This window comes from Phocoena phocoena, chromosome 7, assembly GCF_963924675.1.
Source record: "Phocoena phocoena chromosome 7, mPhoPho1.1, whole genome shotgun sequence".
Lineage (NCBI taxonomy): Eukaryota > Metazoa > Chordata > Mammalia > Artiodactyla > Phocoenidae > Phocoena > Phocoena phocoena.
Genome location: NC_089225.1, coordinates 32,887,117 through 33,007,529, shown reverse-complemented (window position 1 = coordinate 33,007,529; position 120,413 = coordinate 32,887,117). Strand labels below are relative to the sequence as shown.

Below are 120,413 nucleotides of genomic sequence, written 5' to 3'. Positions count from 1 at the left end.
CTGTTCTAGGGACTAGCATTTGTCTTTCTGACACAGGCAGTTTAGGGGATCCTGTGAACCCACCCCTACAGATAATGGAAAGTGTATGACGGTGCTAACTAAACCTGCTTGTATCAAAATGTGGAGCCCTAGGAGGGAGGAACGTGGGGATGGCAAAGCATCAGGAATCCATGAACTAATGCTGGTATATATTTAAAATGAAATTTAGTAAGCATTTGTTACGTGTTAGTGACTTCATTTATTTAAAAATATTTGATTGTCTATTATTTTCATGGAAGGTTTACTAAAGACAGACTCCCTATCCTTGTGCAGTTTGTAATCCTTTTAACTGTCAAAGACCTTACGATATTTAGTTACTGTTGTTTACAGGTGAGAAAACTAACACAGTAGTGGCCCTGTCCAGAGGATTGACAGACCCTGGAATTCAACTCATTTCGTTGACACCAAAACTCAGTAATGCGTTCCTTACCATGTATTTTTAAAAGTATACTCTAAACAACTATTTATGTGGTTTTTAAGAAGTATTGCATTTAGAATGGAATATGAGATTTCTGTGCATAAAAATAGCTCTTTAGTAGTTGCAACCTGTTCTTTGTATACCGGCATTCTAAGTTTTCAGATCACTGTCATTTACTTTTCAGCAGTGTATTATGAAAACTAAGGCTTGCACCCTGGTTCTATGCAATAGTCTACAGATTTTTAGGAGATACTTCCCATGGTGGCATCACTATTACCAGAAGCAAGGATTTTGCACTTGAGCTAAGATTGTCCCTTTAAAAATTCTTCTCAACTGTTTAGAGAAGTACCCGCTGCTTAAAGGCACTGACCATAAAAGCACCCAAAGAACTGGCTTGAAGATTGCAGATTTTTATCAGCTTAAGATGCCACTAAAAGTTTGAGAGCCCTCACCTGCCTTACAGAAAATCCATCAATATCAGTGAAAGAGCTATGAAACACACTAGAAAAAGTAGGTTAGCAGAAGTCATACAAATGAAGCACGTGCCTACATTTCAAGGGCATTTTTTTCAGAGGAATGTTGATGTACCCCTTTCCACATTCCCTAATACAGAGAAGCTAAATATACTTAAAATTTTTTAAACTAACTTCATCTCTTAAATTGCTTAAACCATCATTAATAAAATAAAAACCAAATCTGAAAAAGCCCTAGTAAAAAGCTTTTGAGAATAATGTAAACAAATATGGCTTAAAGATATTTTCATTTACTAGAGGAGGAATGTAGCCTGTTAACAGCACAATCAAAAGACTGAAAACCAGGTGAGGAGGAATGTTTGCGCCATCAGTGCAGTTTTCACTCATGTGATTCCCTCCAGGTGCCCTACCAAAAACAGGATCTTATTAAGAAAAAAAGTCTTTACAATTTTGTGGACATGCATGTGAATGACTCTGAGGAGTTAAGAGCTCTTGGTCCAAACTTACCACATCATAATGCTATATGTGTTGATTATATACTATTAACTGTCTGAAGAATCTGTTTTGCAGAACAGCGCTGTGGAAACAGTTTCGGTCTTTCTGTAGAGATTCCTTGCAGATTCCACCATGGTTTGCATTTTCATTTGGTTTTAGAAGACAACGCAGTTTCTTTCAAACCACCATAACCTAAGTGTTGCCCTTTCCTTCACCTTTACCCCCCCAAAATTGAGAATCCATGGGTGTGAACTGTGACGCTCAGTGTGACAAGGTAGGGCTCTTCCACCCCCACTTTCTTCGAAAGTCACAGGATAAACGAAAGAATTTGCAACACTAAAAATGTAAATGAATGCTAGCTTCCTTGGTGATCTCTCTCACCGATTACCCTAAGTGAAAATACCAGAATTCTTCTGTTCAACTGGTAAACTAGTTATAGTTGGGAAGAGTAGTTTATGTCTTTGATGTCTATTACCTAAGCCACTTTTTTAAAATCTCCGTATGAAAAGACAAGGTAACTAAGGCCATTTAGCCTCTCTTAAAATTGGCAGGACCAACATATGTAGTTTAGTGGGAATACAATCTGCTTACACAACAAAGGAGGGAAATGCCACAACTGACAAACCTCCCTTTCACCTATCCCCATTCTTGCAAATCTCCAGGTGTAAGCCTCACTGTAAATTATAAAGCTACTGTTCCCCTCTTTAAGAACGTATAACTAAAGAAAAACTTCATATGCAAATCATACCATATTTATTTTTTTATTTAACTTGGGAATGGAATGGGGATAGCATACATTTTATTTGTACAATATTTAACAATCACTTACCCAAGGTGGGGTTTTTTGGGACTTTTTTTTTTCTTTTTTAACTTTTTGTTAAATACTTGCAGAAAAAATAGCAAGTACAATTTGACAGTAGTACAACAACCTGTGCCCAAAACACTGACAAGAAATACAGAGTAAAGCTAAAATAACTGTTTACCAATATTTTGAGAGGTAACAAATAGGATATGGGTTGAGACTGCATAAAAAATGTACTGCTGGTTGAATATCTGAGGTAAATGATGTTCAATCAAGATGCTACTTGTATCATTTTGCCCATAAATCAGTAAATAATTTTATGCACATTATACCAAATGTTCCTAAAAAGTAGTATTTTAAAAAGGTAAAAAAGAGAAACTGGAAAATATCCGTGGTGAAGCATTTTTTTAAAACAGTAATCAGTTTATTCCACTAAACTATCATCTGGCCAGGATTTTTCCCCTACCACCTGTATTTTACTTAAATGTAGCTGTTACCTAGGAGTGAGGAAAGGGGGAAGAACAGATTCTTTTTAGTTTCATGATATATGACTCATTTTTAAGTTATAAACTTTTTTTTTTTTTCCTGATTGTATTTTCGAAACATCACCATGAAGGATAGTGCAAGTTCATGGGACCAACAATTGTGAGGCACAGTCTCTGTTCTGGAATTCACAAGGTACCTGTAATAAACATTCAAACAAGAATCACACATCACATGCTAAAAACTTCCTAGCATCTAAAATACATACAAGAGCTGTGCAGGGCATAAACTTCGAATAAAGCCAAACACTGGTTAATCCATCAGTCCTATGGCAGTTGATCATAAAGCATTCCTTACACGGAGATCTGGGCAAGGTAGAGAGTATAAGTTAGAGCAGCAGTTCTGATGGGTGTCATAAAGGCAAAATACAAGACGAATCATAAGGAGCACCATACACATGAGGAAAAAATTACTGGGGTCTCAGTGTACCCCAAAACAAATCATTTTTCTTTTTTTGATCTTTCTTTTTTTCAGTATCCCTAAGCTCAAAGTTTTTATTAACTTGCCCACTTACACTGACTGTAAACCAAACATGAAAATGCCCTGCAAAAGAAAGTTTCAACAAGACTAGGTATCAGGACAGGTAGTCACTGGAACATTCTTATTTTACTGCTTATAAAAAGTATTTTTCTGTCAATGTAATTCTCAAAAGGATACAGGTTTTAAAATTGGTTAGCTAGAGTTTTAAGTACAATACCCAGGATTTCTAAAAATTTTTTCTAACATGAAGAGAAAACTTTATTTTGTGAATAAGTGGTCTTATAAAGTTTATCTCTAAGATTCACATAAGCCAAACATTCATCATAATATTCCCTTTTGTTTTCTTTTGATTTGATTTTTTTAACTTTTAAAAACAAACAGGATTGTTCACAACAGGTAGAAATTAGTCTTCAGGAGATTAACAATTCTCATGTATGAACATTCTCATCATTTTCCCTTCTTAATTAGTTTCCAAGTGGAAGCAAAACCAAACCAAGAAATTGAGAAGCCAAGTACTTTCTGAAATAAAGGTGAACTCAACATTGAAATGGGAATTCTTAGAAATACAACAAAGCCTTGGGTACATTATGTGACCAAGAGCACAAAGTTCTGTATGGTGTGTGGCACAGACAACAATGCTGTTATTCTTCTTTCCCTCCCTGCTTAAAGGAGTCTTGTTGACCTATGTATTATTTATAAATAATATAATTTATTATTCCCAGAGATTAAGTGCATGTTTTATGTAAAATGTAGTGTACTGTGTGGTTAAATAGCCATTTGAAGAGAACACATTCACAGTGAGCTCCTGATAGTGACATGTAAAAAATTCTTTTATAAAATTAATGTATGGATTTTAAAATGACCTGACAAAAGTACATAGCATAATACTGGCTATTTGTTGGTCATCAGTAATCCAGAAATTCAGGAAATTAATGTCTTACTTTGGCCTATAAATTTGAGAAAGAATCCAATTATATTCTAATGTAATATTGTTTTGAAAAGCACTTTGGCACCTACCTACCGTCAATTCCATTTTCTTATCAAAGATAAGGCATGAACTATCCTAAACTAATATCAGGGTTAGTTGTAAAAGCAATTCGTGGGAGGAGGCTAAGCTATGTTACCTATATCAACATTGGTTACCTCTAAATGTCATTGCATATTTTAAGTTATAAGTTTAACTTGTTATCCCTGATTTGTTTTAAAGCAGTAACATCTGAAATCTGTGCTTAAAAATTTAAATCTCTATCCTAGGATAATTCTTGACATATCACAGACATCAAATATTACTCTGACAAGATGGCACCAAGCAGAAATATAGTGATTAAAAGTTACAAGTCTCGAAGCAGAGAGTGAGGAATTCTGGGTAATGACACTTCCTGAGGTGATCCTAAAACAGTGATAAAGAATGTCCCACACACTGTTTGGTGAAAAGAAATACACTACAATTTTACATATATAAATAGGAAAAAAAAAAATCTATTTTAAAAGAATAAAAATGAAGAGCTTTCCAGTGTTACAGCTCACTTTAAAAAATTTAAATCATGCTTTAAATTTTCAAATAGTCCCCAAGCACAGCACACCTAGAAAAATACGTAGGTAAGTATGCAACATTTTGGGAACTGGATATAAGATGAAGCTTTAAAATATGGGAGAAAGAGGGGAAAGACACCATTTTTTCATTTCAAAAAACAGCACTTTTTTTTCCTTAAATCACAAGCTAGCACAAGAAAAGCTAAAACACTGCTTTACGAATGGCCACTTACTGTTGGCACTAAGCATAGCTTACCTTATTTCTTAGATAACACAGTGAATTTGTAATACCTTGTTACAAAACGGGTCAATTTATTATTCAAATTTTGTTAGTGTTTTCAATTTTATAATTTAGCAACCGTGGAACTGAGGTATACCTTGTTGAGGGAGGTTAAAGTAATGCTTGGAAGCCTCTTTACTGTACCCCACTTAGATGACTTTGTTTATGTACACAGAACAGCAGCACACTAAACATTCACAAGCTGTGTCATATTGGCATTACAATAGTCATTTATAGAAACACAACAGCAAATGCAATAAAAACAAGTTACCCTTTTTAAAATCTGAAATGAAAAGTTTTTGATTTAAAAAAAAATAGCAGTAGTTCATTTAAGGAATTAGTGTCTTCGGACAGACATTAAGAAATCTGATGTCAGTTTTCAAACACTTGATTAGCCAGGTCCAAAAAGATCCTTGATTTGGAGAGGGCCACATTCTTCATGTACACTTCTTCAAAAGTTTCTTTTTAGAGTTTGCAACTTTTCTCTTAGTCTCATGTCCTTCATGTCTCTGCTACAGGCAATGCCATTAAGTCTCCCAGAGCCACTTTTTGAAACGAGGGTCTTCTTTCTGAGATGTCCAGGAGACATCCTACTCATTTCACACGGAAAATAAACTGTAAGCAGTTTCGTTAGCAGCTCCAGTTCAGAGTCCTGTTTCTCAGTGTGTACACCTGGTGCAACCATCATAGACTAGATTCTTTGGGAGGAAAGTCAACATTTGTCACCATCGTGACCACTGTTACAATGTCCTCTGTGGTAATGATATTTGTTAGTCTTTGCATCTGAGTAATTCTTTCACCTACACATCCAGCTGATAACCTGGCTTCTGCATCGTGATCCCAACATTCTTCTATCGTTTCACAGAGCATTGCCATTCCCTAAAAAGGAAAAACACATTCAAACACCACATCAGTTTTTGTTTTCTATTAGGAAACAGACTAAAACTCTCACAAAGAAATTGCTATTTTTGTGGGTCGAAGAAAGTTTCAAGATTAGACAAGTTTGATATTTGTCAACATTCACTTTTGAGTATCTATTATATGCAGGCACATGGAGAAAAGCACTGAGAGAAATCAATGTTTTTTCTGAGCATTGGGACTATCACAGAGGTGATTTTTCCGAGTATAACTGCTTTACAATGTCATGGTAGTTTCTGCTGTACAGTGAAGTGAACCGGCCAATATGTATACATACGTCCCCTCCCTCTGGGACCTCCCTCCCCCTGACCCAATCCTACCCATCTGGGTCTTCACAGAGCACCGTTTCTTTAATTCCAAAAATCCCTGACCATTGTTCATAAACCAGGTAATTTAAATGCTAACCTTTCAATTGTATTCAAAACCGAGGCTTTAAGAAGTTTACCAATTCTTATTGTTTTCTTAATATCAGCATTTCTACCTTGCAGTTAAAGTAGGAAAAAAGGTTCCAAAGCCAACCTTAAGGATTTTCTACCTGGCTCTATCCGTGTTTCTAGTTATATCTAGACCAAAATAACCAGGGCAGTTTTGTTCCACCCTTCACCTACCTAGTCTCTTAAGTTCTTAAGAACTTGAAAATCATCCAGTCCCAAGTCAAAATGCAAAAACTGTCATGGAGAGGAGAAAACTGGGCGCTTCACTTTCTTAAATGACCTGGGAAGGTGGTGATCAGCAAGCCTACCCGACTATCCGCAGGCTCAGAGCCAAGCACTCCTCCCCTTGGGAAGATCTCCAGATGGGGGGGGGGGGGGGGCACACTCATCTGCACAAGAAAGCCCACAGAGCTGAGTGCCCCAAGGCTCTGACCTCACCACCTCCCTCACCAGTGAACATAGCCTTAATTCTGTTGTTTCTAGAACTCTAGTTCAGAATATCCTGTATGAAGACCACCACCTCAGAAAACAAGAGAAATGTGCAGAGATATCAATCATTCCTCTGAAAAACATTTATTGGAAATTCAAGTGCAAAGCTAACTATATAACTTACAGCATGTTTCTGCCAATAATCTCTTAGAACAGGCCTCTTTTTTTTATGCACAACAACTTCCTGCATGTCTTCAAGAGAGGGATGCTGGCCAATTTCCTCCTCAAATGGCAACATGTATTCATCTACAGGTCCTGAAATGTAAAAAAAGGGGAAAAATCATTTTAATTCAAATCTTCCTAACTTCCAAACTGGAACAAGCTTTCTAAAACACACTCTGAATCACCTTTTCCCAACTGTCATATGCTATAGTGACAGGAGAGAAACAAACCCTCAACTGTACTTATACCGCAGTGTAACGCAAACTTTAGAGGAAATCAGAAAGTCTGTAATTTGGCTTGTAACTCTGCTAAGGACTGTGAAAGGAGCTTTATTACCTGTTGTATAAGGAATGCCTATCTCTATTTGTATATAGCACATAGGGAACCATGGATCTCTGCATATTAAGGACATAATAGCTCTTTAAGGTACCCACTCCTCTTGCAATTCAGATCAGACTGTAAACAGTAGTGCTTTCATCTCTGAAGATTTTGGGTTCGGTCTGCTATAACCATTTTTATTCTGACATGCCCAAACCCCCTACACACTCCACATGAGGAATTATGTACCCCAGAATCACACCTCTTCTCTGCCCTCACAGGAGCTGCCAGATAATTGTTTTTTTAAAAATCACAAATGTACTCTACAAAAAGGGTTCCCAACAAATCAGAATGTGCCTTCACAGACAAGCAAGATTTATTCTACGTGTTCCTTTTTTTCTTAGGCCTACGCAAATATGGAAATTCAGTTAGGAGTTCGTAATAACTAATAATTGATGAGCACTTATGCTGACCAGGAACTTTACATTATTTACTTCCATTTTATCTTCACAGAGTGAAGGTGGCATTACCCTATTTTACAGATAAGAAGTTCAAGAAAAAGTTCCATCATCTGCACAAGGGCATACAGCTGTTAAGTGATAGAGTTGGAATTTGAATCCACCTCAGTGACTCTAAAGTCTGTGCTTTCAATCACTAAACTGTCTCCCGTTGACAAAAATTGGTCGCTAATGAGCAATTTCAGTGACCAGATGTGTCTGTATATAGACATAAACCTTGTATAAGTTCTCAAAACACACCAAATACTCCTGCATAGAATATAAGTTATAAACAGCTGATCAAGAAGGAGGCCATCTAACTCAACCCTGTCTAAATAGAAGAATCCTTGATGGCTGGATAGTCAGTCTCTGCTGAAGCATTTCCAATCACTTAGAGTACTGACATTCTAAGGTGTCTATTTAACCCTTGCTACTCAAAGTGTGGTCCACAGGTCCAGCACTGGCACTGATGGGGTAGCTTTTGTAAGAAATGTAAATATCAGGCCCCACCTCAGACCTACCGAGTCAAAATCTGAATTTTAACAAGATTCCCAGGAGTTTGGTTTGCACGTTAAAGTTTGAGAATCACTGAACTGAACCATCAACAATTAGCCATCTAAAAAATTGAAAAGCACTTACGTTAGCAGTGTTCATACTGTCCCCTCTGCTTCAATTTCTGACTTGAATCAGAAATGCCTGACTCTGAAATTGAGTATTTCATAGCACATGCAAGGCATTTAAGAAATGTAAGCATCTATCCTTATCCTATTCTTTTTCCATAAAAACTTCCCTGATAACCTCTCCTCCGCACCAACAAAGCAAGTCCTCACACCTCTAAGCTCCCATAACACTCCCTTAACATTTCTCAGGTATTAACATTCATCCAAAAACATCTGCCTATGTAGACAATTCATACTTACCTTACTCTGGAGTTAATTGTCCAGGATACATTTTATCACCTTAACTAAACTGTATATTACTTGTGTATCCCCTATAACACTACATCCAATTGGCTTGCTTTGGAGAGTTCATGTTAATGAAATTCTGAAGAAATATATTTTCCTGTAACATCTGCCATCTAACCTACTTGTGCCTCCATAAATGCACGCAATAAATGCATTTTTTCTTCCACTTTGAGCCAAAACACACTGAACAGCTTACTCTTCTTCCTATAGACTTCTAAAATTATATCCAAATTGCTTCAACCTTTCTGGGGTTCTGAATCCATTCCCACGCCAATTTTGGAAGAATGAATGGCTGTCCATTCCTGAGCACTTTCCACTAAATTCCCTTTAAAAAAAGAGTATCCCAAATCAAGTTTCATATACCAGAGGTAGTCTGTCCTACACTGAGAAACTTACAGTACTCAGAAAATATTCTTATAAACATAGGTTAAGATGGTTATAACTTTTATAAATTAAAGTTTTAAAAGATCAAACTAATTTACTTGGTTTGGGAGTTTAATAGGAAATTTGCCTTATATTCTCATATCCAAAAAAGTGTAGTGTAATTGGAGAGAGTAGAGACCTTCTGAGGAGCACTAAAGACAGAATACCTACAACATTATAATTCTGTCATACTAGGAACATAATATGCAGGTTTATAATGAGTCAATCAATGTAAATATTTTTAGGACTTGAAAAGGACTTCAAGAACAAGGACTAGGAATCCCTTAGAACCAAGGTGATGTGCTAGGGAATGTAACTTATGTTCACAATAATGTTACATCAGATCAGACTTAACAAAGCTTTAAGGAGGCAGAATCTAACTTGTGCTGTAACACACACTCAGTTCTGGCTCATGGAGGATAGAATGGTAATTCAATCCATCACAGGAGGGCTGAACAGACAGCCTGAGTATCCTGGGAGGCAAAATCCCCCGACTCTGTGCACCTCCTCTCACCCAAGAGTTGACTTTAACTCTTAGGTGTCTCAGGACCCTCGTGATCTTACCAAAGTAGCAGCCCTCTCCCTGAATCTGGATCAGAGTTTCAAATCTTGATTTCACCACTTATCACTCTGCAACTAAAACAGACAAGCTATTTAATTTCTACTTAAAATTTGAGCATCAAATTCCTCACAACTGAGGTGATAATTACCTCCAAAGTTGTTTTAGGAAATAAGCTAGAAGTATGTAAAGTGCCCAGCAAAACATCTGGCAATGGTAATGGATCAATACGTATCAGTACCTTTCCTCTCCTGCCCTCCCCATCCCCTGCCTCCTGAATTTTCTTTATGCTACCACCTCTTGGAGTCTATTTTTAAAAAACTGTACTTTAAAATATTACCTTTGAGAGTAATCAACCCTTTTCATACATGTGTAGTAGGTACAGGTATACATATATATGTATATGTCTTTTAAAAAAATATATGTTCCCTTACCATCTGCAGCAGTACAGCGAGAAGCCAGTTCCCACAGGACTAATCCCATGGCGTACATATCTATCCTCAAAAATGCATCCCTTTGGAAGTTTATAGCACCCTCTAATACCTCTGGAGCCATATACCTTCGGGTACCAACCTGAAAAAGATGTTGAAAGCAAGCAGCACTTACTAACTTTGTGAACTAACATTTTATGATTTTGTAAAGAGAATCAAAACCAAGTGCGCTCTAATATTAGGTAAGATAACTAAATTATGACTACCAGAATTTTATTCCATTTCAAGTAATACAACAGCCAAGACCCTGGAAACAGTGGATGCAACCATCAGTAGGAGGGACTGCTTAAATAAGTAAGAGTACTATGCAGCTCTTAAAAAAAACATGAGGTAAATCTATAAGGACAGATATGGAAAGATTTCCAAAAATACTGTAAGATGAAAACAGCAAAGAACAAAGCAGTATATATACTAAGATCCCTTCTGGATACACTTAATAGATATATCAACAGACATTATGCTGGTCTAGGCTTCGACCTTTTCCCCCTTCTGGAAGTAATCACAAGAAACTGAACAATGGTTATTTGTGGAGAGAGGATGGAACAGAGAAAAAAGGCTGTATACTTTTTAACTGTACATTGTTTGAAATGTATCTTTTTTAAAAAAATACTCCTTTTGAGAGTTTCTCTTTCTCTGTACGAAAAAAAAAAACCCTAATAAACATAAAATGAATTAGCCAAGTACAGGATGGATAAACTTTTTAAAGTTCTGTTTCCACAAAATCTATGTATTTGTTTCTTCATGAATTCTGTCTTAAATTCTTTATTGATATCTGTCCCTAACAATCTGGTATTTCTTAGTAATGTAACTATGGTTACTAAGCTAGCACAGCTAACTTTGGTTGGTGCTTGACAAGATTCATATATGAACACTTAATTTCTGTGAGATAGGTGGTTAGATTAATCCACTTGAGTTTAATAGGTCTAGGGAGCGGCCCAGATACTGGTATTTCCAAAAGCTCCATAGTTAAGTGACTATGATCTATAGACTAGAAATTGGGCAATTATCTGCAAATATATATATAAAGAGATGTTTAAGAAAAAACAAGGATAGATCACTAAGACACTGAAGTTCAAAAACCCGAAGTTTTTAATTCATTTAATAAGGAGAACACTTTAAAGAAAGCGTAAAAAGGTAGCTTTGCCTTTTTTGCTACTTTAAATAACTATTTTAATTGTACTGTAAGTAAGCTTTTCCCCAAAATCTGCTTTTCTCCTGAAGATAAATGTTATGCCTTCCAAAGTACTTCTTTTCTTATGAAATGATGACATCTTCCTTTTTAGTATAAAATGTCCTCTCTTTTATAAATTGATGATGATATTAGAGAAAAATGTTTTTTTTCCCCAGTGTTCTTTGCAATATATAAAATATGCAATAACAAGCATTTTGAAACTTTCTGGTCCATGAAATCTAAAGTCAAGGAATCAGTGATATATTATTCATTATTATATATGTAATTATTATGTATTATTAGTTATTTTTACCCTCATCATGTAAGCCAATCATGAGGGCATTAAAAGATATGAATGAAGGGAGATTAGTTCGGTGCTTCACGATGACCTAGAGGGGTGGGATAGGGAGGGTGGGAGGGAGGCTCCAGAGGGAGGGGATATGCGTACATGTGTGTGCATATGGCTGATTCCTTTGTTGTGCAACAGAAACTAACACGGTATTGTGAAGCAATTATACTCCAATAAAGATCTATTAAAAAAAACTTGAAAAAAAAAGATATGAATGAATCCCCAAATTCTTTTCTTAAAAAGGGGGGGAGGTTTATAAGGTACCAAAGGATTAAACTCTTCCCAAAATTTAGTCTTAAGGTAATCAGACAATCAGCTCAGAAGCCTGGTCCTAGGCTTCCTGCACAATCTCCCATCTCAGTTACATAATCCACAAAACTGCCTTCCTTCCCAAATACATATGTTGTCAACTTTTCTAGAACTATGACTGCTGACTAAATTCTTAAATCATTAGTCAATGTTGCCAAAATTTGTTGTGCTATGTTCTTGGAGGTCAGTAGGACACACTGGGCAAAAAGAAAGCTGAGAATCAGATGATCAAATAATTTGCCTGAATTGAAAGATGAAGTACTGATTGTGCAAAATCATTTGGCTTTGTAAGGAAACATCACCTTTCAGGTCAAACTAGTTTGAAAACACCTTTCCTAGAGCCTCAGTTTCTGAGAATAAAATGTATGGATAATGTTCTTTTCCTCTTTGGCTTCCTTAAAGGCTCCCATTGCTGAAGTCTCTGTGCAGACCTTGGTTAGTAAAATTAAACTCCTTGCTCAGGGCCTTAGAAGTGCTCTGAACTCTGGAGAGAATTCAGACAAAAGCTATAAAGTTGATTAAAGAGTTAAAGAAGCAATAGAGACCAAGAAGCAAAAAACTATCATTGCTGTTTGGAAAAACAAGCACTAGATCTTAGTACATTATAACATCAATAGTGACTGATTATTCTTCCATTCCTCTTAAGATAGTGAAAAGAATTAACAAGTTAAAACTAGTGAGTTAACATTAAGAACTCCCTAAAAGAATGAGGCTTATTAAAATGTGTTGGATTCTTCTTTGATTAGTTTTAAAAATAGAATCCTATGACATCTAAATTGTTTTATGAATTGCTTGATCTAAACCACCTGAGGTCCTAACAGTCCTTCATCACCGTATGAAAATATCTTCCTCAGCAAATTTAACATATTACTCTTAAGTGAGTCATTTTTTTTTTTTTTTTTTTTTGCGGTACGCAGGCCTCTCACTGTTGTGGCCTCTCCCGTTGCGGAGCACAGGCTCCGGACGCGCAGGCTCAGCGGCCATGGCTCACGGGCCCAGCCGCTCCGCGGCATGTGGGATCTTCCCGGACCGGGGCACGAACCCGTGTCCCCTGCATCGGCAGACAGACTCTAAACCACTGCACCACCAGGGAAGCCCGAGAGTCATTTTTATATTAGATACCAATTTAAGAACCAGCACAGTAATTTCAGAACAACTGATCCCAGATGCCATCTAAGAAAATATGGGACAAGATTATTTTTTCTTACAGTTTACAGTTATCATCCTTACCTGTCCATGGGTATCACCTGCAGACTTGCCAGCCTCAAACTTTAACGCCAACCCAAAGTCAGCAATGCAAGCTGTCAGATTGTTTTTCAACAGCACATTTTTACTTTTGATGTCCCTTGCAAATAGAAAGATAAAGTATTCAAATTCAGTTTAAACAAGTTATCTTTTAAATTTTTTGACTGTAAGTAGGAAGAGAGACTATGTATGCTTTTAAAAAAAATAGTTATTTCAAAGTATGAAATACAGAAGAGGGCAGAGGGACAAAAAGTTTAAGTAAAGTCTCCAGATAGCTTGAAGCACAAGAGTACAGTGACCTAGTCGTATCCATTACATGGACAGTAAGAAGGAATTCTCTCCATAAAGCAGTTTTATAAAGAGCTGCCATTCCAAAAATACTGTCCAGCCTACATGTTATCTATGTCACTCCTAACTACCAATCATAAAATTGTTGTTTTTTTTAAGATAATAAGCATATTTCAGAGTTTATAGTTAGAAACTCTCACTGACACTGAAATTTAAAAACCAAAATGAAAGAATTTTCAGTTAAAGCTGAATTGGAGCTTTTTGCCTATTGGCACAGGCCTACATTTTAAAACGGTCCCTTATTTTAATGGTTCTTATTACATTCACCAACTTGGCTGTACAAAAGCATCTGTACGAATGTATAAGAGAAATTTTTCAACATAAACATACACTGCTCCAGCTGGATCCTGGTGTTCCAAAAAGAGTAACCATTTTAAGGCAATCAGACATTCCTCTACACATTAGCCTCAACTAGCTAATTCCACACAATTCCTCTACACATTAGCCTCAACTAGCTCATCCTAGGGCTTACTATACCCCAGTAAGCTCAGTAAGCTTGTTTACCCCAGTAAACACACCGGTACCATGAGCAATGGTAAATTTATGTGTGCAGACACAAAGTGTGAGACAGAGGACGCATAGATTGACAACCACAAATGCTACAAAAATCAGTTTTAGACTCAAACGACTTCTAGGGACCCTACTTATAATAACCTTTGGGGGTTCCAAAGGATTAGTTCCCTATAGGACTAGGTGAGGCGAGCAAAAATCCAGGAAGACGGGGTTAGACTATGTAGGAAGGTGAGAAGGGAAGCTATTTCTGAGGCAGAAGTCATTTAAGGTTTTCAAAATCAGAATCTACGTTAGAAATTGGAATAAAAGTAATGCCTCCCAGCAACCTAAGACACCACCTGATGGCACTCAACTAAGTATTTGTTAAATGAATCAGGTAATTTAAAACATCCATCTTTAAACTGAATATAAGATGACAGACTGACCCCATGTTCAAGGAAGTTAAATACACAATGGCAAACTGAATCCCATGTTTAAGGGAACTAACGGTTTCCCTTTTAAGGATATGACAATTGTTGGGTCCAAGTACTATTTCTTCACTGAAAAAGAAAATTTAGTAAACCCAATTATTCAAATAATACCTCCTTCCACCTCAACTTAGGTAATGATCACATGGTCATTCAAAACACAAGCAAAAAAGATACTCAAAATCTCTCCTTAATTACATCCCCTTATACCTATTTATAATCATCTTTGAAGTAAATCATGTTTTGAGGTAAAACAGATTTCTCCTTTGAGACAAAGAAAATACACTTTCATTCTTAACTATGTTTTCGGAAATGAGACAAATTGAAACGTAAGTCAATAATTAACCTTTGACAATGATGTTAATATATACATTATCCAAAATACTTCCTGGCCAATCTCAAAGCTAATTTGAAAAACAAGTGAAAATCAATGCCTCCTATAGCATGATTAGGTAACTAGGGGAAAAATAAATTCTGCCCAGGGGATTTAAAGTTTAAATAATAAATACTGAATTATTGGGTAAAATAATATAAATTTAGCTCTACCTGTGAGATATGGCGGGTTTGTGGCCATCTTTTAGGCCAGGTATATCCTCATGTAAATATGCCAATCCTCTAGCCATGGTTTCTGCAATATGACACAATTCATTCCAAGAGACCACATTAGCCTTAAGAAAGTCTGATAGTGAACCCTAAAGAAAGGGGGAAAAAAAACAACTTATGTTCTTGACAAAAGCCGTATGTATATGGAGACTTTCCTTTTTACTTTTAAGAGGTCATGGAAAGCAACACAGTTTTCCTTTCAGTGAATAATATCCAAAACGCAATCTTTCTGGAAGGGTTCAAGTTTCACATTAATAAACATCTGAAAGGAATACCACTCATCTTTAAAGGTTTGCTACAAGCACAGTTGGTCAATTTCCCATTGAGAAGGCAAAATTTACCCAAAAAAAGAAAAAAGAAGATTATTGAAAATCTAAAGTTCTAGAAAATATTTTAAAAGTTAAAATATACTGACTATAGAGATGTTATAAATAGGACTAGGAGAACAAAAATTAAAACATATGAACAACAACTAACCTAAAGAATCTTCCTCTAGAGATTACTGCCAACCTTTCAGTCAAGAATTAAGGGAATTAAAACAGCCACTTTTTTCTGACAGTGATGAAACTGATTGCCAAGAAGATCACAATTTCCTACTCCATTAATGTATACTTTCATACTAACTCTGAAAGCAGAAAAATTGAGGAAAAATAGCAAGTGTGTTTTGGTGGTAATTACCCTACAAATCAGTGACTGATCAAAGATCAGATAAATTTCCTGACCCTAGTTTTGTCACTAAGTGACATCGATTAAAGAATTTTAAGAAACAAAATTCAAGCTGAAAAAATGTCTCATGTAATAAAAGTGGACAGTAAATGGTAAATGAAAATTCCTAAGCATTGGCTATACTAAAATAATTATCTGTAAGAGAAGTATAATTGCAGCACAAGAAATCAGGGACAAAAGACTGGTATTATATAAGTAGAGGATTAGGTGAAAAACTTGTCATCTTTGTTCTTCTATTAAATAAATCATTTTTAAAGCAGGTTTTTATTTATAAATATTAACCAACTATAATAACACACTGTTCCCAGAAAAGTAAGTGAGGGCTTTGTAGCCAACATTCGGAAGTAAGCCAACCCTGACTGCACTGAGTTAAAATGGAAAGTAGTTTTACCTTTTCATGAAATGCTGTGATTAGCCAAAGATCCACATCAACACTGGTACCTCGTTTTTCTGCACCAATGAACTGTAATATGTTCTCATGCTTCATTCCAGGCAAACTATAGACTTCATATTCATTCTGCCATGACTGTTTGTCCTAGAGTTAAAAAGAATAGTAAGAATGCAAAGAACACAGGCAAATAAACCATATCTAAGAGATTACTCAAGTAAGTTCTAAGGCAATTTTTTTTAAAGGCTAAGTATTAAGAGATTCTTTGGTTTTGTTTTGTCCTGTTTTTTAATAAAAGAAAACTTTGACAACAGGTAACAGTTACATACCAAATGCCTGCCCTGCCCCATTCCTTCAAACATACTTTTTTGTGTTTGTAATTTGTAAACACAGAAGCTGATCAGAAATACTGCACTTCTGAATCCTAACAATGGCAACACATTCCACATACAAGTTAGTACTACAGTGTAATTTTATCACGGTGTGAAGTTACCTGTGTTACTATTAAGAATAATCTCTCTGAGAGATGAAATTCAGGGAGAATGACTTCATCTAAATAGAAAACAAATTTTTTTCAAACACTAACAGCATGTCAAACCTTCTTAACAAAATGTTTAGAATACCCTGTAGAGTTAATAAAAGAGCAATGGGGTATAAATATGCAATACAATAATTTGAAACACCACAGATTCACTTGTGCCTGCAAGTGATCCATACCTCTTACATGTCTACTTATAAAGGATTAGTTTCTTTTCACGATGGGAGAATAACGAAAGTGGGAGGCACCATAGCATAACGGTTAGGAACCCTCTGGATCCAAGCTATCTAAGAACCTTTGGCATGTTACATAATCATTCGGCTTCCTGATCAGCAAAACAAGGACTGTAGTGGGTGCCCCATAGGGTTGTTGTATTATACATATATTGTGTGTTATATTATATGTATGGGTAATAATACATATTAGTGAGTACTCACATATGTAAAGTACCTCTATCTGACACAACAGAACCATTCAGTAAAATGTTAGCTACTGTTCTTGTTGTTACTCTGACGTTAATAGCATCCAAATGTGCTTCTCTAATTTTTAAGCTTCCTCACATGAAATAAGAACCCTGATCTTCTTTGTGAATCTTGGCCCAAAAGACTTTTCTTTTGAGAACTAAACTACAGTTAACAGTAATAAAAAAAAAAAAAGTAATAAACTTCTTCACAGACTCTAAGGAACAGACTTTCAAGGAGGTAAGAGGGCAAAAATCTAGGTATATTAAGACAAAGCACTTGAATAATTTTGGTATAAGGAAGATCTACTATACAGGTGCAGGGGTGAAACCTGCATCAAAAAACCCAGCCAGGATCGCAATACCATGCACAGCATTAGCCACAGGTGTGTATAAGCAGAAAACAGGAACAAAGGAATTATCATAGATCTATACCACCAACGGAGCAAAACTAAAGAGTATCTCAGAGGTGCATGAGACCAGGGTTTTATAAGGTTGGCCCCCTTTAATAGAAAAACAAGTCAACAGTAAACCAATTATTTGGAGTCTTGACTCAATGCCTCTGAAAATTCACCAAACAAAATCTGAAATGATTACACCAATACGCAAAGTAGAATAAAAATGAATCAGCCTGGTAGTATATCTCCAAACAGCGATTCTAAAACAAAGCACACTACTCTTTCAATATTCTGTTTGCTTTTTCTGATAATGTCAATGGGACATTAAAAGTTAACCACTCAGGGCTTCCCTGGTGGCACAGTGGTTGAGAGTCCGCCTGCCGACGCAGGGGACACGGGTTCGTGCCCCGGTCCGGGAAGATCCCACATGCCGCGGAGCGGCTGGGCCCGTGAGCCATGGCCGCTGAGCCTGCGCGTCCGGAGCCTGTGCTCCGCAACAGGAGAGGCCACAGCAGTGAGAGGCCCGCGTACCACAAAAAAAAAAAAAAAAAAAAAAAAGTTAACCACTCAGACGGTGAATTATATTTTTTAATTAGAATCCTCATCTTCACTTTGCATTTCTGTAGAATTTTTACTGGCAAAAAATCTCCTATATGCTTATGTATTGTAATTCCACCACTCTAAACAAACATGACTGCTGCACCATTAATTTCTCAGATGAGAAGGCAGACATAAAAGGGCTAACCACTTTCCCCAGTATCACAAAGAACCACCATGAAACATACGGCTTGTGTTTTCAGACTGTTTCTGAGTTACAATGACCTAGCCAGCTGCATCTTTTAAAAAATATATGCAGACTAGAAAACTGCAATAAACATACCTGTATTGGAAATATTTTCACAGCCACATATTCATTGAGTAACTGGGCTTTCCACACACAACCAAATCTTCCCCTTGCTTTCACTTCTAGTAACTGCAGTGGCTTCAAACCTAGTAATGGAGAAGGAGGGGGTGGTCCTGGGTCCTACAGATAAACAATAATAATATTATCTAAAGAGCAGCACATGACACATCTCGCTTCTAAATATCAGTATACTGAGAAATCGATTGACAGGAACGGTAGACACATACAAATGACATTAACTTCAATCTTGCCAAAACTGAATTCTCAAGCATTACTAATTATCTATAGTGATCAAAAAGCAAGAAACTTGAATTAAGAGTTTTCATAATAACATTCCTACTGCTACATATATATATATATATATATATATATATATATATATATATATATATATATATATAGCAATCAGGAGAAAAGATCTAAAATCTTTTTGATCCAGTCTCACTAATTCTCCTAAGATTTTTCTGTGACTTTCAGGATATTACTAATGGTGTTTTAATTTCATCCAGTTGATTATTCCTTATAGGATAAGGATTTGAAAAGTGCCAGATACAGCAAATTATGGCTATGTCTCAAAGAAACCACTCCTCAAAATCCATTACTTTCCCCAGTGAGTGTTTAAATCTTTCTTCATTAATATCAGAAATACCCACACAGCTATTCTCAAACACATTACAAATAGGTATTTCAAATACAAAGCACATAAAAGGAATATGTAAGTTAGTGTTGCTATAACCAAACTGCTCCATTCATTCTAACTTTTCCACCCGGTAACAATTTATCCCTTTGCTTATAATTACTTCCCAGAATTGATCTGAGATAGTATTAGTATTCTGGGACTCATGGGCAAAGAAAGTACAAATAATTCAGAAAATAAGTGGTCATCATATTAGATGAGAAGGTATGGAAAATGAAAGAGAAGTATACTGCTATAGTTAATTTTTTAAATGGAGCAACTATAATATATAAATAGGAGTACAGCATCACCAGGGAATCCTCCTATACAAAGTAGAGTGGCTACCCTTCGCTGAAAACATTGTATTAGTTAAATATCTGCAACTAAAGCAAGAGGTAGAAAGCCTTTTGGAAAGCTTCCAGAGGAAAGTAGTAACATGTCTGAAGGCCTGGGTAATGAGTATTGTTAGCAAGAACTAAAATTTCTGTGGCAACAGACTTTATGACACTGGGTGGCACCTAAGACACTTGGAGATTGTATGTCACCCCTTTATCAATGCATGTCTCTCTGCCTTTACTCTCCTTCCTTAAAACAAACAAACAAACAAACAAACAAAAACCTCCTCTTCTAATGCCTCAGGACAGTTAGTGCTCCCTTTAGGCATTATTCAGCCCCTGGATGCCACTCAAGATTTTTTAAAAGTTGGCATCTATATTAGAAAGACCCTCAGCAATAGAAACATTGCCAAGTATTAAAGAGAAAAAATAATGTAATTTCTTCTTCTAAAGTAGACAATCTTTCTAAAATGGTTTGAGAATTCCTATTTTAAAACAGTATGATAAACCAGAAGACTTCCTGTGACCCATTTTAACATCAGATATTTATTTTTTAAATGTCTGCAAAAGTTGCTTTTCCTTCACACATTCAAAACATGAAAGGTTAGTAGAGCTAAAGATTATTTCAGTTTAACAGAGTGACAAGAAAGTCAGATGTACGTCTTATAGAAGTATGGCCTCTCAAATTATGATTCTCAGTGGGAGGGGACACAAGACGCTCTGGAGAAGTTTTACCAGAACTGAATCCTCCCTCCCTCATTCCTTGACTGATCATATATATCTGCAATAAGAGACCCCACTGATCGTAGTATATGACTTATGTGAATGTGGAGACAGGAGGGAACAAGTTGAAACCACTCTTCCAGAGGCAAAGAAAACCACTCAGGCTCTAAGTTCAAGAATTACTGGATAACTGCAAAAAAGAATAATTGTGCTAACTAAACAAAGTTCACTTTGAAAAACTTTAAATAACTATAAGGTTAAAGTCAATGATTCCCCCTCCTTTAGAGATAAGTTAGAAAAGTTGAGTTTTCAAAGCAGGGATGACAAAAATTAAAGTATGCAGATAAGGGTAGAAAGCTGAAGAGGGAAAATAACCAGGTAAAGAGTAATATAGCACTATATGTAAACACTAAAATTTTTAATAAATTGACTGATAAATGTCTCTTTAGAGAACATACACATTATCCATTCTCTATTCTAAAGAGTACCAACCATATGGATATGATTCAGTCTATAAAATAGGATTTAGATGACTTAATCCACACCTCAAATTAAGAATATGTCGGCAGTTCAAAATAAGACTTTACTCTGTATGACAGACTCTAGGTACATCCACCTCACTACAAATAACTCAATTTCATTTATATTCCATTGTATATATGTGCCACATCTTCTTTATCCATTCATCTGTCGATGGACACTTAGGTTGCTTCCGTGTCCTGACTACTGTAGCTGATTCATGTTGTTATAAAGCAGAAACTAACACACCACTGTAAAGCAATTATACTCCAATAAAGATGTTTAAAAAAAAAAAAGAATACCCAAAATAAGACTTTAATATAATATTAACCTTAATTTTAGGAAACAAAAATTTCCAATGCCTATGTTTAGAATTAAAAAAAAAAATCACTGAATGTTTTCCAAATGCGTAGATAAACTTAAAAGTTCCCGTAAGTTTCCAAGACTCTGTTTACAAAGTTTGTAAGCTACCGTTACTTCAGTAAGAAATCTTAGATCACTCTCCTAATGAAATTCCCATTATAGTCAGCATTATATATTAACAACCTGAAAATATGCGTTGTCAAAATTACTTATAAGTAAAAAGCTTAAATTTAGGAGAGCACAGGCCAATTTTCAAAGGGTAAGAAGAAGATCTACAAAGGCACACTCCTACAAAATGTCAAAACTTTTAGAAGTGATAATTCTACAATTCTTAGAAAGGTTAGGTTCAAAAATGAGAACTCTGTAACAGATTACAACTCTATAAAACCTACACTACCAGTCAATATATCTTTTTGCTTTTCTAATAAAATGTTATTGGACTATTCTTCTAATTCATACTTTTCAGTTCTTCCATTTAACAGCTTACATCTAAAAGAAGTTTTAACCATTTCCCTCATATCTAGCTTTTACTTATCCTATAATCTAAGAATATTATAAGTTATTTTCTGTTTATTAACAGCATTATACTAATTTACCCAAAAAAACCTCATACTTGATTCTAGGAATAAAGATTTATACCCTTAAAATATATGAGAACCTGGGGAGACAAATTCAGACTTAAACTTCATAATGACAACAACATTCTGATATTATCCATAAAACATGGCTTTGCCCTGCTACAGAGAAAAACCACTTTTGGAAGGGTAACTATAAGGACTACAGAGTTCCTGAAAACTTTCCCTAAGTTCCAGCTCTCTTCCAGCACCCATGCTATTTTGCACAGTTAAAAAGATATTCATTAGAACATGGCTCTGATTACATCTCTTCTTTACCCACTTGTATGTGAAAATTATGGCATCAGAAGACATGTTGAGAAGCGACAAATGACAATAGCTGGAAAAAGTGCCCCCCACCCCAGCACCACTACCCAGTATCATTACTATAACCAACAGTGGATAAAAGATTAGAGGTGAAGAGCTGTAAAGCAGTCTGTGATCATTTTACTTATTCTGCGTTCTCCATATGAAAGGTGAATTCTAATCTAAATAAAGCCTTAAACTTCCAGACAGCAAAAGATCAAGTTATACTTCTCTAGCCAGTCCATTTGCTAAAGATGCCAAAGATGAAAGAAACTACCTGAAAATATAGATTTCACATTAAAAGATAATGGATTCGACCAGAAAGTCAGCATCTGTTAAAAATGAGCACAGGCTGACATTTGACATACTATAAAAATTAAGCAATACAAGGTTTGTAAGGCTAAAAATCTAGCCATTAGGTGTTAACTTCTAGTCAACTAAAACAGTTGTGTTTCTACATTTCACCTTAGATAAGTATAAACGCTGGTAACAATTCTTTAAAACCCAAAACTATTATTATGACAAGCCAATCATGTTTTTAATACTAGAAGTGGAAAAAAAAACTACAACATAAATTTATAAACTATAGAGGATGGACAATAAAGCAACAACAACAACAAAAAATCTAAGAACAAAATGTTTAGTATGTATCCACAAAAAGTGCCACAACCATAAAACAAACATCAATGCATCTTACCTCTATCATTATATGAAAGGCGTGCTTGTGAAGAAAAAACACAGGCAAAAGAAATTACGATTTATATCCAGAATGAAATGAAAAATGACACATCAGTTACAAAAGTGAAGGAAGGAGAATAATGGATTTAGCTTTTTAGAAGCTGGCAATGATCCAATGTATCATATTTTTTAAATGAGAACTGAGAACACTTTCCTTATAAACAGAGGAAAGTAATATATTCTTTTTTAAATCTTGGACATTACCTATCAGATAAGAGGTATTATTATATAGATGACTCTAGTATGACCCCAAGTTACCTGATCCAATGGACTTCAAGCCAGCAAATAAACTAAACCTAGTCTTAAATAATTGTTACTTATTTTTCTAAGAAGTTCTAAGGACTAACTATAAGAGTTTTTTTTTAAAAAAGCAATTTAGCTGAGAAGCTATGCGTTGGAATTGGACTCTGGACACCAGAGGGCAGTACTGCCTTTAACAAAAACTGTAGGAGCAGCAAAAGAAATTTTTATATAGCTAGAGTTAAGTTCCTCAGACAGTTGTCCTAAGAATCTAGAATCTCCAACTTCCTGAACTGCTTCATTCCCCTCTCATGGAAGACAGGAGAATCCTTACAGTGAGACAAAAAAACATTTCTAGTGCCTATGTGAGTGTGTGCAACTAGGGAAAGAAAATAAGATGGGAGAAGAGTAAGATCAGAACTGAGTAGAACACAGTGACAGACCAGGCCTACTGTTAACTACTTCCCCAGCTACAATCCAGAGTGAAGAGGTCAAGCAGTGGTGGCCCTGGAAGGAAGCATCCATGCATATTTTTCAGGCTCAGGACACTCAGATACTGATAAAGAACAAGATTTTCATTTTCCTAGTCATCCCACAACAGGTAAGGAAGGGCCCTAATTTAAAATCAAGAGAAATATTGTCACCAGTGTAAAGAAAGACTTCGAATTCCTCCAAACACTTGACTATATTTCCCAGTTTCCAATATTTCTACAGAGAACAAATAGCACTGACGAAAAAGATTTGACAACTTGTTTATATGTACCAGTTGCTTAACTAGTTTTTCTTGCTTCTTGATTTTCTCCTGTGATAATGATTCAGGATTATTTAATAATTCATCTAAAAGGCTTAGCTAATCCCACTATCAAAACATTTTATCAGTACTACAAAGTAAAATTCATCCCTTGAAAGAAATACATGCCAAATGAGTAACTAGACTGTAGCTTTCAAGGCTTAAACATCTCTGTTTTTCTTTTCATACCAGTGCTTTCCGAGACAAAGATGCCACTGTAATAACACTGGGCAAGTAGGTGCTGTGCAGGCATCTTACCAAAAAAGTGTACCTTTGCTCAATATACCTCTCAACAAATGAGTATTAGAATAAGCTATAGAACGATCCAAACTAAACAAAAGACACCAAGAGCAGGCCTCAATGCATAAACTATGTTACAAAATAAGAGGCAAAACAGAATCCAAAAAAAAATAATTCACCGAAATACACAAATAGATAAAGAGTAACCAAACAAAATAATCTGTATTCACAACTTGGAAAATGAAACTTGAATATCATGCACTGTGACTGGAGATAATAGTGAAAACCAAATCAGCACATTAACGTCAAGTAATTAGGTTGCTGGATGAGAAAGAGCCTTGCTGCTTATTCCTTAAGGGGAAAAGAAATTAACTATTGACAAACATCAGAAAGGAATGAATAATACTTCTCTATTCATTCAACAAATCTTTACTGAGCACCTAGTTTGTGCCAGGCACTGGCTACCCAGGCTCTCATGACACTTACTATAGTGTGGGGAAGAAAGAATAATCAAAGAATCATACTAATGAATGCATAATTATAAAATAAGAGCAATAAAAAGCAGTTTAGTTACCTTGAGCACCTGTAAAGAGAAACCTAACTTATACTGGGCAAGGTAAATAAGAGAAGACCTCCTGAGGAGAGGATCCTTGAGCAACGAAGTAAGTACTAGAGGGAGGCAGATAAGGTGGAAAAAAACAGTACTGGGACACATCCTAGATTTCTGTCTTGTGCAACCAAATGGTTACTGGTTCCATTTACTGAGAACCAGGTCTGAGAGAGACGATCATTACCCTTGTATTGTTAAGTGCTTGGAGAGATCTAAGTGGAAATATTTAGAACGCAGTTAGATACACAGAACTAGAATACAAAGAAATCTTTCTAGAAATATGGATTTTACATGCTATAAATATATGTGAAATATATTATAAATTTTCTCTTACCATTTAAACCATTCCAAGATCTATATTTATATATAATTTTTTTAATAACTCACTCAACAACCTCTTTGGACGATCAAGAAGAATTAAGTAGCTGCTCAACAAAGTATTTGAAAACTGACAAATTCTGAATTTGTCTCCTCTTAATCATATAATTATCTTACATTCTAAGACATTTTACAATTGCAAATTTTAAAAAAGACTATTTATTGCCAAGCAGACAGAAATAGAATATGTAAAGAAATAATATAGTATGTGTATCAGGACAAATGCTTCTGAGCTAAGGAAAGCAAGACATTATACATTAACAGATTTAATAATACTGATACTGTCAAATACACAGCCATGATTCTATCCAATTAGGTCTTCAAAATTCCTCTATGATACACCAACTCCTACTTCTCACATCTTAACTCCTTCCAAAAGCAAAGCATGAAGGCAGACCAAGGTGGATGAATGAGGATTCTGAGTAAGTTCCCTAAGACGTGATTAGCTCCTCAGGCTAGTCAGCACTGGAGGTGCAAGTCTGAAAGAGAGACGGTAGACATGCCTATTCTTCTGGCTGCTGCTCAGGAGCATCAGGTTTATTACTGGGTACAGAAGAAACTTTATTTTTATTTAGCATTTGTGTTCTGCAAGTGGAAAAAAGGAAAAGGACCGTGCTATACATTAATAAATTGTGATGTGATAAAATGGTTATGTTTATCTGCAAGGCTATATATAGTCACTATAAAAACTATTTTAAATGTAAATTATGTACTCTGATCCCTCCCTGTATCCTACTTTAGTTTTTTATGGACCCAACCTAATAATTTACTGAAATGAGCTATTCAATTAAAATTACTTCAATGGATAATAATAATTCTTGGACATAAATGTCCAAGGCTTTGCCATTCAGCAGACTGACTCTAGGCCAAGTCACTTCACCTATATACATCATGGGGTATTGAAAGATTACACTGAGTTAATATGTATAAAGTGCTCTGTATAGTGCTTGACAGAGTACTCAAAATGAAATTTTTTATTATTTGAAATTAACTTCAAAGTATTGACACATATATATGCCAATATTTTGAAATTATTTTCAAGTAAAATAATTTCAACACAATCTTTTTTAATACTGAAATCAATGGTTTCAACAAAAATTCTTCCTTTGGAGTACAAGTTTGAAGTCATTGACAATTAACGGCTAAAACTTATTGAGCACTTAAAATTAGCCCAGCACCCTAGATGTGGCTCTTCTCCCAATCACTACAGAAATGGAATCAAACATTTCTCCTCCTTTCCTCCATCTTTGCCCAAAATTGTTGAAGCAATTCCCTTTTTACTCTTTTTACCCTTCCTCTCCAAGCTGCAAAGTCAAACAACCAATCAACCAACCTATGTGTAGTACACCTACATGTTAACCGCAGGCTCCCTTAGAAGGGCCAGCAAAGACTGTCCCTGAGCCACTTAGCATTATACATCAAGCACAGCGCCTGGCATACAGTAGGTGCTCAAGCAACAGGTGAATAGTTAAGCAAAACTAAAACAAACCAACCAAGGTGAACCCAGCCTATCTGATGCAAGCAGCTTTCACTAACAAATGGACTTCTTCATTTTTATTATCTCAAATTAATAGAAAAAGGTTTGACAGCAATGAAGTAGCTAGGAATGATGGAACAGATCGAGGATGAGGTTCAGGAAATAAAAAACAGAGAAAAGCAAGCTCACTTCTTCCTATCTACCATCTCCTTGCCAGACAAGAAAAAGGAGATATTATGCACTCTGGTCTATATGCATCAGTCCCATCTGCAAATTGGCAAACAACACGAGGCCCTTCACAGGCCAAAGAAAAACTGGTTTCCAGATTTTAAAATTTAATATGTCATTTTTAGAAATAAGGTGCTTTGAGTAATTTTAATGTGCAGTTTTAACTTGTTTTAAGCTTTTGATACAGCTTTTTTTTTTTTCCCCCCCTTTCGCTCCTTCTCCCTTTCTTTTTTGCTTTTGGACACAGAATTTCAGCCAACCTCCAAGTGGGCCTGTCTGTACATTTGTAAGAGAAACAACTTATATACACCTAACTAGAGTAATACTTTGTCAAGCTGCATATCTATGGATAATTTATGATACTTCTCGCTACAATTAGTTTAGAAGTATATATAGAAGTAAGTTGTGGGACCTCCCTGGTGGCACAGTGGTTAAGAATCCATCTGCCAATGCAGGGGGCATGGGTTCGATCCCTGGTCCAGGAAGATCCCACATGCCGCGGAGCAACTAAGCCCGTGTGCCACAACTATTTGAGCCTGCACTCTAGAGCCCACGAACCACAACTACTGAAGCCTATGTGCTCTAAGGCCTGTGTACCACAACTACTGAGCCTACGTGCTGAACTACTGAAACCCGTGCACCTAGAGCCCATGCTCTAGGCAAGAGAAGCCACTGCAATGAGAAGCCCACGCAATGCAACAAAGAGTAGCCCCGCTTGCTGCAACTAGAGAAAGCCCACGTGAAGCAACAAAGACACAACACAGCCAAAAATAAATTAAAAAAAAATTTTTTTAAGTAAGTTGTAATTTAGGTTATCAATACAAAAATAATGACACAAAGAGACATTTGTAGTAGCCCTGTACTATTTCTCAGGCATATATGGCAAAAAAAGAAAAAAAGGTGCTCAAGAGTTAGGCAGTAGAATTATACCCCCACATTAAGTATCCTAAAATAATACAATTAAAAACTATTTGTGAAGTGTAGGTTCTAGCTCTTAGCAGAAACCTAACACAAAACCTAAGCTAATAAAACATCAAATTTTGGTATTTTATGAGAATACATTAAAGCTCCACTAAATTTCACTTAAAAACACTTCATACAATCAGAATGAGATAGATTCAAAGTACTAAGCTGAAAAGCTGTCGTCAATATACTGTTAAAAGAAAGCAACTGTAGAATAACATTTTATAGTTTATAAAAAAGAAAAAATATATATACTCAAATGAGATTAGAGAAAGATGTGAAAAGATACACATCAACCTGTTAAAACTGGTTACTTCAGGAAATTGATAAAGGAAAAAGAGGAAGAACAAATGATTCTCTCCTTTTTTTGGACATACTTCTTTCTGTATAATTTGCCTTGCTATAACAAGCAAGCATTTGTAGTTAATTTTTAAATGGAAGAGAAAGAGAGAGATGTGTTCTTAAACTCCAGCCATTCAGCGATCAACCTATTTCAAGATGTGCTTCTACAGATGTAATATTTATTTTGTAAGTATAACTTAATACTAACATATTAAATATTCAATAAAACTCAGTAAACTTCTCCCTGCATCTTCTCCAAATAGGGAAGCAGCACACTCTCCTAAATTGACTTGGCTGAATAATGTTATGCTAATCCTTTAGTATCTTATTAATTTTAAATGGGTACATATATAAACTCATGTTCAACAGGAAAATACTACAAAGCATTGTCACAGATGGCTTGGTTTCTCAGTGGATAGTAATCTCACATACCGTGAAACGACAACCTATTATTACTTTAATATTAAGGTCAACAGCATTGTTTTGTATGCAGAACTCAATATTCCAAACATCTGAAAGCCTTTAGTCAGACCAAAATGTCATGAAAATGTTATGTCAGGACTGAAGAGATTGATGTCATTTAAAAAGTATTAATGCTGCAATACTTTAGTGCTATTATATAGCCTTCAAAAATTAACAAGAAACTAACTTCATACCTTGTTAAAGGTAGGTAATTTCTAGCCCCTAAACTGCATTTTCTTATCAACTGGTATTTTTTATCAGCACAAATATAGATTTTATAAGAAGGAAACTTAAGCTTACATATGGTTATGAAAGCAATGCAAACGGTTTCACTGAAACCACATTAACCACAATAAGATTTCTTAATAGAGTCAATGCATCAATTCCCTCATATTCATGACTCACTGGTACTAGAAAAACCAGTTTGCATTCAATTTACTTACTGGAGATTGTAAGAGCATCTACCTACACACAGAAAGACAGTTTCAGGACAGGCAAAAGAAAAGGTGACCCAGGTAATGCAAATTAAAAGGATGCTTCACACCTGTGATTACAGAAAGACTCAAATAATGACATTCTCTTATAAAAGCCTAAAATACTTCAACTTATCTTACCCCCAAGAAATAAAGTCCTAAAGCACATAAAATGTTTATTAAACAATTCCTGGGTATACTGCATTATCATCTTAGTATAACACTAAATGAAACAATTCAGCAATTCATCACTTACTGAATGGTTATTACATACAAACACTGCACGAGATACAGTAGTGATTACAATACATACCTTGTCTTTAAGGAGCTTATAATAAAGTATGATAATGGAACATGCTCACAAATGGCCAGAACCTTTCTCAACCTAAGTTATTTCATCTGAGTCACAAAAGAGAGAAACTGACTTGAGCACTATTTTCTCAATTCTTTCAAGGATGGCACGTAACTAATACCATTCTAGATACATATGATGGATGGCTTAGGGTGTAATGGAAGAAAAGAATCAAAAGGCAGACAAAGTATGGAAGATAACATGCCATGTTCCAAACTTTGTATTCTTGCTGTTGGATCAGTCAGAACCCTCAAAAATTTTTAAGCACGGAAGTAACATAATCAGACATGTAAAATGTTACTGTATAGCAATAGTATAAATGGAGAGAGAGAACTGGAAACAAGAAGACAAGCTATGAGACTACAGAAATAATCTCAGCCTCCAGCGTAATAATGTCCTGAAAACCACAGGATCAGAAAGGATGAAAAGGTACTGGAGTTCATAAATAACAGGGCTAAGAATAGGAGAAGTTGCTGTCTCCAAGGCTTTCACCCAGGATGAGGGGAAGACAGTGATAACATGAAAAAGTGTTAGAAACATAGTAGTTACAGGTTATAAAGAAAGAAGAATGGCTTATTTCTTAAAAAAAAAAAAAAAAAAGCACAATTACGTTTTTCTATGTCTTTAACTATGATAGATGTATTTTAGAATATTTTTTATTTTAAAATAAATTAGAACCGTAATTAAAAACCAGATTTTAAAGCATGTATATTCCTGTATCACTTCTTCAAAATACTAACAAAACCAGAAGAAACTTTAAACAACTTGATGTCTTAGAAATTAAGAATCCTACCATTTAAGCGCCAGAACCAGCTTATTAAGAGATGTCTGTAGGTAAGTCTTAGTCCTCCAGAATACCCTGTAAGACTGATCGTTTACCCACAAAGAGAATAAAAGACTGAGATCAGACCAATGAATGAGCACAGTATATGTAATGTTAGCTTGTTCTGCTGAGAATCACTGTAAATTCTCTTCAAATATAGTTCTTATTGTAGGAATGATCCATCAATAAGCTATCACCAGCCTTTAGCCAACGCTTTAAGAAAAAGTTTCCCTAAGAAAAGAGAATGACAAATTTTATGTCATTGTCTAAAAGTGAAGAAATTAGAAGGAAGATTGTTGCAGAAATGCACAACAAGAATGTAAGATCTTTTCCTAACTGGTCTTGAAATTAAACTTTGAATATGAGGACATGAATATGGGGTGAAATGCAGAAGACACCTTAAGACTTCAAATGTGTAGTATGTTTCCCCGACCGACTTCTTCTGTCCCTCAAAAAAGCCTTGAATAGCTAGGGCATTAGCACTATCAACTCAGAAGCACAAGAATCTTTACCTGCAACCCAATCAATGTTCATAAACCCTATTCTAAAACGTGTGCTAAAAAAATTTTAATGGAAAACAGATGACGTGTTTATTTCCCCTTCTGTCCTCTGTGAGACAATGTGATCACGCTATTGCCCACTTTAGTAGTCAAACTACTCAACATCCCAAAATAGGAAAATAAATTCACTTATAGAATGATTTTGAAATGGCAGGGATGTTTACCGAATTCTCTGAAACAGCAAAAGCATCTGCTTTCTGAAAAAAGAGAGGCAGAACAGCATAAGCAGTAAGAGCAAAGCTTTAGTGTCAGAGAGTCCTTGGCTCAGATTCCAGCTCTGACACTTGTGAGCTTTGCTATGTCTCAATTTCTTTATCTATAAAATGGGGATTATAACACTACATAAACAAACCTGTGAGGTAAAATCAGATCAGTCCTTTCCACACCTGGCTGGTCACCAGAACTGCCTGGAAAACTTATTAGAATCATAATATCCCAGGCCCCATTCCATACTTTCAGGGGCGTGGTCCAGGAATTTGTATTTCTTAACAAATTCCCAAGATGATCCTTACATACTGGTCACAACTTGGAAATCAAGGGGAAATTTTTATGTATTTTTTGTATATTTTTTATATATATATTAATACATCTATGTAACTTACCAGTACTCTAGTACACTGTAAATGTTCAATTAATGCTTGATACAATTATCAATCATTTTTTTGAAGCACAAATAAAACTGAGTATTTTGTAACAAGATGGCCACTAAGTAATCTTGCAGAAGTAGTCTGCATAAACCTCTCACCAAAAATGAGACTTACAGCATGACTCTATACCATTTCAAACAGTGAAAGATGACATATATGAAGTTCCACACTGATGACAATGCTCCTTTTCCACAACACAGTTTATGACAGAAGGAAAGCATAAAGTCAGGCATGTCTTAAATTTTTCATAACAAAGCCTGACCATTCCAGGTCATTCCTTCACAAAACCTTTTTAAGTTCATTCCTTATTTTTCAGTAATTCATACAATTCATGCAAATTCACTAGAGAACAACACAAACACTCAATAAATGTGTACAATAACATTAACCATTGCAACAAATATCTAAAACCCACAGAGATGGATACTCATTGAACATTCCTAGTCCTTATTTATGAATAATAATGCATCTTTCCTTTTTAAAAATCCAAACCCTTGAATTAATTAGCATTTCTAAATAAAGTGGCCTCAAATATATGTTATCCAGCCCTTTAAATAAAAATGTCCAACCACACTTTTTTACCAATATTTTATAAAAATCAATGTTATCTATAGGATTACATTATTATTTTTAAAGTTCTATTAAGAAACTTAACAAATTTGTTTCTAAATGTAGTTTCCAGTTTGTTTCTATCATATCACAAATCCAGGGCAAATTTAGACACTTAAATACTCTTTCTTTTTTTTTTCTTTTCTTTTCTTTTGTGTTAAATTCACAACAATTTAATCACTAATTAGAGACAATATAAGAAAACAAAACAAAAAAAAGTAGATCTCTATGAAGCAAACTGACTACTTTGCAAAATCATGTACAGGAAATAATCATTTTTGAAAATAGAATTATATAAGCCCAAGGTGGCATCGTTATTTATGTCATTACAATCTGCACAAATATATTTAAAATAGTCTTTGCACAAATATTTGTTGTACCCACCATCAAAGTAAGTAAAATGGAGCTTCCTAAAACCCCCTATCAATATATTTTATGTGCCAAATTTAATTTGCATTTGTCCATAACTCTCCTTTTGAACCAGCATCACAGACTTCTGAATTGATATGATTACATTCAAACTGGAGGTTTAGAAGGAAGTTAGCTCCCACATTTATTTCTGCTGGTGATCCTAATAAAGGCAACTGCTCTTAGGTTACTGAAAGAGACAGTTTCACAAATCAATGCATGTCACCAACAGTAGATACTCATTCTGTTAAATGTAGATATTAAATAAAAAACAGTTACCACCAACAGAAAGTAAAGTGTATTCTATGGACACTTTGGAGTAAACTACATATATTTATTAGGCACTAAATTTTTTAAATTTTAAAGAACTTCTTAAAGTGATTTTTAACAAATCTACAAGTTATCTACTAATGTTAAAAGTTAAAATATTTCAGCTGTACAAAATAGTGTGTTTACCTAATTTACTAAATGAGGAGTTTTACCTTTGGGCTTATTTCTTCATATACACATCTTACAAAGATTACAAGGATCAATGATCTAATGCCAACAGATTGCTTCAAGCACTGAGAAAGGAATATGTTATGTAAATAAAGCTTGAAGTGAAGAAGTTGTTTTGGTCATTAAATTGTAAGACTTTACCATTTTCTTCTACCAAGTTTTAACCATTAATCCTAGTGGTATTAGAGAAACAAAGTTAAACCAAGAGATCCAGAAGGCTGAGGTAATCTGATCTTAAGAGTCAAAAGAAACACAAAAGAAACACAAAAAGACATCTCAAGCAATTAAACCAAAAGTTATCACGTTTCCTCTGCCTGTAGAATAATAACTACTTATATTAAAAGTCCTTGTAAAGCACTGAGTCAGCTCCAACTGTCCACATGACAGAGAGTGAGGAAAACTTCATGAATTTATTCTGACTACCTACCCACCACACCTATATTTTCAGATATATTCGGTGTCGAGGGAGGGAGAATCAAGAGCATTAAAAAAGTTTTCAGACTTCAGTACACGTTTCATATGCTGCAAATAAAAATATATATACTTGGAACTACAAACAACACATGATGAGAACTGTTGCTCCTCTTCCCAGAACAAGAATTTTATAGATACATCCTCTTGATGCCTTTGTGAAACTTCTCTACCCCACATTCTTGGTTACCTTACTGGGTCCCTCACCATGGTTAAAAGGATTTTTTGGCAAGTAGTTTTGAAAAAGACACAAAAACTTAGGAGTGGAGGAGAAAATAGAAGGGAAAGAAAGGGCTATGATATCACTTCTCCATCATCAATTACTTCTTAAGAAAGACAGCAGAGTATATCCCACATTTTGAAGTACTATAATGACAGTAAAACTCCAAAGAAGAACAGAAATGGGAATACTTTTTATTTTACTCCACTTCAACCCTTAAACTTAGGACACAGCAAATTAATAAGTTTGCAAAATTAGCTATAGTTCCCATGACAATAAATATTCAAAAGTTAAACCCAAAGGAAAATGATTTGTAACAATCTACTGTGGTTTCACCACAGTAGTATTTCTTTAAAGCGTAAAATCTAAAACAACGTAAAGTACAAGACAATAACTTACTTGAGTTGGAACAAGCACAGGAGGATAAGCCATCTTATGATGCCTGTACACCCAAAATGCACAAATGACAATCCCCGCAATTAGCATAAGTGGCACCAAAGAATAGAGCAAGATGTTGTAATAGGGTGGTTTTGGTGTAACTGGATTCGAAGTAGCTGTGGAAAAGAGGAGGAAGAAAACCACTCAGATTTGGTCGACAAAATTTCACAATAAATATTTATTATAGCATCAAATTTTAGGAGAAAAAATAAAGAGTAGAAGATGGGAGTAAATTATTCCATCAACACAAACATGCTTTGTTTTCAATCTACTAGTTGAACAGACATATGCATTTTCCCTGTGAACTTACGCTGTGTGACTTCCATCTCCGGAAAATAAGAAAACCTTTCATTACACATATTGCCCTCACAGCAACAAAAATATACTTCAGGGCTATCTTTTTTTTCTATACAATCAGTCCTATAAACAAAAAGAGGAGAAATAATTAAAATCGACATTATTACTCTGAATCTACAATAGGTGTTTTTCTAAAGTTCTCAGAGATAAAATAATGAATAAGTCATTTATAGTCAACTTTGAGATTTTTATTAATATTCAATAATCAATTCTTAAAAGTCAAAAATGTTCCTTGAATCCTATTATTAAATCTCATCAGAAAAATAAATCAACAGCTGATTTTATAACAATCACATTGGCTCCTTGAAACCACTTCTTTAATTTGGTTTTTAATGATCAATCTAAGGCAACCATCTTTTTAATTGTTTGTTTAATTAGTAGAAAAGCTTGAAGAGGAACATAAAGCCAATGAAGAAGAAATTTGGTCTAAGGGTACTTTTACTCACAGGAAATATAGCTTTCCCATTTTATGAATACAAAAACTGAACACTATATATAAAAAACTGTACGTGTACACATATAAATACATACCTATACGCCTATGTATACATATAAATACACAGGCACAAAATAATTCGTGTTCATATCTCGTGGCAGAACATATTTCAACATCAGAGACCTAAACCAGGCTTGGGAATTAAGCCATTTTTGCAGGAGATTTAAATTCCCTGAACACAATGAACAGGGTTAAGGATAAGCAACAAGAGCAATATGTAACAACAAACATACAGGCCCTAGTAACTCAAAAAACTGACTGGAGGTGGGCTGACTTAAGGGGTAGGGGGAGGCAGTCTTTTATATAGGACCTGAGTTACTGAAAAGATAGGGATTTAGCATCTAGATTAAATCCTAATCAACCACTAAAAAACTAGCTATAGCTAGTTTTTAAAATCAGATATTTAAATATTGCTAATAACATCAGGTAGATTTAAAGACACATTACAAATAAACTGTGAACTTTTATAATGGCTGTTAGAATAACAAGGTTGAATTTAACTCTAAAGGGAAAAGCTCAAGAAATTTCAGGGAGAAGGCAATTTTAATAAAATTAAACTTTGAAATAAAATCTATACCAATGTCTATTTAGTAGAAAGTAAAGGATAAATGAAAGCTAAATTTCTAACAATTTATAAAGAAAAATTTACAAATTTAATATTTAGAATCATGAATCAAATCATAGGTTAACGTGATTAAATACCTAGCCTAGTTAACTGAAGTAAATTATCAATACTTTTCGCCATTCAATTTCATTCTTTTTACCACTGTCTTTTCCTCCACACTTTGACATTTCTTGAATCTTCTTTTCCTTTCTCTTATTTATGTTACTACCTTTAATGTTTGTTTTTTAATCAAATTCAGAACATAAAAGCAGAAACTCACATACTTTTCAATTGGCATTTAACCCCTAGAAACAAAGCTGATGTAGTAATTATCACTGTAAGAGCAGGCATTTGCACTGAACAACTCACTCACATTATCTAGCAAAGTATAATCTCCAGTAATACTGGTTTTAGGTGAGAAGCACAGTAGCATTTTACAATAAAAAGAACAGGGATCCCTGATTTCAACTAATTAATAAAGACAGTTTTGAATAAAGATGACCTCCAAACCTCATTTTTTCCCCAACTTCTTCCTCAATTTTTCTTTTTTTTATAAATTGAGATATAATTTGCTATAACATTATATTAGTTTCAGGTGTACAACCTAGTGATTGGATATTTGCGTATATTGTGAAATGATCACCACAGTAAGTCTAGTTAACATCTCATCACCACAGATACAAATTTTTTTTGTCAGTTGAACTTTTAAGATTTACTTAAAAGTTGCTAAGTTCCTTAGCAACTTTCAAATATACAATACAGTATTATTAACTATAGTCACCATTACATCACATCCCCCATTATATCCCCAGGACCTATTTGTTTTATAACTGAAAATTCATACCCTTTTGACTCCCTTCACCCATATGCCCACCCCTCACCCCCGGCCTCTGGCAACCACCAATGGTTCTCTATATATATGGGTTCTTTTCTTTTTTTTCTTTTTCTTTTTTTTGAAGATTCCACATACTAGTGAGATCATATGGTATTTGTCTTTCTCTGTCTGATTTATTTTACTTAGCATAATGCCCTCAAGGTCATCAGCGTTGTCGCAAATGGCAAAATGTTCTTCTTTTTTATGGCTGAAAAATAGTTCATTGTATACATAGACCATATTTTCTTTACCCATTCAACCACTGACAGACACTTAGGTTGTTTCCACATCTTGGATATTGTAAATAATGCTGCAATAAACATGGAGGTGCATATATCTTTTCAAGTTAGTGTTTTCGTTTCCTTTGGATATATACCCAAAAGTGGAACTGCTGTATCACTGCTATTTTTAATTTTCTGAGGAACATCTATACTGTTTCCCTAGTGGCTCTACTTACTCTTTCATAACAGCAAATATCACTTAATTATCACCTCTGTCAAGAAAGAAGCTAATAATCAGAAATACAGCTAAAATGTATAATTACAGAGTAATAACCCCCAGAAAATTCAAATATGTAGAAGTATATCCTAAATATATACCTAAATGACCGTTTTAATTTTCACCAAAAGTGGAGCTAATTCAATTTTCATGAGTTTATTCAACACATTTTACTACTAATCACATATGTCCAATCAACCACAGATTCGTGGTAATCTATTAAAGCCCCTGAAAGTGGATCAGGATGTAGCTAGAGTTCCGTGAGTGTATTAGTTATTTGGCTCCAAAAAGTCTGGTTATCTAGGATTCTGTACCTTCTGCAGTCATCAGCACCCACCCTCAGTGAAAATCCTGTGGCCCAGGCAGTTTAAGTGATCGGCCAAACATCTAGGGACACCTTGCAGAAAGATCACAGGCAGTCAATGACATATCCACTATATTTTATTTCCAACAGAATAAAACAATTTAAACAAGATTTTTTAAATAAAATGTAGCTTTCTATGAGAATTGTGTTAGTTCTGATGTAATTCTGAATGTCAAGTTAAAATGTCTCTTGGGATAAAGAACAAAGGCCTACTCTGCAAGGAAATGTAGTGAGATCAATTTCTTCCAGATACATAAAGAGGGAAACTAAAAGGAAATTAAATACTATGATTAAGCTTTATTCTCCTTCAGGATAGATTTTCAACAGATATAGTCTCTCTTAAAGCAATTTTAAAAATCCTTTTTCCTTAAGATTGGTGTTTAAAAAAACCTATAACGCTACAACATATGGAAAGAAATGTTTCTTATCTAAAGTTCTCACTACTTGATAGATTATTCAAAGTATATTAAAGATAAAACATAAACATGCTATATTTTTTTTTTACTTTAAAATATATATCTTGTCATTACAACATGTTATAATGGTCTTCATAATCCCATCTTAAAAAAGAAACATTTAAGTGAAAAGCCATGCATTGATCTTTCTCCTTTTAAAAAAATGGGGGGAGGGAAATGGAGGAAATGAAAATTATTCAACACTATCATAAAAAAATAAAATGTGTTCTTACCTGTCATAGCAGTTGATATCATCCAGCCAACAACCTTGCTTCACTATTTCAATGGAACCAGAAATATTCTTCCAGGTAGCAAAACAATGCCGCCGTTTGTCTTTGTCACCATAACAGGATTCAACACCAGTTCGATTGGTTCTATCTCTTTCCCAATTAGCATTATAGAAAATACACTCCTGAGTTTCTGATCTACCAAGTATAGCACCTATAAGATAATAAGACGACAACTTTTAATATAACTGTATTTGTTCCTAAACAGATCGTCTCGTCTCCCAGTATATGAAACTTCAAATCTTCCTGAAATGTCAATAATTTACTGCCTTACTAGTGTTATAACATTGGGTTCAGCTTTCCAGGTCAATCTCTGTACTTTAAGTATAATAAACATAAAAATAAAAAGCAACCACATATATCACAAGGTTTCTCTGTAAAAGGCCAGTTTCACTTAAGAATGTCCTTGATGGAAAGCAGTACAATTGTTAACTTTTTAAAAATCTTGACCCTTGAGTAGACTTCTTCTCAATATTCTGTGTGACAAAATGGGAACTAACCAAAAGCACTGCTGCTACACACTGAAGTACAATGATTGCCTCCAAAAAAGCCCTTGCATGATTGAGTTGTGAACTAAACCAACCAAGGCTATTCAGACGAGTATTTGGCAGAAATGTTCCCAAAATGAACCAAGTAAACCTGTTATTTCAAGAAAAACACCTGACAGTATGCACTGCCAATAATAAAATATGAGTTTTCAAGCAAAAATAATAATTTTGGGAAATTTGTATTTACCACCACCATTAGCCTGACACCTTCCCAATACTTAAAGAATTTCTGATGAGTGGTGATATTAACAAATGTGACTTCTAAATACAGAATAATGAGATGTGCCAATATTTAGAAAGTCTATATAATTCAGAGAACCAATATTTTCCAAGTGAATTATGTATGACGTTTGAAAAACACTCATGGGCAAAAAATCCATACAAAGTTCAAGATAACCAAGTAGATTTTAATGTTACAGAGGACAAAAAGTTCATTAGCGGTTTCAGATTCCACACTGTAACTAACTTTTAAGAAACTATCTCTTGTCTTACATGGAAAAGCAAGGGAACTGGAATACCCAAAATAATTCTGAAAAAGATGTACAAAACAGAATTCATACTGTTTGTTTTTTCGTTGGCCGCACTGCGTGGCTTGTGAGAGATCTTAGTTCCCCACTCAGGCGTTGAACCCGGGCCATGGCAATGAAAGCGCCTAGTCCTAACCACTGGACCACCAGGGAACTCCCCATATTACTTGTTTTTAAGACTTTTACTAAAGCTTCGGCAATCAAGACAGTGTGGTCTTAGTGAAAAGACAGACACACGAACCTACGGGACAGGACAGAGAATCCAGAAATAGACCCATACACATACGGTCAATTGATACACAGCAAAGGTACCAATGCATTTAGCAGAGAAAGTCAACAACTGACGCTGGAACAACTGAACATCTATATGCAAAACGAAGAACCTCACCTCATATCAACTCATAGCTCATGCTATATACAAAAATTAACTCTTAACACATCACAAACTCAAAATAAAACCTAAAACTATAAAATTTCTAGAAAAAAATGAAAAATATGGTGACCCTAAATTATGAAAGATTTCTTAAAACACATGAGCTACAAAAGAAAAAACTGGTAAGTTGAACTTCATTAAAATTGAAACTTCTCTTTGAAAGTTAAGGAAAAAAATTCAGACTGGGAGCAAATACTTGCAAAGTATATACCTTAAAAATAACTGATATTCAGAAAATATAAAAACCTCTCACAACTCAACAATATGAAAACATACTGCCCAATTTCTAAAAACTGAACAAGAGATTCAAAGACATGCTTTATCAAAGAGATATGAACGGGAAATACTACATAAAAAGATATTCAATATCACTAATAATCCACAATTATCTTAAAAAAGGATTAAAATATTCCTCACTTTTCTAACTATATATCTGTGTATGGCCAAATTTCCTTCATATCAAAACAACACAAAAGATTGTTGTATCACGAACTGAGTGGAAAAAACAGATATAAGAATCCAGTTGTCTTCTACTAAAACAATTATAAAGAGATCTATAACAATTTCACTAATTTTTTTTGTTGTCTTGGAAAATATTTTTCATAAAAATCTATTCTTTTGTTAACATATAATGGATTTATTGTCACTTCTAAATAACTTTTTTTAAAATTTTCTGCCTAAATTTCTAATATGATGAATACTTACAGATACAAACCACATAAAAACTCTTTGGGGTAAGTCTAAAGAAGTTCCGAGACCAAAATGTTTGAGAACTGCTGCTCTACAGTGCTCTAGCACAGAGATATAATTATAAGCTGATAAAACCTGTGGCAGTAATGGTGCTGTGGACTCCTCAACTACGGAAGAAATAATAGTGTGAGCGGACATGTAAACTATGGCTGGTAACTCTATGTCCATCGTATTTTATAAAAGAAGGGCTGCTACTACTATTCATCTGTATATAAACAGTAGCCATTTTGTAAATTATTCCTTTTCAGAAACCTGTTGAAAATAACAGCAAATTAAGTTTCCTCCTTTACTAAATAACCACAAAGCAATCATACTCTGCCCACATTATCTCAAAACAGGGGATGGCGAACTTTTTCTGTAAAGGGCCAGAGAGTAAATATTTTAGCTTTTCCAGGCCATATGGTCTCTTTCACAACTACTCAATTCTGCCACTGTAGCACAAAAGCATCCAGAGGACAGTAAATGAATAAGCATTGTTACATTCGAATAAAACTTTATTTACAGACAGTGAAAATTAAATTTCATGTAATTTTTACATGTCACAAAATACTATTCTTTTTTTGATTTTTTTTTTTTTTTCCAACCATTTAAAAATGTAAGCATCATTCTTAGTTCACAGGCTGGATTTGGCCCACAGGCTGTGTGGTCAGCTACCTCTTTTTTTTTTTAAAGATTTTCTTTTTTTGATGTGGACCATTTTTAAAGTCTTTATTGAACTTGTTACAATATTGCTTCTGTTTTAAGTTTTGGTTTTTTGGCAGCGAGGCATGTGGGATCTTAGCTCCCCGACCAGGAATCGAACCCACACTCCCTGCAGTGGAAGGTGAAGTCTTAACCACTGGACTGCCAGGGAAGTCCTGGTCAGCTACCTCTCGAAACAACACCCTAATTTCCACAGTCTAGCTAACCTGCCTTTCGTTTGTTTCGTTTGTTGGGGAGGAGTCTTCTGTGAACTATCACTTGTGTAATTCATGTTAAAAACCACTATTAATTATTTTTAATTTCCAAAGGAAGACTCCATTGAAGCATAGGAACAACACTTGAACTAAATAAAACTGACCTCCCAACATTGCCTATAACAAAAATGCCAAATAGGTTTTATCTTTGGCGTCAATTCCAATCAATTAAGAGTGGCTGCCAGGAGCCATGTACTGAGAAAGATTTTGAGGTAAAGAGTTTTGAAATTAGTATAGAAGGAGGCGGGAAAACATCAGTATCTTTTCTTTGCCACTTCTGGTCTTGAAAAAAGATAAACAAATGACTATTTTCTTTATTTCTTTTAATACTTCTTTATATATATATATATATATATATATATATATATATATATATATTTTTTTTTTTTTTTTGCAGTACGCGGGCCTCTCACTGTTGTGGCCTCTACCGTTGCGGAGCACAGGCTCCGGACGCGCAGGCTCAGCGGCCATGGCTCACGGGCCCAGCCGCTCCGCGGCATGTGGGATCTTCCCGAACCGGGGCACGAACCCGTGTCCCCTGCATCGGCAGGCGGACTCTCAACCACTGTGCCACCAGGGAAGCCCTACTTCTTAATATTTAATGGTAAGTTAAGATTTCAGATGATTTTCTAGATCTAGACTATCACTTGATTGATATTATCCATAGATAGAAAGAAAACTGCTTAACGGGGAAAACTGACAACCTTGCCACCCCCCTCCTCAAGCTGATTGGGTAATCAGTCTCTATCCATCACGTCTCCAACTGACCACTAAATATGATAACATGATAATTGTAAAAATAAACCAAGTTATATGTATTTTTATGTTAAGCTCACATAGTGACTTTAAAGGTGTAGTTCTAAAAAGGATGACAAAAGTTACCTATATTTACTAGTTTTTAAGAGCATCTCCCAATTTAAAATTTTCTGAAACTTTAAATTTCTACCATAGGTTTATTCTAACAAAGTAATTCCAAATAGTTAATATGACTTTCAAAAGAAATAAATGAACATAAAAGGTCTGTGTGCAGGGTTTATTATAATGGTTCTTAACAAATGATGTGCATCAGAATCCCCTATGTGTTTTCTTGAATTCATGTTTGAGTGCCATTTTGTATGCCCTAGGAATGAGTAGTTGAAAAGTACGTGGGGGGCAGCGGGGAAATATATAGATGTATAGATATTGTATGTATGTTTTCTTTTCTCCTTTTGGCAAAGACCCACTGGTGATCTAATGTTCCTCCCCAGTGAAGTACCACTGGCTTAGTAGACTGTGACCTGAACTTGGAATTTAGTTTACAAACTGTGACCTTGAACAAGTTACCAAACCTTTCACAGCTTTGTTTCCATATTTGATTCAATTTCCCTAATAAATCCATAATTGTTATGGATAATTCCATAGTTTCATAACTCACACTCAGGCAAGTTATAGCAAATCAGTAAGTCTATTCACAGAATTTAGTATCAGAATTATTTTAGATAATAGTTCTATTACTAAAGTACTGCTTATACATAATGACTCATACTGACCATTTCATTTTTCCTACCATTTAAGAAAGAAAAAAAAAGAAATACACAGGACCTGAAATTTGTTAGAACATTTGGCCATGAAGTAGGCCTGTAAAAGTCATACTCAAAATCTGAAATACTCCTCCCATGAGGAAAAAGTAAATTTTACCTACTGCAACTGCATCTGAGGACAATTAGGGTTTTGTTTTTTGAAAGCATGAAGTATTAAAATAATACACCAACACTAATTTTACACAATCTCTTCCAGAAAAAGATGAAGAGGGACTACTTAACTAATTTTCTGAAGCCAGTATTACCTTGATACAAAAACCAAAGACAGAACAAAAAAGAAGAGGGGTAATACAGACCAGTATCTCTCACTAACTTAGATGTAAAAGCTCTCAGGAAAATTTTAGCAAACAAAATCCAAAACTGTATTTTTTTAAAGTAATACATCACAACCAAGTACAATCTATTCCAGGCATGTAAGGTTGGTTTGATATTCAAAAATCAGTAAATGCAATCTGCCAAATAAACAAACTAAAAGAGAAAAATCATATAGTCTATCAGTATAACAGGAATAGATGGAAACTCCCCCAAAGTCACAAACAGCACCTACAAAAAAACCTACAGCCAACATCATACTTAATGGTGAAAGACTGAATGCTTTCCCTCTAATATCAGAAACAAGGCAATAATGTCTACTCCCACCACTTTTATTTAACACAGTACTGAAAGTTTTAGCTCTTGCAATAAGGCAAGAAAAAGAAATTAAAGGCATACCGATTGGAAAAGAAGATATAAAACTGTTTCTATTTGCAGATGAAATGACTGTCTATTTAGGAAATTCCAAGGAATCTTCAAACAAAAAAAAATGGTAGAACTAGTGAGTGAGTTCCGTAAGATCACAGAATACAAATCAACACACAAAAATCAACTGTGTTTCTTTATACTGACAATGAACAAGTGGAACTGAAATTAAAAATTAAAAGTACCAGTTACAATTGCTCCTAAGAAAATAAAATACATACTGTCTAATAAAACATATATAGGATTTTTATGATGAAAAGTTATAAAATGTTGATGAAAGAAATCAAAGAAGACCTAAACACTTGGAGAGACATACTGTACTCATGGATTGGAAGAGTCAACATAATAAAGATGTCAATTTTCCCTAAACTGATATATAGGATTAATCCAATTCACATCAAAATCTCAGCAAATTTCTTTGTAGACACCTAAAAGAGCTTATTAATGTGTTGAAAAAGAATAATAAAGGGAGAAATCACTCTTCTTGGTGTTAAGGCTTACCATATAGTTGCAGTAGCATGACAGTGTGGTACTACTGGTGGAGACAAAGACACAAAGAGCAGTGGAACAGATAGAGGACCCAGAAACAGACCCATACGAATATGCCCAATTAATTTTTAACAAATGAGCAAAAGAATTTTAAAGGAGGAGAGATAGCCTTTTCAATAAATGGTGCTGGAACAGTGGACATGGTTCAAGCAAATATTTCTTAAATGCCCTCCCCTTTGCAATCTATCTAACAGTTTCTGAAAGCCCAGCTCTTGCAAAAAGCCTCCCAGGCTAAATCTCACATATGTGACAATTTTCAAGTTTTCTCATCAGAACTCCTCCTTCCCACAAAATGCACACTACTTGCAATCCAATATAAAATATTTTATATTTATTCATTGTTTTTAGTAAGTTGTCTATGTAAGTCCTTTCATACATCAGAATGCTATTGGATCTAAGACTGTCTTACTTGCCCTCCAAACATAAACAGTACTTAATGAATGATTAAAATGTAAAAATGTGATGTGAAAACTGAATTTTAAAAATCCACCAACTAGGGCTTCCCTGGTGGCGCAGTGGTTGAAAGTCCACCTGCCGATGCAGGGGACACGGGTTCGTGCCCCAGTCCGGGAAGATCCCACATGCCGCGGAGCAGCTGGGCCCGTGAGCCATGGCCGCTAAGCCTGTGCGTCCGGAGCCTGTGCTCTGCAACGGGAGAGGCCACAACAGTGAGAGGCCTGTATACAGAAGAAAAAAGAAAAAAAAAAAAAAAAATCCACCAACTACTACTGCACCCCCATCTCCTTTGAAACAGATAGATGGAATTAAAGAGTCTTTTACAATTATGAACTGTATTAATTTCTTATCTGATTAAGATGACACTGTTTTTCACCGTCCTGTGACCAGCCTCATCCTATCACAATTTTCCTACGGTATGCAACCAACATTAAACAGAAAGAAAAGAACTGTTTTGACAACTTACAAATCTGAGGCTCACTTCTGGAAAAGTATTTTAATGCTGTCTGAAACTATCAACAAGTCATTGAGAACACAGTATAAACAGGCTACTACTGAATGCCTTCCCTAACCTTGTGCCTCCCAAAGGCAACTTAGTCTGCTAGGAAGGGTTAATGAAGTTTCAAAAATAATAAATACAACATGAAAAGCAATTCTTGTTTTCTCTTCACATGTCACTGCTTCCCACCACTCTAGGGGTAGAACACATGTCCAAAGAGAATCAGCTATGGAAGGCAGATCAAACTGAATGATGCTTTTAATCAAAAACATTTTATAGTACAAATAAAATAAAATTGTATCAAAACATTGATACAACCCTCATACAACCCTCAATATGACGGATACCCTAATTTTCCCCAATGAGAAGATATTTTAAAAATCTTTTGACCAACTTGAAATATACAAACCTTTCTATATTTGTATGAAAAGCCTAATGTATACTTATTTTAACTCATTAATTTAGTTTTATGAATGTTTTAAAATCATGAAGCACAAAACTTTTAAAAACAATTTTGTTCAAACTTCACATACGTCTTTCAACAAGTGTCATCTCATTACCTTCTTTTTGAGTCATTTAAAAGTAACAAAACTTGAATTATCTTCATTTCCGTTTAAGTTGTTTGAGAAACAGCACTTTTTGAAGTCATATAGAATATTGTCACTGGAAATGTTTCTCCAAGCCACAAACTTCCACTCCCGTAATACTAAGACACTGTTTTTTTCCCATTGCTCTATAGGTATATATTGTGATGTTCATAAAGTACTTACAATATTGCTCTTAAAAGTGAGATTTTAAAGGTTTTTTTTTTACAACCTTTGTGAATAGTTTACAACAAATTATGATAGTTAATCAACCCTCCCAAGAATAACTTCTTATCTGTTTGAACTCTTTATTCCCCTTTTCCCTTTTCCCTCAGGAAACTTCCATAAAAATTCAAAACTAGCACTGACTGGCATCATTTCAAGCCTGTCTTCTACAAACATTATTCTTCTATTCAAAATAAAATTATTGAGCAAGAGCCTCAAAATATTAAAAACTTTGCAAAGTCTCAAATATAAAATGACTTTTTCTGGGAATAATCTTTGAAGAAAACTTTGCTTTTATGTTGAACATATACAGATGAAAAAAACTGATCATATGCTTGTACTGTAAAACACCAAGATAAGGGCTATAAATAAATGCAGTAGGACTTTGGAGATGATAACCTGGACCTCCACTAGACTATGAGCTTCCAGAACAAGCCCTACTATCATTGCTGTATCAGCAGTACCTGGCACAGTACAGGCACTCAATAAACATGCACTATATCAATCAATTAACAAGGAAATGAAAAAAGAAGGTTTTATGGAGGAAAGGGGACTAAAGCAGGACTATTAAGGAAAGAGACAGAACTGAGCTAAACAGAGACAGCGAAGATCATGATCAAATAAACAGGGCTGTGGTTAATCAGTGTTTGACAAGATTGCTTTCGCTAAACATGAACGTTCCATATTCTTCAGTATTGGGTATAATCAAGGCAGATTTGCAAGACAACAAAAGTTAAGAACAGAAGTTATATTTTTAAGATTAACCTGAAAATCAGTAAACTGTGTTGGAATGGAAGGAAACTCAGCAAGCCATACTAACTACCCAATAAAAACCAGGAGTCTGTAATATCCATGCTTATCAGATGGCCACAGGTATCAAAAGGACTGGCAAATTAGGATATGGAGATCAAGTTTTTGCTTTATACAGTCTCCTATTTGGTCTAAGTGTAAGAAAGTAAGATGTAAGTGACCTGAGTTAGGTATCTGGCTGTTGATAAATGTTTAGCTTACATCATCTTACAAAATAAAGCTTTATTCCATATATATTTACCCTATGTTTCCCTTTTTTGCTAACTCTCCTTCTGATGTTATGTTCTTACTGTCATGAAAGGTATGTATTGTCCGGGATAAGCAAGGTATCTTCAAAGATAAGGCACAACAGAAAAGTGGTTTTGCCTATAGCCACAAAATGTGTGGGCTACCTATAAATGCCCAGATCTCAAGATTGAAATAATTCTATGCAGTTCTCTGGCACTCATTCAAAATACAAATTACATCAAAACAGGTACAAGCAGATACAAGATTACCTAGACCGTATAAAACAGGTTTCTGATATTAGATGTTCATTTTGGGGGGAACAGGGAGATCACGTTGACTGCAGCTAGAGGCCAATACTCCCATCAGAACAAATGGACTATTTTTTCAATTGCACAAAAGCCAAAACTGGGCATAAACTTAGAAGAATAAGAGATAAAGGTAAATTCTCAGAACAGACATCCTAAAATAGATTAAGGAACCCCTCCCCCCACACACACACAAAGTAGTTTCTACTAAAAACAACCTACAAGTCTCAATTACTCTGAAAAGACACTAGGTACATTAAGGGGTTTTAGTGCTTCATTTACTTGGGAAAATGCAGGCTTTCTTTTTAAGTAAATCATCAAACTCTGATGTAAAAACGGATCACTTCAACTGCTATGAAAGTAATGTGAAATATTACCCTTGAGGAACCAGCAGTATTAAGAGTGAGAAACTTAAAAAAACAAAACAAAACAAAACAACTCATCACAAAGTTTTCATCAAAGTAACATCTGGCAACTTAAAACCAGCAACTGAAGAAAATCAGCAATACTTATTAGAGAAGTTTTAAATAGCAGTACACTTCTATTAAAGGACAAGAATACAAACTGAAAACTCACTATATTAAATAACAGCTATGTCACAACTAGCCTTATTTTAAAAATCACCAATGGCCTTCATATTTATAACTAAGATACTTAGTACTTAGAAGAGAAGAATTTAAAAATTCTTGTTTATTACTTCTATGTGTTGTGTAATTTCTTTAAAACTCATTTAAATAATTTGTTTTTATGCATCTATAAACACATCAAAGGTCTTCTGGTATTCCTTTCTTTTCTATATTAATAAACATCACAGTCACCTTCCCTATTTGGCTGCCCTGGGCTGTTTTTAAGTATTAGGAAAAAAAAGTAAAGTCCACAATGTCCCAAAAGACTTCTGATAAACAAGTTAGAAATATGAGGAAGGAGAATAAATTTTCAAATAAAATTTCTGGATGGCAATGCAACATTTTAGGACCTGTCAATCTATTTTTATTTTTATTTTTTTAAACTAAGCACCTTCCTACCACCAAACAATCACTTCCAAAGGAAAACACAAACACTTTCTGGCAATTTTCCCAGAAATTTTTTTTGCCTTGCCTGTTATACCCAGTACTATCAGTCTGACAAACAGTTCAAGATTCTGTCCACCTAGCTAAAGTAATATAAACTAAAAACAGAACTTATGTTGTATAAAATAAAAATATAAACACTGTACGTTGTAACACTAGACACAGTGTGTGCATACGTGGGTGTGAGAAGGAGAAAAAAAGCAGATGTCAACATTTAACCACTGGTTATCTAAGGACTCCTAATGTTAATTCCTGACAAATTACTAAGATAACCGCCTAAAATGTATTTTAACACTGTTAACTCATAAGTGACTGATTTTCCTCATATAGGTCCAAAATAAGTATATATCTACTTTTATACAGACCAGGGTTTGAAGAAAACATAAATTTCTCAAACCTCTCTCTTAAAAAGCCTTAACAAAATTTTAGAGGCCCAAAGAGAACACCAAATTTGAAATAGAATTTCCTTTTATAAAGGAGGCAAGCAAAACCTCTGTAAATAAAGCCCTTACAAATTTTAGTTTTTAATTCACTTAATTGTAGATCTAGTTCAATACAAAGAGGTTTAATAAGAGTTACCAGATCATGAAATGAAAAAAGGCAAAATATCAACTCTTAATTTGGAAATAGTTCTCAAACAACTGAGAACACAGTTTGATTATATTTAGTAAGTTTTTAGAAACACATATATTTACCAGCTTCACTCTTAAGAAACTACTGATCTCTTAGCTCTTAAAAAATTAAAATACTCAGTTAATTTTCTATGATATTTCTATAACTATTACCCCACCCTCCAAAAATGATTCATTTGCTACTTAATTCATAAGAGAAAAGGGGAAAGCCCTTAAAACGAATAACCCTTTAAAAAAATCCCTAAATCACAACAATACAAAACATGCACCCTTCCTCTAAAACCCAGAGAAAACTAAGCAAAAATTTCAGGTAAACATTCTAAATCAAATGAATATTTGATTCTAGGTTACAGTTACTGGCCTCTTGTGTAAAAGTTGTAAAAGCTGTATTTGTAAAAGTCATGTTTGCCCATTTTAAAGATAAACACATCCATCTAATACCTTTCATCCATCTCTACCTTTCTGTGGAGCAAAATTTTTAAAGAACCTCATTTTTTAAACTCTTATTTAAGTACAGAAGATGCTCTACCCCTGGCTTGTTCAATAAAAGATGCTAACTTAATCTGTGCTGAATTACTAAACACTAAATAACGAAAGACATCCATTATAAAGTTCTCCCCCAAAAGAAAGAAAAATTTCTTTAAAAGTAACATCTTTACACCTTTAAACGTAACCGTTCTCATTCTCTTAAGGAATGACTTGACATCTTTTTAGGCAGAAATATACTTTAAGTTGGTATATTTGGTTGGTAGCCTGGAATAAAAGCATTGATTTTATCATCAACCGCCAAAGAATTTCATTTTCCTGAATACATAAAGTTTATATAGAATAATAGGCAACAGGAAAAGAGCAAACCACAAAACTCCAAATTTGTGATTCAACTGACTAGAACCTGGGAACACATTTAAGATTACTTTTCTAGGACAGTCCAAGAAAACCTGGCAACTTTCCAGACCTCGACCTCCCTGTGCCTTTTTAATAATTAAAGGAGGGGGGGCGGGGAATGGCCTGCTTTCTTCTAATTTTAACCAATATAAGTAGGCTTCTTATAACATTATGAGGGAGAGATTTCTACAAACAAAGAACAAGAAAAACAGAAGCCCAATGTTTTCCCCCTCACAAATTAGAAAATTCCACCCTTCTACCCCTCTGCCCCTTAGCGGGGCACTTTTAAAGTCTACTTTGGTGACACACTACATGAAATCTGAAGAGGACATTATGTCTTTCACACAGGTAGAGCATCTTCCACATTCAACAAATATATAGTGCTGGTAAGGCATTTTGATATTTAAGTACTAAGCAAAATAGTAAAAAAAGAAAATATTTTCAAAATTTGAGATATCTTTAACCTCAACCTGGGAAAAAGAAAAAATGAGTCCTAATTTTCAAAACAAGACACTAGAAGTAGAAAGCAGGAGAGAAACTTACAAATCTTTAGATATTTCTGAACTTCAATTAAGGCTTATTCTAATTCCTCCTGTAAGGTAAAAATGGGAAGGCACAAACGATAAATGATCAGAAGGTCACAAAGACTAGGGAATTTCAAGTATGCTTCTTTAGCAATGTATTTTATTTAAAGGAAAAAACTCATGTTATTGCCTCTAAAAAAGTAGGATTTTGTGTTGGAACTGAATTTGGAAGATAAAAAGATGACTAAAAAAATATAAAATTTGAATGAGATATCCTGACAGCATACAATAGAGCTCACTAGTCATCACTGCTTGGTATTACAGAACTGCCACACCACCAACTCCTTATTAGTAGACAGGTAGCACAGACACCTTAGAAAGCAAATAAACCCTCTATACAGGCCTTCATACTAGCTATAAAGAAACCATACTTTCATACTAGCACCCTTAAATGAATAAAACAATAAAATAATGTTACCTAGCTTGTCAAATGAAAATTTATAGATAACTGACATCAAAAAAAAAGAGCAAAATAATTTGGTCATAAGAAATCAAATTGTAAAAAAATTTAAGCTAGTTTTTGAAGGCGGTGAGTGTCAGTGGAGTAAGAAGGTTATACTGCAAGTTATACTGCAAGTCACCAATCTCTCTCCCTGGGCTAGGGCAATAGCCTCCCTAACTGATTTCCCAGGTTCCACTTTTATCCTAGTCAAACAAAATCAAGTCACTCCCCCACTTTAAAGCTATTCAATGGCTTTCCACTACCCTTGGCCTTAAAATAAAATTTGAACAAATCCTATAAGGCCTTCCACAGTTTGGCCTCTGCCCAGCCTTAATTCACACCAGACAAGCGAAGTTCTTTCTTGGAACATCAAACTCCTTCAGGCCTTGATACATTCTTTCTACCACCGCCTCCCCATCCCTAACCCCTTTTAATGGGTGAGATACTGGAGTGGAGTAAGCATTGAAAAAATGCTTGGAAAAGTTTAATAAGAGTTACCAGATCATGAAATGAAAAAAGGCAAAATATCAACTCTTAATTTGGAAATAGTTCTCAAACAACTGAGAACACAGTTTGATTATATTTAGTAAGTTTTTAAAAACACATATATTTACCAGCTTCACTCTTAAGAAACTACTGATCTCTTAGCTCTTAAAAAATTAAAATACTCAGTTAATTTTCTACGATATTTCTATAACTATTACCCCACCCTCCAAAAATGAAAGATTCATTTGCTACTTAATTCATAAGAGAAAAGGGGAAAGCCCTTAAAACGAATAACCCTTTAAAAAAAATCCCTAAATCACAACAATACAAAACATGCACCCTTCCTCTAAAACCCAGAGAAAACTAAGCAAAAATTTCAGGTAAACATTCTAAATCAAATGAATATTTGATTCTAGGTTACAGTTACTGGCCTCTTGTGTAAAATCTGTAAAAGCTATATTTGTAAAAGTCATGTTTGCCCATTTTAAAGATAAACACATCCATATAATACCTTTCAACAACTACCAAAGTTGTTTTAGATGTTGTTGGCTTGTCTGAATCTTATAAAAGAGTAGCAGGAATAGTAAAAACCAGATTAACACACTCATTCTTATTTAATATTACAAAGTATATTCTATCTAAATCTTTCATGTTTACAATTTTAAAACATTTCCTTCAAATCTCTTCTAAACTTGAAGAAAACATTTTTTTTCTTGAACACTTTAATAGACTTGCTATATTAATACTGCCCAAATCTAACAATTTTGTTCTGTTACTTACCACAAAAGAATTATTAATAGTATCTCAATGAAATTTTCCCTCCACAACTTAATGGAACAAAATATATATACTACAGGCAATAATTTTTACTATAAGTATTCATACTTCTCTGTACAGGCATACATCGGGGTTCGGGTTCCAGATAACTGCAACAAAGTGACTATCGCAATAAACCAAGTTGCACAAATTTTTTGGCTTCCCAGTGCATATAAAAGTTATGTTTACACTATACTGTAGTCTATTAACTGTACAAAAAGCAATATGCCTGAAAAGACAGTGTACATACCTTAAGTAAAAAATACTTTATTGCTAAAAAATGCTAACCATCACCTAAGCCTTCAGTGAGTCATAATCTTTTTGCCAGTGGAGGGTCTTGCCTTGATGTTGATGGCTGCTGACTGATCAGGCGAGTGGTTGCTGAATCTCTGGGTGGCTCTGGCACTATCTTAAAATAAGACAACAATGATGTTTGCCACATCAATTGATTCTTCCTTTTATGAATGATTTCTCTGTAGCAGGCAATGCTGTTTCATAGCATTTTACCCACAACAGAACTTCTTTCAAAATGGGAGTCAATCCTCTCAAACTCTGCAGCTGCTTTATAAACTAAGTTTATACAATATTCTAAATACTTTGCTGTTATTTCAACAATCATCATAGTGTCTTCACCAGGAGTAGATCCCATCTCAAGAAACCACTTTCTTTGCTCATCCATAAGAAATAAGTCCTTATCCATTCAAGTTTTATCATGAGGCTGCAGCAATTCAGTCACATCTGCAGGCTCCACTTCTAATTCTAGTTCTCTTGCTAATTCCATATCTGCAGTTACTTCCTCCACTGAAGTCTTGAACCCCAAGCCCCTCAATCTCTGAGAGCTGGAATCAACTGCTTCCAAATTCCTGCTAATGTTGATATTTTCACCTCTTCCCATGAATCACAAATGTTCTTAATGGCAGCTAGAATGGTGGTGAATCCTTTCCAGAAGGTTTCCAACTTACTTTGCCCAGATCCATCAAGGAATCACTCACTATCTATAGCACCCACGGCCTTATGAAATGTATTTCTTAAATAATAAGACCTGAAAATTGAAATTACTCCTCGATCCATGGGCCACAAAATGGATACTGCATTAGCAGGCATGAAAACAACATAATCTCATTGAACATCTTCATCAGAACTCTTGGGTGACCAGGTGCATTGTGAGTGAGCAGTCATATGTGAAAGGAATCTTTTTTTTTTTCCTAAGCAATAGGTCTCAATAGTGGGCTTAAAATATTCAGTAAACCATGCTGTAAACAGATGTCCAGGCTTTGTTGTTCCATTTATAGAGCACAAGCAGAATAGATTTAGAATAATTCTTAAGGTCCCTAGGATTTTCATAATGGTAAATGGCATTGGCTTCAACTTCAAGTCACCAGCTGCATTAGTCCCTAATAAGAGAGTCAGCCTGTCCTTTGAAGCTCTGAAGCCAGGCACTGACTTCTCCTCTCTAGCTATGAAAGTCCTAGATGGCCTCTTCTTCCAATAGAAGGCTGTTTTGTCTATACTGAAAATCTGTTCTTTAGTGTAGTCACCTTCATGCATTATCTTAGCTGGATCTTCTGGAAAACTTGTTGCAGCTTTTACATCAGCACTTGCTGCTTTCACCTTGCAGTTTGATGTTATGGAGACAGCTTCTTTCCTTAAACTCAGGAACCAACCTTTGCTAGCTTCAAACTTTTCTTCTGCAGCTTCCTCACCTCTCTCAGCCTTCAGAGAACTGAAGAAAGTTAGGGCCTTGCTCTGGATTAGGCTCTGGTTTAAAGGAATATTGTGGTTGGTTTGATCTTCTATCCAGACCACTGAAACTTTCTCCATGTCAGCAGTAAGGCTGTTTTGCTTATCATTTGTGTGTTCACTGGAGTAGCACTTTTAATTTCTTTCAAGAATTTTTCCTTTGCTTTCACAACTTGGCTGTTTGGCACAAGAGGCCTAGCTCTTGGCCTATCTCAGCTTTCAACATGCCTTCCTCACTAAGCTTAATCATTTCTAGCTTTTCGATTTAAAGTGAGAGATGTGTGACTCTTCCTGTCACTTAAACACTAAGAGGCCACTGTAGGTTATTAATTGGCCTAATTTCAATATTGTTGTGTCTCAGAGAATAAGGAGGCCCAAGGAGAGGGGGAGAGATGAGGGAACAGCTGATTGGTAGAGCAGTCAGAATACACACAACATTTAACAATTAGTTTCACCGTCTTGTATCGGTACAGTTTGTGGTGCCCCAAAACAATTACAACAGTAACATCAAAGATCACTGATCACAGATCACCATACCAAATAATGAAAAAGTGTGAAATATTGTGAGTACTACCAAAACTTGACACAGAGACACGCTGTGAGCAAATGCTGCTGGAAAAACAGCACCGCTAGACTTGTTCAACGCAGGGTTGCCACAAACTTTCAATTTGTAAAATATGCTATATCCGTGCAGTAGTTAAGAAATTTGGTTTTCAAAGAGTAAAAGAGCAGCACGATAAATGTAGCACTAACAGTTTTCATCAAGTATCAAAGGAAGAGCAGAACATAGACATTCTAGACTAGTCTCCTTCAGAAAGCTTTCATATAAACCTCTATAAAGCACACTACTCATAGTCCACAAATTTTATCACCTTCGCTAATATAACTTGCATTTGAAATGTCATGTTTACATTGAAAACAAGGTATGTCTACTACAACAATAATCAATAGCTGGTAAGATTTCCTATCTAATGAATGATTTTTGTGTGTGTGTGGCTGCGACACCCAGCATGCGGGATCTTAGTTCCCTGACCAGGGATCGAACCTGCACCCCCTGCAGCAGAAGCGCAGAGTCTTAACCACTGGACCGCCACGGAAGTCCTCTATATGAATGATTAAACTATTTTCTAATAAGCCACCACCTACATACCCCATTAACAAAACCAGAAAAACTCCTCTTTACTTAAACTAATAGTAAAAGGAACTTTTTGCGTTCAGGAGTATGACAGACAACCTTGGAAATGTAGAACTGAAGAAGAGTAAATAACGTTAACCTATTTACTTTCAAATCTGATAGTGGAAGGGGGTTAACACATTGATACATCCTTGCTTATGTCCTAATAAGTTTAGTACGTTAAATGTCTTAAAAAGAATTGTTGGGCCCACCCTGAGTGCCATTCCACCATTTTTTCAACATCCTCCCACCCAGAAATGTTTATATCTACCATTTTCTTAAGGAACAAAGATCCACAGAACCCTAACAACTATCAGGGCTGTTCCCAGTCTTTTATTTGTGAAACATTTAAACATGAGGTTAAAAAATTCTTATTAGTAAGCCACTGAAAGATACCAAAATAAGATTCAAAAAAGTTCAAATATAGGGCATTTTCCTCCAAGTTAAAAGCTACTTTTCCAGTGCCAGAAACTAATTAAGGACACGGCTGGCTAATGTGTAGGTTTAGGGCTACCCTAGAAATGGAAATCTGGGTTCAGACGTGTAGCAAAAAGCAAAGGAATTCAGAGACACAAAAACTTTAGCAATAATGCTACTGTTGTTGCCCTTTTTCATACTCAGTGATGTATTTGTGCACTGAGGAGATGGAGAAGGGACAGGAGCAACCCGAGATAAGAAAAGGATGGAGATAAAAAGCAGTTGAAAGGACATGGGGAACAACTGCAACCATCCGAGTTGTTCTCTGTTAAGCAGCTGGCTGGCTGGTGACTCAGGGGTCAACAATTCTAATCCCTGGCCTTCACTGAATCTGAAAACCAATTCCTGGTGGAATTTACACACCCTCTTCCCATTTAGCACTTATACCCACCTGCCCCAATTTTCAGTGAAGAACAATTTTGCTTTTTAAAAACAAACTAAGAACAGGGAATGACTGCAATAAAAGTTTGAGCCCAACAGGAACTTAAGTATCAATAGGTATTAAAAGCCTCATAAGCCTGATGAAGAGAATGGAAGTGATAAGCTGATGAAAATTATGTCCTAGGTGCCACAAAAATCTATGATCTCTCTTTAACATTAGCATTTTTCAAATATAAATTTATCACTTACAGCATATACCTAACACTTGAGAAGAGGTTTAGGAGTAAATACCTAAGAGAAAAGGCAGCAGCACTGGTGTAAGTAAAGAAAATGGGTTTTATCAAACCAATTTTTAACTTTTTACTTAGTCTGGTACTTAGGAATTTTAAATCTGTAATAAGCGATTTCATTAATTATACCATACAGTAAAAAGGGAAACCAAGAAGCCAGGGTAAGAGAAAAAAATTGAGATATATTACAAGAAAAACAGAAGTAACAGTGATTGAGCAGACTGTTTAAATAAGAAACAGGAAAAAGGACCAAAAACTGAGGATTGTTCATGGGAATAAAGGCATTTAATCAGTTCAAGAGGTGAACGCTAGTGTTGCAGATCATGCTTGCAGGAGCACAGTACTAGGCATACAATAAAGCTCAACAGCTTTTCTAACAGAAGTACTACACACTGCCTATCTTATTTTCTGCTTCCCTATTTATTTTGCCACAAAATCTTAAATTTTCACTAATGGATGGTAACATTTTGGAATCCCTGAAACTAACTTTAAAAGGAAGGCTAAGAAGTATAGACTCAGTCAAGATCCGACAATGTCCTACGATTTTCTTTCTTATAAAAATGTTTTCTTCGATATTAAACAGCTTTAACCTGCAGGTGGTAGATTTGTCCCTTCATTTTGACATCTGTGTTAACACCATCTTGAGTTCCTATGGGAAAAACATACACAAACACATGTAGAGTTCTAATGTGCAATATTTTTATGTTCACTTTCAAGCTGGAAGCAAACTATTCCTAATTTATGTTGTGCAGCCAGTGCCTACAAAATTTATGCCTCTAGAGGAAACAAGAAACAGAGCCATGCTTCTCAAAGTGTGGGCCATGAACAACCTCCATCTAAATCACCGAAACACTCATTTCTGGCCCCAGTCCAGACCAACTAAATTGAATTCTCTAAAAGTGTGCTGTCTGGTCAACACACTGCATGCTTAAAAACCATTTAATAAGCATTTCTACATATTAAATTATGTGTAGGGATTAGACACCAAAATAAGAATGTTTTAAAGCATGAAACGCTATAACCAACACAAAGTATATACCCAGTAACAGTCTGCCCTCTCTGGAAATGGAAAAAATGGGGGATTATATTTTATCCCCAGAAAACACCCTAGTAGTGGGGGTGGTTTTTTTGTTTGTTGAGAGCAGAGGGTTTAATTGATGGAACAGTATGAAAGTACAGATAATCCCTAAATAGGACAACCTAAACAACTGAATCACAAAAATTCTTTTTTTTTTTTTTTTTTTTTGCAGTATGCGGGCCTCTCACTGCTGTGGCCTCTCCCCTTGCGGAGCACAGGCTCCGGACGCGCAGGCCCAGCGGCCACGGCTCACGGGCCCAGCCGCTCCGCGGCATGTGGGATCCTCCCAGACCGGGGCACGAACCCGTGTCCCCTGCATCGGCAGGCGGACTCTCAACCACTGCGCCACCAGGGAAGCCCCCACAAAAATTCTTTTAAAAAATTATTCCTAATATTATTATTCCTAGTATTAAACACTTTAATGCCTAAATTAAAAAATTGGAACAGGGACTTCCCTGGTGGCGTGGTGGTTAAGAATCTGCCTGCCAATGTAGAGGACACAGGTTCAGTCCCTGGTCCAGGAAGATCCCACATGCCACAGAGCAGCTAAGCCCGTGTGCCACAACTACTGAAGCCCGCGCACCCTAGGGCCCACGTGCCGCAACTACTGAGCCCGCATGCTGCAACTACTGAAGCCCGCGCGCCTAGAGCCCATGCTCCGCAACAAGAGAAGCCACCACAGTGAGAAGCCCACGCACCGCAACAAAGAGTAGCCCCCACTCGCCACAACTAGAGAAAGCCTGCGCGCCGCAACAAAGACCCAATGCAGCCATAAATAAATAAATAAATAAATTTTTTTTAAAATGTATTACAATCTATGAGTCTAAAATTTAATTATCTTTTCACCTAAACTTATTTTTACAAACTGAAAGATATCTTACTTGATCCTCACAACAATCCTACAGGGGAAATAGGAATAGATATCATTATTCCTATCCAACTCCTACTCTAGGCTTATAATACAATGAACTTTCAAAAAAGATCTCAGAATCATCCTTTCTGGTGGTTCTCAAACTAGATGCGGTGTGGATCAGCTACACCTGAGTGCAAAATAAAACTTCCTTGGCTCTACTCTCAGAGATTGACTCAGTGGGTCTACAGTGGGGATCAAGAAACTGCATTTTTATCCAGTACTCAAGGTGATTCTAATGCTGTGAGGTCCTCAAACCAGAGTTGGAGAAACACTAATCAATTCAATTCTAATTGAGTCCCAGAAAGATAAAGTGATTAGGTCACTGTGGTGGAGCTGTGACTCAATTCCAGATTTCTGTTCTTTTTTTCACTATCCAAACAATTCACTAAACAAGACTTAGAAAGTCTTTCTTCACTTAATAGGAACTACGCATAAAGAAAATTTCATCAACTGTTACCAACCTAAACTCTGAAAACTGCTTTGAGGGGTAATAGCTCAGAAGATGTGGTGTAAGCATGTATTCCAAGAAAACACTATAGTGTCTCTTTTTCCTCCCTCTGGATATTCCAAACTAAGAGGAATAACAGGAAGATGTGTCATACTGGCCAAAGTCACTGAATACATAATCTTATTCAATCCACGTAATTCTATGAAGTAGATGCTATTTCTGCCCATTTTATGGATGAAGAAACTGAGGCTTGGGTGGTTTTACCTCACCAAGGAACGTAAAGTTAATGGTCAGGACAGGACTGGACCAAAATTGAAAGTATGAGCTCTTAACCTCACTAACATACTGTGGCCAATGCCCCTATCACTAGGTCCTCTTACTCACTGCTTAAGCAATAAATACTGATATAGTATTCTGCATAATCTTTCATTTGCTATTAAGTCAGTATGGACAGAACTTGGTCCAGTTCCTATTTCATAAAAATCAATCATTTACCTCAGACCCTTCCTCTCTACTATATTAGTGTAAATCATCCTCCCCTGCCTCCCTGCCACCCACACTATTTCTCTGCAATCAATTTTGCCCATTGATTTCAGTGGTTTTTCCTGGGTGCCATTATGAGTAGCTACTGCTTTCCTCCAAACTATAATGACATAGCCTAGGCTAAAAAGTCCTTAGTTGGGAAAGCTGTTTTCCTTAAAATGATAATTATTTTGTTCTTCTTATAGAATACTGGCCATTGTCAAGTCCTGCCATTTCCTATTTTCACCTTCTTTTGAATCTCTGCTGTTTTCATCTTCCAGCTGGTTTCCCACCATGTACCAAAGTTGTTTCACACCAGTTTCTCAATCTGACTCCCTCCTGAAGTTACAAACCATTTCATACAAAATTACCTGCACCAAGTCCATCTTAGAGATTCAGCAAACACTCTACGACACCTGAGTTGTCCAATACAGTAGCCACTAGCCATGTGTGGTGACTGAGCACTAGAAAGATGGCTAATCTGAATTAACATGTGCCGTCAGTGTAAAATATACACTGGATTTCAAAGACTTAGTACAAAAAAATTTAATAATTTTCATACTGATTACATGTTGAAATAATATTTCTAATAAAATGTATTAAATGAAGTATATTATTAAAATTAATCTCACCTTTTTTTAATGTTTTTTAATGTGGCTACTAGAAAATCTAAAATTATATTTTTGTGTAATTTATATGCTCACAGTATGGCTTGCATTATATTTCTTTTGCAGCACTGCTCTAGACACTCCACCATCCTGAGCTTGATTGGCCCAATGCCCTCACTGTAACACATGCCATATGTGATCTTCTTAGAACATACTCACTCTATCTGTTCAGTCATCTCCTAAAAGCTATAACAATTAGTTCACCCCATTAAAAAATCCAAAACAATGCTTTATCACAAATAATATACATGCACAGTTTAAGGAACATCACCTGGAAATGAAGCTACCATGGATGTCTCCAAAGTGGGAACTACAAGCTAGGTGTCAAGTAAATGAGCTACTCAGAGGCACATAAAACACCCTGCCTATTCTAAAAATAGTCCTCTCTTATACTTGGAAATTATTCTCTGGAATTTTTCTCATTGCTTTTTCTCCTTTGTACATAAAAGGTGCCCCCAAGAAGGTGACGCAATGGCTATCTCTAACAACAGAAAAAGGAAAATCCTAGAAACCATAAAAAGACAAGTAAAACTCCTATCACTAAAATATCTATACATAAAAACAGATGAATAAGATTTTGGGAGTTAAAGTATATGCTATTAGGAAAGAAAATCATAACTTTCAGAAAGGATGCATTTAACAACATCTGTCACATATCCTACTCAACCAGATGACCTGGACATAGTAGTAGGTGACTCAGATTCCTACCATGGTCACCTGGTAGCAATTCCGCCAAAGGAAGAAGTCGTACCAACACTTCTTTAATTGTATAAGCCAAGAGATGCATCAATGACAAGTTTCCTGAATTTTCAGAAGTGGCAGTGATAAACCAAAACATCAGATGAAAAACCATGGCAATCTGTTAATGTCAGACTGATAAAGAAACAAAAGATAGAGGTTTCTCTTGAGAAATACTCTGAAAATATAAAGCAGAACACAATGTAGGCTACCAATGCTTTAAATCAACTACTTAACATATTGAATATCCATGGAATCCAACTTTCCATTAAGATATAAGAAGCTTTTTACATCAAGGCATATTTTACTTTTAATTGGGCTTTACATAATGTGTTCAATGTGGAGAAATAATGTATGACTCCTTTTTGATAGGTGCAAAACTGGTAGGCAGGACACATTTAAGAAGTTAACTGTCAATCATTTAAATTTTACTGGGTAGAATATGTACACGCCAAACCATGGGCTCTATGTTTCCAATGCTGATTCAAAGGAGGAAATGGAAAGTATGTGATCAGGTTTGCCACTACTTGGGATTAAAAAAAAAACTTGCATCAGAGAGCTAGCAATCTTCACCAGTAAGAATTCCTAATACAGCAGCTACTTAAATTGTTTCTCTCTTACTCATGCCAAAGACCAACAAACAAACAAAATCAAGTCACAAGGAATGTTAATGTGAAGTAACAAGAGAAGAGAATGAGCAGAAAAATAAACAAGATCTCATCTTGAAGAAGAGCAAGAAGATGGCACTGTGAGCAGTGTTCTAAGATGATCCCGAAAGCAGGAGGCAAGTTTGTCTTTAAAATGAAATCTTAACAGATGGTTAAGTAGGGGACTCAGTCCTCAGAATATTTATAAAATGAGTTTTTCAATACATATCTGCTCAATTCCACTGAAACCAAAAAGATAGTACAAGGCTTAAAAGCAACTGTTCCACACTTTTTCTTGCTAGGACTTACCTGAAGCAGATAGCACAGCTTTTTACCTTTTTGTTTTCTTTCACAAAATATTGATACATCAGCTTTAAAATTTTATTCATAATTAAATACATCATATATACATAAATGCACAGGCACCTAGGATAGATGTTGTGCAAAATCTCCTATGAAGGATAAGATACAAAACTCTTTATTTAAATAAAACTCTGACTTTAAAAGCAGACCAAATTAAATTATTTCTTGATGTCCCTTCAGGTCCTTAGAATTTAGGTATTAAAATTAAAGAAAGTGATTAGCAGAAGGTAATTAACAATTAATTTAGTAATAATGTACTAGCTTGTCGGCATTTACTCAACAGTGACCAAAAGGAAAGAGCAAATGTCTTCCTAACAAATTCTTAATATCATAAAAATCCACAAGTGTAAGAATGAGAAGTTGCGACATTGCAGGGGAAACACCTTTCCACGTATGTGCTCTGGGCACAGGAGGGGAGTTCCGAACATCAGACAATACCCATATCTAAGCACTCCGAGTAAGCAAAGTGTTATGGAAACACACCAAAAGAAATAAAATAGTCCCTTTCTGCCCTTGGGGAATCTGTAATCCATTCTGAATATCAGATATACCAAAAATTTAGAAATTATTTAAAATAATATTTTTGCTTCGTTGCAAACAAAGTACATGAGGAATGTGAAGACTTAAAGGGATAAAAAGAATTAATTAGAAAAGGCTTCACAGAAAAGAAGCAGTTTATGAAAAAGATTCTAGCTATATTTGGAAAGTAAAGATATCTATCAAAGGAAGAGGGGACTCAAGGAAAAGAATGGCACACATGCAGAAAGCAGTCTATACCGAGAAATAATAAAAAACGAAGCCCATTAAAAGGAAAGAAGGAAGAAATGGGGTCTTCACAATAGAGTGAATGGATTAACAGGAGAAATAAATGAAAAAAGTCAGGGAAAACAGTTCTTGCAACTAAAAGTTGTAGGATAATTACCTATGGTATCAGAGTCCCTCCATAGTGACAGGTCAGCAGGCCTGAAAGTGTAAAGGGTAAATCTCTGTCCTAGGCAGCCCACAGGGTACTAGGATAGGCCAAAGAACTTTACAAAGTGTGACATCTGCTCTCAAGTTGTAAATGCTTGAACCAGAAAAATCAGAAGTGACTTGTTAAATTCAGCACTCTGGCAAGGTATACTTTACTCAAAGACTAATTCAAAAAAAGCAGGTAGGTAGAGTTACTTGAGATTAAAAGTACATTTTTGATTAAAGAAGTAACAGAGATCACCAGGTAGAATATTAAAAGGAGGAAGAAATAGGCCAACACTTAACTTGTGGCTATGCTACATGAGATGACCACAATGACTAACAGGCATGTTTGAATATTGAAGGTTTCCTTGTACTTCAGACATTTTTCACTCCAGTAAAAAATGTTTCTCTTTGAAGAGAACACACACTCACACCCTCCACACACACCCTCCTCTCACACCCACACGCATTCCCCCAAAACACACCCTCACACCCCCACCCTCCTCTCACACCCCTACACACACGTCTCCTCACACACCCTCCTCTCTCATACCCCACCACACCCTCACACGCCCCTGCCCCTTCCTCTTACACACCCCCACACGCCCTCACATGCTGTCTCCTCACACGTGCCCACAAGCTTCACACCCCCCCACTCACGATCTCCTACACCCCAAGCACATCCATATCCCGCTCAACGCAAGTATGCTACCTCACTGTCCCCCCCATCTGAGCTCCTGTCCCTACCTTCACCTTTCCTCCCCCAACTCTCAACCCCACAGCAACCACCTTCCCGTCTATCTAAATTTTAATTCATCTTTCAAGGCTCACTGAAGTCTCGTTTTCTTTATGAAGCTCTCCAGGATACCTTTACCTTTTGATGATTTTTCTTGGTCTTGGGATTTCTTACTTACCCAACTGGCATTCAGCTGGTTTCTCATGCAACTTAGCACTTAAATATAAACTATATTGTAACATTTACTGTCGATTTATATATAAAATTCTCTCCTCAACTAGAGCATAAGCACAGGCCACAGCTTTCTGTTTTCTCTACAGGAGCACAATAAAGGGCACATCCCTTTGAATGACTGTTACCTATATGCTATTCCCCTTTCTGACCTAATTTTGTCTAATAGCTCCCCAAACACATTCAATCCCTGGATTTCCTTCCACAATTCACAATATCACATTTAAACACACAACTAAAAGTGTCCCACAGTAGTAAACTGGTTATTGGTTTAAGGGAATACACAAAAGACAAGAATGAATAATCAGTCTCCCTTATGAATGATGTAAAATCAATTTTAACATTTTTACAAATAACCTGAAAAGGCACGGGTACAGCAAGACCTCCAGACTTACTGATGTTACCGTGTCAAAAGGGAGCAACTTTAGAAAGTTCTCTGAAGGGTATAAAAGTATAATATTAGAATATTTTCTAATATTAAAGGAAGAATAATGTAAACTACCCTTATTGAATGATAATCTCTCTGAGGGGAAAAAAACATAGCAGTTATCAGGATTGTTTTAAAAATATTAAAATAACAGAAAGTACTGATATATTCATAAAGGGCAGCATCTTATAATCTTTAGGAAAGGAACTAAAACAAACAACAAAAAAAAAACCCCAGACATTTCTAAAACTTTGCACAAAATAAACAGGTTATTTCACATTGTTATTTCAAGAAGAAATAGAGCCTTTCCTCAAAATTCAAGAGTTGGTGTAACTTCTCAGTTTAACAATCTACAAGGGTTGTTACGGGGGAAAAATGAAAATTAAAATCTTAAAGCATAGCATCCAAGGCTCCATCTCATTTGCACTGAATTTATTTTTCTAACCATATCTCCCATTACATTTTCTACCTTTTCTCTCCTGTCTAAAAGAAGTATTCAGCCTATCTATAAGTATTATCATATTTACCGCCTCAATGCTCTTACACACGCTGGCCACTCTGAATTGAATCTTCTCCATCAAAGGCCACTTGTTGAAATACTACCATTCTTCCCAGGTCCAAATGCCACTACCTCCACATACAATTCTGATTACAACTAATCAATGAACACGAGCTGAGCACCAACTCTACCAGCACTGAGTCAGGCACCTAAAATTCAGAGACGAATCCCTTACAGATCTTATGTGAACAGAGAAAACTGGAGAAAATGTCAATAATGTAGGGAGTCTAACAATAAGTGGATGAATAAGATGCTATGGGAATACGGAAAGGAGTACCTAACAGTCTGCCTAGGAAAGAGTGGCCCCACAGGAACTGCAGGAAGTACAAAATGAGTAGAGTCTGGGGGCAAAAAACAAGTATGTGGGGAGAGGGGAGAGATTAGGAGTTTTTTTTAGTGTTACAGGATCAAAGTGGGAGGCAGTGATGGCAGGAAATTAAGCTGGAAATGAACAGTCCCAGAGGGTACTATATGTCACGTTAAAAAGCTTGACCTTCGTCCTACGTAGCTGATGAGAAGTCGGTGGCGGGGATTTAAGCTGTTGAGCGTCAGGGTCAGATCTCCACATTCATGATAGATCTCAGTATCTACAGTCTCCATGGTTTCCAGCGAAGAGTATAGAAGACAGGTTTGCTTTTTCCCTGGTGCTTTTTTGTTTGCTTTGTTTGGAAGTGGGAGGGAGGAAGGTCCATTTAAGAGTCTAGGCAAGGAATGGTAAGGGTAAAACTAACACACTGGTGATGGGAATGGAAAAGCAAGAATAGATTCAACAAATATCCAGAAGGTAAAATTTATAGGATTTAATAATTTCTTGGATTTGGCAGAACACTAAGAAGTAAGCATTGAAGATGGCACCCAAGTTTCTGGCTCCAAGAGGTTTAAATTTTAATCTTTCCCTTTCTATTAGCTCTCTCCTGAACCAACTCCTCAAGCACATAAACATCTCAACTTTAGCTTTCTTCCATCTCTTTACATCCCTTCTCAGCCAACATTTCCTAAAAAGTAATCGACCACCACCAAACCTACTTCCTTATTCACAACTCACTCCCCATCTTCTACAACATGGTTTTTGTCTCCACCATTCCACTGAAATGTCTCTTGCTCAAGTTACAAATAATCTCCAAATTTACAAATTTAGTGCTGACTTTTCAGGTTCTATCTTACTTAATCTCTCTGGCACCATCAAATACTCCCTCCATCTGGATTTCTTACAATGACACTAGTCTTCCTTCCACCTTTCTGGCCACAGCTGGTTCTCCTCTACAAGCTCTTCCTTGTCCTCTCCCCCTACTCTGAAAAAATTAGCGTTTCAAAGCGTTTGATCTTTGGTTTTCTGTTTTCTTCTTCTTCTGCCAAGTTGATTTCATGCCTGTAAATCTACTGGCCAAAGACTCAAATCTTTCTCCAGCTTAGACCTATATCATCAACTAGTTTATCAGGATGAACCACAAGTACTTTGACCTCACCCTGATGAAAACTTAACGCATTTCTTTATGCTAAATAGCACTAACCTGATGAAGCACTCTCTGGCTCAAAATGGCCTTTCCACAGCCTTCAACATGAAGTTAACACTCCTTCGAAAATCAAGTCCTGATCCCTGCTCTCCTCTGCACTCACCCATCATTGTTCCACATGCCCCATAATATGGCTTATGATCTAGGTCTCACAAACTAATTCCAGTTCCTCAAATTTGACATGTAATAATTATTCACGCCCCATATAAGTTGTTTCCTCTGCATCTGTCTGGCCACTCTCAGTTCCTTTAGTCCCTTTCTACTCAAAGTACGGGGCCGACAGCATGGCATCACTGGGAGCCTGTTAGAAAGGTAGAACCTCAGGCCCCACTCCAGACACAATGAATCAACATCTGCATTTTTAACATTATCTCCAAGTGATTCATATGCCTATTAAAGCCTGAGAAGCTCTGCATTAATTTACTATGACCACTATTATAATATACAACAGGTATCACAGAAAAGGGCAAATCTAGCACACATCACTTTCAGAGCCTTAGCCTAAATCATTCCCTTACACACACTGCTTTTGACTGAGCAGTAATGGATTCTGTAATTGACTCTCCTGTTCTTACAGTCACCTCTCTCCCTCTGGACTTAATACTTCATACCATTTTGCTGGTACTGACATTGGCTCCACTGGACAATTCTCACTCTCTGCCCTGAGGCTTTATGTCCTTAGACCTTGAGGTTTCTATACTGGCTGTCTTACCACCAGGAAGCACATCCACCAGACTTGATAAGACAACATAAAATAGTCTTCCCACTTTGTTCACCTGATAAAATTCTAATCATCCTTCGATCACCTCAAGCATCACTGAGGGAAAACATTACCTGACTCCCTCCAAACTGAATCAGGCTATTTTTTGTTTGTTTGTTTTTTGTTTTTGCGGTATGCGGGCCTCTCACTGTCGTGGCCTCTCCCGTTGCGGAGCACAGGCTCTGGATGCGCAGGCTCAGCGGCCATGGCTCACGGGCCCAGCCACTCCGTGGCATGTGGGATCCCCCCTGGACCAGGGCACGAACCCGTGTCCCCTGCATCGGCAGGCGGACTCTCAACCACTGCGCCACCAGGGAAGCCTCAGGCTATCTTTTTCTACAGTCCCAGGCACTCTAATATTGACATAATGTGCTGCATAATTTCTAGTTTATTAATCATTCTCCTCCAACTAAGCTGTGTGTCCTCTAGAGTAAAGACTGTGTCTTATTCATCTCTATATTCCCAGTTCTGACATATGCTTATTGTTTACTGGATGGCTAATAAATAAGTCTGGAGCTCAAGAGGGAGATCAAAGTTAGAGATATAACTACGGATACCTATATTTAGAAGAGAAATGGGATTACTTCAGCAGGGAAGGTTATATGGACTAAGAATTCCATAGGGTTGAACTCTGAGAAATGCAAAACTAAAAGGATGGGCAGATTGAAAAACTGGCGTGGTGAGAAGCTGTAGTCAGAAACACTGAGAGAGTTAAAGGGACAAAAGAATTTCAAGAAGGAACAGGTAGACAATAGCATCAAAGTTACAGGAAAGTCAAGTAGTAACCGAATATAGATAACAAGAATCCTTTAGATTAGGCAATTAGAAAATCATTAATCTTTGAGGGAATTATTTCACGTACTTTAGGATAACAAAGAAAACAAGAAGGTAGGATGAAAACTTTTCAAGACAGTGAGAAGAAAAAGAAAGACTTTCACATTAACGTATTCAATAAATATTTATTGAGCACTGGACACTAGGGATGCAGTGATAAACATGAGGGCCATAATCCCCATCCAAATGGTGCTTTTATTTTAGCAGCAATAAATTCAGAAAAAACAAAGCCCAGGACTCAAGAAGACTAGACCAAGTAGAATCTGAAAGGCATCCCTCACCTAGTGAAGTCCTAAAAGATAACCAAAGCCCCCCTCTCCGCAAAAAAGAGAAAGAAATGTCTGTTAGTGCCTAACACCATTAATTTTAATAATTAACATATGAAATGTTTTTATATTACATTTTCAGTTTCAGAATGTGTATTATGTTTAGAGAGTAAGGTTTATCACTCCAAAGTGACTAGTTTCTTAGACAATCAAAGACTTCATATTCCTTTTGTAATCTCCACAGTAATTGGCATAATGAGCACACGGTAGGTACCCCTTAAATGGCAGATGATTTCAGTTATAGCTACATGGATTCAGGATACAACAATACTAAAGTTTTTCTATAAATTCAGTCACTTAAATTCAAATCAAATCCCTATGGATTTATTGGTTTCTACTACTCATTTGCCACCTTTTATTCATTATTCCTAGCCTAAGAAACACAGAAAAAAGGGACTTCCTTTTCTTTCTATTCTCTTCAACATCTTTCAGTTTCCTGCAAGCTGATTTATAATTTAAAAGTTATAGTAACAGAAAACTGAAGTCCTTGGATTTGGAAAAACAATGTGTGTATTAAATCTTTTTACCAATCTGTCTTTTTTTTAATTAATTAATTAATTTAAATTTTTGGCTGCGTTAGGTCTTCATTGTGCAGGCTTTCTCTAGTTGCGGCGAGCGGGGGCTACTCTTCATTGCAGTGTGCGGGCTTCTCATTGCGGTGCGTGGGCTTCTCACTGCAGTGGCTTCTCTTGTTGCGGAGCACGGGCTCTAGGCACGTGGGCTTCAGTAGCTGCAGCACACAGGCTCAGCAGTTGTGGCTCGCAGGCTCAGTAGTTGTGGCACACAGGCTCAGTTGCTCCACGGCGTGTGGGATCTTCCCAGACCAGGGCTCGAACCCATGTCCCCTGCATTGGCAGGCGAATTCTTAACCACTGTGCCACCAGGGAAGTCCCTACCAATCTGTCTTAATATGAATGCAGGCAAGGGAATCACAAATCCAAATGCCAGAACCACTCATTCTTGTCTATCTAACATGTTCTTCCTCACCCACCAATCATAGGTAACAGGCACCAAGTAAGCAATTAACAACCACTATCATTAAATTCTTTTCCAAATATGAGTCAAAAAGAACACTGGGTTTGTCTGGTTCTACATGAGCAAATTTCAATTAATTCAACCTCTCTGAATCAACGATAATCATTTTTAAAAGATGCATTTACTTTGATCATTTGATTCACTAATTACTCAAGTGGTGATCAGAGCAAATGAATTCTGACCTAGTTCTGATTCTGGCTCACTGTATAACCAAAAGGAACAACTTCTGTTTCTCAGTCTTTAAACAGCTGTGGACAAACAATTACTTTCATTTAAGAGGTGGAGAAAGTTCTGCTATATCAGCTACAGTACCCATGATATATTATCAACAATTCAATTTGATAACTCAGCATTTTTTACTACATCATAGGATTTGAGGAGTACCACAACTAGCAGCTGCTGTCAGAGTGGGAACGGGGGAGGGAAGCCTGGCAGAACAGGTTCAAAGAAAGTCGCATTGCACTGGAATTGGTAACTCCTGTTTTAATACACATTTTAGAATATGTGATTCAATAGAATAATAGATTTAATCCCTGCAGATCTAGGCTACATACACTGGCTCTGGTACTTAGGTATAGACCTTAGGCAAGTCGCTGAATCTCAGTTTCTTCACCTATAAAATGGGGATAATACTTATCTAGTAGGGTGAGTCACACACATTATCACTAAAACTTAAAAGCACTTAGCCCAGAGCATGCAATAAGCAGTGACTATTAATAATGGCTGTTTCAACAAATGGTAATAATTAATAACATCATTGTTTTACATAATGATTGAGCTGTGATATAACTTGCCAGTTCCAATTTTGACCAAAGAAATGTAATAATGTAAAATTGTGGCACATGTGTAATGGGCCTTAACCTAATAATGGCCCATTAGGAAAACAATTTTAACCATTCTTCATCAAGAGCAAAAAGTGATTAAGAAAAGCACTTCTGAAGCAATCAAAGGCAGGATTTACCTACAAATTTCCTTCAGCAATAATTAACATATGTGGATTTATGATTGCCATCAAGCTATCCAAGCAAGAGCAAAACAACCTCTGCCCTGGAATTAGAGCTCATTTTAGTGCTTCCTACTGCTGTATTGCTACTTCTGGCTCCCGCCTTGCCCAGCGCCAAGCATGAATTTCTTAAAATGTGGTATAAGGATTATCTGCAAAGCAACTACCTCTAGTATAAATGGCTGCAAACACTTCCTCCCCTAGGGTGGGAGACAGCAGAGGATAATGAGGCAAAGGTTGGTCTTTACTTTTATAAAAGAACAAAGAACTTAAAAATTAGGGTTTAAGTTCTAGCTCCACTGGTTAGTGACTTCAGACTAATTCTATTATCTTAGAGTCTGAGCTAAAAAAACAAACAAACAAACAAACAAAACAACATGAAACCTATCTTAAATAGGGTCACACAGGATCAAATCGGAACATACATGAAATCACTTAGAAAACTATAAAGCATTAATAAAAAGAAGTTACCCTCCCAGAAGTGATAATATTCAAATATTGAGAAAATAAAACTACATACACTTTTGGAAGTTACAGTTATTCCCCTAACACACTCACTCCCTTTTGTCGTTTTTTTTTTTAACATCTTTAATTGGAGTATAACTGCTTTACAATGGTGTGTTAGTTTCTGCTTTACAACAAAGTGAATCAGTTATACATATACACATATCCCCATATCTCCTCCCTCTTGCATCTCCCTCCCTCCCACCCTCCCTATCCCACCCCTCTAGGTGGTCGCTAACTGAGCTGATCTCCCTGTGCTATGCGGCTGCTTCCCACTAGCTATTTTACATCTGGTAGTGTATATATGTCCATGCTGCTCTCTCACCTTCTCCCAGCTTACCCTTCCCCCTCCCCATGTCCTCAAGTCCATTCTCTAGTAGGTCTTCGGCTTTATTCCCGTCTTGCCCCTAGGTTCTTATCACCATTTTTTTGTTTGTTTTCTAGATTCCATATATATGTGTTAGCATACGGTCTTTGTTTTTCTCTTTCTGACTTACTTCACTCTGTATGACAGACTCTAGGTCCATCCACCTCACTACAAATAACTCAGTTTCGCTCCCTTTTGTCTTTATCTCACTTTGGAAAAAAGATTTTGAGGTACTCTCATTTGTGAATATATTGATACTACTGAATGATGCACTACTCCACTCTATAGTTTTCTGAAAAGATCTCCCCATATTTCTATATAAAACAATTCCACCAAATTACATAACTGGAAATGTTAGTGCAGTCGTCCTTGGGTATCCAAGGGAGATTGATTCCAGGACACCTTCCCCACCCCTCCCAAGGATACCAAAACCAGAGGATGTTCAAGTCCCTTCTATAAATTGATGCAGTATTTGCATATAACCTGTACATTCTCATGCATACTTTAAATCATCTCTAGACTACGCATAATACCTCATGCAATGTAAATGCTATGCAAATAGTTGCCAATGTGCAGCAAATATGGCACTTTCTGGAATTTTTTCCCCAAATATTTCTGATCCCCAATTGGTTGAATCCATGGATGGGGAACCCAGGGAGAGCCAACTGTATTCTTCCCTGGATACCAGCTGATGTTTTAGAATTAAACGAGAGTCCAATAAATATATAAATAAATGTAAATATTGTAAATAAAACAAACAGTACTGTATCCTAAACAAAACAGCATGGCCATCTGCCAAAGATCAGTTTCTCACTAAATATACATTAGCAACTATTTTTTTAAAGCCTTTTTTTTTTAAGAGCAGTTTTAGGTTCACAATAAAATTTAAAGGAAGATGCAGAAATTTCCCATATACCCCCCTGACCCCACACATGCATAGCCTCCCTCATTATCAACATCACTCACCAGAGTGTTACATTTGTTACCAAAGACCAACCTACACTGATACATCAGAATTACCCAAATTCCACGGTTTACCTTAGGGTTCACTTTTGGTGATGTACATTCTATGGGTTCAGACAAATGTATAATGACATATACCCATCACTATAAAATCACACAGAGTATTTTTACTGCCCTAAAAATACTGTTCTCTGCCTATTCATCCCTCTTCTCCCACCCGATCCCTGGCAACCACTGATCATTTTACTGTCTCCACAATTTTTCCTTTTCCAGATGTCATATAGTTGTAATCATACAGTATGTAGCCTTTTCAGACTGGCTCTTAGTAATATGCATTTAAGGTTCCTCCATGTTTTCTCATGACTTGACAGCTCATTTCTTTTTAGTGCTGAAAAATATATAATTGTCTGGAGGTACCACAGTTTATTTATCGATTAACCTACTGAAGGACATTTTGGTTCTTCCAAGTTTTGGCAATTAGGAATAAAGCTGCTACAAACATCTGTGTATAGGTTTCTGTGTGAAAATGTTTTCAATTCCTTTGAGTAAATACGAAAAAGCATGATTGCTGGATCATATGGTAAGAGGATTTTTAGTTCTGTAAGAAACCACCAAACTGTCTTCCAAAGTAGCTATACCATTTTGCATTCCCACCAGAAATGAATGAGAGTTCCTGTTGTTCCACATCCTTGCTAGCAGTTGGTGGTGTCAGTGTTCCAGGTTTTGGCCATTCTAATAGTTGTGTAGTGGTACCTAGTTGTTTTAACTTGCATTTCCCTGATGACATATGATGTAGAGCATCTTTTCATATGCTTATTTACCAACTGCATATCTTCTTTGGTGAGGTATCTGAGGTATCTTTGGCCCATTTTTTAATCGAGTTGTTCATTTTCTTCTTGTTGAGTCTTACGAGTTCTTTGTTTATTTTGGATAACAATCCTTTATCAAATATTGCAAATATTTTCTCCCAGTCTGTGTTTTATCTTTCAAGTAATATTTTTATTGAGTTATTCAGAATGCCTACTACATGCCAGATATCATTCAATGCACTTTAGATATATTAACTCACTTACACTTTATAACAACTGTATAAAGTAAGTACCATTATTATTTCCATTTTCCAGATGAGAGAGATTAAATAACTTGCCCTAGGTCACAGAGACAGAAAATAATGGAGCCAAGATATATCACCAGCCACTCTGGCTCCAATGCTTAACCTACATCAAATACTAACTTAGCGCTATAATGAATGAGCCTCAAAGAACTCCAGGTCAGCTGGAAGACACACACATTCGCAAGCAATTATAATACAGAACATGGTAAGCAGTACCACAGGGGTAAGAGATTGGGCTAAAAGATATTAAGTCCAAGTCTTCAGATATTACTAGTTGAAACGTTTTCTATATGAATTAGTAATTCCCATTGCAAAATCAAGAATCTCAACTCAGCTTGAGAAAGATAAACACATTTTACAAGTATCTGTCATCTTTCCATTCAATTAACCAGGCATCCGCTATCATTTCATTACTTTTCTAGTTAAGAACAACAGCCTTCCTATCAGTCTACTTCTTCCCAAGACAGTTCCAAATCAAGTTAGAAATCAGAATCAGCATCAATTTGTTTTCACCATACTTGCTAACTTAATACATAAGAGAAAGAGATGTCTTAAACATTGATTCTGATTTTTAAGTACTTAAAATGGGTAACTAAGTCTAGACTAACCAAGTATTGCTTAAGAGAGGCTTTCCTTTAATAACTAAAAAAGAACTATTTTCAATTAGCATATCAAAGCTACAAGTCTCCAAAGCCAAGACTTCGGCTTATATCACAATTAATAGCAGGTCCTTTTCTACCTACACCCACTTATACACTGCCACTTGGGAACAGCCAATTCATCTGGGTGGCCAGGTGGCCCAGCTACTTGGGTTTCCCTCCTCATTCTCCTTTCAGCTAAAGACAAGATTATATTACTCTTCCTCACTAAACCTCACCCTCAAACCCTTCCTTGCTGTTTCTAGTATGAATTAACAGTCCATGTTGGTGGTGAGGTATGAAGGAGCAGGGATAGTAGTACAGAAGAGAAATAAGAAAAATTAAAAGTAAAATGACAGAGCCCCTTCTTTTCTAACACATCATGTCATTCTTCATACAGAGCTCCTAACCATTTTCTTCCAGTGGCCCTGTCCTAATACTTAAGCCAATGTCTCAAGAAATCTGGTGAGCTGCCACCAATTGGGATGTTTTTCATCCTCTGAAACACAATGGAAGTCATACATGGCTTCTTTCCCTACAGGGGAAACAACATGGTATAAAGTATCAAGCACATATTCTTTTTTTTTTTTTTTTTTGCGGTACGCAGGCCTCTCACTGTTGTGGCATCTCCCGTTGCGGAGCACAGGCTCCGGATGCGCAGGCTCAGCGGCCATGGCTCACGGGCCCAGCTGCTCCGCGGCATGTGGGATCCCCCCGGACCGGGGCACGAACCCGTGTCCCTTGCATTGGCAGGCGGACTCTCAACCACTGCGCCACCAGGGAAGCTCAAGCACATATTCTGAAATAAGGTAAGAATCTGTTTGAATATCAATTGTGATGCTTATTAGCTGTATGACCCTGTTTCTCACCTGTAAAACAGGTTAACTACCTCATAAGGTAACTCCTTACCAGAAACACACTGTCCCAAGTGGTCAAGATGCTTCCTTTATATTTTTCATTTGGCTCTCATATGCAGTAAGAGGGGAAAAAAGATCTCAGGATCAGTACCTCAAACCCTTAGAACCACAGGCTTTCAAACATTCTGACTACAAATTACAGTAAGAAATACATTTTTCACTGTGACCCAGTACATGTATACATACAATCACACACATAACTGAGGTTTCACAAAACAGTACTACCCCTACGGTGTGTGATTCATCCTGATATCTTCTATTTTCTTTCATTCTTCTCTCCCCACCACCTTTCTCCTCCCTAATCACATACACAAAGCGCTTTTTAGCCCTGTCACCATACCACCCTATTGAAGCCCCAGGGAGCAGGGTACTTGAAATGAGAGATCAGGGAAGAAGGAAATTCTGATAGTGCTGGGGAGAGTCTATGTTTCTTCTGGTCTCAGAAGGAATACTAAATTCATTTTCCCTCAGACACAGTGTTATTCCTAGGGATAAAGCTGTATTGCTGGAATACAGAACACTGGAGGTAAAACAGGCTTGTAGATTGGTCTGGGAACGTAACCAACACAGATGACGATCATCCTATAAGAAAATGCTTCCCAGGTTCCAAACAAAGTTTTTGGAAAATAATATATTTATTTCTAAGTTGGGGGAGGGTGCTACTTGTACAATGCAGTATGCCAGGGGTTGGTAAACTATTGCCCATGGGTCAAATCCAGTTTGCAGCTGTACAGATGCTGAACAATGGTTTTTACATTTTCAAATGGTTGAAAAAAAGAATATACTATTTTGTGACACATGAAAATTATATGAAATTCAAATTCCAGTATCTATAAATAAAGTTTTATTGGAACGCAGTCACACTGACTCATTTACGTATTGTCTATGACTGCTTTTGTGTTACAACTGGCAGAGCTGAGTAGCTCCAAAAGAGACTGACTAAAATATTTACTATCTGGCCCTTTACAAAAAAGTCTGTGGACTCTATCCTAAGCACTTGAAAGCATTCAATATTCATTCACAAATATTTGTTAAGCACCTATTACGTGTCCAACACTGGGGAAACTACAGTGCATAAGTCAGATATGGTCCCCCTCATAAGTATTAATGGAAGGCAAGTGGGAAAAAAAGTTTGGATGAATAAGAAACAGTTGATTTGTTTGTAGGAGCTATGGGTCACTGTAAGGAATAGACATTCTTCTAAGATTTTATATTCAGTTGTTCACAGAATTAATTCCTTTATTCACAGGGTAAAGATAAATGTCTACTGATGAAGAATCACAAATTCTGAATTAAAAGTGTTATTACAGTTCACTTGAACCTCTCCTATTGCTCTCCTTGAAAAAAATCATTTATTACAAATACTTTACATAACATTATGAAGTTTTAAAAGCTTCATATATATGTATGTGTGTGTATACATATACACACACATATATGAGTGTGCTTATGTCTGTGCATGCAGTCTTTGATCCTCACTGTAATCTTGTGAGGCAGTATTATAAACTCCATTTTACAGATGAATAAACTAAGGTTATGGAATTTTCTCAAGTTCACACGGTATATCACACCATGGCACAGAAAGGCCCAACACAGAAGTTTTCTCCCTACAGAATGTTTGTTGTTCCTACTATACCTGCCCCCAAACTGCATAATTAACTACTTGCACTTAATTTGAAATGAAGGACCTACTGCTATTTGTTTGTTTTTGAGAAAACCATTCTTTGCAAGCAACAGCTACGCCTGTACCAACCAGATTAGCTTCTATTTCTGTAACTAGTCCTTGCTGGGTAACCACATGTTCCAAAGGTAGAAAATTCTATAATCTTGTAACAGACTAGGCTCATCTACTCTTATGCTCTCTTAGTGAGCCGATTTCTTTCCGTATTATGGAAATAAGACTAGATATTAATTATAAAAATCCTGCCTAATCAGGGTTGCTAAATATATGTTGCTAGACTAAGAATTACAAATCTTGATGTAGGGCTATTCTTGGGCTACAGCGGTGAAAGATCTGTAGATAAAAGACCAAAACTACCCTTCACTGATTCAAAAAGAAAAAATATGTAACAATATTCTTCTCTGACCCTAAGCTTTTAATTTTATTTCATTCTTCAGTTTGAGTAGTTTATTCTTCATAAAAATGATTCTGACAGGGATAGTTAATTTAGAAAATAGTATCTGATAGTTTGTTAGGTCCTCTCAGCAGTTAAACCATACTAATTTAATTGCTTCTATTATTTCTAGCCCTCTCAACTAACAGGCAATCTCTATTTACATTTTAACAAACAATTAAATTAGCAATTAATTTCCTAATTCAACACCCAAACCGGTATTATGTATCTCTAAAGAACTAAAGAACAGAATATTTTAAAAGGTTACCTGGAAAGATTTACTATGCAATATTTATAGAGAATAAAAGGATGGTCATTTAGAAAGGGATTTTATTCTTCTTCTGAATGCCTACTAATCAAATTGCTTTACTATTACCATGCTCATCTTGAATAATTAATATCTTGCAACTGCCCTTACTCATTTTTTAATCATTTCCTTTACGCTTTGACTTCTCATTTCTCCCCAAACCATTTTAAAATGTACTTACAGAAGTTAATTTCAACACTTAGCTTAAAAAAAAAAAAAAATTAGCAAATTCTACTCACTAACCTTGTATGTATGAAACTCCACTACCAAGTAGCACAAAGTCTAGTGACCAGTTCTTCTTCTAGAACTACTTTAAGGTCATAATAAATAAAATGGCCTGCAATATTTACAGGGTGAAGCTACACTTCTTTACAGAAGAAGATGGCTAACCAAAGATGGGCAGTTAGGTTTACCTACTTCCAAAATGAAAGAAACTAAATGAAACCAAATGAAAAGAGGCAGCCACTATTATATTGCTAAATTCAGTAAAGTTTAACGTCTCTTCTGGCTTTATCTCTGTGTAATAATGCAGTTTTTCCCTAGTCAAAGATGATGCTGCTGAACTTCTGCCAATATAGTTGATTTCCCTGTGCCAAGCACCACCTCCCCCTCCCACTAACAGTAGAGGCTTGAAATCTTTCAGATAAAAATATTCAAGCTAACTACTTAACAGAGGCGATAGCCCTGAGTAAAAATAATAGCCTACAGTATTAACTATTTATCCTTTCAGCCTTTATTGTAAGACCCTGATAACCTGTAAAGATATCAAGTTCCTAAGAATTAAGATACAAAATATGCTGAGTTTTCTGTTTCTAAATCTTCAGCCATATCAACAATACCGTATATTACGTGTTAAAACAATAAAGAGGTAACATTATTTTTTAAAAAATAGGCATTTGAAAAGAAGTAAAGCCAAAGTTTCAAAGAGAAATAGGAATGGTTAGTAAGAATATAAATTAGCAGGTGCATGGAATCTAAAGATAGGCATTTGCCACAAAAATTCAATAACCTCTGGTCTGTGTTTTCTCTCTTTTTGAGGTTTTTTTTTTTTTTTTTTTTGAGACGTTGTATTCAGTCCTCACATGCACAATAAGCTATCCATTTTTCTTAAGTAATAATAAGTAGGGGAAAAAATGGGGTAACTAGTAAAATAAGACTGGTAAGTGTAGGCAAGTTCTAAAATACAAAGCTAGAAAGGATCTTAGAGAGTCTCTCTAGCTTAGGATGACATAACAGTCTCCTAACTGGTCTCACCTCCTCACTCCTACACACCTCCAATATATTTTCCAGATAGCTGCCAGTGATCTTAACACATAACCCAGGTCAAGCTCCTCCTTAAAGCTCTTTGCTTTCCATTGCCCTTTAGATTTTATTCTCTTTCCCAGCTTAGATCAAAAGCCCTGCAGGATCTTGTCCCTATCTATCTCTCCAGTCCCATCCTTGCATTCATTTCTTCAGGCAGCCAGCCAAATATTTACTGAGCTTCTACTCTGTGCCAGAAACTGTGCCATGACCTGGGGGTACTGTGATGAATAAGTGAGAAACTCTCTCTCACAGTATTTACACTCCAGTAGTGGAAAGAACAGATGATAACTAGGTAGATAAATAAACTGAATAATTAGAGACTGTGAGAGGTGATGTGAGGCAAATAAAGAGTTACCCTCTCAGAACCCTGTCAGAGCACATATGACAATTTGTAATTATTTTATTCATTTGACTACTTACTTTATGACTGTAAGCTCTGTGAGGGCATTATCATGTCTGTCTTGTTCACTGCTACATCCCAACCACCTAGCAGTACCCCTAGCATGTAGTTCAATATTTATTTGTTAAATGAATGAATATTTATTTCATCCTCTTTAATTTAGTGATGAGTAAAGTCTTCATGGTTACCAAGGTCAAAGAAGAGTCAGTAGGAAAGCAGGAATTTAAATGAGAGACTCTTAAGTTTTAATCCAAAATATTATACCACATTCAAAATACTGACCTCAAAACTCCACTGATCATGTTTACGAAGCTTGTGGCTGGTAGCTGGTACTGGTACCCCAAAACTGACTTGAGAATCTTTCAAGATTTTACATGAAAAGTTTTAAAACACTTAAGGTTTAGGTGAAATTTCCTATGAGAAATACTTTAAATTCCAACAAATACATAAAGATGAAGGTTTAACGCCAATGTTTCCTTTTAACGCATGCTAGAACAATGAGACCTTAAAGAACTCTGTAAAAGAACTATGATAGCTGAATGTTCTAGATGTTTCCTGGCACCTATTTGGCAGCGTTATTGATATTTTCTTTGGCTGAATCATTTAGTCAGAATATTATTTCATATTAACTTATAAGTAATTTACAAGCAAATTTTTAAAGCCTCCCAAGAACTGAATCTGTATATTTAAATGTTTTACATATTACGTTTTTAAAGATAGGTTAAAAACTGACATGTATGTAAGATCTACTATGAACCAGCTACTGTGTTATGTGGCATATTATTTCATTTACTACATCTTGGTTTACAAATTTAAAAAATTAATCTCAGCACTTTAGAAATTTGCCAGCATCTGATAACTTGCCCATGCCTCTTCCTCTTGAAATAATGCCTTGGAACAAGCTTGATTTACAATATATCATAAAGATGTGAAGACCAACAGATTTTTCCCAGTAGAGGTCTCATTTCTATAAAATATAGTTAGTAATCATAAGTAGGAAAAAATCCTTTCTCAAATGCTTTAGATAAGATAGGCTTATTACTATGATATGTAAAGACGATTCATTTTAAAAAGGCAAGCCCCCCCAACATGAGTCCTCCTAATAATTATCTCATTGCTTTACATTTATTTTTCTTCAGCAACATTAGAGAATATAATGATTCCCAATATGATTACAGCTACTGATAGTCAGCCAAAGAAAAAAATACTTTTATCTAGTCCAAAAGAATGGTATTGAAAAGGTTTAGGATTCAGGTCTGAATCACATATACCAACTTCAGAAAAGTTTCTAAAACTACTTTTATAAAACAGTATAATTTACTGTGAAGAAAATGCCTCACATAGATTTCAAAGAATATAATCTGAATGACCAGTATGAGCAATCACTGCTATTACTGGAATCTGACCATTATTTAAACACAAACAACACACTGAGCTACTAGAGCTTAGAATTAACTCAACCTCACAATGGAGACATATACACCGTACAGTGTATGTGTGTTAAAGAATATTATATGCTCTCATGTTTTTTATGAACTCTTATTTTCCCAAATCTATGTTTATATTTTCATTCATGCTTATATTCTAAATTCATCTCTGTCTGTAGAATTTCTTTAGTTATGAAAGTGCTTCCTATTTTCTTCTGGCTTGTTATTTCTTTACCAATTTTATTTAGTAGTGCTACCATCCTACCTTAATCTCCAAGCTGTTTTTCTATTTTATAGTCCACATACTATAAGTATTTGGGACATCTATCAGGGTCTCCATCATCCACCCGCTTACCTCCTCTTGGTTTTAATTACTTTTCATCTGGATTTAACCCTCTCAACTGAGATTGTTCTACTTCAAGCAGTTATAAACATTTTTTCATCACAGAAATCTCTTCCTCAGATTTAGTCCAAAATTCCTCCATTTCAACTTGCCTTCCATCCACAGTCAAGTTTACTCACAAATGCTTTCTGTATTCCTCATCCCATTTTGTTCCTAATCCCTCATATTAAGATGAATATACTTAACCTCCTGCCAAGACATTTTTTTTTTCCTATTATTGGGACCTATCTCCTCCAACAAGCCTTTCCTAAATGAAAAAATCTGAACTGTTCAAATTACAATCTAACTTTGTTTTAGCACCTCTGTGTGTCCGTAAGTCATCCAGCTAGTCCAGGAGAGATACTAGCTCAGTCAGGGTAGGTCCATGTTCTCCCTTGGGACCAGTTTTCCGTATATTCTGCACCTAGGCACAAGTTCTCCTTTGCAGATTAAATAATGAGCATATTTTTCACTGCGCATATTTTTTATTGCACATATTTACATAGACAGCTTCCTTCCCTACTCAGAGGAGTGGGTCGAAAGAATAAAGCCAGTATTTTTTAGGAGTTTAGAACCCATTAGTGGGTCACTGAATTAATTAATGGGTCATAATCAAAAATTTGTTAATGAAATAGAATAAAAAAACAAACAAAAGTGTCCTACACACAGTAAGTTCATGAAACTTCTATTTCTGATAAATACACATACACATTTATGTATATGGGAACTGAGTCAAGACAACGAGTATTTCTTATTGTGGGTTATGGTCAAAAAAGCTGAAAGCCACTGAATTTGAAGAACTCTACGATGTCTTCTAAATCTATACAATTCAAATTATATTAAAAGATTTAGTCTAAGGAACCGAGACACGGCATTAAAAAAGGGGGCAGAACTTAAGGATACTCAAAAAACAACCAGCAAAATCACTTTTTCTTAATAAAATGTCACTATTAAACTATATCCTTAGAACTATAGAATCATAAAGCTTTTAGAGTAGGAAAAAAGTTCAGAGATCATCTAATCCAAGTTTATCGCTTTAGTACACAAAAGAAACTCAGGCCCAGAAATGAAAAAATGTCACTTCACTTATTCAGTAAGCATTTGCTAAGCACGTATTGTGTACCAGGTTTTAGGAGTGGGTTTGTGGATAAAGAGAAGATGTCTTCAAAGAGCTCAGAGTCTATACTGTATATATGCAAGTAAATATTTACATTAATTACTGAAATCAAGGTCATTTATAAAGAACAGAAATCAACTAACTCAATGTGGGCTGAGTGGCAGAGAACTGTTGTTTTTAAAGAGGTGGTACTTCTCAGTCTTAAACACAAGGAGTTAGCCAGGTAAAGGAGAAAGAAATAACATGTACAAAAGTACCATACTAATATACAATAAAGGAGGACACATTCAGGAAACTGAAGGTTGAGTTTGTATATCTGGAATATAGGACTCATGCTGAGGAGGAGCCACAGCAGAATACCTAGAATTTATCTGACATTTAATCTTCAAACCACTATGTGAGGTAGGCACTATTAATATCCCCATTTTGTAGATGACAAAACTGAAGCACAAAAGGTGAAGTGATCTGCCTAAGGTTAAGTTGTGAAGCGAGGATGTAAAAGCAAGAAAGTCTAACTCCAGAGCCTATACTCTTATCCTCTATACCAAGAGGTTAGAGAAAACAGGCAGGATCTAAATGAAAAAGGACCTTGTATGCCCTTCTAAGAGTTCAGATTTTATGTTAAAGGTGACTCACAGTCCATGAAAGGTTTTAAGCAGGAGTGACATATTCAGACTTATTTTTTAATGAGGTCAGTCTGGCAGGTATGTGGTTGGATTGGAAGAGGAATTAGTGGCAGGGAACTTAGCTAGTCATAGCTAGAAAGATACTACAATAATTCAGGTAAGAGAAATGATAGATGAGCTGTACAGCGGCAGTGTTGGCACCAGAACCCAAGTCTACTGACGACCACAACCGCTTAAGAACCTCCCATTTTTCCCTTTAAGTCACCATACTAATAGTTTAAGAAATCCAACCTCAGGAACAACAGCACATTCCCTTTAGGCCCCTTTATTAAACAAAGCGTAACCACTAGATATGTTGCTAACAGACTAACAGAACAGTTGGAGAATGACGGAAAGAAAATTCCTATCTGCAGTTTTCTCACCTTCTTGACTTCTCCCTCTCCTTCCTCTATATACTATTCCTGGAACTTTCATGTTCAATAGTCAATTTGAAATCAATGTTCTGTCTAGACATGACTATTATAACCAACCTAACAATTAAATACACCACAGAGGAAGTCTAATGTGGTCCCAGCTGTGGCGATAAATATACTCTATGGTCTGGTCAAATTTTGGCTTAAACAGAGGTGATGAATGAATAATAATAAGAGATAGACTTTTTGAAAGCAGCAAGAGTTAAAGAAAAACAGAATATTAAAAAGGAATATGAATCAGAGCAATGTAAAGTTCAAGCCATTTGTTTCCAAGAGAGTAACACCAGTCCCAAGTGTGTGTGGTATTCCAGAAACCAACAAATGAAAGAACAGTAGAAAAGACTATCTGGTCAATTCTCAAGCATTCTAAATTCAATCCCTTTAGATTTAAACCAAGGGTGAGCCCTCCTGAGCCACCCTTGAGACTAAGGAACAAGTGGGTTCCACAAACAAGCAGCCTACAGTATAGGGAGGAAAGTACAGAAGGGACAGAGAAGATAAAGAAGAGAGGAAAGTAGAAAGGGAATCACAATGAAAGGGAATGGAAGAAATGATGAGTTACAGAATATGGAATAAAACTGAGGCGTGCTAGTGACCTCAATATCAAATGTTGCCAACCTTAGCTAACTTACTGAGGGGCACCATGATAGTGGTAACATTAGAGAGCATGAAAAGACACATTTAAATCACAGATTTATGAGACACCAACTATGAGAAATAAGAATAATGACAAAACTAAAAAAGCAACAAAATAGTTTTAGAATCTAAAGAGACAATTTAAAGATTATTAAAATCTCATTTGGTTTAGTTATGCTTTTACTTCTCATGAAACAATGAGTCTGATGGACACAAAAGGTGAAAATGTCAGTTAGTACCAGAGATATGTCTGGGGAGATGCGTTACAAAGAAAGTATGAGACTTACTTATAAACTTTTGTGTGGGAGCAATTTCAGAATTTTCCCTTTCTATTGGTTAGTGCTACTTATTTTAAGTATTTCACTGTAATTCTTATCCTGGCTGGCTGGGTAACTTCCTTAAAACCAGAGTTCAAAACAAGGTAAACACTTTTTAATTATGGTCAAATTTTAACCCCAAAAAGGACAAGGGTCTGCAATAGATCACAGAATATTACTTAGCAGTATAGCCTAAATGAGTCTAATGGTAACCAAAACCCAGATAATGATTCTCAAAAAAATTATGTAATTAAGAAATTACTTTAAAAGTTTCTTAAAATTAAAGTTTGCTAGATAAAGGAAATACTCTTTAAAAAAAAAACCTCAAGGTGTAAATTCAGTTTTTCCATTCAGGTAAAATATAATAGTGAAAATATTTCTTCCATACGAAACTTACGAAACTTTCAGATACCATATTAATCTCTCTCTCTCCCTCTCCCTCCCTCCTCCTCCTTCCTTCCCTCCCCCCCACCCCCCCCACCCCCCCACCCCCCGTCCACACACACCTGCTGCCACCACATCACTCACAGTAATTTCAATAAGGATAAAAGGAAATATTCTTAAAGATGATTATTATTGCAAAGAAACTACTGAATCAAAACAAATATAATTAAACTTGATACCTTGACCGATCATTTATCATATCCACGAATATGCAGTCTTCATAAGTACTCCATTATAACAAGTGACTGGAGAAAGTTTACTCAAAGCAGTCAGCAAAATATTTTTATTAAAGCATAATAGGATGAAATAATGTATATACCTATAGTCTATTTTTCTAATCATTCTAATTTTACAAGCTAATGAAAACTCTCAATACAAGGTCAGCTGGAGATCAATACCATGTACCTGTAAAATTTAGATGATTAATTGTGTGAGGGGGAGCAGAGACCTTTTACTAACACACTAATGCTTTTTAAAATTAAGAGTTTAGAATAGGGCTTCTCAACCTGAACACTATTGACATTCTGAGCCAGATAATTCTTTGTTGTGGAAGGCTGTCCTGTGCATTATAGGATGATTAGCCAGCATCCCATCCTCTATCCACTAGATACCAGTAGCACACCCTCCCCTCCTCCCACGCAATTGTGACAACCGAATACATCTCTAAATGGCCCCTGGGGGAGAGCTGCAGGGCTGGAGAGCAAAAGTCACCCAAGTTTGAGAACTACTGTCTTATCATAAACAGAAAAAAATGAATTGAGGGAGAGGGTGTTGTTTTGTTTTTCTTATGGTCTTAATGTTCCAAGATATTATATTTGAATTTGATCACGGATTATATTTGAGAGATTCTGCCTTTGAAAACAAAGCATGTAATATCTATCACTTGTTAGTCAAAGTGCAGAAGAGTCCCAGAAGATTCACTGTACTGCCAATGACCCCTCAACCACACATACACACACATCCGTGCACACATACACACACAGTACTGCCTAGCTGAACTGAAGAAAATGCACAAAATTACTGTATTTGCATTTCTTATTTCATCAAATATATGGACCAGACTGTTCCAGTTCCCACAGAAACCAAGAGAATTCTCAACTTATCCAATGCAACTCAAATACCACAATAGCTGCATCACTCTAGATATGATAAACCTAAGTCCTAGAGCAAATATTAAACTCATCCTCACATTTTAACAAATTTGGAGGATGATACAAACTAACCATAATGCTTTAAAAACAAAACAACTAAGAAGTAGATTGGTGTTTTGAAACAGAACCTGAGGAAGGATAAGAGTAATGAAAAAATTCAAAATCAAAGGGAATGTGAAGGCATTTCAGCATGGGGGAAAAACTCAAAAATGTTTCCCCCAGAATGAGAGGAGTGAATTATACACTTAGCCATATCCCAGAGGAATAGTCTACATAACCAGTCTCCAGTATACATACCATGGGATGGAAAATGAAAAATCAAAGTCCACAAAATACTAAAAAAAAACAGTAAACATCCATCCTAAACATCTGAAATAAAACTGCTCTTTACTACTGTTCTTCACCTGATTTTTAAAACAATCAAATACCCATAAACAAAAAAAATTACAACTTCAGACATTTTTTAATTCTCATAAAAATAGCCATTCTCATGCTTCCAGCAGGTCAGATTACATATTACATAGAAAAATCAATTCGGAAAAAAAAACATAAAAAATTCTTTTTTAGAGTGCGTTTGATGCATAACAAAAGGCCTTCAAAAAAATCAGATACTTTAATAAAAATCTTCATGTATAAATATGGATGAAAGTCTTTAAGATTTATTTCTATTATCTTCAACAGAATTATATTTTAGTTCAACTAGGATTGTTTATTTTTTAAAAAAACTATGCAACGATACTTAGTTTAATGTAAGTGCAATATCTATGTGCTCTCCAGCAACAAAATTACTTTATTTCAAAATTTTAGCTATTAACCTCCTGACTCAGTGAAAATAATCCTACAAGAAACTAATGCTCAATTCTTTTTATTCCCAAGCCAAGCAGAGGAAGCTGTAAGATTTGTAGCGACAGCCTTCTTTTCCAGAAGTAATACCTTGAGACTGCTCAAGAATAGCCTCCTTCACCAATTAGTGTGACTCAGGTGGGTCTGGGAGGGAATAATGTCCACAATTCCTTGGTCAGTGGCCATGATGCCCCTCCTCCTCAAGGGCAGAAGATCAGAAAAAGGGATGAGAACAAGAGGAGTTCACCAACCAGAACATATAGGGCCAGAGGAGGAAGAGTACTACAGGAAAAATTAAAACTACATGGTTAAGTTATGTCACAAAAGCAAGAGGTTTAATGTTATCCAGTATTCATTCATTTCAGAGACACCATTGTTTATCTTCCTCCCCAAACCGTGCACAAAAAGAACTGTCAGCCTGCCTTAAGCATGTTCTTTCTTCCATTTAAACAGACATGATTCTGTTGGTTAATCTCTGGCAATGATCGCCATTTCACAACACATTCAGCCCACCCGGAACTGATCAATACCACTACAGACATAAGACTAGACTTTATCCATTTATTAACCACAAGGAAATGTACCATTCAGCAAAATTCTATACATTACAAAAGATTCTATTAAAAAGGGGGGCAGGGAGGATGGGTGGACACGGACACACACACACACACAAATACACACACCACAGAGGTACACAAAGAAAAGACTACCACCCTCTAATTTCCCTGTGGCAAACGAGATAAAGACATGGCCACAAACCTGTCAATTCGTTGTCCCCCTATAATTCTATCTCACAACCTAGTAACTGAATATTGAATTTTATGATAAATAGATCCACTGCCACTTTAAAATTGTTTCTTCTATCAAACTAACTCTCCTCTTAGGTACATTTGCACACCTCTGAGCTAGATGCTGTATTCATTTACAGAATTTCAAATACAAAAGACTAGTTTTCCAACCACTGGTTGCAACCACAGAACGTTCTCACAAAATCAAAATTTCAAATATAAATGGGCCAGATTATTCTTCCAACCCTGGAAGACTGCAGTGTATTTGACAGTGTGAACAATTTCAAATGGGCTCTTCTAAACCGAAAACAATGCTTCAATACAACGCGTTTAAAATAAGTATTCCGTAGGTAAGCAAAATCTCTGCCAGAAAAGAGCACATAAATGGTGGTTGAAAGCCAGCACATTACCAACACACAGCGGCATACCTCTTCTGCACTGGGTTATTGCTAATACTCCAACAACAACAACTACAACTATTTTTAACACTGCTGGACACTGAAGTTGAAGAAAACGTGAGGGGAGACCCAGATGAAATTGCTGATATAATGCATTGTTTCTCACGGTCAAAATTAAGTAGCAGCTGACTTGATCTCTGTTGTGATAGTCACTGAAGCACTAATTAAAAGACGTTAAAACACAAACAACAACAACAACAAAAAAAAACACCCTTATTTTGGAGGATGCCACACTAAAGGACATTTTGGAATACGCCTTTCGGGTCTCAAACCTTTGCATAAATTGTCACTTGTGGTATTTGCGGCTTAATTGCAACCCAACCAGCGCTGTCATCCAGTGTTACGGCCACAAACCATGACTTTCTCACTTCCACAACAACAGAGCAGTCACTCTTACCAACCTAACTCAAAACGAGTAAAATTCATGGAGATTTCCATATCATAATCAGCCCTGGGGGGCGGCCGCCGAGGGGCTCGGGATGGGGGGAAACCTCCCCAGGCTCCGCTGAAGCTCGTCGACCCGACAACAACCGCAGCCGCCAGCAGCGGCAGCGGCAGCAGCCCCGCCGCGCCGCGCTCCATGCACCTACCTGAAGAACAAGAGATAAGAAAGACGGCAAACGCCAACTTTGCAGCAGCTCCCATTTTCCCGAGGCGCCGGGGAAGCCGTAGGAAGTTCTCGCTAGATATCCAGTTCCCTGGGTCTTCCTCGGAAACAAACCTCCTGGTGTAAAATCAACCGTCATAAAACATATTCGGAAGCCCCGACCAAAAAAGCGTTCACGGGGTCAAAAAAAGAGGGAAAAAAATGAAAAATAAAAACAGCGAGCACAACAATTAAAAAAAAAATGCACCACGGGGGAAAAACCGCCACACACAAGCACAACACACAAAACCAAACAACGAAAAGCCAACAACAACAAAAGCGGGTTTAAATCACTGTCAAAATCACTGTCAGCTCCGCTCGCCTCTCGGGTCTCTCGGAACAAAACGCCAGGCTGAGGCGACGAAGAGGCGGCGGCTGCGGCGTCCGCTGCCGCCCGGACAGTCCGGGAACCGAGCTGGGTCCGACGTCCGGACCGACCTTCAGCCCGGACACCCAAAGTCCCCCGGACCACTGGCGGTTGAGCTCGCGGCGGTGGCAGCCGAGGCGGCGGCGGCGGCGCGGGGAAGGAGAGGCGAGCGGCGGCGGCAGTGCAGGCGGCGGCCAAGTTCTGGTCCAGGCTCTGGCTCCGGCTCCGGGCTCCGGGCTCGGCCGCGTTTTCGGTTCCCTGGCCTCCGCCGGCCCCGCCCCCTAAACTTCCGGTTCCGGCCCGAAGCTGGAAGCCAGGCACCGCGGAGGAACGCTCCGCAGCGGCGGCGGCTGCGGCGGTGGCAGCGGCGGCCGGGCGCAGCGCGCGTGCCGGGCCGGGAGCGCGAGGAGATTGTCGGGGAAGCAAGGCGGGAGCGGGGGAGGGGTGAGAGAGCGAGGGCGGGGCCGGCAGGAGGGCGAGGAGGCGGGGCGGGCGGAGGCTCGATACCGCGAGGCCTCGTGGTTCGGCCTGCTTGGCCTGCTGGGTGGTGGGGCTCCAGTGGGTGGCAAGTAAATGCTGTTGGGGTCTCGAGCGCCTGGTTTCCTAACCGTGCTCCACTGGCCTCTATGCGGAGCGCACGCCCGAATGGTCACGGGGAGCCCAAGAGGAACAGGACCCCGGGGTGGGGCGGGTGACTGGTGACTCCTCCGAGGGGCGGGGGGCGTCTGCGGCGCCCTGTCTTTCCTCTGGGGGGACGCCTCGTCCGCTCTGAAATCGCGGGCGCCGGGAAGCCGGGGGTGGGGAGTCGGTCCTCCGCGCCTGCCGAGCTGCAGGAGCTGGTGTTTGTACCCCCAGTCCTAGCGGTGTGTCCCACCCCTGTGGCTTCTGCTTTAAGCGTTTTGTCTTTCGGCTAGAAGAGAAAAGAAAGGGGGAAAAATAACCCGCGGAGGATGGGCTGTCCACCCGTGCAGGATTTCCACAGCAATTATCATGATGTGCAATATGAATCCATTCCCACCTTCCCTTTCGTACACAAAGCATTGTGTTGAGAATTGTTCTGCATGTAATAGGTTCTCAAATATTTAAAACGCGCTTAAGAGGAAACCTGCAGATTTCGATCGACATATCTGATGATCAGACAAGTGTTTACTTTTTCAAATTTTAGTTCTTTTAGGGCTAATTTTTACCCCTTAATCCAAGTTGATTGCTTAAAAGATGCTGCTAGGCATGGAATGGGATCCAAAATGTAAAAGTAGGATCTCTGCTCACAGTATTTGCTGTACTCGAGTTGACCACGGAATACAAACTGAAGAGAGTATTAAAGGTACTAGCTTTGTTATTTACCACACTTTAGCGAGCTCCGTGAAGATGGGGGTCTTAACGTCTTCTTCCCCGTTTTATGCCAGCCCTAAGAGTGTCTAGCCTGATATGATAGGTGCTTAATAAATAACTGTATAAGTGACTAGGGGATAACTGCCTGTTTCTTAAATACAATATTCTCACATGTAATCTACAAGTTTTGGGGTTTTATTAATAAAAAATAAAACATCTGGACTATATGGCTAATTCATGTTTTGCTTATGGTTTACTGATTCCCACAAAGTCAAGCCTTCTCCCTTGTACTTATAGTGTCTTATTTTTCTCTTCCTGTAAATTACTGTGTATATCTATTAAGTTCATCCTGTAATTATCGGCCATTTCTACAGCTTGTCAAGGTTATTAGTGATCATTGTGGCTCTTTAAGCTCTCTCCAAGATTTCCAGTTGCCAAGTCGTGGTGCTCAGAATTTGAATGATACTGTGCAACAGTTAAGTCCCTAGTTGGTCTTCAAGATGTCTAAATGTAATCTCATATTATGTAGTTCTCTGGACTTTATGAGCTGGTCAAGGAATAAATATAAATCTTCCATTCCCTAACATTTCTGGAGTAGAAGTATTTTATTTAGTTCATTCAGGAATTTGATGTTAGTTATGCCCTGAATCAGGCCCCACTGTTGTCTTATCTCTGCATCGCTTCAATCTTTCTTGAATTGTGAAACCAGAGCAAGTGGAATAACTGGAATAACCAGCAATAGGACTAAAACTTGAAAATATATTCCTTATCTTACCACCCAAATTTCCAGTATAAGAACGGAAGAGAAGATGAAAAATATTTTTCTGTAATATGAAAGAGGAGCAACAAGTCAAAGTCTTCACTAGACTATTCTCTAATAGTTAAAATAACTCCATGGTAAAAGTTATTAACATCCAGTAACAGTAACTATCCATTTTGTTCCTGAATCTGTGTTCACTCCCGCCCTCTGCATTTTTTAAAAATTCAAAAATATTTACTGTATATAAAATAGATAACCAACAGACACCTACTGTGTAGTACAGGGAACTAAACTCAATTATCTTGTAATAACGTGTGTGTGTGTGTGTGTGTGTGTGTGAATCACTTTGCTGTACACCTGAAACTAACACAACATTGTAAATCAACTATATTTCAAAAAAAATTTTTTAAAACCTAGGTATAATAGAAGTATTATACTTAATGTTGATGATTCTAAAGACATGCCTATATTAATTAGATCAACAAACTAACTTAATATTGAATATTCCCCAGTTCACATGAACCAGAAACCCATTGTGGCTAGTTTCTTTCATTTTTAGAAATATTTAGTTTGTAAGTAGAAAAAAAGAATTCAAAAAAAATTTAACAGAATAAGACATGAGAGTATGTGACTAATTCCCACTTGAATTCCAAAGCTTAAAAAGAAGACAGAGGTAGCTGCAGCTAACCCTACTGCCCCTCTTTCCTTCCTATTTTCTATAATCACTTTTTCTTATCTACGAATCCAACACCTCCCTAACACAATGCAAGCTGTACAAACTGGATTTAGGAAGGAAGGAAAGGAAAGGAAAAGGAAACATGAAAGGAATTCTGGTCTGCCTGAGCGTTAGACAGTTACGTGTTAAACAGCTTTAGCTAACATCACTCAGTCCCCAAACCTGATACCTAGCCTTGTAGCCACTCCAATGCCAGCATTTCTTTTTAACATTCTTAAAAAATAACTTTATTTATTTTTGGCTGCATTGGGTCTGTTGCTGTGCGTGGGCTTTCTCTAGTTGCCGCGAGGGGTCTACTCTTCACTGCGGTGTGCAAGCTTCTCATTGCAGTGGCTTCTCGTTGCAGAGCATGGGCTCTAGGCGCGCGGGCTTCAGTAGCTGTGGCACGTGGCTCAGTAGTTGTGGCTTGCGGGCTCTAGAGTGCAGGCTCAGTAATTATGGCGCACAGGCTCGGTTGCTCTGTGGCATGTGGGATCTTCCCGGACCAGGGATTGAACCCGTGTCCCCTGCATTGGCAGGAGGATTCTTAACTACTGTGCACCAGGGAAGTCCTTTTTTTTTTTTTATTTGGCTGTGTCGGGCCTTAGTTGCAGCACACGGGCTTCTCTCTAGTTGTGGCACTCAGGCTCTAGAGCACACAGGCTCAGTAGCTGCGGCTCATGGGCTTAGTTGCCACACAGTATGTGGGATCTTAGTTCCCCGACCAGGGATCGAACCCGCGTCCCCTACATTGGAAGTCGGATTCTTAACCACTGTGCCACCAGGGAAGTCCCAATGCCAGAATTTCAACTCCAGAGTCTTGACAGAAGTTCAATTGAACTTCCAGTTATTACCAGCTGGAAGACTCTCGAGAAGCCAATTTACTCTAGAGATTCAAGTGTGTGTTGGCTGGATGAGGAAACAGAGGTAAATGAGTATCATAGACTGCTTCCAGAACAAAAGTTGATTTCTTCCTATGCTTGAAATTCTCATGGCTCAAAAATGTATAGATTAAGTTTAAATCTTCAGCTCCAAGGTAGGGCTGGAATTGAACTGGGCTGGAATTGACCTTGCCTTTGAGATTGGATAGTATGCCATATATCATGAGGAAATTCACTTTAAGGTATTCACCTGTCTTTGGATATACCAACAGCCACAAATAAGCAAGGCATGCCAAATCTCTCTTCCTTCATCTTCAGGAAGGTGACAAAATCCCTTTGGAGTATGAGGGATGTTGAATTCCTCTTAGATGAAGGATTTTAAAGTATTTCTGCTGCTTTCAGCTACTGTAAAAATCTACTCCTATGTTCAGATAACATGGACATTCCTGAAGTGGCACAAGTAAAGAATTTCTTATATACCTAAGCTGTAAGGCATAATATAAGGGGAAGAAATTTAGTAACTTGGTAAGTCAAAGGAAGGCAGATAATAATCAGCGTATCTTCCATGAATATCCTTCACACCCTAAATGCTCAAGGTGGGAAGAAAATTCCCTATATCCTAGCTTTTGGTACTGTTATAAGGATGTGGGAATGGCTAAGGGGTAAAATATTAAGGCAGAATATTTTAGGTCAGGAAAGTGAGTTAGAAGAGTTAAGAGAAACTAGCTGTGATGGAAATAATGTATCCAGCACTTTGATTACAAGGCTATACCAACCCAGCTAGTAATAAAATCTCAACAACCAATTGGTTTTTCTGTAACATCCCAAGGGTAACATTTGACTTTTTCTCCTGCTAGCAACTTGTTCAAAATCCAGTAAGTATGTGGGAAATAGAACAGGCTTAATTCAGGGAAGGTTTTTGGGGTTTTTTTGCCCATCCTCCAATTTATACTCATGACCACAGGGACTTAGTTTTCTATCTTATTTCTAATAGTTTTCTAACTATTTTATTTCTAAATTTTATAACTTTTATAAATGCTACAACTATTTTATTGCTTGGTATTCTAACTATTTTATTTCTGATAGTTTTCAACTATTCTTTCTATAACAAAGAATAGTTGAGACTTTGAGATACCCTACCTAACCCAATGCCAATAACTTAAGACATTCAAGTTGGAGTAAACCAAAACTGCTCAAAGTGCAGTTCTCAAACTAGTGTTAACCTCAAACTGTTTGTTACTGATCTTCAATGAGACTAGTACAGACATTGACAACAACTGTTTAATTTTTGTAGAAACTTGACAGAATAATTTTACTACAATTGAAGGTAATAATAAAAATAAGTGAGCTTATATTTTGTTTTTATCTATAGTTCATGTTTTTAGTAATTCAATGTTATTGTATTTTACAGAAGTCTCATAGATTGGAAATTTGCCAAATACAGTTTGAGAGGCACTGAAGTAGAGAATAGGCTATATACCCAACACTCTTTCTCGAAAACAGTGCCCTTCATCCATTTTGACAAATGCTTAAAATCTTAAATAAAGCTTTGATGCTATAGTCCTAAAATATTCTATAATGCAAGACTGCATAAGAATCAGTCATTTTCATTACATTGTCCATCTTCATCTGTGATATTCATTTATTTGACAAGTAATTATTAGCTACAAGATTTGTGCTATATGTTGATTGTATAGTGATAAATGAAATGTATACAGTCTCTGCCCTCATTGAGCTTACAGTATTATAAGGAAGACAGAAAAATAGCAAGTAAACAAATAATTGTCAAATGGGAAGGATTATTTCTAAATATTGACAGGATGTTGAGATAAAGAATAAGAGTGATAGTACTGGATAGGAAAAACGGGCTTATATAAGAGAATGATTCAGGAAGGACTGACTAAGGAAGTGGCATTTAAACTGAAACCTACAAGATGAAAAAGAGATAGCTATGAGAGGAGCTAGTTAAGAAGGAACAGTATGTACAAAACCTACCATATGTTGAAGAAATTGAAAGGAGGCTCTTGTGGCAGTGAAAGAGTGGTATGAATAAGGAGACAGAGGGATACAGGCCCCAGACTGCAAGATCTTATAAGCCAAAGTAAGGTTCTTGTATTTTATTCAAAGTGAAGTGTCCAGCCATTGGAGGATTTTAAGTAAGGGAGTTACATGGCCTGGTTTATGTTGAAAAGATCACTCTTGCTCTTGTATGGAGAACGGGTTGCAAGAGATTACCAAAGAAAGCATAGAGCTAGTTAGAAGGATGTTGCAGTAAGTCAGGCAAGACATTATGGTACCACGAACTCTTATGGAAAGAAGCAGGCAGATTCAAGATATATTTTGGAAGCAGAATCAACAGGATTTGCCGACGAATTGGATGACTCCTACTTTTTTTCTTGAGCAAAGGAGCAGAGGTAGTTACATTTGTTGAGTTGGGCAAGATTTAGGGGGAGAGATATATGATAGGGAAGGGAGTAAAGAGATGAATAGTGAAAGATTTCAATTTTGAAAATGTTAAATTTGAGACACCTGTGAGACATCCAAATGGAGATGTAGAGCAAGCAATTGGATGTAAGTGACTGAAGTTTGGAAGAACATGCAGTCTCACAGATACAAATTTGGGAACTGTCAGCACACAAATGGTACTTAAGGGCATGGAAATGAATTAGAGTATCTAAATAAAGAGTGGACAGAGAAAAGAAATTTAGTAAGTAGAGGATTAAAAGCCAGGAAAGGGGATGAAAAAGTAATGAAAAAGCCAAAGAGATGAGATAAAAACCAAGAGAGAGGCAGCTGTCATACATGAAAGTGTTTTGTAAAAGGGAAATAGGAACAGTATTGAAATCTATAGAGACATAAGTAAATTGAAGAGTAAAAATATAAGGGTCCACTGCATGTGGCATCATGGAGAGAACTGCTCTCCTTGACAGTAGTTTCAGCAGAAGCCATATTGAGGCAGGCAGGAAGAAGAAAGGGCAAGCAGAAGCCGGTGAGTTTGTACAACTTGACACTGGAGGGTGATGATATTCTCGGCTGAGAGCTCTAAATTCCCTGAAATATAAAGCAAGGTTTTCAGCTTAAAGTGGAAGGGACATGATAAAAAGTTACAAAATAGTCCTGATTGAGGTTGGAGACAGAAGCATTATAGTAGAATTGCCAGACTTGAGCACCCATTTGAGGTTGGAGATCATGTTTATCATGACTCCAGTCTGCCCAGCTGTGTGTGGTTATTTCCCAGAACACATAGTTATTGGCACCACAGAGAAGGCAGATGAATGAGTTCTTCAATGGTTGGATTCGAGGAAGAAAAGAACAAGGAAGTTATGGGAGTTGTATGGGAGTCATTGGGACAATGAATAATGGAATTTGAGTCTTATAAGAAGAAAGTATAGCATAGAAGAGGCTGTTGTGGATAGAAAGAAGTGATACGTGTAATGGATTAGAAGGCTGACACCATTCAGAGGAATCCTTGCTTCCGGGCAGATATTTAAGCAAGTGAGCGAGAAGGATAGGAGAGATAAACTAAGAATAGAATTCAATGTGTGGAGGGGAGCCATATCTGGTGACGACAGTGGCCAGGGATTTACCACTGCAGTGATAGAAAAAAATGGTCCCTGGCAATGAAGAGATGAAAAAATTGGATATCAAAACCTCCAGGGAGCTGGATGGGTCATTTGCAAGGATATTGAAACCACCCAGAATGGTGACAAAGATTAGGCTGGAAAGTAAAAATTAAGACTTCAAGAATTCAGGAATGTTACGTGAAGGCTGTTCTATGACAGCATTCTTCAACATTATCTCTAACAAGATCAATGGTTTTTAATGTGTTTTCATACACATTCTTACTTAATTTTCATTACAACTTTATGAAGCAGGTAGCCTTGATAATATTATTACCATTTCATAATAAGAGAAAAAAACTGAGTCTCAGATAAACTACAAATATATTAGAAGCAGTTAAAAGGAGGCACATGGTAAAGAGAGACAATTTATTGTCTTCTATTTTATATTAAATTCAAATTTATGAAATAGAGGATAATTTATTAAATATTTAAAAGCATTCTTTTTAAGGCCTCCTTTTCAATGGCACCTTTCCAAAGTACAAGTATAGTTTAAATTTCTCTGTATACAAAAAATTCAATTTTCATATTTTTATCAGAAGCATAGACTCTGCAAAGTAAGATAAAGCACCAGGCAAAGGAGTAATCTGATCATTTCCCTTTTATAATATGGTTAGAGCATTTAAAACAATCCATGCTGAGATAAAATTATCATAAAATTTAAGAATAATTACTATTAAAACTCTATTTCTGAAGAATTATAAAGAAGAAAAGGAAAAGGATAGATGTGAGTTTATTGTTATTATTGCGTGTAAATGTGAATTTTTGCAATTTGGCAGTAGGGAATAGTACATGTGTATAATATATAATACTTCTTACAATTAAAAAAAAAAACAGTGGGGGGAAGAAAGATTATTTTCCTCTCTATTTTAAAAATAATTTGTTTTCTCAGGCTAAACTACTCTGGATTTTCCTACCTGTTGAAGCATATGCAAATTAGGCAAAACACTTAACTACACTTTATTATGCTTCATTTTAACTTAGATCGGAAGAATTTTCATCAAAGCAGTACTGAGGCTTTAGGGGAAACTTAATTGTAGGAATGTCTGTAGTAATCTTAACTGGTCAAAATATATGCACTTCTTCATATTCAAAATCTGTTATTACTAGCTACTCTAGCAAAGAAGTGATAATTTTATCCCATTTTTCGGGTGAACAAATACAAATGTTAAATGGCTTGCCCAGGGGCACAAATTGAATCAGTAGCAGAAGTAGGATTATAACTCCGAACTACTGACTCAAAGCTTAGTCCAATGAGCCATGCGTTTCTCAAGTAGTAAGCATATTAATTGTCCCTCCAAGCAGGAAACAGAGCTCTAAGTGGAGCATGTTCCATCCAGAAGACCTATGCTACATAGTAGAGAGACCTACTTCTCTCACTTAAAAAAAAATACAAAAAAAAAAACTACCCACCAAACTGTCAATCTCATCTTTTTGTAAGGAGGAAATATATGTTATATATTCAAAAAGTAGTGCAAAATATATGTCATTAAAAGGCACTAAAATTTTGCACTTGTAAAACCAAAAAGATGTTTTGATTTTATCTTTCAACACTGACATTAGACCTGGGATACACAGAACAGTGAATCTTCAATATTAGATAAAACCTACATAATTCAGGAATCCATTTTCCCTTTGTGATTTAGGCTAATCATAGAAAAAAAGCAACTGTACAAATTTTATTTAATATTTGAATAGATGCTTTCCTGACTCATTTTTCTTACTTCAAGTCCACCCAGGTACATAATTTTTCTGACTCAATTTTAACTCTGCAGTTTCAAAACCACAAATAAGAAGACTATGTTGAAAGTAGAGATTAAGGAAAATTGCAAATTGAAAGTAAATGGTTCAACTTCCACTTCTGGCTATGATAGCATAGCTTATACTACTTTAACTCTCCTATTGAGAACAACTATTTAAAAGTATATACAACAATTGTTTGAAGTCACTAGACAGGAACTAAGGAAGCCAGCACTGGAGGGACCAAGATCCCAGAGAGGAGAAAACTATAATAAATTGAGCTCCACATTCACCTCAAATGTTCACTTATATATTTGCAGATTCATGGCATGGGTAATACAGGCTAAGAAAGTGTCAGCCTGGGCTTATAGCAGTCTCACTGGAGTAGAGAGACAGATGTTAAAGCTTGAGTGTAACAGGGTGATTAGGATATGACAGACTAAGATCCAGAAGTTGAAAAAATTACAGAGGAGGAAGCCCAGACGTCTGTGTGATTTCCCCTTACGGCGTGTGCTGACTCTTAAACGGTGCAGGATAAAATGCAGAGAAACTAAGTGTAAAGGAACAGCTTGGAGGTTAAAGAGTGAGCAGAGATTTTGGGCAGTCTTGGAGACCTTGGGAGACAAAGATGAAAGTTTAGAGACCATCAAGGTGCAAGAGCCCAAGTAAACACCTCGGGATTTCATAAGAGAACCCAAGAAGTCTACTCCTTAAAAATTAAAGGCTATGCTTTAAGAGTTAGAACAAACTGGAAATTGATGATGCTAAAAGTCTGAAATCCAGCATCCACTGGAGTAATGTAATAAGTCCATCCATTACATGACTGGGGCATATTAAATCCTTTCTGGAAAAAGATGACTTTATGTAGTGTCTGCAATTTTTTTACACACAATGTTCAGCATACAATTTAAAAATTACCAAGTATATAAAAAACAGGACCAAATGGAAATGCTAGAACCAGAAATTACAAAAACTAAAACAAATTGAAAGATGAGTTTTTAATGGATTAGGCACATTAGAAAGAAGGATAGTGAACTAAGAGAGAAGACTGTCAAAAAGATTCAAATTTAAATATAGAGATTGAAAGAGGTAGAAAATACAGGAGAATAAGAGCTCTGTGGAAAAGAGTTTAAAAGTCTGATATACCTGTACTTGGTGTCCCAGAAGTATAGAATTGCATGAATTGAACAAAAGCAACATTTCAAATACTATTGGCAACTACTTTTAGAAAACCGATGAAAGACAGGAAGTCATAAATTCAAGAAGCTCCACAACACCACAGGAGAAATACGAGGAAGCTATACCCAGAGCATCATAATCAAACATCTGAAAACCAATGATAAAAATAAATGTTGAAAGTAGTCAGAGAAAAAATATATGTATACATTACTTTCAAAGGAGCAAAAATAAGATTAAGTCTGACTTTTTGATACAAACTATGGAATCCAGAAGACAATGGAATGTCATCTTTAAAGTTCTGAAAGAACGTAATTCCCAACCCAAAATTCTATACTCACAAAATATCCATCAGAAAAGGATGTGAAATAAATACACTTTCAGACAAACAAAAGCAGAGAGAATTTGCTGCTAACAGATCCATAGTAAAAAAAAAAACTCTAAAGGAATTTTTTTCAGGTTTACACATGGAACTGCAGGAAAAAAATTAAGAACACAGGAAAGGGTAAATTAGTAAATCTATACAAATAATAGTAGTAATGCATTATAGGATTTAAAATATATGCAGGGGCTTCCCTGGGGGCGCAGTGGTTGAGAGTCCGCCTGCCGATGGAGGGGACATGGGTTCGTGCCCCGGTCCGGGAAGATCCCACATGCCGCAGAGCGGCTGGGCCCGTGAGCCATGGCTGCTGAGCCTGCCCGCCCAGAGCCTGTGCTCTGCAACGGGAGAGGCCACAACAGTGAGAGGCCCGCGTACCGCAAAAAAATATATATGTGTGTGTGTGTGTGTGTGTGTGTGTGTGTGTGTGTGTGCAGGATTAAAATAGATGACAACACTAGAAGTGTTATCCGAGAAGTGTAAATGTACTAATTTAAGGTAGACTGTAACAAGCAAAGGATGAATGTTGGAATCTCTTATTTATGATACCAACAAAATAACAAATATATAACTAATAATCTAATAGATGTGGCAAATGGAATAATAAACACTTGATTAATCTAAAAGAAGATGGTATAATAGGAAACATAGAGTAAGAAAGTAGATTTAAATCCAAATACAGCAATAATTACACTTAGTTGGATTAATACTCCAATTAAATGAAAAAGATGGTCAAAGTGGACAGAAAAAAAATAACCAACTTTATGCACCTTATGAGATACACCTGAAATATAAGGACTCTTAAATGTATAAAGTAATAGTTATGAAAAATATAATATGAAATAATAAACAAAAGAGAACAATGTAGTTATACTTATACCAGGCAAAGAAACTCTAGGGCAAAAAGTATTACTAGAGAAAAAAATGAGTGCTTCATAATGATAAAGGGATTAACAAGATTACAAACTTAAATTTTAATATAACTTACATAATAATAAAGTCTTAAATATGTAAATAATGATATTACAGATAAAAAAGTTTCAGTGGTTTGTGTCTTTCTAGTATTAATACTTTGCTCATTTCATCTTGGTTGTCTAATTTGTTGACATACAGTGTTCATAGTATTCCATTATAATCTTTCCTATTTCTCTAAGATTGGTACAAATGGCCCATTTTTCATTTCTAATTTTAGTAATTTGAGTCTTCTTTCTCAGTTCTTTTTCTCTTTTTTTTTTTGATCAATCTAGCTAAAGGATTGCCAATTTTTTGATATTTTCAAATAATCAATCTTTAGTTTTGTTGTTTTTTCTCTATTTTTTCCCCTACTTTATTTCCTCTCTAATCTTTGTTTTTCCTTCCTGCTTGTTTTGGGTTTAGTTTGCTCTTCTTTTTCTGGTTTCTTAAGGTGGAAGTTTTGGCTATTTGAAATATTTCTTCTTTTTTAATCTAGGCATTTATAACTGTAAATTTTTCTCTGAGCACTTCTTTCACTGTATGCCATAAGTTTTAGCATGTTGTGTTTTCATTTTCATTCATCTCAAAGTATATTCTAATTTTCCTTGTGATTTTTTGATCCATTTATTATTTAGGAGTATGTTGTTCAATTTTCACATATTTATGAGCTTCTCAAATTTCCTTGTTATTGATTTTTAATATTATTACATTGTGGCCAAAGGACACATATTGTATGATTTCAATCATTTTAAATTTCTTGTGGCTTCTTTTCTGGCCTAACATATGGTCTATCCTAGAGAATTATTCCATGTGCACTTGAGAAGAATGTGAATTCTGCTGTTGTCGGGTGGAGTGTTCTATAGATGTATTTTAGGCCTAGTTGTCTTATACTGTCATGTACTTTTCAATTTTCTTGTTTATCTTCTCTCTCCATTATTGAAAGTAGGATATCGCTGTCTCAAACTGTTTTTTTTTTTTAATTTTTTATTGGAGCATAGTTGATTTACAATGCTGTGGCAGTTTCAGGCATAGAGCAAAGTGAATCAGTCACAAACATCCACTCTTTTTTTTTTTTTTTTTAAGATTCTTTTCCCATATAGGCCATTACAGAGTATTGAGTAGAGTTCCCTGTGCTATACAGCAGGTTCTTATTAGTTATCTGTTTTATATATACTAGTGTGTATATGTCAATCCCAACCTCCCAATTTACCCCTCCCCCTGATCCTCTGGTAACCATAAGTTTGTTTTCTACATCTGCAACTCTACTTCTGTCAAACTGTTGTTTTTGAATTATCTGTTTCTTTCTTGAATTCCACAAGTTTTTTCTTCATGTATTTTGGAGCTCTGCTGTGAGGTGCATATATATTTAAAATTGTTATGCCATTCTGAGGGATTGACTCATTTATTATTATAAAATGTCCTTCTTTGTCTCTAGTAACTGTTTTTGTCTTAAAATCTACTTTGTTGGATATTAGTATAGCCACTCTAGGTCTCTTTTGGTTACTAGGTCTCTGGTTACAGTAACCAAAGAGATGTTTTTCCTATTCTTTTACTTTCAACCTTTTAATTCTTTGAATGACACATGTGTCTTTTATAGACAGTATATAGTTGGATCATTTTTTAAAAATTCATTTTGCTGGTATCTGTCTTGATTCAAATGCTTAATTCATTCACATGTAATGTAATTACTGGTAAAGTAGGATTTCATTTACCTTTTTGTTTTTTGTGTTCTATGTCTTATGCCTTTTTTCCCTTTCTGTATTCTTTTTTGTTGGATATTTCCTAGTGTACTACTTTAATTCTCTTGTTGTTTATTCTATTACATTATTTTGAGGTTTGTTTTTTTTTACTGGTTTCCCTGGGAATTACAATTAGCATACTAACTTAAAACAATCTACTTCAGATTATTACCAACTTAATTTCAATAATGTATAAAAATTTTGCTCCACTATAGTTCATTTTCCCACCCCAACTTTTGTGCTATTATTGTCATACAAATTATATTTGTATATATTAAGTCCATCAATGTGGTTTTATAATTTATGTGTATATCTTTTAATTCATATAGGGAAATAAAAGCATTACAAACAAAATTACATTTTTAATCTTTGTTTTTTGACAGTTTGACAATATGATTTGTCTGTGTAAAGGGGTTAATCTCTTTATGGTTAACACACTTTGGGTTTGTTGAGCTTCCTGGACCTATAGATTAATATTTTGTATCAAATTTGGAAAATGTTTGGTCATTGTTTCTTTAAATATTTTTTGTATCTCTTTCTCTCTTCTTCTGAGACTCCTATTATGCATATGTTGGTATTATTGACAGTGTTCCACAGATCTCTGAGGCTCTGTCCATTTTTCTTCATTAAGAAAAAAATTTCTGTTTCTCAGACTGGACAATTTCTATTTGACCTATCTTCAAGTTTGCCCATTCTTATTCTGTCAGTTCAAATCTGACCTTGAGCCCCTCTGGTGAAATTTTCATTTTGTTTATTGTATTTTTCAATTCCAAATTTTCTAATTGGTATATATATATATATATATATATATATATATATATATATATATGGACATATGTAATTTCTATCTTTTTGTGAAATTCTCTATTTGCTGAGCCATCTTTCTCATACTTTAATTCTTTAGCTATGATTTCCTTTCATTCTTTAAACATGTTTACGGTAGCTGATTTAAATTCTTTGCCTAGTAAGATTTACATCTGAGATTCCTCAGAGGTAGTTTCCATTAACTGCTTTTTTCCCCTGTGTATTGGCCATACTTTCCTGTCCTAGCAAGTCTTGTAATTTGTTTTGCTGTTGTTGAAAACTGGAATTTTATATAATATAATGTGCTAACTTCATAAATTAAAATCCCCTCCTTCCAGGGTTTATTGTTGTTGGTGTTTGTTGTTGTTATCATTCCCAAGTTAATCTCTTTCAGTGTGTTGAAAGAATATGTCCAAGATTTTTCTAAGAGGATCTGTGTGTGTCTGTGTTGGGGCATGCCTTCAGTGCTCTGGCATTTTATGTCTGCCTTAGCCTTCATTTCCTATGTGCACAGGGCCTCTGGTTGTGCTAGAGGTGAGAGAATAGGGCCTTCCCTGGTCTTTCTGGGGCATGCACACAGTCGTGCACGTGCATGTGGCCTCCTAGATACCCAGGAATATGTTGGAGCTTTCCAAAGCCCACTATGGACATCTATTGTCCAGAGTTCCCTTTTACATTTTTTGGCAAGCCACTTATTTTTCTCAAATGGTATCTCTGTTTTAAACAGCTATGATGTTAAACAATTGCTGCTGAATGTTTTTGACAGTGCCCTGGGGACAGAGCTCTCCTCACCAAGCAAACTCTGGGTTAGTCAAAATAAAGACAAGCCTCATGAATGGGGCTTTTCCAGGAAGCTTCCAGACAGGTCGAATAATGACAATTGACTGAGGACTTTGGGGAGTTCCAAATCCATTCTGCTCTCTTCAGTGTCTACTAGGGTGCTTTTCACAGCTACTATGGTGTGAGGCTGCTTATTTTCAAGGCTACCATGGATCTGGGGAGAGGGCAATCAAAATAGGGCAAGTTAAAATGTCACAAAGCTCACTGTTTTGTCAAAATTCAATTGTTTTTCTTGAATAAATGCTCTTCAGATTGCTGTAAATCTTTGGTTTATTTCCAGATGTCTGAAGAATTTGATTTTGACAATTTTTAATAGTGTTCTCATTGCTTTTATAGGACAGGAGATTTTCAGAGTGCCATTCCAAAAGTGCTTCTGTATTCTTAAAGTGAAAATATACAGCAATAAAAATAATGAACAACTGCTTCATACAACCACAACTATGACTCTCAAAGAAATAAGGTTGAGCCAAAGAAGCCAGACACAAAGAGTACATACCAGATGATTTCATTTATATGAACTTCCAAAACAGTTAAAATAAGTCTATAGTGATTAAATTCAGAATAGTGGTTATCTTTGGGATAGTTAACTGGAATGAGGCATGAGGAAATATCCTAGGATGTTCGTATTGTTCTTTATTATCTTGACTTGGATGGTGGTTACATGGGTGTATTCATTTACTAAAATTCTTTGAGCAATGCACTTTGTGAACTTTACTGTATGAATTTATACTCTCATAAAAACTTAAAAAATAAATACAAGTAAATGGTTAACCTCAGGCCCTTCTTTAATTCTTAGATATAGATTCCCTTGCAGAGTTTTATGCAAAGAGTAAAAGGTTTCATATTCAGAGTTAAGAGATTCATATATGTGCCACTGAGATATAGGAATGATTTCTTTTTAATACTATTGTTTATACTAATAACAAGTCTATATGTCTGCAATGCTCTATAGTTCTTAAATTGCTTTCACATATCTTATCATCTGTACAACTCTTGAAGTTGGAGGTCAAATGTTATATTTTCCCTTGAGTAGACTCAGTTGTAGAGTCAGAATTTGTGAATAGCAGAGTAAAAATGGATACTTTTCATGTATTATTATTAGATGATTATGCTTCTTTACCATACTTACATTTTTTTTAGAATATTGATAGTCACCAACTTATCAATATTAGATTGGTGCCCACGGTTTTAGAATTCTCTATTAAATCATTCTTAAAAGATGATATTAATCCTTGATTCTTTAGGTAATCCTAGGATTCTAGGAATAGACAGAATTTTAAACCTCCTCTTTTAAGTCTCTCTGTGAGATACAAGGGTATTTGTCATTCAGCTTAAACATACCTTATGATGAGATTTCACAATGCTAACTCATTAAAATATCACATACTTTTTACAATAAGGAAGTTGTCCCATGATTATACTCTCTGTTTCTGCAGCCTGCTCTTTTTCAGCCTTCTACTCAAACATAGAATGATTGATCACAATCTATGATTCATTTCTAGATATTTGAGGAATATTAAGACCCATCCTCACATTAATGACCTTTTCCCTACTTCATTTAGGCTTTCCTCCTGTCATTTACTAAACATTCATATATTGGTTGAACTTCTCCCTGTCAGGAAGAAAGGGAGAAGTAATTGTCATTCTATCTATGCTATGAAGTTTTGTCATTCTATCTATGCTATGAAGTTTTATTCTAGAAAACAGTACTCTGATTAAGACCTGGTCAGTGATCAATATAAAGGTTTTGTTATTATTTTTATTGTTTCAGTTATATCATGATTACCAGATAATATTCTGCCTGTTTATGTAAATTTCTAACATCTATTTCTCTTATTTAGGTTATTTAATCTGCATTTGTCCCCATTAAAGGTCATTAGATTTGTGAAGATGACTTAGAATTTAATCATGTTTTCTTAAGTAATAGGCATGCCAGCTAACTTTGCATCTTTGGCTAGTTTAATAAGTATATTCTCAACATAAATTCTGAAATCACAAATGAGAATAATAAATAAAGCAGGACTTACAAAGCTGCTATGCATTTGTGGATAGCTACTAGAAAACCTTAATTTGCTTTTCAGGCAAATGAACAATAGCACACAAGTGAGAAAGTGCTATTTATAAAGAGAATAAGGGGCTATAGAAATTTATTTATGCTTTGGCAATTAAGTTCCAAATGGCTGATGAAATGCCACTCTCAGATCCCAAACAGAAATCAACTTTAGCTGGATTTTCTCTGCCCCTCATTTTGAGCAAAAAACTTACCTTCTCAATCACTTAAAAATGCAAGGAGGGGAGAGATTTCTCCTCCAAATATCTCTCTACAGCCTGATACCGTTTTCCCTCTCTGGAGCATAACTTTCCCATTATATCTACCAAAATACAGTATATACAATCTGTTCCGTTCCATGTCTGATATTAGCATCCTTTTGGACAAGTTTAGGAAAAAACTATAGATAGATGAAGTAAGTTACTGGTTAAGATATTGCTTCATTAGCTCAGTATAGCCTGAAAACAGTAAGCCATCTCAGTTCTTTCATTTTCTGCTCTCTCCTTGAGTCCAAACCCTTGAAATCACTGCCTTTTCTTTCTAGTTCAGTCTACCCCCATTCTCAAGCTGAGGGCAGATAAACCTTTTTGGAAAACCATATCATTGAAGGTGCAGGGTCCTTTTCTGCCTGGATCAGTTTCAGGCTAAAGCTGAAGTTCTTGTAGGCATCTGAATGTTCAGTCTGTCCAGGGTCACTGGGATCAAACCCACAGAAATCCCGTGATCAGGCTTCCTTCCTTTATTCTGGATGTGTGGTAATATGCAGAGATTGCCTGAGCTCAGCTTTTCATTATCAGCCCTTCCTGAGTTTGTTCTTCATCTTCTTTTTTCATGTTCTTTACCATCTGAACCTAGAGTTTTCTTAAAACCTTATTTCTTCCTAGCACCCCTGTGTAATCCACACTATGTTCCCCTCTTTCTTCCTCTAAACATATACAAACAATATCAATGACCTACCTGAGTGGCTCCCAGTTTCCAGCATTCAGGGATTACCACCACTTTGCTATTACCTCTCTACTTTTCTCATCAAATTATTAAATACAGTAAAGTAATAGTGTATTTCACCTCAATTATACTTTAGTCTCTCTCTCTGGACATAGATCCAGTTTGGGGGATGATGACAAGGGTAATTTAGAGGATATCTGATAAGATGCACCACAGCAAAAGAGATTGAGAATGTACTTTAAGCTTTGCTTATTTTAATTTTTTTGTTATAGAAAATGTTCAAAATATACCAAAGTAAAGGAATACTATATTGAACTCTCAGGTATCCATCACCCAATTTCTACAATTATCAGCTATTTTTTAAATATATTTTTGGCCACTGTATCATATTAAAATTGCTTTCTCAAAGATTATTATCTGCAATGACCAAACTGTTTTTTATTCTAAATCTGGTCCTGAAACCAAACTAAAACACAGGAAAAGAAGAGGAAAAAAAGAAAAAACAAACAAACTGAATACAGAGGGATATCTCTTTTATATTATCTTTACCACATAAAGCAAGTTGCAACATAAAGTGTCTTATAAATTCTTCCTTGAAACAATGGCTGAAGGGAATTCTAGATTATTGGAGTTTGCTTTTCTTTTATCACACTAGTGTCATAGTTACCCTACAATGTATTCTTCAATGAAATCTCTGGACAAAAGATAGAATCAGTTTCAATCTAGGCAGGTTAGGTTCTGGGGATATCTATTTATGAGGAAGTATTAACAGCTGCAGCATCTCATCAATAAGAGGGAAGAAGTTTTCAAAGAGCTAAAGTAGTCTGGTTTATACCACCTCTAGGTAATGGAAGAATCTGACAAAGCTACAAAGAGTAGTTAGCCATCACTGTGTTTCCAGTGATTCACATGATGACAGTGAATCAAATGATATTTAGTGGAAACCTGTCATGAGGATAGTTTCCTTAATATCTTTATTGATGAGATAAAAGAATTCAGAGCATACTGTTAGACTCATAGTGAACTGAATTAGGTGGTTTGCTAATATCCTAGGGCCCAGAGAGAAATGACCTTGAAAGTTGGTAAAATGTTAGTCTGAAAACAGGGTGTGGAATCAGAGGTGACAAATAGAAGGTGAGGTTTAAGTACAAAGAAACTCCCATAAATTCAGTTTGAAAGATAATTCTTCCACTATGCTTTTCATTTGATGGACTTGCACTAAAACAATGTATCCATATGGATCTTTAAAAAAAACTTTAAAATTCTGTATACAAAATGGAGGCGTCTCCAAGGTTAATGGCACAATCAACAAAAGTAGAGAAAATTTTACCTTACAAAATAAGATTTAAAAGGTGTAAAGTATGTTCTGAAGAATGCTATAGTCTGAATGTGTGTGTCCCCAACAAATTCATATGTTGAAATCCTAACCCCCAAAGGTGACTGTATTAGGAGGTGGACTGTATGGGAGGTCTTAAGTCATGAGGGTGGAGCCCTCATGAATGGCATTAGTATCCTTATAAAAGAGGTTCCAGAGATATCCTTAGCCTCTTCCACCATGTGAAGATACAATGTAAAGTCTGTGACCCAAAAAGGGCCCTTGATCAGCCAGGCTGGCACCCTGATCTCGGACTTCCAGGCTCCAGAACTATGAGAAATAAATTTCTGTTGTTTATAAGCTACCCAGTCTGTGGCATTTTGTTATAGCAGCCTGGGCAGACTAAGAGAAGGAAAATACTGAATGGTCTATTTTGGTGGGGTTTTTTTTTTTTTTTGGTATGTTTAGAAAAGATTAAAAAGAAGAGAAAGATTTAAAGGAGCACACATTCTATTTGGGCATAATTCCCTTACTCTTAGGTAAAGGAACAAAAATAAGTAAAAAATGTATTCCACTTAGTTCTCTTTCCAAAGTGTAGCTTTGACAGTGTACTTTTTAGTAGAAAGAGTCCACTGGCAATGAAGAGGATAGTTTTATTTATTTACTTATTGATTTGGTGGGTTTTTGGTCTTTTTTATTGAATCATAATTGACATATAATATTATATTAGTTTCAGGTATACAACATAGTGATTCCATATTTTTATATATCATGAAATGATCACCATTAAGTCTAGTAACCATTTGTCACCATACAAAGTTATTATAATATCATTGACTATATTCCCTATGCTGTACATTACATCCCCATAACTTATTTATTTTATAACGAGAAGTTTGTACCTATTAATCCCTCTGACCTATTTCACCCATCCTTTGCCCCCTCTCCTCTGGCAACCATAGGTTTGTTTTCTGTATATATGAGTCTGTTTCTGTTTTGTTCTTTTTATACAGTATTTGTCTTACTGTGTCTGACTTAACTTCAACTAGAATAATACCCTCTAGGTCTATCCTAGTTATCGCAAATGGCATGAATTCTTTCTTTTTTACTGTTGAGTAGTATTCCATTGTATATATACCACATCTTCTTTATCCATTCATCTACTGGTGAACACTTAGGCTGTTTCCATATCTTGGCTATGGTAAACAATGCTGCAATGAACATGGGAGTACATATCTTTTTGAATTAGTGTTTTTGTTTTCTTCAGATATATACCAAGAGCTGGAATTGTTGGATGATATGATAGTCATATTTTTAATACAAGTCAGTACTGTTTTCCATAGAGGCCACACTAACTTACATTCCCACCAACAGTGCATGAGGGTTCCTTTTTCTTCACATCCTCCCCAATAATTGTTATTTGTTGTCTTTTTGATAATAGTCATTCTGACGAGTGCAGTGTGAAGGTGTGAAGTGGTATCTCATTGTAGGTTTCGTTTGTATTTCCATGATTATTAGTAATGTTGAGTATCTTTTCATGTGCCTGTTGACCATCTGTCTGTCTTCTTTGGAAAAATGTTTATTCAGGTCCTCTGCCCATTTTTCAATTGGGTTTTGTTTTTTGTTTTTTTTTTATATTGAGCTGTATCAGTTCTGTATATATTTTGGATATCAATCCCTTACAGGATATATTGTTTGCAATTATCTTCTCCCATTCAATAGGTTGCCTTTTTGTTTTGTTGATGGTTTCTTTTGCTGTGCAAAAGTTTTTTAGCTTGATGTAGTCACATTTGTTTACTGTTGCTAGAAGATAGTTTTAACTGACCTTTCACTCTCCCCAGCAGCAAATGGTTGCTTATGACTAGGGCCCTAAAGGAATAGCTTCTCTGGGGTGGCACAGTCTTTCCCTGTCCTGTACCCTAAAATGTCATATGTTCACATAGTTCAAAATTTTCAAAATCTGTAAAAAGGAACACAGTGAAAAGTTTTGCTCTCACCCTGTCCACCATTTACATAGCTCTCTCACACACACATACAGAGAGTGCCATAATCAGTTATTATTTTCTTATATGTTCTTGCAGAGTTTCTTTATACATCTTTTTTTTTAAAAAGTAGCATACAACGTATCCTGTTTTATCGATTACTATTTTTTTTTTGCCTTTAACAATACATCTACATATTAATGATCAATACTAGAGAGATCCTCACTTTTTTAAAGCCACTGTGCAGTACTTTACACTGTATATGTTCAATGACTTTTTAACCATTCTCCTATTGATGAGCATGTGAGTTGTTTCTAGTTTTTATTTCAAGCAATACAGGCCTGGATAATGTTACACATAATGTCATTTCACATATGGGCAAATATATCTGTAGGATAAATTCCTAGAAGTGCAATTGTGAGTCAATGGGTATATGCAGTTTCAAGAAACCTTGCAAAATTTTCTTTCATCAGAGTTGTACCAATTTCAACTCTCCCAAATGTATGAGAGGGCCTGTTTTCCTCTAAGCAATAAAATGTATTATCAAGCTCTTAGACCATTGCCAATCTGAAAAGTGATATCAATGTATTGGTGTGTGGTATGAATCCAACATCTTTTCTCCACAGGTAGTCTGCCATCATTTAGTGAGGTGTTTACCTCTTCACCTCTGATTTGAAATGCTATATTTTTCATATATTGAATTGCGGTATGCATTTGGAATTATTTCTGGACTTTGTATAATATTCTATTAGTCATTTTATCTAATGGTGAACCAGTACCACACTATTTGTGTCCAGGTTTTTATGTTTTAATATCTGATAGTGCTAATTTGCCCTCATTGCTCCTTTTTCCCCTCAGTTTTTCTGCCTATTTTTTATTAATTATTTTTCCATATAAACTTTATGATCACTTTGCCTTGTTTCAAAAACCCCACTGTCAATATTTTTCTTATTGGGCTCATGTTGAAATTATAAATTAACTCAGAAAGAATTGACATCTTTTTGGTATTTACCAACTAGGTACATCTTCCCTTTGTACAAAATTTCTTACATGTTTTCCAGTAGTGTTTTTTTTTTGTTGTTTGTTTGTTTGTTTGTTTTGCGGTATGCGGGGCTCTCACTGCCGTGGCCTCTCCCATTGCGGAGCACAGGCTCCGGATGCGCAGGCTCAGCAGCCATGGCTCACGGGCCCAGCCGCTTTGCGGCATGTGGGATCTTCCCGGACCGGGGCACGAACCCATGTCCCCTGCATCGGCAGGCGGACTCTCAACCACTGTGCCACCAGGGAAGCCCTCCAGTAGTGTTTTAACATTTCTTATTAAGTTTATTAATGTGCCTTTCGTCTTTTTTCTTTTTTTAAATGAGTACTTGAATCCATTATATATTCATGCCATTTGTTGTCTTTTGTGTATTAATTTTGTGCCCCACTACCTTGCTAAATAGCTTTTTGGTTGAATCTCTTGAGTTTTCTAGGTATATAATCATAATACTTAGCTGGATGAATCCTAATGGATGCTGTGGAGGAGGAGAAATTGGGCTTTTCAGTTTAGTGCATGGAAGTTCCTTCTGACAAATCTCAAGAATGATAAATATGGACATATTATGGACTCTTTGATACTCTAGACCAGACCAGGTAATGCTCAGTATTCAAAAGCTGTAGGATCGTTTTAGGAAGAATTTACTGGAATAAGGATTGTTTTCAAACAAATAATTCATTATTATCTTTTTGTTTTGTTTTGTTTTTTGTTTGGGGGGGGTGGTTTGTGGTATGCGGGCCTCTCACTGTTGTGGCCTCTCCCGTTGGGGAGCACAGGCGCTGGACACGCAGGCTCAGTGGCCGTGGCTCACGGGCCCAGCCGCTCCGCGGCATGTGGGATCTTCCCGGACCGGGGCACAAACTCATGTCCCCTGCATCGGCAGGCAGACTCTCAACAACTGCGCCACCAGGGAAGCCCCCATTATTATCTTAATCTCAGTTATCATAATTGTCATCACATGTTACATGTAAATATAAGTTGTATTGAAAAATTAACTAATATAAAGCTACCTATTTGTTACCACCATTGTTATTACCAAAAATTTCAAAGATATCTCTAGGATATCCATGTAAGGTTCAATGGAGTTTAACTCTAATACAATATGGCAAAGAAAAAAATCCAGTTGTATGCAACTAACTGTCCATCAGTCTTGCAGTAGAATTTGTGGTTAAGTAGCCTAAATGAGTTGCTTAGTTTGTGATGGGCACAGAAAATCCTACTTGCTGAAGTTACTAAACCCTCCTCACCTAACAAAGATATCCTCTGTTGATCTTCAGGGCATGGTGTCTCATCTGTTTAGTTTGGCCTTTTATTTGACTTTCATTGACTTTGTGGCCAAGCCTGTTTTCCTTGTTTGATATGTTAACCCAAATAAGTAGGTGAACTCAACCATTTAGTGACGGGCATGTAATTTTTAATAATAACACTTATTTTATTTGATAACAGAATGCAATTTTCACTAGTAAATGGAGACGCAAATGTTTGATTTTTGAGTAATAGCTTGCTATCTTTCAGAGGAGTTGTCCAACTGTCTTTTGCTAGGAAACACAGACTTCTGGTTGCTGAATTCCTGCCAACTTTTTTCTTTTTGTATATACAATGTTCAACCTTAGATTAGATATATACAACTTAAGGTCTTCTTAAAGTGCTTGCTAGGATATTAGCACCTTTTAGTGCTAGCTTCTGGAGAGCTGCAGCTGTCACCCAAGTCTTAGTACTGAGCTAGCCATAATAACATGAAATTTGGTGTGTTGAAGAATCTTCTCATTTGAGGTACATCACAAGTTGTCCATATTAGAAAAAATATACACAGTCATACTGGGCTGTGCGCCAATGAATATAAAAGACGTGCAATAGAGGAACCAAAGATTGTGAATGTATAGATTTGTACCTGTTGGCACTGAAATCCTGATTTGGTCTAGTAAATTCAACTTTATTGCCTTGTTTCTGCTTTGGTTGAATCTCAATATTTTACCTCTCATCTACAAAATTCTCTAAAAATAAAGACAAGATATAAAATGTTTTTAAAATCCTAAATAAGTTTTATATAAATTTCAGTTTTCTCTGAGACATTACTTCTAAAATAAAACCAGTGAAACTTCAGAACAAATAACATGAAGAACTGACATCTTAAGTCACTATTCTGTGTGCACTGACAGATGCTGGCACTTGGAATACTCTCATCATGCAGATCAAAACTACAATGAGATATCATCTCACACCAGTCAGAATGGCCATCATCAAAAAATCTAGAAACAATAAATGCTGGAGCGGGTGTGCAGAAAAGGGAACACTCTTGCACTGCTGGTGGGAATGTAAATTGACACAGCCACTATGGAGAACAGTATGAAGGTTCCTTAAAAAACTACAAATAGAACTACCATATGACCCAGCAATCCCACTACTGGGCATATACCCTGAGAAAACCATAATTCAACAAGAATCATGTACCAAAATGTTCATTGCAGCTCTATTTACAATAGCCAGAAGATGGAAGCAACCTAAGTGTCCATCATCGGATGAATGGATAAAGAAGATGTGGCACATATATACAATGGAATATTACTCAGCCATAAAAAGAAACAAAATTGAGTTATTTGTAGTGAGGTGGATGGACCTAGAGTCTGTCACACAGAGTGAAGTAAGTCAGAAAGAGAAAAATAAATACCATATGCTAACACGTATATATGGAATCTAAGAAAAAAAAAAGTCATGAAGAACCTAGGGGTAAGATGGGAATAAAGACACAGACTTACTAGAAAATGGACTTGAGGATATGGGGAGGGGGAAGGGTAAGCTGTGACAAAGTGAGAGAGTGGCATGGGCATATATACACTACCAAATGTAAAATAGATAGATAGTGGGAAGCAGCCGCATAGCACAGGGAGATCAGCTCGGTGCTTTGTGACCACCTAGAGGGGTGGGATAGGGAGGGTGGGAGGGAGGGAGACCCAAGAGGGAGGAGATATGGTAACATATGTATATGTATAACTGATTCAGTTTGTTATAAAGCAGAAACTAACACACCATTGGAAAGCAATTATACTCCAATAAAGATGTTAAAAAAAAAATAGGGGGCTTCTTTTGGTTTCAAGTGTGAATTACTTACATAAATGTCCTTTTAGAATCTGTTTATGTAGAGACCATACGGGATGTTAGAAAATGTTTTCACTTATTTCACAGGCCTTTTGATTTGCTAATATACTTAAGTTTCAATAGTCAATAGTCATTCATGTAACCTTTTCTTTTATTGATGTGGTTTTGAAAAGTTTCAGGTACCTATGTGCAAATGCTTCTCAAGAACATTTCCTTGTCTCTGGGGTGTGCTATGACTTTTACCCTCTCTTTGTCTTTTTTTCTGGATTATTTTTAAAACATAGTGGTTTTCAAACATAGTGTGTGTTTCAGAGAAAAGAGTAACACTTGGAGAAGAGCAGAGGTAGAGACAGGCCCATGTTTCTTCACATGGCCAGCAGAAGGACAAAGGAAGGCCTTCTCTACTATTTTATGATTGACCAAAACACTTTAAGAGAACACTTTAATAAAAAGGTCCCTAATTTTATTCCTGGAAGTCTTTGATTATCTCAGTCTTCTGGCCCAAACTGATAGCAAATCAACAAGCAAGAACTTGAAACAATTTCTCATCCTTTTGCACAGTGGGAGTATGGGGCAGCTGGTAGGGTTAGGGAGTTGTTGTTTTTTTTTTTCATTTTAGCAGGTATTGTATATAAATTACTTTATTCCCACATCTTCTCAATTGTCTCTTCCCTTTTTAAGCCCTTTTCCTCTCCTACTTGGCAAGATTTGGCTTTTCATCCAGAGATCTTTTTGCAACCTTTGTTCACTTTTAGCCTGTTGATAATCACCTTGCTGGGTTGAATGCCCACACGGACAGTTGTGCCACTGGCTTCTCCTGCCGCACACGTTCAGTGTAGATGATACATTTCTTCCTGTAAACTTGAACTGCTTTGCCAATTTGCTGACCTTTGTAGTGTCCTCACACAACCTGAACGTCATCATCCTTTCAGATGGACATGGGTTGGACATTGTACTTCTGTCTCAGCTCTTTGGAAAGAGGGAAAGACATAATCTTCCTGCGAAAGTGGGAAAGTGAGTTGAAATGCTTTTATGGTTCTTGCTCTGGTCACAAGTCACAAAGGGATTGAACTTCATTTTGGCTGTTGCTGCTTCGGTAATGACCACAACAGGGAAGAGAAGATGGAGTTTTCAGAGAAGTTTCTCTAACTGTAATCTCTTCATTTGTTTGAGTGTGCAGTTCTGCCTTTCTAATCTCTGGTCAGCCTTTTGCCTGACCTACTCAATGTTTTTCCTTTGAAAAGCTGGGATTTATAATTTTCACACACTTGGAATCCTAGTCAGGCATTTAGTTGCCCCTTTTAAAATTAAGGTTTGGTTTAATCTTTTTTGTTGCTGTTGCTGGTGGTAACTTTCTTTCTAAGTTTAAAGAGGCATGTTTTAGACATATTAGGAAGAGAATGGCCTCTGGAGTCAGACATGTCAGGGTCTGAACCTGTATTCCCCATGTACTGATTTTTCACTTCTTAAACTAGTTATATTACATGTCACATGTAAGTTGGTTGTAATAAGAATTGGTCTTATTACCATAAGACCACAGGTCTTATGTGATTGCACATAGGATCTGCTATGAAAATTCACTGACATCACACTTGTAAAGTACTACCCAGAGCCTAACACATGAGTAACTCTCTGTACACATGAGATTTCTTAAAATTTATTTGAGGTATTCTAATGCTTATTTATTTTTGTGAAAGGATTTATGTTTAAAAAATAAATATATGTATATATAATTTCATTCATTCATCAAATATTTGTTGTACAACGTCTTTATGCCAGGCACAGGTTTAAAAGGTGGGAATATGTGGTGAATATTTAACAAATATTAAATTTATACAAGATTTTGCATTCTTATGGGGAAGACAGACAATAAACAAAATAAACATGCAAAATATATGTCAAATGATGATAACTGCATTGGAAAGGGGGTTGTGCCCTGAGCAGGTAATGCTTGAGTGGAGACTTAAAGGAGGTTAGAGAGTAAGCTGTGTATCTACCTAGGGGAAGAGGGTGTAAAAGTTAATAAATAGTAAGCTCAGTTAAAACACAGTTTTCTATTTTATTCAATTTATTATTTATTTATTTATTATTTATTTATTTTTATATTTTTTTAACATCTTTATTGGGGTATAATTGCTTTATAATGGTGTGTTAGTTTCTGCTTTATAACAAAGTGAATCAGTTATCCATATACATATGTTCCCATATCTCTTCCCTCTTCAGTTTTCTATTTTAAATGTCAAGGGGGTGCTCTCATGCCCTACCATGATAGCAGAGCCCAACAGGAAGAGGAAAACTTCCTTTTGCCTGGCAAGAGCTCAGCCAAGGAAAGACTGTCACAACTCATTCAATGAAAAGCCACTATAACTTCAAAATCTCAATTCCTCCAATGGACTCTTTGTTTACTATAGCCCTCCCAACTTCCTTTTACCTCCTATAAAAGAATTCTTCTCTCCTTCTTGGGGGAACTTGCATGTGGCTCACCACAGTTGCAGACCCTGAATTGCTATTCTTTGTTGATCCTGAATAAACCCATTTTTGCTGGAGGAATAACTGGCGGTCTATTGTTTAAGGTCCATAAGGGGATGGTAGGTACATTATCCTGAGGCAAGGAGGTCAGTGTGTCTAGAGTGAAGTAGGAGATGTGGTCAGATAGCAGAGGCTATATCATGAGGAACCTTCTAGGCTATATGTAAGGACTTCTGGTATCACTCTGAGTGAAAGTGGATCCAGTAGAGAGCTTTGAACAGAAAAATGGCATGATCTAAGATTTTAAAAGAAAGCACTCAGGCTGCTCTGTTGAGAAAAGACTATTAGAAGGACTAGGTCAGAGGCAGGGGAGACCAGTGAGGAGGCTGTTACAGTGAATTGCAGGGGCCTGGACCAGAGTGGTAGGTAGCAGAGGAGGCAGTGAGAAGTAATTAGAATCTGGATGTATTTTTGCATATAGGGTTGATATGACTTCTTGAAGGATTATTGTAGGGAGTGGGGAAAAAAAGATAGGTAAAAGGTGACTCCAAAATTTTTGGCCCAAGAAACGGACTAGTTGCTAGTCACTGAGAGGGAAAAACTGCAACATTAACACATCTGGAATGGAGGTAAATATGGAGATCAGAAGTTTGGATTGAAAACATTTAAGATTAAAATGCCTATTAGGCTTAGAAGTAGAAATGTTCATTTGGCCTATAAAGTCATGGGACTAGATGAGAGCTACCAGGGGAAGAGTGTATGTAGACAAGAGATGAAGCCCTGGGTCCCTCTAGCATTACAAGGTGCTGGAGATGAGGAGGAACTATCTGATTTGTAAATATGTTGCTTGTAGTGAAAGTGTAGGGGAATATATTTTGAGGAAAATTATCTATATTCCACCTTGCTTCCCAATTCAAACCCTAAGAGAGTGAGGTATTGGCTTCCTGGAATAACAAACATTGCATATCTCCTGCTTAAGAAGCATATAATACTAGAAATGGTCATGGAATTTGTACAGAAAGTAGATTTTAAAAAGTCATCTCCACACTGGAGATACTAAAACCCCTAAAAAAAAAAGTCTACAGCAAGCATCAGTGAATTTAGAAATGGCTTATAAATACACCAAAAGTAGAAAAGTGGGGTAATGAACAGGACTGGAAAGTGATGGCCAGTGTTTCTAGGAAGTAGAACCATGCAGCTGGTTTAGAAATGGTTTATGTTAGCAACAAGCCTTGGTGCAGGTTTCTAAAGAGAATATGAATTTGTAGAAAGGAGTGAATTTCAAAATCGAGAATGGCTTATTATCCACTGGATTAGCAGGGCTAGTTTTTCAGTGAGTGAGTCATTTCTTCCTTATTTTATCACTCAGTATCCCTGAAACAGAGGGCTCACTTGGAAGGAGCAATTGAGGAGAATTTAATGAATGAACTATCTGTAAAGGTGTAGGTAGGGTTGAACCGGTAAGAGGGGCCTGGCTAGACCTTCTATAGGCCCAGGGAGCAGGGAAGGCAGCTGTGCTGCAGCTGCAGGAGAGGATCAGCTGACAGTAGCTGTGGCCTTCAGCAGAGGAACGCAGGCACTGCTAACCTGCAGTCTGGCGTGGAGGGAAGCAGAAGAATAAATACTCAACCTCACCATCCTTCCATTTCCTGATGTCCTGTTGGAGCCTCTCATTGGTGGGATGCAGCAGGAAACCAGAGGGCAAGCAAATCTAGTGATGTGGTCCATACAAGTCAGCCTCCTGGGGCACAGATCAGGTCAGGAAGGATGGAGAGTGGATGGAGAGACAAAATGAAACCATCCAGTACACTTATCTCCATAAGAAAGTTTATAATAAGGTTCTGGGAAAAGTCAGAGGATTATGAGAATTTTGGCACCATTAAGAACTTTGAACCATCATGAATTGAATGATAGATTCCCACTCCTTCAATGTTAAGTCTTTTAAAAAAAAGCTCACCTTATTTTCCCCTTTCTTCCTTTATTTGGCATCATTGTCCTATTTGATTGTTTTGTTTTGATAAAGCTCTGCTTATATTTGTTATTCAGTATTTATAAAGGCCTTGACATGCCTCTTCCCATATGAGAAGAGTCTGCTTCTAAGCTGGGTACCAGGTTTAAGCTATACAAAGTCTCGCTTGGCTAAGGCACTGTGTAGTTTGTTTTCAAACTTTTCTTCTTATTAGTTGTACAGATGGTCCTCAACTTACAATTGTTTGACTTAGAATTTTTCTACTTTTACGATGGTGAGAAAGACATGCATTCAGTAGAAACTGTACTTCAAATTTTGAATTTTGATCTTTTCCCAGGCTAGGGATATGTGGTACTATCTTCCTTCCTGATGCTGGGTGGTTAGCTGTTGCTCCCAGTCAGCCACATAATCAAGACGGGAAACAACTGATACACTTATGACCATTCTGTACCCATAGAACCATTTTTTCACTTTCAGTATAGTATTCAATAAATTACATGAGATATTCAACACTTGATTATAAAATAGGCTCTGTGTTAGATGATTTTGCTGAACTTTAGGCTAATACAAGTGTTCTGACCACATTTAAGTTAGGGTAGGCTAAGTTATGATGTTCAGTAGGTGTATTAATGCATTTTCGATTTATGATATTTTCAACATATGATGGGTTTATTGGGACATAACCCCATTGTAAGTTGAAAAAGATCTGTAATTGGATAACTTGTCACTAGAGATAGTTAAAATTCTCATTCTAGCAAAATAGTCACTCCCTAAATTGTAATTTTTCCCCTTCCATACACTGTTTCCTGTTAACCTCAATATTTGCAACCATTCTCTTTATGACTCTAAAACTTTCTCACTACAGACACCTCGTGAACATATTCAGTTCCACTATATAAGTAGAGTCAGTAAGATGAGGTAGAGTCTACAGAAAACATGTCACAAAATTATAATATTCAGGATGTGTAAAGTTATATTGAAAATTATCTTAGAACAAACATCATAATCTATTAGGAATATGCCAATCATTTGAAATATCCATTACTTTCTCCTAAATGCATGTAGTTTTTGTCAAGGACTGCTAACTCTTCCCTAATATTGATTTTCTCCTTCTTTCTTTAGTAATAGAACTCTCAACATGTAGCTGGGCACAAGCCTGCTCAGATAAAGACCACATTTCCCAGTCACTCTTGCTGCTACATTTTGGCCATATGTTTTAGGGTCCGAAAAATGGTATGTGAGCAGAATGCAGCCACACTGGTGAGAGCTGCAAAAGGCATCTTAGACCAGGGATGAAAGCCATGACTTGAGAATGGTAGAACAAAGTAGTAAGTGTCTAGGTCCTCAAGACCACAGAGCTGCTATATAAGCCCTGGACTGTTTATGCTCTAGCTCTTACAAGAGAAAGAAATCAATGTCTATTTGTTTGAGCTATTGTTTCTTGGCCTTTGTGACAGCAGTCAGATGTATCCCAATTTACTCATGGTCCTTCTAATAAAGGCCTGTGTGCTAAAGTACAACAGTAGTTGCATTTATTATCTGTTGATAGAGAACATACATAATGACAAAGAGGTATTATAAATGCAGGAAGATTTTAAGTGAATTTTTAAAAATTAATCACAGCTACAAGCATTTGAACACATAAGTGAGATATATTGTTTACTCACTCTATTGATAATGCTTGGACTGGCAATGCGGACTTAAGGACTCTGCCAGACCCCTACTCCACATGAATTTTTGAAGTCCATGGACTTAGGCCTTAGAGTTGAAAATGAGATTAGGCAGTATAAGAGCCAGCCTAGAAGGTACAAATAAAGTCTGAAATGCCAGGTCAACTATACTGCTGTAGACTATAACCAGGTACATGAAGAGAGCTGAGGCCCAGAGGGTCCAGCATCTAGAGTGGAAACTGTGGCAACTTCCCCAACATCACTTTAATGCTTTCCCATCACAGAGCAGTCATCCCACTTGGTAGGGGGGTGCTGGGTTGAATAGTGTCCCAAATTGGGCCAATCAAAATGAAGCTCAGGACTTTTATTCTTTGGCTGGGGGAGAACATGCCCTTTCTTGGGAGGTGTGAATGGGAAAGAACCCTGGTTGCTGTGAGCTGAAATTTTACAACCTGGAAAGAAGCTACCCTAAGGACAGAGCCAACAATCAAAGAAGGAAGAACTACACAACTGCAGCCAAATCATTTGGAACTCTGGTCA

The 120,413-nt window shown here is 36.3% G+C and overlaps 1 protein-coding gene and 1 pseudogene across 1 annotated transcript; both read right to left on the bottom strand.

Annotated features, from left to right (window-relative positions):
- Positions 1 to 3,412: 3,412 nt before the first annotated feature.
- On the bottom strand, positions 3,413 to 88,603 carry ACVR2A (activin A receptor type 2A). Its single transcript, XM_065881058.1, has 11 exons — positions 87,979 to 88,603; positions 38,123 to 38,330; positions 34,552 to 34,661; positions 34,203 to 34,357; positions 18,715 to 18,858; positions 16,442 to 16,585; positions 15,268 to 15,413; positions 13,379 to 13,493; positions 10,263 to 10,401; positions 7,029 to 7,159; positions 3,413 to 5,942 (listed from the first exon to the last, which is right to left on the bottom strand). The coding sequence occupies exons 1-11, from the start codon at positions 88,031 to 88,033 to the stop codon at positions 5,748 to 5,750; spliced, it is 1,542 nt and encodes a 513-aa protein (XP_065737130.1). The 5' UTR covers positions 88,034 to 88,603; the 3' UTR covers positions 3,413 to 5,747.
- Positions 88,604 to 114,406: 25,803 nt separating this feature from the next.
- LOC136125781 (large ribosomal subunit protein uL24 pseudogene) lies at positions 114,407 to 114,842 on the bottom strand (annotated as a pseudogene).
- Positions 114,843 to 120,413: the final 5,571 nt, after the last annotated feature.

Bases quoted from the DNA above. Each gene is read 5' to 3' on its own strand.
- ACVR2A (XM_065881058.1), bottom strand. From the start codon at position 88,033: ATGGGAGCTGCTGCAAAGTTGGCGTTTGCCGTCTTTCTTATCTCTTGT. The intron at 34,662-38,122 runs GTAAGAACACAT...TTTTGTTTATAG, and splicing joins GATATCAACTGCTATGACAG to GACTGATTGTATAGAAAAAA. The intron at 5,943-7,028 runs GTAAGTTATATA...TTTCCTTTTTAG, and splicing joins ATTATTGGCAGAAACATGCT to GGAATGGCAATGCTCTGTGA.